The 140507-nt window shown below is 39.3% G+C and overlaps 1 protein-coding gene across 4 annotated transcripts; it reads left to right on the forward strand.

Moving 5' to 3' along the window:
- Nucleotides 1–23911: 23911 nt before the first annotated feature.
- TPPP (tubulin polymerization promoting protein) lies at nucleotides 23912–113284 on the forward strand. Of its 4 annotated transcripts, XM_066190084.1 has the most exons (5): nucleotides 25778–25986; nucleotides 39754–39981; nucleotides 72227–72380; nucleotides 83929–84119; nucleotides 112439–113284. In XM_066190084.1, the coding sequence occupies exons 1-5, from the start codon at nucleotides 25841–25843 to the stop codon at nucleotides 112515–112517; spliced, it is 798 nt and encodes a 265-aa protein (XP_066046181.1). In that variant the 5' UTR covers nucleotides 25778–25840; the 3' UTR covers nucleotides 112518–113284. The 4 variants fall into 4 exon arrangements, with proteins under 4 accessions (XP_066046173.1, XP_066046181.1, XP_066046153.1 ...); XM_066190076.1 differs by lacking the exons at nucleotides 25778–25986; nucleotides 112439–113284 and adding an exon at nucleotides 23912–24222 and having other exon boundaries at nucleotides 83929–92684; XM_066190056.1 differs by lacking the exon at nucleotides 112439–113284 and having other exon boundaries at nucleotides 25782–25986; nucleotides 83929–92684.
- The last annotated feature ends 27223 nt before the right edge of the window (nucleotides 113285–140507 follow it).

Consider the following 140507-nt stretch of genomic DNA (forward strand, 5'->3'; position numbering starts at 1 on the left):
CTTGTCTAGAGGGGAGAGACCAGGTAAGTGTATTCTGGAGGAAAAGTGTCCAGATCTTCCATTGAAACTTCTAATTTTACAACAGATGTAGTGTGCAACTGGTTTTGACATATGTTAAAAAGGCATGAGACAATTACACTCTTTGTGTACCTTTCACACTATCTTCCTGTAATGAACATTACTGACCTTATTTCCATTCCTTCTCTCTTCTGGTCTTTGAGTATATGTCCTTTTGCTTGCTGCTGAGAGAACAGCTGAGGTGAGTGGCACAGGAATACAACGTGGCAAGGAAAGGGTAAGGAAAAAGCAAGTTGTTGCCATCTGTCCTTGTATCCTTGCCCCCCAACAGCAGCCGGAAAACTAAGCCAAGCATTCCAGGTCTTTGCCACATGTTTGCCTCATATTACGCGATCTCCTTTTGCTGTTTGTGGGAGCAATTTAGATCCATTCTTCTCATCCTCAGAACAGCTGCCTTTAATCTCGCCTGGGCCATTGACAAATCTCAAGCCAGTTTGGAGGCAATTTAATGAGGACACAGTAATAGAATTGACATCATGGATAGGCAGTTTATATATTACTGGTTCTCTGGTAAACTGAGAATTACTATATTTTTATGAGAGACATATCTATATTTCAGTGAAAATAACAGGTTTGCTTTTCAAAAGGTTAGGTGTTGTCTGAGAAAAAATTCCTAGAAGTCTATAGCTGCAAAGGAAACCTGCAGACATAATGTCTGCAAGTTTAACATTTTCTGTGTTAAAAAAACAGGTTTGAAACTGTCAAACTATACTCTTATCTTTAATTGAATACCCTCTGTAAAGGGTAAGAGAAACATGAAAAATCACTTGGACATTAACAGAAGTGTCAGAAAGATGTTATATCCATCTTCAGAGAACTTGAAGCTAAACATATCAGTCACAAAACCAAGTGATATAAGTCTGCTGGGGCTTTTATGCTCCTGTACCTACAGTACCAGGATGGTTTAACACAGGCATAAATATTCTTATCTTGATGCCTTAATGCTGAGCACTGGCCTTGTGGGTGTCAATGCTTAGAAAGATGCTTGTCCCAATAACTGGAGTGCAGGGGGAAGAGGGAAAAATGTGAAAGTGTTCTGGCACCCTGGCAAAAGAGAATGGGAACAAAATTTAGAAAGTGTGTTCAAAATTTAGATTGTTTCATGTTATTCTTACTAGAAAAAACAGTAGCAGCACTGCAGGAAAAATAACAGGTGTATTTTGTGGTGTTACAGAAAAGATTTAGACAATCCTTGAGTTCAGTGCAGCCTGGAAACACTTTTTTAGCCTATGCAAGAGATTTCATTGGGCCTCTCAGCCTAAAGAAATCACTTTATACCACAAAAAATGAAAGACATAGATAAGCTCTGGCAAGCAATTTGACTATTGTGGTATTTTCCAAAACGATCTTCTTAGATCTGTTGTGACTGTTCCATGACAAAGGTATTCCAACAAAACAAAATCTTTCTAATCTCAGAAGACCTTTTTTTTTTTTTTGTTAGTTCTTTGCTCCTGGTTATTGGCAAGTGTTTGAAATTTCCTTTGTTAAATTGAAGGAACGTTTCACTATTTTTTTTCAGAAAGAGAAATTGCATGTTTTATATCAATTTTTTCCTACCTTTCCTAGTCCAAGACATACAGAATTGAACAATTGCTTTAAAATGAGAAGTAAACAACCACAAAGAAGGTTTCCATGTAGAGTGACAAAACACTGGCATATGAGTACCTGAGCTCTCTGCTTTCATGTTAGTAATTAAAAACACATTTTAAACATGTGGAGCTACAATATCCAGATCTTTGATTCAAGATTAAAATCTTAATGTGGGGAATAGTCTTCATTCTGGAGATCCCACACATTAAGTTTTGTAAACACCTTTTCAATCTAGATCATGTTATTTTAACTTCAAAGTTGCAGCAAGTGCTTGCATAGGTATTTTTCTGTAGTGCAAACAGAACTCTGAGAGGAAAAGGTTCCTTTTGTAGTCTGTAATGTGGCTCAGTGTTGTTTTGTTCACCTATAAATTCCACGTGGCTTGTGAGGAGTAGGGCATTGTTTCCCCAGGAGATTACAAATGTCTGTGTAAAGAAGTGGCCAAACTTGTTTCTTGTAACCTGGGTTGCTGTAAAAGATAAGAACAGTCTTGGCTGTCTCCAGTTTTGTCTGGAGGGTGTTGAGATACATTGTGGTTGTGTTTGTGCACACTCACCCAAACTGAGTGTATTTTAGCCCACACTGAAATGAAAGTACACTTTGATGATTGGTATTCCGAATAAGTAAGAGTTTTGAGCTGATACAAATGCACATTTAAATTAGTGCACTTCATTAACTAACAACATGAATAGTAGGAAGGCTGGCCAGGGAGCAACTGGTCCACTTCCCTGAGCCCTGATTCTGGCTACTTCAGCCTGTTTTGCTGACGATCAAGAACCACATGCTGTTCTGGTTTTCAGTTCACAATCTTCAGGATAAGTTAAGAGTTAATCAGAGTAAATGTAAACTACTCTAGAAGAGTGTTTGTCAAAGTACTGAAAACTTGCAATTAAAAAATTCATGTGGTGGCATCAGGTACCTTTGAGAGTATAGTGTAGTTTAGTCTGCCTTTTTTCCTGCTACTTTTTATACTCTACATATGCATGGTGATGGAACCAAGGAGAACAATTTTCTATGTTATGAGGATACGTACTGGGTTTCTCTGCTTGACTTTAAGTAGCAGAAGAGCTATTTCAGCCTCTCCTGACTCTCATTAAAACCTCATGTAAAACAGAGAGAGGCAATCATGTAGCCACATAAGCTTTGTTGCCTTAATAAGTGACATTCTTTCCATGATGAAAAATGGGCAGGATCAGAAGTAGACATTTCTGTTTGCTTGTTCTTAACAGGGACCCATGTGGGATTTGTTCCAGTATCTTTAACTTGGGAAGTAACTGCTGTGGGAATGAAGGAATGGATTTGTCTATACATCTCCCACATTTAAGGCTGTTGTATGCAGCCAGACTACCACTAGATGGACAGCAGAGTTTGCTGTGTTAAATATGCCTAAAATATGGGCAGCAGTTAGTGGTCAGTGTGTTGAGGAGTACACTTAGTGGTCATGTATGGAGTACAGCTCTGAGTGCTCTGGGTGTGGGAGCCCAAGCCTCAGAGAAGAGGCCGTGACCTACCCAGGGACCTGTGGCACAGCCAGGTGACTGGACACTAAGAGATACTTCAGGAGCTGATGACTTCAGACTTTCCCATGCTTAGACTGTGAGGGTATAAAAGCCCAGGGGTTCCTGTGTTCAGGGTCCCTTCTTGGAGACACTGAGCTCAAACTGTTATTTTGTTATTGCTCCAAGATTTAATTATTTTAAGGATCTGGACATCAGAGACACAGCTAAGGGAAACCTGGGGCTGAGCCCATAAGGAAACCTGGTCTGACTGGAAGTATGGGGGATGTAGCTGCCAATGGGGACTTGGTCTCAGATTAGGTGATGCCAGAATGAATCCTGGATGATCAGACAGGGAAGCCTCCTTAACAATTGTCCTCCTTTGACTATCCAACTGTTGACTGAAATTATTTGTAGAATTAAAAGTTTTAGTGGGTTCTGCAACACTTTACCTATCATCAGTCACTTTTCCCACATACATGGGCCAGAACAGCTGGCTAAGTGGAATGGGGTCAGGCAAGTGGATATTTCAGTGAGAAAGATCTGGAGGTATCAAACTAAGAATAAGGTAGTAACAGGTTACTTTGTAGTAACCTGGGCCTTTGCTTTAGATTTGATGTTCTACTGCCTTTTCAAAGCTGATAAAATCTGCAAGTCCTGACTGACCCCAGTTAAATGCTATTTTGAGGAACAAACAGTGCAGAAGTCACTTGCACAATTTATGCTGGTGAAGTGCACAGAATGTGTCAGCAGGTTACAGACTGCTTCGAGTATTCTCAGTTCAAGCCACTTTGATTGGATAAGGGTCTGGAGTTTAGTTAATTTTGTCACCATTCTGATGTCTGTTTATATATTTATACCATTACTAATGTCATGTAACAGCCATAACAGTGTAAGCAAAAACTGTACTTCCTGTGTTGCCCTGCTTTTTGTAGCCTTTGTATCTGGTTTGACAGGGCTTTCTGCCAAGCTCAAAGTGGCTGGAATTTTCAGCGAACTGAAAATTGCTGTCAACGTTTGTTTAAATATGCAAGTATTTGTCGTAAACACCTGTGATGATTGGTGAACAGTAACACTTCATGCAGGATCTGCTAAGATTAAAGACATAGTTTACACTGGAAAGAACTTTTTAAAAAAATTAACAACAATAAAAGAACAAATCTGTGTACCTTCATTTTCTAAGATCTTTTCCCTTTAATTACTTTAATAGAAATTACTAATGTCTTTGTTTTAAACATCCAGAATGACTTTTTTTAAAATAATCTTTTTCATGCATTCATTTTTTTTGTTTGTTTTTCTCCCATGTACTGTGTGAGTCAGATATATTAGTGCAAGGTGTGGATTTCTGGCAGTATCTCAAATAAATACATCATGGAATCATCTGTTTGTTGTTCAGCTGAGAGCACTCACGTATTCTACAACCCAAGAAGTAAATGATCACCTTTTAAGAATTTTGGTGAAAAATCCTGAGACAGAGTAGATACTGGTTTTAAAGTCAATTTTTTGGTTTTAGCTGTTTCACAGGATTCTTGTCCTAGTATACTTACTTATGCTTCAAAAACATTGCTTGAAAACTAGATAAAAGCAGGAGGGCTTGTAAAAAGTCATGGAGGCACTGAAGTGTAGATTCTGTCATTCCAAGACGAGTTTAAACCACAGCCACTCAACAAACATCTGAAGTAAGGTGTGTTCATCACTTTGAAGCTATGTATCACGTGGATGGCAAAACATCTTTGTGTGGCAACTGTTAGAAGTTGTTCCTTCTTTATAAGGAAAGGCACCTGGCAAGTGCAATATTGAACATTTTAATTGACAAAGCCCATAAAGAAGACAGAGATAAATCTGAAAATGAAGATGTGTTATTTTCAGTTGTGACATTTATTGATACTTGTTTAAATAGAGACTTGTCAAGTTGTTTGTTATGAATAGTTCTCATAGGCTTCAGATGCAATCTGTAATTGGAGCAGTAATAAGGAGTCTTGACATTTTTCTTAGCATTGTTCTTAAAAGTAGCCTTTGCCCAGTACCCTCTTGGAACATATGTTGTTTCAGTGTGCATAGAAGGAAGAATTACTTATAAAGAGCATGAAGTAAAATTTGCCAGCCAACAAATTTTTTCACAATTTTTTCAAGGGAAACCTGAAAGCAAACAAATAATTGCTTGCAGTTTTGTTGGATTTTTTAATGAACTCTATTTTGGTGCATTGTATTGTGACCTATTTAGCTCGAAGTAACTTTCTACACAGCTGCCCTTTACTGGTTCAGTAGAAATGCTAATTTTCTCTTGTGTATGCACATACTGTCTCTCACAAAATGCTGCTGGGGATATTATTCTTCCAAGAGACCAGTTTGACAGTCTATTAGACTGAATGGTTGGGGTTTTCTACTGAACAGTGTCTGGAACTGAATTGCTGTGAAATGTATGCAAAGATAATGAAAATTTCTCTATAATAATTAATAAAAAGAGTCCATCTAATTGTCTGCCCCTGCTTTGTGTGTTCCTGATACAAATAAACAAGGAATTTTTTTAAAGGCCTTGTAAAAGCACTAGCCTCTCTTCTGCACCAGCCCCTGATGGCTTACCCTTCACTTACTCAATTGTTTGGGTTATGTTTACTAGTCATTATCGACCTCTTTGTTAGCATAGCTACTGTTGACATCACTTGCTATCCAAGAGAGATAAGGCCTTGTGTTCTGTTGCATCATTACAGGGCAGCTGTCCAAGTGCAAATTGTTCATCTATATTCGAAATATTTTTCTTTTGAGCTTTGTAATGAGACTTGTTTACATGGGGGAGGGGAGGGGAGGAGAAAAATCCTTTTAAATGATTGTGGTAGTCTCAGTATAAAACCCCACAATAATTCCATGAAATAGCTAGGAGAATGTGTTTTCCAGCTGCTGTTTGTAGATCCCTGTTGCTAGGATGCTTGATATCATCTGGTCCCATGGTTACAGTCTGCCTATCTTTGCTTTTCTTGACAACAAGGTTAAAGACTATACCCTTATTACTTATCTGAATAGAACCGGTTCAGAAAATTAATGCTAAGAGAAAAAAATCTTATGAAGCTCATGTAATCATCAGGATATTGGATTTCATTAATGAACTCCTAAACCTGTAAATGACTCATTGGAGAGGTGGACGTGAAAACCTGACTTGCTTGCATTCCTTGTATTGACTTTAATTAGGGGAAAATGTTCTTCAGTGTGATAACTTGCTGCTGTAAGAGCAATGTCTTTGTGGAAAAGGGAAGCTTTTGCTCTTTAGAACACGGCTGGCTGTTTGTAGTCTTGCATTAAAAGCATGAGGCATTTAACCATGTCATCACTGGACAACTGGATCATACATCTCATTGCCCTTATCTATGCTAGTAGGTTGTAGAAGACTGTTTCTTCTCAGTTCACTCTAACATCTCCTTGGTACTGATTAATCAGCATCAAAATGTGTCATAGGAACTGCAGAAAGCAAGTAAGCAAGAGTTTTTTCCTGCAAAAATCCCAATTCTTTGTGCTCTAACCAAATAAAACAACAAAAAGGAAGAAGATAACACATTAACACCTGTTAAAAAGAAAGCAGGGGTTTGGAGAAAATATCACAAGTTTATTCACAAGTTGCCAAAATACTCCACTGGGCTTCTCTGCTTGGTAATTATGTCCCATTGCCTTCAATGGTAAACCTTGTTTACTATTTATGAGCTGAATCAATCATCTCTGACCTCATTCGTCCAGCTGTTGGCTGTATTCTAAGCTATGTGGCTGCCTAGTTGCATCTGACCAGTCAGGACCAGAATGGCTCACAGGGCTTTAAACTCCCAAAGAAATCCAACTGCTGTTAGTCTGGGCTGTAAATCCCCTGGTTTGTTATAATCCCTCAATGCAGTGACATGCACAGTACGTGAAACTTTGAAGTGCCAAGACTGGGGCTGTTACAAAGCTGAGAAATACACATACAATCAGCCTTTTTAAGATGGGATATTTTGATAAAAAATGCTTCAGTGAGTTTCTCAAGTTTTCATTGCATCGATCCCTTGTCATAAAGAATTTCCATCAATAAATTAACCTTCTTTGAAAGATACTGTCTTAAAAGGAGATTCTGAACAACACCCGGTTACCTTGCCATGGCTCCTCTGTTCTGGGAGCATACTGGCCCCAAATTCATTGTTTGTGATAAGACAATGTCAGGGTTATTCTTGTGTTTTAACATGAGTAGTAAGTGTTCTAAAAACCACTGTTAAGAATGATTTGTTTCTTATGGCTCTTTGGCTGTGCTTTCTCTTTTTTCTGTTTATGTCCAGGCGTGGGGACAGGAATGAAAAACTAAGAAGCAGCTTGTCATCTGCTGGTCACCTTCCAAGAATTGACTTTCTTCACTTGAGTTAAGGTGGTTTATCGCCTCCATATGATCACTAAAGGACAGATAATATCAGACTGTTATTAAGTTTGTGGTTGTTCATCTGCCATACTGAGCACATTTTGGTTAGAGGGCACCATTTATCCTTTTGACTTTCTATTTGTTTGGGAAACTAAAACCCATTTGAAGGGATGAATAACAGGCTACAGTCATAATGTGACCTTTTCTGGGTTTAGATAGACAGGTATCTGCCAGGGAAGATTGGAGTTTCCCTTGGAATGTAGGGCGCCCCCCCCCCCTCCCCTTTTCCAAATTATAATAAATTTGCAAATAAAGGCTGTCAGGCAAAGATTTTGGGAATAGGTATAGCATTTCTTTGCTACGGATATATTAAAAATACATAAATATTGTAGTACAGAAGAATAAGCAAGTAAGCAAACAAACACGAAATCCTAGAAAACCCTGACAGAGTCAGGAATACAACCTGACACCCTGTTGGTCAGGGTGTTAGAAAGAGTCCAAAAGTAAGCCCTCCTGGAGTGGCAGATGTGTTCCTATTGGAAGCAGAGATGATCCTGTGGAGCCAAGGGTCCAGAGATGGGTCCAGTCTTCCTTTGGGAGTCCCATGGGAACACTGGCTGTCTGGTGACACTTGTGGCTCCTTTTTATCTAGATGAAAATGGTTTGGCTCCTCCTCCCTGGGTAGAGCATCTCACAATAGGATGATGTAATATGTCATGTCATTGGTGAGCTTTAATGGTCCATTAACAAAAGACATCCCCATGGAGGTAGTGGAAGACTGAACAGAGATAAAGAACAATGCCCCACCTGGTTTTAACAGCCGGCTTGTTATCAGAGAAGGCAGTTACCCCCTCCCTCCTGGAGTTACAACAGGTAAAGAAAATCTCCCCAGCCGGGTTTCAACAGATGGAATAGAATAACTTTTTGTTTTTCTGGTTACAAAACCCAAGACAGACCTACATATGGATGACCAAAGAGCATGGTCCCAGTTGCAGTGGGCACTTGAAAGAAAAACCCTTTAATGCATAAGTACAGAGTTCAGCTTCCACCACTATCAGTAACTTATCAATCTCCTGTTTTAGATAAACATAAAACGCCTGTAAAATGAGCTTCACATATTCTCTTAGCTGTATGTGTGCAATATAAAGGTAAATTTAAAATCAAAGTGACCAGTTCTGAGGAGGCAGAATATTAGTCCGGAGGATCATTCTCTGGTTTGACAGGAATTACTTGAAGAGTATCAAGAAATACCAAACTGAGTATTCCACCAGAAGGATGCCCTAACCACTCCTAAAGTTCCAGTATTCATGGGCTTTTTAAAAATAATCCTCTGAAAAAGCAGAGTTGAAAGAAACACATCAAAAACTTCTTCCAGTTCTGCAAGAAGGGTACTGGAGTTTTAAATTCCTATAATTACCTTAAAATCCTTAGCTTTAAAATGGTCCAGTTGCTTACAACCAGTCCTGTGTCAAATCAGATGGTAACAGAGGGGTTAAATTACCAAATTCAATTCCAAAAGAGTTCCTGTCTGTACAGATGTGGCTAAAAATAGCTGGCATTACCAGTTCTTAGTCTAATCAGGAGTTGTTTGTCAAATGAAACCATAGATGTGAGAGAATTTATAGGTGGTCCTGTATGCTCATGGTGCCAACATGACAGTTCTGTGAGATTCCCTGGTTTGTTGGATTTTCTCTTCCCATGCCTGTACCATAATTTTCTTCTTTTTTTACACTGCTGCTTGTACTGTTCTGTTTTCAAAAGGTTATAAATATTCTGGATATCTGAATGATCCAGAATTTTTACCACCTTGGTCAGCTGCAGCTTTGCCTAGGTGAGTCTTGAAAACTTTCAGGGCTGGAGACATCAAGAATCTTTGTTGATCCAGATACACAATCCCTCCCATGGCAAGCTTGTTCTGATATTTTTCCTGACATCCAGCATGAAAATGATAAAGAAGGACCTGGGTCCTTCATCTTGGAACAAGTTCACAGCTCTAAAAAAAGCAAGCCATTTTTCTTCAAATGATGTCTAAAAGTTTAGCTGTCCATATTTTAAAGGGGAAGAAGTGGGTCTTATTTCACACCAACATGTACCATGTTGAAAAGTGAACATATCACATTATTTTTGCTAATTTCTTGTGGTGAAAATCTGGCAATCCTGAAAACAGTAATTTACTTTCACTTCTCCTATCTTCCACACCTGCTGCTTTTTTCCCCCAAGATTTTCCAAACACATTCATCCCTCTAGGACTGGTTGGAAAGATTATGCAGACTTCCGTAAGAAGATTATTTTAATAATGTCCACTGATAAAGGGTTGTTCTATAAAGAATTATATAAATCATGTACAAGAGTCTGAAGCCCTCAAGTGGGTTTAACTGAAGACATACTGTTGTGGTAAAGCACACTCTATTTTTTTTCCTGTGTGAGATACTTCTTCACTTCCCAGCTCCACTTTTTACTTAAAATTTTTGTTCACACTACCTTTGACAAAATTATTATGATTTGTGCCATGCTGCATGTTCTTTGTTCTTAGAAATGACAGAAAAACTTTGTTGAGCTCTGTCAACCCACTTAGCTTGTGAGACAAAAATGTTGCCTTCTCTTTGCAGTCAGTGCGGTCTTTGTGGGTTTAGTGAGTGTTTCTTCATGAGTTCCGTGGGGAAGTAATAAGCATGAGTTCATATGTTCATTTTCTTGCTGAACATTAGTATGCTGAGGGCATGATGAAGCAGATGATATTCTCTGCTTTGTTGCCTTTGGGAAGGACTCAGGTTGTCACACACTGGCAGCCAAACAGTTTGTTGGAACAGCAGCTTTAGAGTATTACATAATGTGCTTTCAAATCACTTCTGAGTTGAGTCAAAGAAAAAAAACCCGAAGGACTGACCACAAAGAGAGGATTTGCCTGCTGTCAGGTTGCTGAGGGGCTCTGACCAAAATGTAAGTGGGACTGTGGCTTTTTCTGTCCAGTAGTACAAAAACATTTAAAGAGGGTATTCCACTTTCAATTTAAAATGAACTTTGGCACTAGTTCTAGAACAGGCTCCATAACCCTGTGTGTTCTCACCTAAAACTTCATTTTACTTTATTTTTAAGCTTAGTCTTGTAAATAATTTTAGTGTGGGAGAGCAACTGAGAAACTCTACTAGAAATTCCATAATTCCTCTGCAAACAATGCAGCAGCTATTAACACGTCTGTAAATTATTTTCTAGTGACTTTTAAAGTGAAAGAGTTGTGGAAATCAAGCTCCTATAAGAAATGCTGAAGTGGTGCTTTGCATTTTGCACATTCTTCTGTAAAACAGCTTTCAACTTTATTGCTAAGTTTGACTGTATATCATAACTTTTTATTAGCATATTAGCATAATTATGCTAAATAAGTTGCATAATTAGCTACATAGCTAAACATACCAGGAGTTGAACTCCATGATCCTTGTGTGTCCCTTTCAAGTCAGCATATTCTCTGATATAGTCTCCTAGGAGAAAGTAGCATAGATTTTTCTAACGGCAGATAATATGGCACTGGGAGGCAGTGTTTTCACAAACAGAGCTTTTAGCCATTCTGTGTTCTCACATGAAGCTAAAAAGCTCTGGTAAAAGTGCTAATTTCTATGCTATTTTTTATTCTATTTTCAGGCCAGGATTTCTGGTACGCTATTTCCTTGGTGTGCTGATTGCAACTTTGCTTTCCCTCCAAAATTCAATTTAGAGCTCTAATACTCCTTTGTACCCTAATGTATTCCCATTTGATCCAAAGGAGGGAACTACTTGGAAGTGACGGGGAAGCTGACCAGCACACTAGGAATGAAATTCAGTACTAAATTAAATGAGAGAATGAATTTGGGAATACTTACCAGGCAGAATCTAGCCTCTTGTAAATGCAGCTTTCCCTTCTTGCTATCAACAAGTTGTTTTTCATGTATTTAAAAGAAGTAAATTTGAAATGGCTTGAGATATTTATATTTCTTGTTCAAGCAGATCTGTGAAGGCATTGTAGCTGGTATCATGCAATAATTGCCCGGAATTTCCAATCTATTCCTGTTCACTAGAATGGCCAGACACACTCCTGGCCATCAAAGAATGGTGTAGTCATTATTGCTGTATTTTGGGCCATGACTTGAAACTGGGTTTTGTTTATTTGTTTGTTTGTTTGTTTGTTTGTTTTCAGTTGTGACACTCCCTCATGTATAGCACAGTTAGATCTGTTCTCCTTTCCTATCTCCATGACTGGAGATAAGGTTTTTATTATACTCTGTTGTGTCTAAGCTGGCAAATTTCAAGGGAGGACCAATTAATGTGGCATACAATGTAAGAAAACTCTGTGTGCAATCATACAGAATGGGATGGTGATTTTTATTTTAAAGCTCATCTCACTTAGCTCACTCACTTGTATTTCACTCATTCTGTCAGAAGAACCAAGGGGTGTATATTCAGATGGTGTGGCCAGGATTACTTCTGGCAACATATCCTGGTTTCCACTGTGATGCAGTTAATTCTTTTCCTAGTTGCTGGTAGAGCATGATGTTTTGAATTCAGTATGAGACTGATGTTGATAACACACCAATGGCTCAGTTGTTGCTCAGCAGTGCTTACCCTGAGCCAGGGGCTTTTCAGGTTCTTGTGCTCTGCCAGTGAGGAGCTGCACAAGAACCTGGGAGGGAGCACGGCCAGGACAGGTGACCTGAACTGGCCAGAGGGATTTTCCAGACCACAGAACATCACGTGCAGTATTTATACTGGGGGAGTTGGCTGAGAGGGGCTGATCACTGCTGGGAGATGGGCTGGGCGTCAGTCAGTGAGTGGAGAGGAATGGTACTGTGCATCACTCGTTTCTATTGGGTTTTGTTCTTTCTCTTTTTGTTATCTCGCTTTTCATTATTATTGCTATTATCAAGTACTATTACACTTACATTTATTTTGATTATTAAACTGTTTTTACTCCATGGGTTTTATCTTCTTTGGATTCTCCTCCCCATTATGGTGTGGGGGTAAGGGGAAGGGGAGTGAGTGATTGGCTGCTTGGGAGTGGTTGCCAGCTGGGGTTAAACCATCACATAGCAGAACAAGGGACACTGTTTACTAAATCCTTGGCACATGTCCTAGATTATTCATTATCAGTAACTATATCCTGGTTCTCCTGAAAATACTTTTTGTACCTTTCTAAGTTCGTAGTGATTGTTATAGTTAGTTTTTTCATGTCCTACCTCTGAGTGTTTTTAGCGTTACTGTTTTATTAATGATCCTTTTACCTAATTTTCTAATAAGAGTCTGGTTTTTGTTTGCCTAATTAGATATCTTGATAAACTGCATGTTTATGTGCTAAGACTGTGAGTACCTGCTGTTCTGCACCAAGGTGTGTAATGCGGGTGAGGTGACAAAGAATGTGCAAGGCACTTTCTGCAGATCAGCATGAAAGACCTGACAACAAATGGCTTAATAAAATAGCTGCTTTAAGAAGACAGAATAAAGAAGACAGAATAAAAACAGGAGTATATATAGGGAGTAAACCTTTTGTCTGTCCCTTCAGATGCTGAGAAGCACACATGCATGCAGCATCAGATGGACTCTGGGTGGACTTTGGCACACTAAGCTAGACAGATTCCATCTGTGGACAGAAGTTCCACCTCTTTGGTCCTTCAAGATATTTAATAATGTTCTTAATGTTCTTCAACTCTATTCCTGAAGATTACTGCGGTGAGAACTTCTGGCTACACTGTTAGACGTGGACAAGGACGTGCAGGTGGAGCAGGAGCTGCCTGCAGAATCCTCCACTGCAGCCAGCTGCTGAGTAGACCCTGCAGACATGGGACACAAAGAGCACAGCACATCCTGAAGGCCACACAGGTGTGCACAGCACAGCAGAGCCTGAAGGCCATGCTGGGTGTGCAGCACAGCACAGTGCAGCTCTGTGCCTGCTCAGGCAAGATGCAATGTGGATCACCAGCTCCTCTATCTAAAACAAGTGGTTTCCCAGGCAGGATAAAGACACCCACTGATCTAGGTGTTACTTGTTGTTTGTTTTTTCCCCTCTGCGTTCACTCATGTATTTGCATTCATACTTGATTCATACTGGTCCTGATATTTCTGTTTCTCTGCAATCCTACTTTTGTATGTTGCTCCTGGAAGTATACTGGAAAATTCTGTCTCTTTCACTCAGTGCTTTTTTTCTCCTTTGACTCAAAAAAGGTAAGAGATCATGAGTTTAGCCTCTGAAGTGTTTTACTTTAAAAAACACCTATTTGTGAAACTAGTTCTACTTTAAATTAAAAATTACAAGAATACAAAATAAGAAGCTGCATCAATCAGAGTACTTACCTTTCCTTCTTGCTATCAGAGGAAGCACAAGGTTGGGTTATCAGACTGGTGGCCATGGAACACAGTGCTCTGATTTATTTTACAAAGTACTGTTCTGGACATGAACTCACAGAGGTGTTCTGAGAGAGTCATTATGTAACCCAAGATTTTTTTTAGTCGCTTCTGAGTGCAGTTCATGGAAGGCTGGGCAAAATTTAGTGGCTTTATTGCAGACTTATTTTGTTGGGAAAAAAGGTAGACCATGTTACATACTGTAAAAATTTGTCAAATAATTTCCACAGAGATTTCTCTCCATCATGCATGATGCTTTTTTTTTTTTTTTTAACCCTTATATTTCATTTTGTTTTTTTGCTTAGCACTTTTCTGTTTTACCCAACTGGTAGACCAACAGTGCTTTGAAAATATATTTTTCCACTTGTACTTAATAAAACTAATCAATATTATTTTAAGCCAATTATCTATGAAACATTGGGTTACAGGGGAATGTAACAATTCACATAACCAGAGCTTTGGAAACTAAGCTATAGAGCTCAGTTGAGATGGTAGCTGCTGAATCACAACTTCGAGTACATTGTAGTCAACTGCCTTAGGGACTTTGATGTCCTTAGAAACCTGAAGAAGTTGCCCCTTTGACTCCAGTTATTTTCACATCTCTTTGCCCCATGAGACAAATTAATTCTTCTGGCTCATGTTAGAAATTCTTCTGCTGTAACAAGAGTGTAGGAGCATATTGAATGAAGTTCAAGTGTTGAAAGGTTTTTTGTTTGATAATTTAGTACTAATGGGTGGGTTTCTGTTGATGTTTGTGGGTTTTTTCCCTTTTGGCACATCAAGTATTTTCTTTCTGCCTCTCTGTGATGCAATCTTCTCCTAAATAGGATATACTTCCAATATGAAAGTACAAAGCTGACAAAATACATCATGTTTGCTCTGAGTAACTCAACTGACATGATTTTAGTGATCATTCAACCATGAGAATTTAAATGTGATCTGAGACTATTCTAGGAGGAGCCTCAACTCCAGTGAAGCTTTGATTTTTGTCTGACATGACTTGTATGGCTGCTCCATGTGCACACATACACAAAATACAAACAAAACCAAAGCAGCCTCCCCAACCCTCCCCACCCCCCAAAAAAACCAAAGACCTCAGCATTTGAGGCTTTGAATGTCCTCTAGCAATGCATGCCTGATTTAACCCCATTTTAATGCCTGAGTTCTTTTCCTCCTTATACTAATTTGCTCTTGTTCATCACAAGAGTTTTACATTCCTAGAGCAGAAGTAGCAGAGTGCATTTTCCTGTCTCAGGTATTCCCATTCACAGCCTTGCACAAAACAATCTGCCAGTAGTAGTACTTTGACACATTAGAGTATAAAATTTGCTGTTTGACATGTGGACAAATACTCTACTCAGGAATCCTGCTACAGTGGTGATAGAATTGGAAGAAGTCTAATCTAAACACCTGAATACAAGGATAACTTGATCAGCTTCAGCAAAATTTGACAGAACATTCACCTGTGTCTTTTAGTGTGGAAAGAACAGTGTCCAATTCCATTGATGAATAGAAAACATTGTATTAATTGTAAATATTGACTAGAAAATACTCTGGTTTTACTCTAGTTGATGGTTTACTTTGTATTTTCTAGTTGCTTGGCTTTTATTTGCAATAGATGAAGACCTAAATTAAGAGTGGGACTCAGCTATTCAAACACTTCTAAGGAATAAGCACCAAGTGGCCATAGATGACATTAGAGCTAAATCAAAAACAGCTCAGAATTTGAGAACCTTTTTTGTGTTTGACCCTTTTCTTCATGTTGAACTGACATCCTAAGCAGTACTGAACAGACTGTTTTGATTTGGTTTGGTTTCATTTATTCAGGCTTTAACCTGAGTTTTCTATTTTTTTAAAGTAACAGTAACTGAGAAAGTAAGGGAATTGCAAATTAAATGCTACCTCCTTTTATGTTAATGATAAAGGTCTTAAATTTAGTGGGGCTAGAACTTCACGTGTTGATTTTAGGTTGAACTTCAATAAATCCATGTCGGGTGCCAGTACATATTCACACTGATCAGATGAGCTCTGACAAAGATCTGTTTGTCTTTACACCAGTAGAAAAAAAAGTATCACAGCTAAATCTGTTGGATAGGCTTATGTTATTTTCTCTAGACAAAAAATAAGATGACATGTGGTAGCTGCTTGGATAAAAATCACTTAGTATTAACACAAATCTACATCTCTTATCAATTCATTTGCTAATCAATGAATACTTGTCAGCAGTTGTCCATTTAAAAATCTCACAGTAAAAGAATTCTTACTTTCACACAAAGAAAACACTACTGGAATCTAGTGCCAGGGACAGTCAGCAACATTTGAGGTGAACAAACAGGTGATTTTGAGCAATGCTGATACAAAGTAATTAAAGCTAAACTGAACAAAAAAATACCCAGCGTCTCAGATTCCAGCAGCTGACTGCTGCAAGTACCTCCTCAGGAAGCTTCTGTTCTGTGGTCAGTCTTGCTGTAGTTTCCTCTTTCATTTTGACCTTCCCAGCTCTCCCTGAAGCATTTGAGAATGTAGGTCACCTAAGGCAAAGAAGTGCTGAAAAAGCCTTGCACTAAGGAAGCATCACGACATGGCCATTTTCATATCAATTCCGTCAAGCTTTTTTACCGTCTTAACTGCAATGCTGAATCTTAGGTATTAGTCTTGACTGAAGCTTACCCTCTTTGCAGTTCTGAGGTCCACCTCCTAGCCATGTCCCCTCCTGTCAAAAAGAGAAATGTGATTTATACCCCCTCCTAAGAGTATTTTAGAGCTCTGAAAAAGTGCTGTGCTAACAAAGAAAGAGTGAAATGGGGACTATACAGGATAAATTGAATAAACCACCAAAAAGGGACAATGAAATGTTTTTCAATTGTTACTGAGGAAGAAAGAAATCAGAGAATTAATAAGGCTTCAGCAAATACTTTAGTCTTTGTCCATTGTATGAAATTATATGGAACATAGATATTTAGAAATGGCTCAGTGGTATGGGCTTTTGAATGTGTTGCCTTTAACTACAAAGTCAGTGGCTTTAACTACAAAGTCACTTCACACAGAGTTAAGACATTCAGTGGAAGAAGGACCTGTCTCATCATAACCTTTACATCCCTGAATGCTTCCCTAATAAGACTTTTTTTTTCCTTTTAAGTAATGACTTTGTGCTACAGTATTCTATGCTGTTCAGATTCCTTACTGCAAAATGGACTAACCCCAGTTTATGTGAGCAAAACAGGTGGAAAGGGAAACTGAGAATGTTGATAGCTTCTCCATGGAAAGCCGTACAAAATACACTACTGGAATCCATGTTTTTTAAATCGTGATACAAAGCATTGGATGTGCTGTGAAGTTTATCCTTTCCTACAGCTGTTCCACATTGTCCTACTTTTTGTTGTTTTCACTTTTTGGAGGGGCATTGGGAAAGAAAATGTAATAGGAATTGGAACAGCATTCCATCTGAGAGAAAGATCATGTGATGAGTTCTCCCAAAAAGGGTTTATGTGCAACAGAGAAGACTGAGTGAGAAAGGGTATTTTAAACTTAACAGTTTCTGAAGCTCTGATTGAAACTTAACTTTTCATTACAATTTTTGATGGAAGGCTTGGCAATGAAAATTTTATCATGATCATTCATTTGCAGGATTATGCTCTGTACTGTTAGAGTGATCAAGCTATTTTATTAATACATGTGCACATCTTTTGCAGTCTAGCTTCCATTTCTGCATGATTTTATCAATGATTTATATTTCAGTAAAAGTGATGAGCTGTCCTGATTCCTTAAATATAATCAGATTAGCTTCTATAGAAAGTTACAGGACTGCATATAGCAAAATACAGAATGTCCTAAGTCAAACTTTCTGTGAATGAGAATGGCTCTTTATGCTTGGCTACCAATTTGAACTTATTGCCACACTGTTCATGCAATTAAATATTCCTTGAAATTTCATATTATTAGAAATACATTTGTACTGCTAGTGGGTACCTGGCAGGCAGCTAGTTCTGCCCTCCTGTAAAGTGACTACAACTATACATGTAGCTGTACATAAATTGACTGTGTGTAAATAGTAGGACATATTGACAATATGTATGTTGCACTTAGATTTACAAATGACAATATTTATGACTATTGGTGTAACTTGGAAAGCTGTACATAATTTTCACAAGATGGAGTAGGCTTGATGGATTTTTTTGTTTCTGAAACTATTCCAAGAAGTGGTTAAAACAAGGAAGAAACTGAACAACCTCTATTTTTCTAAATTAAGTGACTACAGGCATTTAAGAATTATTCCATAATTTTGATGGAAGTTTCAGCCTAATTAATGTTCTTTGTTTCACACAAATTTCTGATTAAACTTACCATATTTGAAATTTACAAGTGAACTAAAGTGACCTTTTATAATAATTATGTGATCTTGGTGATACATTTCCCTACCCAGGCCCTGACAGCTCAAGAAATCCTTTTATTTATTCTTTACTAGTTCTGGCTCAAGACAGGATGTGTCTTCTGATTCACTGAGTAACATAAGATTTATGTAATCTACCATTTTGTCAGCATTACATCTCATGTCTCTCAATCTGAGAACTAATGTTGGCCATAAAGTTTTCCAACTCTGGTGGAACTGGTTTACTATATTAGCGAAGGAGCTGTCTAAGCAGGAAAGAATTCTGTGTCTTGTGGAGAACCAGGAAAGGAAGGAAGATACAGCAAAACAAGAAAATTTAAAATAACAAAACCTTCGAACAGAATTCAAATGAGGATAGACATAGAAATAAAAAGAAATGGGCAGTAAGTATAGAACCTTGAAAATAAGCTGTGTCAAGTGCAGGAAAGAGATCTGCATCCCTCCCAGAAGACTTTGTGTTTAAACAGAAATGGCATATTAGTTGATGAAAAGAATGAAGTAGGGAAATATGTACAGTTTTATTTTAAATAGATTTGTGTTCTTCTTGCAGTGTTAATTAAAATCAGTAATATTCTTGAATTCAACATGAAATCTGGTCGTGCTTTTATTACTCTGTAGCTCTGGAAAGGGAAAATGTAGAGCAAGTTTTCTACTCTCTGTAGAAAGACGCCTGTTGCCACCAGACCAGAGGCAAGGAAGTTAATCCTGAAACTGCAACTTGTAGGAGTTTCGTACCCTGAAAGTCCCAGTGGAACCCAGGTTATAAGCAGTGCCTGCACTCTGTTTCATTCCTGGGTTCTAAGGATATGTACTCCTGCTGCAGCAGCTTGGGAGTATTTAACAGAGTCTGTCAGAGACCATGACATTCAATCAGTCATTTAGTCTGTTTACAAGAGCAAAGGAGAATTTAACATGCTAGGTCACACTGAAAAATCATCAGGTCAGGTCTCATGGGAACCCACACAATTTGCCTGTGCTGAGAATAAAAGATGGTATCCTTCATCCACAGTAACAGCCTACAAACAAAGCTGTACTAATCTCCTGGGGAAACACAGCTAATCTTAGGGCAAGATAGTGAGATCTCCAGGTTGTGGTCAAGGGTCTTTTTTCTTGCGAGAGAATAGACTTCCTGAGGAGACTGAGATAATCAAGCGTTGGACTACTCTCCAGATTTTCTGTGAGGCCCTGTTCTGTGGCAGAGCACTACTGTCTCATCAGTGTACAACTGAATAGATTCTTCTCTGGACTGAGGAAAATCACTCTTTGTGCAAGGATGAGAGAGAGCTTCTGGGAACTCTCAGGAATTATTCATAACAGTGTAATTGTATCATGTAACGTAAGTGTACTGAGTGGTGCGGAAATCCAAATCATACATGTTGGCATTCACATTATTTCATTCTCTGAAAAATGTCCAAGGCACATATGACCCAATGACAGCATTCTTGAGCTAAAATTTCAAATAAATGCAGACAAAGAAGTACTGCCAATTTTGCTTTAAAATATGGAATAAGTTAATTTCTATTCAGGATTATGATGAATCCAAAGTTACATTACTTTATTAAGATAGTGTGATATGTTGGGTTGACCTTGGCTAGCCTGCAAGGCGCCCACCAATCCCACTATCACTTCCCTGCCTCAAGAGGAGATGTGACAGAAGGCTCATGGGTCAAGATAAGGGCAAGGATATGACTCGGTAATAACTGTCATGGGCAAAACAGACTCAGTGTGGGGAAATAAATTCAATTATTTGCAATTCAAAAATAGGATAATATGAAATAAAAACAAACCTTAAAAAGACATTCCTTCCACTGTTCCTTCCTTCCAGGGGTCAACTTCACTCTTGACTTCTTTATTTCCTCCTCCTGAACAGTGCAGGGGGATGGGGAATAGGAATTCGGTCGGTTTATAATGCTTCATCTCTTCCTTCTCACGCTTTTCCCCCAGCATGGGCTGCCTCTCATGGGAGACAGTCTTTCAAAAAATCATACAACAAAGATCCTTCCCAGGACTCCAGTGTGGGTCTTTTCCACATCATGCAGTCCTTCAGGGACAGACTGCTCCAGTGTGGGTTCCCAGATGGGGTCACAGGTCCTGCCAGAAAACCTGCTTCATCATGGACTCCTCTCCATGGAGTCACATGTGCAGTCAGAGGCCAGCTCAAGGATTGGTTTTTTCTTCTTTGGTTCACAGGTTCCTTCAGGGAACGTCCACCTGCTTGGACATCCACAGGCTGCAGGGTGGATGTCTGCTCCATAGGCTGTAGGGCCACAGCTGCCTCACTGTGGGCCGCACCACAGGCTTCAGGGAAATCTCTCCTCCAGCATCTGGAGCACCTCCTCCTGCTCCTTCTTCTCCTGCAGACCTTGGGGTCTGAATAGTTAGCCTCTACCATTCTGTCACCCATTGGCTGTGCAGCATTTTTTCCCCCTTTTTTCCACACTGTCACTGTGTGCTGCCACCAGGCTCAGCTTTGGTCAGCAGTGGGTCTGTCAGAGCCAGCTGGAGCTGACTCTTTCTGACACGGGGGCAGCTTCTGGTATCTTCTCACAGAAGCCACCCCTGTAGCCTGCTTGCTACCAAAACCTTGTCATGTAGCCCAAATACAGATAATCAAAAAATGGATTTTTGTGATTTTATACTGTAATTTTCTAAAAGTTAGTTTGGGAGATGTAAAAGACAAGCATCTTGAACAACAAACACCAGTTAAAATAATGAAATAAAGGGACCAACATTTTGTCTCATTGCTATCCTGGCCACTTGAGAGGGAGGTACCTGATAGACTGTGAATTGAAGGGTGGGAAGGAGGCCGATGCGGATTAGGTTGGGAGCACATATATGCCCTGAGGTAACAGTGATTTATTTTTGTGACTCATTTGTCTTTGCCAAAACTTCATGATGCTACAGTTTCAACAGTATGACTTCAGGACTAGGAACTGAATTACTAAATCCAATTAAATTAAATTGCTAAATTAGATCTCTAAAACCCTCTCCATCTGAGAATATAGGGTCTTCAAAGTGTGACCAGAAAATACGTGTTATTAGGTTCTTTGATAAAAAGCTCATCTCCATGCTCAAAATTTGGCACAGAACAACAACATCAAGCAGGGGAATCTTCATCTTTATGGGGAACTCAGAAAAAATATTCCCTGTCTCAGTCTCAGGAGTGTCACAAAAGAGAACTGATGGTCATCATCCAGGTCTGAAACACACCAGATGAGTCTGGAAAAGCTCTCCAGACAAACTTAGGGGTTGAAGTCAGGGCTACTATTGATGCTGTTTGAGTTTTGCCTCTTTTTCTTTTATATGTTCTCCGTATTCTTCACACATATATTTGTAACTCTGTCACCTATTGGATCAGCAACTAGTTTTCCCAGTAATTTTCCATGACCTAAGCAGAAAGACAACAAAAATTCCAGAGCTCCAAGCCCTGGGGGTACAAGGCTCTGTGCTATCATGGTTCTTCCTGGGAACCAAAGCCGAGAACAAATCTCGAGATATATTTCATGGACAAAGGACAAATAGTGCTGAAGAAAGGGCTCCAGAGAAGGGGCTTGACCTGGGGGTGGAATTGCATCACCACTCGTCTTCCTAGTTGGTGCTCTTTATCAGTTATGCTAATCTCCTAAAACCTATAAAAATGTACTCAGCCCTGTTGGGGGAGGGGGGGAGGAGGGGGCTCTTGTGGACATCTTTCCATAACTGCCTCAGGGGGCCTTCAAATTAAGATCGCCTTTTATACTTCCCCCTGTCTCGGTTTGGGAAGACAGATATCTGCCAGGTAATAAAAAAAAACAACTGCAGTTTCCTTTGGGATGGAGAGTGTAAACACCCCCCCACCCCTTTTTTTTCCTCTTTTTTCAATTATAAATTACAATCAGAGGCTCTTAGGCAAGATTTGGGAAATAGGAATAGCCATTCTTTACTAGTATGTATTACAATGCAAACAAACACACACACAAAAAAAATAAAAAAAAACCCCACCAAACAACTACAGCATTAATAACAAATGAAAACAGTACCAAGAACCTTGAGGGCTTTGTTTCACAAAACCCAGGGCAGTTTGGTTTCGATGTCCCTGCAGGATCCTAAGAGCACCAAGCTGAAACAGTGGAAAAGTCCCGGGCTGGTAGCTGGGATGGCAGAGTGTCCCGGAAGGCAGGGGCAGGATGTCCCGGCAGCGCAGGGGGTGCAGGGTCGCACTGTAGCAAGAGGAGCAGCGCCGAAGAAGCCGAAGGCGAGGCAGAACCGGCCCAGCTCCCACGGGTGGCAGAGAAAGCTCAGGATTCAGGCCGAACCGGTGACAGTAGATTTCCCAGGACTGGATCCCTTTGGCCACAGTGAAAACTCTTCCAGGCAGCAACAGCCGTTCTCCCCTCCCCAAACGCCGGAAAAAGAAGAGCCCGCAGCTGCCTCAAGCTCTGTCTTTTACCTGCATTATCTCCCCCTTCCACCTTTGTCCACCTCTTTGTTTCGGTTAAGTAGTCTCAAGTATTCAACACTTGGTCTCCTTGGTAACTTGTGGGGAAAAAAAATTCTTTAGAGAAAGAAGGAACAACCCTAACCCCCAACACCCCCTTACTAAAATTATCTCAAGTTTCATTTCCAGGTTGGGCAAAAGGCAACACTATCTAGAGGGTATAACACACACTGTGGGATGCAGGGGAGTAGGAGAGGAGAGGAGAGGAGAGGAGAGGAGAGGAGAGGAGAGGAGAGGAGAGGAGAGGAGAGGAGAGGAGAGGAGAGGAGAGGAGAGGAGAGGAGAGGAGAGGAGAGGAGAGGAGAGGAGAGGAGAGGAGAGGAGAGGAGAGGAGAGGAGAGGAGAGGAGAGGAGAGGAGAGGAGAGGAGAGGAGAGGAGAGGAGAGGAGAGGAGAGGAGAGGAGAGGAGAGGAGAGGAGAGGAGAGGAGAGGAGAGGAGAGGAGAGGAGAGGAGAGGAGAGGAGAGGAGAGGAGAGGAGAGGAGAGGAGAGGAGAGGAGAAGAGAGGAGAAGAGAAGAGAGGAGAAGAGAAGAGAGGAGAAGAGAAGAGAGGAGAAGAGAAGAGAAGAGAAGAGAAGAGAAGAGAAGAGAAGAGAAGAGAAGAGAAGAGAAGAGAAGAGAAGAGAAGAGAAGAGAAGAGAAGAGAAGAGAAGAGAAGAGAAATGTTCAAGTCCAACTGCCTGATTGAGACATGGCTGATTCAAAGTTAAAGCTTGTTTCTAAGAACGTTTTCCAAATGCCTCACAGACTGATAGGCATGGGGCACCAGCAACTTCTACAGAAGATCTGTTCCAGGGTATGACCATCCTCTTGGTAAAGAAATGGTTCCATGTAGCAAGTCTGAACCTCCCCTGACATTCAGGGAATCTTAGGATTGTACAAGACATCTTTTGACTGGTGTAGGGGCAAAACTAAAGGCAGAGGAAGGGAGGGCTTATCTTGGCTTGGAGAACATGGGTCATAGAGGGCTAGAAGGACAAAAACAGTCGCCCATGTGTAAACAGGTTGCTGGTCAGTATGCTTGTCTGCCCATGACCCACAACCGATGATCACCTGGTGTCCTGCCTTCTTCCTAAATTCCATTTGTAAATATTTTCCTAAATGAGTGGACTCTGTCCTATGTGGATGTGATTGTGTGGATGCCCAAGAGTCAGCAACTGAAAGCAGACAAGGGATTATAGGGCTTGCAAATCAGCAAAGTCATCAACTGAAGAGACTGGAGTAAGCAAAAGCAATCACCAAAAGCTGCACTGCAGATCAGGGGTTATATGTGTCTGTAGTATATATGTCTGTGGTGCAGGCAACTGAACCAAGTGAGAGTGCAAATATCAAGCCAAACTAGGCGGAGAAGAGATGAAGAGGCTTGGGAAGGAAGTATGTCTAGTAGTAAGACAATTGGAGAACCTGACTTCCAAAGAAGTCTACGCCAACTGATGGAGAAGCTGTAAAATCTGAAGGTCAGCTGAGAGACTGCATGTGTCTGTGTGTGTGTGTGTACCTGTGTGGGAGGAAGCTGGGGACAACAGAGATCCAGGCTGGAAGGAGGGCCTGTCTAAGGTATTGGGTGGTGTTTGCTCGGGACAGATCCATAGTGTGCATGTTTATGTGCTGCTGTGTGCAAGGAAATATGTACCAGCAGCTGGAGTGGGACTGTGGGGTCTGGGGAATAGTGTGTCCAGATGCCAGTAACTAGGTGACCTGGGATCCACGGCCAGTTACTGGACAGACTGTGTGTCTAAGCCCAGCTACTGAGAGAACCCTGGTGCATGTGAGCGAGGAGGTCTGTACCAGCCCTTGCAGAGGGGTTTATTTGTGAGGGTACAGTAGCTGAGAAGATCAGAGATCCAGTTACTGCTGGAGATCCAGCAGATCATGGTGTGTGTCTGTGGGTGACGAGTGAAAAGCAACTACAGTGAGGTTGCAAGAGGAGCTTGTAGGTCCAGGGTACAGCAAGTGGGGCACATTGTGTATCCAGGGTTAGACTGAGTGTCTAAGATCAGCTCCTGGAGGAATACACATTATACACATGCATATATTTCCTAATAATACACTGTCATTCTGATTAGGCAAAAGGCAACAAGATGAGGCCATTGGTGCTGTTTGTGCTTGTGTGAGTGCTGAGTGTTTCTGGCTGTGTTGATCTGTGTAGCTGTCCATGTGCGTATGCACACATGCATTGCACAATTGAGTTTGGATATCTGTGCCTACCAAGAAAACGTTTAGTTTCACTACTGAGTACCAATACAGGCTGGGGGATGAAGGGATTTTGAGAAGCCCTGGGGAGATGGACTTGGAGTGTTTGCAGATGACATTGATTTTGGTCTTATGAGAGAGCACAATTTCATTTGCCATGAAATGAATTTACCACAAAACCTTCACTCATACTACAGCCAAACTCAACCCTAATGTGAAGGGTCATTTAAAGTCCCTTTATGACATTCTGGGTTATTACAATAATTGCCCTAAGTAACTGAAATCAGAGTTTATAAGCTAATTTTATAATAGTTTGTAAACTATTGTGTATCTTGGGCAAGTATAGGTATATAACCAATTAAAAAAGTAGCCATATACATCCCCTACATTTGAAAAAATGAAAATCCTTTGCATATTAGCATTTTGCTCTCCTCCCTCCCAACTGCAGGCAGGTTGTTTTTACATCATTCCAGCACGGCAGCAATGAAGTTACAGTCCACCAAGCTCTGCGGGGTCATTGGACTCTGGTTATAAATTCACAAATGAGGGTGCACAACGCTGACTAGATTCCTACTGACTCCTGGACTGTGTTCTGTGCTCTAGGATTTCGGATGGGATTGCTCTAGAGTAGGTTTGTGACTGCGCCTCTCCACTGCGCCGGCCTCAGGCTGCTCCCGGGCGAGAGCCAAGCTAAGGGAAGGTGAGGCTTTTACTGAATGCCCGCTGCACCACACAGCCCAGTCTTCCACATGCTTTTCATGTACGTCGACGATCCCAGCTTCAACCACAGCCGAGCGGCCACCCAGACCCAAACCTGCTAGACCGCGGCAGGATACAGAGGACATTGGTACCCCTTGGTGCATCGGAAGGGGGAGCCAGAGGATGCGCGAGCAGGGCTCCACCTGCCGCCGCGCACCTGCAGCCGCGCTCCGAGCAGGGGGGCAAACAGGGGAAATGGGAATAACGGAGGAAGCGAGAATAACGGGAGAAACGGGGCCGGTGGGAGCGCGGCCGCACCAGCGGGCCATGTAAGGCAGCGACGGCCGGGCGCCCCCTCAGCCGGCGCGCGGGGGCGGGACGCGGCCCTGACCGGACGGGACGCGCCGCCTATGGGCGCTCGCGGCGGGCGGGCGGTGCCGCGCGCCTGCCAATGGCCACGCGGGGGGGGCGGTGCCGCTGCAACGGCCGTGCTGGCTGCGGAGATTCGCGGCTGCTCCCGAGCGCGCCGGACGGAGCTCGGCCAGCCGCGCCAGACCTGCCGCCCTCCAAAGCCGGCGGTGAGTGTGCGGGCGCCGCTCCCGGGCCGGGCCGAGAGACCACCGCTCCGCCGGGGGTGGGTGGGGTGCGTGTCGCGTGCCGTGCCCGCTCCCTTCTTCCCATCGCGCCGCTAATCGATCGCCGCTCGGTTGCCGGAGGGGCGAGGGGAGGGGGCGCTGGCGGGGGTCTGGCGGCTCCGGTGCCCTCTCCCGGTGCCAGCCCCTACCGGAGGGGAGCCCGAGCCCAGCCCGGCGCGGCCACTGCCATCGTTATGTAACGCCCGCGGGGGTCTGCGGGCGGCGGCCTCGCGTCCCTCCTTGGGGTTCACTCCTTGCTGTCCCCCGATGTTCTGCGCTCCCCTCCGCGAACCGGGGACAAGCGGCCGGCGGGGAACTGGGCTCGGCGCGGAGCTCCGTGCCTTTGCCTGCCATGGGGATGGGCTCCGCAGCCGCATGCCCCGATCGCCATCGAAGAGGGACGCGCGGCTATAGCCAGCGTGGGACCCGGGAGGCTTCCCGGCTCCCGGCGGCAGCAGGTCCGTGGCTGGGCGATGCTGGAGGCTGGCTGCCGGCGGCTGGCGAGACCCAGGCTGCTCCCGCGGGCGGCTCCCGGAGGAGCCGAGAAGGAGCTACCTTGCGCGCACACACCAAATGCTTCGCAGTCAACAACAAAGCCTCCGCCGCCCCAGCTGCTGCCGCTTCATGCGCTTGTGTAGAGGCAGCGGTCCCCTTTTATGGAGACCGATGCAGAGAGGCTATTTGCCGTTCCTTTCTCCCTTCCCTTCCCTTCCCTTCCCTTCCCTTCCATCCCCAAGCAGTAGCTGGAGGAGCTTCGTATTCGGGAGCCGCTGCTGTATAGCGTCCTCCACAAAACCAGCATCAGGTGTGGGAGACCATTTAGCGTCTGCGGGGTAATACCCGTAGGTATATAGCCTTGTACCCCGGGGTGGAAAACAAGGGCAAGACAGAATCCTGCGAATGAATCTGTAACCCCGGCTAGCTCGTTTGAAAATAAATACAACCCGTCCTCCGCCAGATCACCAGCGGTTGCAAATATTTCTCCAGTTGCAAATATTTCTCCAGTCCTGGGTAAAAGCTCTTGTACATTGGTGAAGTTATTCCAAGGAGAAGTTGGGTGTATGCTACAACGTGCTGAAAGCACATGTGAATAGCATCTTAAACGCTGACATCTTCGAATCATGGAGGAGATACTGCTGACAACCAGTTTCCCTCTTCACATTTTGCAGGCTCTACATGGGCAGGTTTGGAAGGGGACAGATTTTTTTCGGATTTTCAGAGGGTTACATAACTCCTCATGTTAATTTGAAAAGAAGAGGAGGAGCAAACCCAAGCCCCAGGCTGAAATGAAACACATGATGTGAGACTGTCTTTCACTGTGCCGTCCCACTGTTTTCTCAGCTAGCATCATTAAATAGCATGCTTTGGGTGGGTTGGAAAGGGTTAGCAGCATCATAATAAAACATTAAGGTTTGGGTTTTTTTTTTTTTCCCTCTTTGGGGAAAACCAAAGAGATACCTATACCCTTTCATAATCTTAGGCTTAAAATAGCATCACTGTTTATCAAACCTATACAACTTATTTTTTAAATTGCAGTGGCCATTATTTTAATCCTTTAGTAATGTGCCACTTCTTTATGTTTTTAGAGACCCTATTCCAGCTCAACCTTTCATCTCCCAAATCCAAAATAAAATGCTGTTTTGAATGCCTTTGTTCATTTCTGGGTCACGGTTATATGCTTTTAAATAGTCCATCATTTGTAACTGTTGAAGTGTATGTCCAGGATTAAATTATAGCACAGTGTAATGGTTAGACAGCATGCCATGCAAGGATCAAATTGCAGATAAAGTTCACATAGGAATCTCCTGCAGTGCTTGCACTTGACCCTTGTAAATCTAAGAAAAGATATTTATAAATGGGAATATACATCCAGAAAGTAGTTGTTTCTGTGTCATATTTAATCTGTGGCTTGACTGTGGTGAAAAATAATGTCTTTTAATTTCATTTTTATAGTAGATATATTCATTCCAGTTACTTTTTGGAGGCAGCTGTGTGATAGAAGCTATTTTTGCTTCTTCTATCTTGAGCTTAATTTGAAAAAAAATAAAGTAAGGCTCATTCAAGGAGTGAGACAGTCAGTTATGTCAATTTATGTTAAGTGTATTCTCATTATAGGTAGAAGCAATTAATTGTACTCAGTATATCTCATAGTGCTTCAGAGAATAAGCTGTACAATGTTTAATCTTGATAACTTGCTCTCTGGTGATAAGCTAAAATACAAGTTAAAATAATATCAGATATTTTTCTTGCTTTACACACTTCAGTTATGTAAGTCTCTGGTATGAGGATGTGACCATACTTGCAAACATCTATCTCTCTATGTTTATATATTATTATATATATTTCATATATTATAACAAGAACAGCCATTCTGTGGCATAGTCTGTCACTCAGTGATGTCATGTCCTTTTTATTTGTACATGCGTACTGCTCGTAGGCTTGCATAAATAGAGTCGATTCTCTTCAGCAAGCAACAAAGTTTGGTTTTGTCTCCCCTGAAACCCATTTTTTATGCTGTGCCTAACTGAAATTAAATGCAGGTGTATAATTTCCACACCTACTGTTTCTCTGCTATACTGGCATGACTGCTGTGGGCATCCGTGCTTCTAAAAGTCTCTGCTGGTTAGTTGAAAGGAAATATTTTGCTTACTGTTTGCATTGATGTAGCTATGGTCGGGGGCCTTTACTAATGTGTTACATCCAGTATAATGGAAAAAAAACTTCGGTATGGTCCCCTGAATATTATGATCCAAAATAAAGAGCAAGGAGCTGTGAGTGGTGCAAAAGAGAAATCAAACTGATGTTAAGAAGAATACACTGGTATGTGTGTGCATTATCCAGCTGTGTACTTTCTCATTCTAGTGTAAGAGCAAAGGGAATTGTAGAACTTAATGTAAGACTCCCACTGTTCTCTGAGGGTTATCACTGGGACATGTGAATGGCTTGCGTTTGGGGCATTTTGAAATGTATCTAACTTGACTAAATGCTGAAAATTAAGGTTAAAAAATCTGCATCAACCGGGTATGAAAAAATTTCTCTTCAGACTGCCTGATTGATTTTTACAGTGTTCTTTATTTAAGGTAATATTTTAAAATTTTGAAATGGAGTTTTCATTTCAAATTTCAGTTGTACAGGAAAAAAATTGTTTTTCCTGTATTTCATGTTATTTTTCCTTTTACTCAGTGTTTTCTATAAGCTGTTGTAGTTCTTTCTTCATCTCATCCCCCTCATATGCCTAACCCCCCCCCCCCCCGAAATACATAATAACAACTACACCTTCAGCTAAAATACATTTCTGAGTGAATGTATCACTCTGCCCATCCCAAATTGCCCATACATAGAAGTACTGCAAGAATTTCCCATTTCATTGTAGAGTGGTTATTGGGATACTTTGGAATAGTGATGAAAAGAACTGTTCATTGAAAGGATGTTACTGGTAAAATACCCCTATATAAATACGATCTTTAAGTACCTAGGGGCTGTACATGTGTTACAGGACAAGTATGCATATCCTGGTCAGGTTTCAGGACACTCTTCCTGAGTGGGTGTTTATCTCAAGTGCTGACAGAGCAGAACTGACTGATTCTGTGCTACTCAGTTTTCTTGGCTCACAGTGCTATGTCCATTAAAACAGATGGGAAGCTTTTCTTTACTGTTGGTTGTTACATGTGGTGGGTGGGCAATTCACTTTGCTGCTGCTAAGAGGGATTCTTAACTCTGTCAGGACTCTGAGGCAGCTGTGGAGAAGCTTAGGCTCTTCTTACTCTTGCTACTTGTCTTACGGTTCCCTCTTTTTTTTCCTCCTCACCCTTCTCCTGCCTCATAGTGTCCTGAGTTTGTGGTACGAGTTTACCTTGTCCTGGATAGAAACCCAAGAGGTGGCAACCAAGAGTTTGCAGATCAAAGGTTCAGTGCATTATGTGGCCGATGAAAAGATAAAATAAATCTGCAGTGTTACTGTTTTAAATAATGATATGAAGTTAATTTTTGCTCAGTTTGGCTAATCTCAGGAATATACTTCTGTGTCAGTGTTCATATATTGGGAGCATTTGACAAAATCAGCACAGAGAAACTTGAAATAAAAAAAAAATCAATGAGATAACAGTTTTTGCTTGAATCTCTGAGGTTGCAGTCCTTGTTCAAGTTCTTAAATGGTGTTTTATTGGATCAATGGTAAGAAAATTCTTGCAGCAGTAATGAAAATGCTAAGAGGTCTTGCTCACAAAATTCTTTTTTCATTGTTGATGACACTTTATTTTTAATTTAAAAAAATTTAAATTCCAATTTTAGTTGGAAGGAGTAGTACCCAAATATTTTGTCTTAGAAGCGCTTATAGATGTGAAAGAACTTACTGATTTAGCAAAGGAAATCTTTCCCTTCTTATTTTGGACCAGGCTGTGAGTGGTTGCCAAAAATCTGTACTTAAAGGTTAGTTTATTTTCATGAATTCACACAAAAGTGAAGTAGCAGATTTTAAGAACATAAAGGGATCTTTGGACAGTCTAACCTGATTCATGTATTAGTTATATTGATTTAGTTATCTGAGGGCAATAACCTACATTTGGTAAAAGTCTGTCTTTCAGAGATACTTGACTAAATATATCTTCTGTATTAAAGGCAGTCTAATGTGCAGACATGAGGATGTGAAGTATGTGCAGCTTTTGGAAGTCACCTTTCGTACCTGGTGTGGTTGGTTGTCTCTTCATAAGGAAGTCATATTTCTAATTTGCAGTGGCGTAGCCTGAATTTTCAACTGTTGAGTTTTTTGATATCTTTGGCAGTAAAGAGCCACTTAGTAGGTGATGCAGTTTCTCTACAGAGGTATTTGGATCTCTCAAGAATTCCACCAGTGTAATTTGTAAAGCATCTTATGGTAAAACGTCTTGTCTCATGGTTTTGCATCTCTTATATAATCTTCCTTTCTTTGATCAGACTTTGTAATTGCTAAATCTTACAGTGCTTTCAAGTCTCTGTTAGCGCAGTTTTTCTTAGATCTCATTTTGTCTCTGTCAATAGTTGGTTCTCTAGATAATTTTACTGATGGGTGGTACTCCAAGTCCCCCATCTTACTGGAGTTTGAAGTGATCTTTCTATACAATCTTTGATCTGCTTTCATAGAGTGTATCGTCACTAGTCATGGCTTTTCCAGAAATATTTTGAAAGGGATCTGTGGAAGTTCCAGGTGGAGTCTGCCCTGTGTGGGGCGGGTAGGGGAATACAATGTACAGTGTATGAAGAAATGAGGCTAAGCAAGCTCTACAATTGTAGTAGAACCTGTACTTAACTAATTCTAAACTGATGACAGGCCCAGCATGTTATTTGGAGCTGTAAATTAATTGTGTGACTAACTACTGTGGAGAGCAGCTGTTAGCTTCCCCTCTTTTCGGATCTGGGATTCCAAGTCTTTTTTTGATACACGATGAAAAAATGCCTCTAAATCTAAACAATTGAGTCTCCTCTTTTGTTGTGCTTTAGTTGGTGTCACATTCACTTTCTCCTGTGGAGATGGTTCTGGACACTGGCTTGTATCCTTGCCTATGCATGAAATTGCAGAATGTTTGTGTTGGGATCATTCATCTACCAATGACAGCAGCCCGGCAGAACTTAGGATGAGTACTTAGAAAGTGAAACTCTCAAATGTAGTAGTGGCATAATGAAAAAAAAGCATAATAAGGGTTCACCAGTACATGTATATGTTGTAGATGACTTATTTATGCTTTTACCTTCATAGTTAAAACCTTGTGTAAGTGACACAGTGGTATTACAGAATATTGTGGAGCTAGTTAAGAGTTAGCTAGATAGAGAATTTTTGTGTACTTTTAAGTGTTGTCAGGTGAACATATTTTTTAAAATAAATAAGTTTCACTAGATCTATTACTGGTTTGTGTGTCTGTGTACTAGTGCTGTGTTTACATAAAGAGGTGATATTTATGAAGTGGTTCTTTGAAATGGAGGAGTGTAATTTACTAAGAACTAAACTTAGTTTTGTATCTCAAGTGACATTGTAGAAGTAGCTAGCTGAATAGCAATAGTTTTTAGAAATACAGCAATAATAATAATTTGTCAGCAGTCAAAGTAATCTCTGATCTGGATAATGTGTTTTCTAAGTTAGATCCTTTAATGGCATATGTGATGGCATATCCTCACAGTCTGAAATCCTGTTTTGCTGTGGAGAACCACTGGACAGGTTAAGTAGGTACCTTTTCTGTTACTCTGTGTGCGTCCTGCTGAAGGTCTAAATGTGTCTGCATGATCTGGCCAGCCTTGCCCTTGTCCGTAGTGCTAAATTCACATATATTGTTAAGAGGACTCGAGGTTCAGCCATGCAGTTCCTTATAAAGCCTGCAAAAGGATTTCACTTTCTTTAGGTACAGATGGGTTTAACTGTAGATAGAGTTGTTAGCTGAGCTTGTTTTGCAGTGGTCTCTGCTCATTTGCCTTCTGTGTTGTATGCTAGGGAAAATGGATGGCTGTCATTCACTTCAGCATCACATGTGGAGAAATATAACCAGAGCAGATCTCTGAAGAGAAATGCCTTAATTCTGGTTCCTACGGGTAGCTGTGAAGGAAGCTTAAGGGAAGCTTTAAGAGCAGTCTAAAGCATTGGTTTTTATTAGGAGGATGTTGCATTTCTCCATCTATTTATCCTTCCTTAAGCTTGAATGTTTATGCAAAAATATGGGGGAAAGATTCCATCTGCTGTACTTTGTCTCTGCTGGTTTTATTTGGCATAAATAATTACAGAGAGAAAATAAATGAGAGTTCCCTTTCATTGCAATTTTGTAAAGTTTTTATAACAAGGGGAAGATGGATCAAGTACTAAAAGAAACCAGACACAGTCATACAAATTCAAATGCCTTGCACAGTTCTGTAATTCATTACGAATTCAATTAACTCAAAAAAATAACACCTTCTGTGCTCATTGAAAAGTTGCTTTCTTTTTTATTTGAATTGGCTAGAAGGTCTTAAGAAATTTTGGATGGCAACTATTTGTGGTGCATTGGATAAGTTTTACCAACAGTGCAGTAACAAATTCTGATAAAAATTGTGTCCTAAGCACCTGCATCCTTACCAACACTTGGTGGGTAGGAAAAATGAGCAGGAGAATGGAAGGTATAAAAAACAGGTAACACTGAACATAGACAACATAAACTGGTTGTCTGGGGCGTATGGTAGAAAGGGTTAAGAAATTAGGGAGGTATCAGGGCTAAGACTGAGACCCTGAACAGGTAGTGCATTTTAGGTTGTGGGAGCCTGAGGAATTTACACTGCAGACTTTGGTTGTTAGCTAAATGACGGCCTTGATGCTCAGTGTAAACAGAACTTCGAGGGGTCTTGTACTGTCATGTTGTGGGTTGCACTTTAGGTGAGTATTACATCTGAGAAATAAGGCTGGCCTGTGCAAAGGTGAGTGTTACAGGAAAGAGGAAACACTAGTAGCACCATTATTGCATTGCAGCTGTGCTGTTGTGCTGTTGAATTCTGCAAATTCATCAGTCTTAGCAGTCACAGGTCTGCTTGGTTCTTCAATGATTCTGCTGTTAAAAAGTGTGAATTGGAAGTTTCCCTTAGTTCACACTAGACATTTGCCCTCATTTTAGCAAACCCTTGATTGATAAGTATTCTAAAGAATGAACAATTTTAAAACACACTGCCTTTCCATTAGCATAAATGTATCTGAGGCTGTAATAATGCTGTAGTGTTCTAGTCTGTTCTGTCTTAGACAGTTACTTTTATATTCGTTTCCATGGCACTTGATGTTGTGAGAGGACTTCCATTGAAACTGTTTTTTAACAGTGTTTAAAACTTGCTGCAAGTGAAAGCTCTTAGAGGTGAGCTGGACAAAACAGATGAAACAGTCCATGGTATAGCCCAAAAAAATAGGCATTCAGATTTCTGTATCCTGCTACTATGTGTATATATGTATATATATGTTTGGGTTTGGTTTTTTGGGGGTTTTTTTGGGGTTTGTTTGTTTGTTTGTTTGTTTGTTTTGTTGGTTTTTTTTAGAAAACAGTTTTTTGATGTTGAGATCCTAAAGGGGTTTAATCATGTATCTGCTTTATGTGACCTTAATAATTAGTGTAGAATATGGGTCCCAGGGTCCTCGTGGTGATCTGAATACTGGCAGCAGAAAAGACATGTTTCTTCATCCATCTCCTTTGGTTTCCCTATCTGTGGCATGGCAGTGATGATAACTTGTGTTACAAATACTAAAGCTTTAGTACAAATACTAAGCTTTCTGCTGAGCAAATAAGCCATGAATTAGTTGTCAGGGACAGGGCAGGGAAGGTGCTGTGGTGAATTCTGACCTGGTAGGATATATGGATATTGAAAGAGTTGCATGAGCTTCTGAAATTGTTGGAAAAAATACTCTGGGATTTAGTGTCTTCCTTGCTGCTGAGAGATGGATTACTTCTAAGAGCAATTCCCACAAATCTGAATCAATGCTATACCAGAATTCCTGCAACTTTTTGGCACTGAAAAGGCTGTGGATAAGTGAAGGAGTGTAAATCAATATAAATCCTTCAGTAGAGATCTTTTATGGAAGAGTCCAGGGTAATAAGTGACTTTATCTAGTGGAGGTCTCCCAGCTGTCTGTCTGCGGATGAGTATATATTCTAGTCTCTGGCTAAAAGGAAGTTTGATGATGTTAGAAAACATTTTCTAATGGGTTAGGCATGTGCTGAGAACACAGATCTGCACTTTCAGTCTATTTTGCATAGGATAGTCATGAAGATAGTGGCTGACATCAGTAATCATGAGTTAGTTTGATACCTGGCCTAATCTCTGTATAACGTACTGTATTATTTACCTGTTGCAAAGTGAGGGAAGGGACAGGAACTGGTTTTTTTGTGTTACTAAAGGACACAGACCATAGCAGTTTTTAACACAACACCGAACTGTCTAAGTATTCTGTGGGTTTCTGAAACTCTGGTTTTTTGGAGGATTTTTTCACAAACCTCCTAAACTCTAGTATCTGCTTGTACTTCTTTCTTATGTGGCTGCTTTTGGTGATGTGGACCTGCTTGGTCGGAACATGCGGTGTTGGAGAGGCTTGTATAGGTGGCTAGTCCCACCTTCCTTTTTTCTGCTGGCTCTTGAAATTGGTATAGTGTAACTGTGTACACATTAGACTTTTTGGATGCTGATGAAAGGCATTTCTTTGGTTAGTTGTAGTTGTTGTAGTCGGCATCTACACAGCTCATGCTTTTTGAACAGTGGCTTAATTTTGTTTTACTGAATTTTAGATTTGGTGTTCTAGTGTAATCACTTTCTTTTGTCTTTCACCTATCATCTTGCTATGGCCCTGCTCCAAATTACTCCTAATCTTTAATTCTAGCAGAATCTACCTTTTGATTCCTTTGCCTAAAAGGAAGAAGGGTAAGGAAGACTCAAAACAGCATTAGATCTTGATTTTTTGTCAAATAGGTTATTCTTTATTTCTGTTTGAGAGATCATTTCTTCAACATGACATGATCTCCTTCCTTATCTGTAATCACTAAAAAAAGTTAGAGGAGCTGGTCCCGTTCAAAGTCTAATTTCATATCCTGTGTTTTGTACTTCTTTACCTTCTAATTATAGTGTGTTAATAAATACGGTTCTCTTCACACTGTGTTGTTTGTAGTGTTAAGAAAGAAAAGTTTAAATTGAGACTAAATATTTCTTTCATAAATCCAGGTAGCTTCTTTTTAATATATTTCATGCTATTACATAGGATTTTAACAAATAAACTGTAATTATGATTCAGGGAGTGTCCATTATAATATTTGGCAACCACCACAGAGTCCTGTTTTTAATCTCTCCTTGACTTTCCACTTTAGATGGCGAGGATTTATTTGAAATGAGTCTGTTCTGCATACCAGGTTTCACCACTCAAAACTAAAGCCCTTTCTGTAGTGTGTCTGCTCTGCCTGTTTAAGAACTACTCAAACCACCCCAATACAAAGTTCATTTATTAATGAGTCAGAGAAATAAGTCTGGAACTATCTTTCTGAAGGCCAGATATGTTCCTTTGAGTGTTTTTCCTGTAACAAGTTCATAAAGTTTAGATTTATTAGCTACTGAAACTAAGTAAAAAATCCTTTCAGTCAATACAGCTATCATATTAAAGACTGTATAAAATAGTAAAACACAATTCTGCTGTGCTGTGCAAAATTGAGTTATGGTTATAGGCAACAAAGCATTAAGCAAAATTGGCCAGCAAGGCACTGACCCTGGCTAAGGAAAGATTTTGTTCAGCACATACTTAAAAACATCAGTGTTGGGGAAAATGAATCAGGGAGACCTTATAAATGTGATTGTTTAGCAAAAGATTCTGAAAATATGAAACCTATAATCAAAATAGAAATGGAAGCTTACTTTGACTTGTAGGATACCGAGTCTTGGTTACTATATAACCTGAAAACAATAGCCTAGCTAGCTGAAGGAGAATCCCTTTAGATTGAACAATACCTTTCTGCTGGCTAAGGGATCCAAAGGTCAATGTAGCAAAACAAAAGTCTAAAGAGTAGTTTTTCGAGTTTAAAATATAACATAGTATGGTAATGTAGTAGTTCTTATAGGCTATATGTAGATTCTATAGGATTTTGTGTCTTGTATTGGTTGGTTACTGTAAATTAGAATATTCATCACTAAAAGAGATATAATGCATTGTAACAAAGACCTCACTCTCTTACTTCTACCTCTCTTAGCTCTTACTTCTTCCTCTCTTCTACCTCTCTTGGGTCTTACTTCTTCCTCTCAATTCCTTGCTCTTCGCTCTGCTCTTACCTCTTCCCCCTGCTCTTTGACCCCTGCCACCTGGCTCTCTCACTTTTTTCTCTCTTAACTCGTACCCCCTTGTTCTTCCTCTCACTCTCTCTGGGACTTCCCTTCAGCCGAGGCTAGTGGCTGAAGGCAAGGCCCTTTTTACCCACGACCCTTGCAATAAAACCACATATTCTGGAATATCTCAGGTCAGCAGAATTCCTTCTCCCTGCTGTCAGCAGTTGTTCCTACACATCGGCACATATATTTTCCAATTTCAGATGAGACAGAGTGGCGCAGATGTTTCCTTGTTTACAGCTTGTAAACTGTAAGATACAACATTAGCACTAATGTTGTATCTTTTAAAGATACTCACTCTGAGTATAGCTTCTAAGGAGAATTGCTAAGAGCAAGGAGCTATCCCTGAAAATTTCTTGGAAAGTTTATTTGCCACAAGATGAAATTGCAAATTGATACAAACGGTACATACCTTACCATGGCAAATTTCCACCTTCTCCTGTTCTATTTCTTGCATATGAAGGTGACTTTGATTTTTAATATCCTACACAGACTTTGTGTTTTGCTGATCTGTACTCTCTTTCTCTAGCCAGTTAGTATTAGCTTGAAAAATTTCTGGTTCTGTATTCCAGCTCTGGTTGATTTGAAATGGTACGAGCTTTGAAGAGACTTCTGCTTTTGGAAGTCAAATCTATATTCCTTGAATATAGAGGTACATCATGGATCTTCATGGTCTGATTTTTAAAGAAATACTCTTTTGTATTTTTTTGTTTTTTTCTAATGTTATTTCACTACTGTCTTGGTAGCAAAAGAATGTAGCCTGATGAAACAGAGGATTTGATCTAGACACATTTTGGTAAAAATGTATGCCTCTGTAATGTTTATAGTAGCTTGCAATTTACTGTGCATGCTTTTGTTTTGGAGTTTCAGTGTTGGGATGTTCTCAGATAAGTTTTTTTAGGCAAAATTCCTCTTTGGACAGTAGACAGAATGCAAAGAAAATAGAAATGGGAATTGGTTACTTTTTAAACTTTTAAATTACATTTTCAAACTCTTTTTTCCCCTCTGTGCTTCTCTTTTTATGTCATAGATGCACATACAATTATCAGGCTACAGTTAGTAAATTTCTGTCATATTAATTTTAATTTAGTATTTTGGTTTGTTGGCCAGAACTTGTGCTGACTGTGTAAACAAAACAGAGGGATCCCCAGGCTTAAAATATGACAAGGGATTTAAGCATTTACATGAGTGTTTTCAAAAGAGGCAGTAGTGCTTTTGCCATGCTATGTTTGCTCAAGTATGAAGGACAAAGGTCCTTTTAGTATGTTTTTAATTAAAAGTTTCTACTCAAAAAGCTTAACAATAACTGCTGCATAACAATAGCTATGGTTAGTTCTGTTACATTATACAGGAAAGGGTATGTCTTGGTTGTTTGAGTGACAGAGTTTAAACGATGTAGGAGGAGGTAGAATTTGAGAGCCCTTTTCCTTGCTGAGGCATTTGTACTGATGTACAGTATATAAACCAAAAGAACTTCCTATCTGATGAGGAAATAAAACTTAAACTAGAAATACCTACCAATCTCTGGATATGTTAATCACATCCCACATACAGCTGGGACTTTAAAAGAAAGACCAGGTAAGTATGATGGGCTTTCCAGCCCTTATCTAGTGTTTGCCGGCTTTCGATACTTGAACCATCTCTTTATGGGTTAAAACTTTGTAGCAGCACCACCACTGTGGGACCAGTCGGTGTGCAGCTATTGGGGCAGGCGGGCAGTGTACCCTGTGCCTAGGCTTTTTAGTGCCTTGTACTTCTGCCACGCCAAAAGTGCATGAGCAGAAGACAAAGGTTTCTGTGACTCGCTTCTGGCACTCCAGGGTTTGGTTTTGTGGGTTTTTTTATGAAGGCACCTGAAAATAGTATTCTATTGCTCAGTTTAAGGTTTCATTTAAAAGTCAAACCTATAGGGTATGGACTTAGAGTAGTCTGAAAGTTCTTGTCTGCAGTAATGACATCCCTTCTCAGTATGCCTCCATCATGGTTGTGTTCATTCCAAATGAATTCCACAGCTACAGTTCGTTGAGTATAAACTTGAGAAATAAATGGTCTCGGTAACAAGAGAGACTTGTCTTTTACTTGTTAGCCCTTACATAATGTAACATAAGGGTTCTAGCATTAATATTTTTGCTGCATTTCAAAAATACTTAATTTTTCAGTAAAAGAATAATTTAAAAGCTAAAGTCCAGAAAATAAAGGGCTGTTTATTTTTCCTTCAGAAATACAGGTACGTAGTAATGCCTACAGTGTAACAGGCATACTTTTATTCAGATCAATAGAGTGACTGTGATGATTGCCATTTAAGAAAAAAACCGGAGCAAATATTAAGTGTTCTTTTGATGACTGATGTAATGATGTTATAACTAGTTTTGCATCCCTGTTTTTTTGCCCTGCCTTTTTTTTTTTTTCCTTAATGTGCTAGAATTTTTTTTCCCAGATGGGCAGGGAGTAACATAGTTCTCTGTTTTTAGACTGATGTTTGATGGTGGAGGGTAGTGAGTTCTTGCTAACTTCATGGACCATTTATTCTTCATATGGACTTCATATGTTGTGACATGGGCTCTAGCTTGTTGATTGACTGAAAGTAATCTAGTACAAATTAATGTAGTAAGTTTACCCTCCTTTTCTTTGTAGCAAAATGGCGGACAAATCGGCGAAATCAAATTCCCATGAGGGAGCTACAGCAGGAGAAATAAGTGCTCTGGAAGAGGCCTTTAGAAAATTTGCCGTCCATGGTGATACGAGAGCCACAGGAAAAGAAATGCATGGGAAGAACTGGTCAAAACTATGTAAGGACTGCCATATCATAGATGGGAAGAATGTGACAACCACAGATGTTGACATTGTTTTCAGTAAAATCAAGTAAGTTCATTTCGGCCATAGTTTTGTTGTCTCCGACCCCCCCAACCTGCCCCCATGTTTTGTAGATACCACGTAACTTTATCTTCTGTTGCTTCTGATGTTGTGAGAAGCTGTTTGACAAAATCTCTTTCTTGTTCCCTTACAAAATTTTCTTGCTTGGTCTGAAGATACAGCTTTCAGCTTCCAACCTGCTATCTTAAATTGACTTCAGTTTCACAGGTGTTATACTATGCAAAGAGAATGATGTGATCTGGATAAATGCAGGTTATTCCAATAAACTGGTCTGCAGTAAGTGCTATCAGTGTTTCCTGAAAGATATCTGTATGAAGTCAGGATGTCAGGATGATCTTGCCAAAGCTTCGCCTCAGAGGACTGAGGCTAAGGTGGGATATGTACTAGAAGTCAATATTCTAACAACAGTCATGATGTCCAGCACAACACCAGCTCAGGTTTGAAGTGTAGGGCCATACCAGACTGATGGTGTATATGGGATGGTGACTCTTGGCTGTGATGAATTAGGATTGTCTTGGTCGTCTGATCTTATTTCTGTGACTGGAGCTTTAGGGAAACTTTCTCCCCAGCTGAAAACCAGGCTTAGCCAGAAACTTGTCAAATATGAGAGAAGATATTAAAGGAAATATTTTAACTAGGAATTAATCTGTTATGGCATATTCTTTATGAAGTTCCAAAAAATTTTTTTGGTTTTTCTTTATGTGCAGGATTGGATTACTTTCACCTTTTGTATTCCCCTGACATCTTAAATGACAATCTTAACCTTTTCTGCTTTTTATTATCACAGTAATTGTTTAAATTGTTTCACACATCATTGTGTTGAGGGACATGCTTTTAAAAGGGGTCCCTTAATTGTACCTGTAGCTTGTAGGAACACTTATTTGGCTTGTGCACTCAACTGCTGTGGTGTAATGCTGGGAGAACTTGCAAACTGCATTGTTTACAAGGTAGTTGGAAAATCTTGCTACAAGCACTGACCTTTTAGACTGCATCAAAGTGGAGAAAGGCAGAGAAGAAAAGACCTTTAATCTTGGAGAGTTGTCCAGTGTAGCATATATAGAATGATACTAGAATGACCTTACTTATTTGATTGATTTCTTTCGTTGTTTCTTTTCTCCTTGGGGATCTTATCTAGATAACTGAAAACATAACATATGCACACTCCCACCTTCTTGTCCTTGCATCAGTCTCTGCCTGTATTTTCTTGAAAGGTGTATTAAAGGAGTTAGATGTACCGTCAGAGAACTGGCTTATTTGAAATGGATGTTTAGGCTGTAGGGTTTTGTTTCTTTCTTGATCTATGGTATTTCCAAATTTTCTTTGACTTTCATCAGCCTAAAAAATTGTTTTATTATTTCCTGTAGATAAATAAAACCTTAGTGCTGTTTTCTCATATCAGTTTCTGGGCTCTTTAGTGGCAGAATGACCCAATGATATGGCATAAACAGATGCACAGCATTGGCAGGTATAAAGAAGTATCAGGTTTACTGATGACTGGGGCAGAAGGAATCCAGTCCTGTTGAGCAGAGTGAATTGTAAAATGGCAGGTACCTGAGGCTCCTGGGGCATGTCAGCAAGTCCCTTTGCTGCTGTTGAATGCTCCCAGCTCAGCTTGGGGGTTCTTGTCTCTGTCTCTTGAGAGGGAGGGCTAGCTCAGCAGTTTCTCAGACCTCACTCCTGTGACTGCTGTTAAGTGTTGTCTTTTCTCTTGGAAGAGGCATGTCATCTTTTCCTCTATCCAGTTGTCCTGGTTTAACCCCATCCAGCAGCCAAACCCCATGCAGCCACTTGTTCACTCTCCCACCAGCAGCACTGGGGAGAGAATTTAGAATAAAAGCTGGAAAACTCATGGGTTGAGATAAAGACAGTTCAATAGGAAAAGCAAAAGCTATGCACAAAAGCAAAGCAAAACAAGAAATTAATTCACAGCTTCCCATGGCCAGGTAGGTGTTCAGCCATCCCTGGGACAGCAAGGCCCCATCACATGTAAAGTGACTTGAGAAGACAAACACCATCACTCCAAATGTCCCCCTCTTCCTCCTTCCTCCCTACATTTTATTTACTGACTGTGATGTCGTGTGGTCTGGAATATGCCTCTGGTCAGCTGGGGTCACCTGTCCTGACTGCGTCTCCTCCCAACCTCATATTCCTTGCCAGTGTGGCAGTATAGAAAGCAGAAAAGGCCTTGGCTCTGTCTAAGCCCTGCTCAGCAATAACGAAAATATTGCTAAATTGTCAACCCTGTGCTCAGCACAAATCCAAAACACAGCCCCATACCAGCCACTGTGAATGAAGTTAACTCTACCCTAGCAAAAACTAGCACTCTAGTATTTAATAGCATAGTAGATAACTGCATCAAATGCAAAAGTATCTTAGTTTTAATTGTTTAATTTTTTGTTCATTCTTCAACCCATACGTGTACATATAACATATATTTTATATATTCTTCTCTTTTAAAATGATTTTATTTTAAAATTATATTGCTTAAGTGGCATATGGGAGCTGAGATTTGCCATCTTTATTAGGAAGATCTGTTTTTCAAATGTATGCTTTCAGTCACATTTTCTTAACTGTTGAGGTTTTGTGGGTTTTTTACATTTTTATTCTTGAGTGCATGTGTCAGCAATTCTTTTTAGTCTAGATCACATTTATTTCACATATGATATTTTAGGTTTTAGGTTTAAAAAGGGAAGATCTAATGGCTGTAGGAACTCAAATGTTAGTAATATGCTTTAACTTAGGAGGGTTAAGCATAAGCTGGGTATACAGAATTTTTTGAGCATGTTCAGACAGCAGTTTTTTCTTGCTTTCTCTTTTACTTCACATTAACCCTAAGCTCAAGGATAAATAGATTTGGTAATGCATCAAAGCAGGCATACTCAGATAATATATATAATATATAATATACTCATACTCGTTTTTATTTTACAAGCAGCTTTTTCACAGCAGAGCTCTATGGTTTTTTGACAAATCAAGTTTTTCCCCATCTATGTTAAATGTAAAACCTGAAACACTATAGAAGGATCTCCAACTCCTTCCAAAAGTGAAAAGTGCAGCTTCCATGCCTCAGTAAGAATTCTGCTTATGGTTACCAGAAGGCTTTGTGCTTCACCCTTGGTTTTGGGCTCTTCAACTAAAATGTCTCACAAGATCAGCCTCAGCCTGGGATTCTTATAATCAGCCAAAGTGGTGGTTCAGTGGGATGGTGCTGGTGGATTTTAGCAGTTGTAGGCTAGCCAGGAAACACAACAAAGACATAAAAAAACAGTGTTTCCCATACTGAACTACAATTGCGATCTAGCATTTCTGTTGGTTGCATTACTGGGAAGCCACTGTACATAGCAGGGCTGTTTTCTGGCAAGCTATGCTTAGATTTTAAGACAATGGCACATGTTGTTCGGACACTAGAAAATAATTAATCTAGTAGAAAAGTTCTTTGGATTTATGAGTTACTTTGTATAAAGCCCACATTTGTTGTCTTGCTGACTTTCCCAGGCTTCATTTATTATTCTAGTAGATACTGGCAAAATAGGTAGGACCTAAATGTTGCTGATAGGGTAAAGTAACAAGGAAAATTAATCAGAGATACAGTTACCTAAGAGCTACTGAAAGATAATGTTTTATTCACTGATTGGCAACTTGCTCTGCTCCAGGAGAGATTTTACCTCTGAAGTAATGAACATTTTTGTAGACTTAACACCCACTCTCCACCTCTGCCAAACCAAGTGAACAAACTTCAGGAAGTTTAAATAGTCTGTGATACTTCTTGAAAGCTGGGATCTATGTCTGTCTCTGTCTTTCAGAGATCAGTTCATTTAAAGTTAAGTTTAATGTTGTTATGAAAGTTGAAGAAATTCCATTGAGCCTTTGTTACAAATAAGAAAATTAGTGTAGAATGCATGAGGATGTCAGGTCAGACTGAAATGCAGTTTGTCTGTTTATCTTGCATAAAAGGTCTACTGAAGGCCTTCATGTGAGCACATTTATATGTACTTATATGAGGGTAAGAAGGCATAGTCTAACACGAAGAATGCACAGTAGTAGACATGAAAGAATTATTGACAGAATTACATTTGTTGGTAAGAAAATATGTAAATTGTGTGATCTCTCCCCTTCCCTCCACTAAATATTTCTGTTTAACAGTAATTTGTAGGGTCCCACAAGTCCTTCCATTTTGGTGGACTGTAGTATAAGTTTATGTTTGTTAAAATTGTCAGCTCAGAAAATACAAGAAATGAAGCAGCAAAGAATTTTGCATTGGAATTACTTGAAATGAAAAGCTAAAGCCCTCTTATGAGAGTAGCCACATGTATGAATATTTATGATTTGCATCCCTAGGGAGGAGAGTTAAAATACCTACATTTATACCAAATATTTGGATTGCATTAATGCAGTTGGAATAGACTACAGTTTCTGTAATGAGTAGAAGAACAAACTTTTTTTATTTTTTAGGTTATAAAGCATACAATAAAACTATCTCTTACCATGTCACTAACTTTCCATGCATCCTGTACCTGGAAGAGCTAAAGAAATTGTGAAGAGTGAATGACAAAAGTTCCATGATATCTTATGGGAGGAAATTTTTAAAAAATTTTAAAAATGCAGCAAAGCCAGCAGAAGAGTACATAACTGTAAATGTAATTATGCAGTGAGCTTACTTTTTGGAAGTTTCATGGTCATCACTTGAGATGTTGTACTCCTTTCTTCGTATGTTCCTTGGACTACATAAAATAGTAACAGCAGTTGCAGGGTAAATTCTAATTTCAAAGCTAGCTTAAAGTAACTTGCTTAAAGTCATGTAAAAATCCCTTCTGCTAATTGTTACCAGGAAAACCTATTCTCTGTAAATGGCAAAAATGAGGCAACCTTTTCTCAGAAAAAAAAACAGCTTATGTGATTGTTTAAAAAAAAAAAAAAAGCCTGAAAATACTTCAGAAGAAGTGGTTTTTCTAACTGGTCCATAAATTCACTGCCATACTTGAAGACAAAGAATAAGTCACAGTAATATTCTGTGAGAAATGAAGTTTTCATACATTACTGTATCTGAAGTATTTGTGACAGGACTAAAACTAGTATTCCAACTTTTTTTGTTACAATGTCTTCAATTTCCCTGTAGCTCAGGTTTCTGCTAAAATGTAGGAGTTTAGTATAAATATCTTAGTAATATTAGATCATTTGAAGCATTAATTTTTCACATACTATCTGAACTTCTATATAGACGTCATTCTTTTGTATTTTTTAATGGAAAGTGATAATGCAATCTGGGCCTACTGAATTTAGAGACATACAATATGCAGGCATTCAACAGCATTTGAAGGTGGATGTTTTTCACGACAGTGCGAATTCCATGGGCATTTTTTCTGTAGCTTGTCTGCTTTCTTGGAAAATTTCATCATTAACTGTTTCTTTTCTGGTACTCTTCTGGAGTTCCAAAAGTTCGTAGGCAGTGTATTTTGCTTGCAGAGTGCAAGTATGGATTTAGCCAGTCGTGTTGCCCTAGAGAAAGCAAGGTCATTGGTGACAGAGGAGAAGGGCTCTGAAGAGTTCTGCATTTGGTATGAAAAGCAACATGTGGCTGCATTCTTCTTATTCTAGCAAGACAGTGAGACACAACAGTCTAAGAACTTCAGGATTTTTGTATTAAGGAAAGCAAAACACCCAAGAATAACGTGCTACTGAGCTCTGATCAGCATTCTGGTATGTTGCCTTAGGAACTTAAATTTCTTTGTTTATTGAGGGACAACAACTGCTGTGGGAAATTTGATATGTTAGCTATGCCATACACATACTCCACTTGTTGTATGTAGTTAACATGGTAATAGTAATAGCCTCGATATAAATACCTCTGCTCTTATTTTAGAAGTGTTACCACTCAGCACGGCAAGAATATGTTTTAAGCACTGCCATAAAACTGCTAATTCTATGACATTATTAGATAGAAAAATAAAAATATTTCTGTTTACACTGGCATGTTACTGTGGTTGCAGGCAGGCCTGGGTGACGTCAGCCCTTGGATCCATTGTGAGCACTTATTTAGGTAGTCATCTCCATGGAAACATTTGTTTGTTTTGATGTTACTATGTGTTAAATTTTGAAAAAAAAATACAGTTCTATATCGGATTGTTATTGAAGATTAGTTAAGCTACAGAAGCTTTGTAAATATACCTTACTCCCTGCCCTCTAAAATATTTTTGGTAAAAGATCAAGTGGAAACATAATTGTCTTCTGAAGTTCCATTAGTAGTTCCTGATGTTGTTTGACATGTTTTCTTGTTGCTGAGGAAGCCGTGTATTCTAAAGGCCAGAAAACTCTCCTCCCATCTCTTTGAGAAAGGAAGGTTTTGTTCCCATGGAGAATCTTCACAACACGCTTTATTGTGCCCTGACTTTTGAGCAGACCCACCCGTACGCTGTCCTCACTGTCTTGCACACTTAGCTGTTTCGCCTAGTTCCCACAGCCTGGTTCAGTCAGGTCTCTGCAGGAGTGCTTCCACCTGAGAAGAGCTGGGCCTTAATGCACCAATAGTTCACCATGGCTGCAAGACCTGAAATGGGTAATGTTTGCTCTGAGAAGCTGGCAAGAATGCTTTCCCCATTTGTCAATCAACTATAATTGTTGTCTTTTCTTAGTACTGGACAAGTATGATGCTTCTTGCTTTCTTATTGTGTTTGAAAGGACTAGTACTTTGACACCTGAGCTTATTCAAAACTAATATCTATTCATGAGGTTTCTCTGAAGTAAATAGTCTTTAATGAAGATTTTTACTAAAGCTTCTCTTAAATTTTTGAAGTATTTAAATAGGTATGAAGTGGTCTTTATATATAAATGAAGCACCTAGTAGCTGCAAGCTGTATTTTACATCTGTACTGGAGACATTCTTTTGATAGTGACATAGAAAAGGATTATTGTAATCCTACTTTATGCATGCAGTAGGCATAACAGTTAATGTTTGTACTTTACTATGTCTGCATCAGGAAATAAGTTTTGAGTGGATATAGAACAATATTCAGAGCAAAATCTTTTCTGGTAAGTCTCTCAGGCAAATTGTGAAGTTTTGCATTTTTAGGTAGAAATGTAGGTAAGTTTCAACAGAAAGTGTTCTTTTTTGCCACATCTATATTTTAATTGGAATTAAGATCCAATTGCCTTTCTTGCCTAAAGAGCTAAATGTAATGTTGCCATTTGCACTTGATCCTTCAAAAGCTTTTTATTTAAAAAAACAAAGCGGCGCTTCTCCCTCTTCTGCCAAAAGGCATAAATTCTAAAAGTAAAGTAGTGATTGCATATGAGAAGGAAGATGATTTTAAATTCACTTGCTGTAACATAGGCTTGTTTTATGCATGTATAATGGATAGATTTTATACCTGTTTGCTGATTAGGATTTTAAAAATACCATTTTGCAGGAGCAGACATCACTTGAAAACAGAGTGGTGAGTGATTAATTTCCCAGCTGTTATGGGATGCTGCATGATGTCATACACAGTACTATATGTAGCAGCTTGCTTGGTATCTGCCACACTTTGTGGCCTATTCCACTTATGTGCTACAAGAATTTCTACTGGCTTAGAGTAGAAGTTGGTTGTTATTTTGGGGTTTTGGGGGGGTTTTTTTTTGGTGTTTTTGTTTTTTTGGTTTTTTGGTTTTTAGGTTAGCCTATTGCACCATAATTTAAAACTACCTGCTTTTCATTTATAAAAGCAGCTATGTGAAATCTGCCTTAGTTTTACCGACTAAATAAACTAAGTAACAAGCAAGTATTTTCCAGATTGTTAAATATTAATTTTGATTTCATGGATTGAAATAGAAGATGATTAAGGCAGCCTTGTCTGCAGCAACCAGGTGATTGTAAAGCTGAGGATCCTGAGAGGAATGATCAAGATTAGCAACAGAATTACAAACCTGGACTTCAGAAGGGTAGATCTGGGCCTCTTCATTTGCTCTCTGGAAACTGCCCTGGAGAGTAGAGGTGTCCAGGGGAGCTGGTTGATCTTCAAGTCAGCTTCGTCAGTGCAGGAGAATGTTTCATTCCCATGTGCAGGAAGTCAGGCAAACATGGCAACAGGCTAGCAAGAGTAAACATAAGCTTCTGACTGGGCTGGACCACGAGACGGAGGTACACAAGAGACAGAAGCAGGGAAGGAAGGACTTTGTGGGAGGAATACAGCCGATGCAGGAAGAAACAGAGTGAGGGAAGTTAGAGTTCAGGCCAATCAGCATAACCTCAGTCCCTGGGGAGGTTATGAAGTAAATCCTTTGGGAAGTCCTTTCTCAACACACAAAGGACAAGAGGGTGATTCGGAGAAAATAGCATGGATTTACCAGAGATGAGTTATGCCTGGTTGACCTCACTGCTTTCTTTGATGAAATGACTGACGCTGTAGGTGAAGGGGTGTAGTTAGTATACATTGATTATGGCAAGGACTTGACCCCAGTCACATCATGACCAAATTGATGAGGCATGGGCTGGAGAGTGGGCCAGCAGTCTAGGAGGCAGCCCTGGAGGTGGTGATGGTGTCAGTGTCATAGTTTAAGCCCAGATGGAAAATAAGCCCCATGTAGCCACTCTCTGTTTCCACCACCAGTGCAGTGGGGAAGAGAATCAGAAGGATAAGAGGGAGAAAACTCATGGGTTGAGTAAAAACAGTTCAAGAGGAAAAGCAAAAACCACTCACACAAGAAAAGCAAACCAAGGAAGTAATTTACCCCTTCCCATGGGCAGGCAGGTGTTAAGCCATCCCCAAAAAAGCAGGGCTCCATCATGCAGAATAGTGACTTTAAAGACCATCACTCTGAATATCCCCCACTTCCTCCTTTCCAGTGCTTGTATGCTGAGCATGATGTTATATGATATGGAATATACCATGGTCAGTTGGGGTCAGCTGTCCTGACTGTGTCCCTTCCCAGCTCCTTGCATACCCCCAGACTCCTCGCTGGAGGAGCAGTAGGAGAAGCAGAAAAGGCCTTGACGCTGTGTAAGTGCTGCTCAACAATAACAAAAACATCTCTGTATTATCAACACTGTTTCCAGCACAAATCAAAAATACCACTTCATACTAGTCATTGTGAAGAAAATTAACTACTCCAGCCAAAACCAGCACAGATGGGAAACTTCTGAAGGTGAGCTGACAGCAGTCATTGCAGTGAGCGTGACTTGCGGCAGCAAGGAAGGGTAGCTACATCCTGGCCTGCATGAGTCAGTGTGTGGTCAGCAGGTCTGGGGAAGTGATCCTTCCTTTCAGCTTGGACTTGTAAGACTGTACTGGGAGTGCTGTGCCCCAGTCTGGGGGCTCCCCTGTGCAGGAAAAAAATTGATACACTGGAACAGACCTGGCGCAGGGGCACCAAGATGGTCAGGGGGCTGGTTGTGGTACATGGTGACCTGTGGAATAAATATTAGGTTTTTTTATGGTTATAAATATTATTAATTTAAAATAATAAATATTAAATTTTTTTTTATTAGTTTATTAATTTCTACTGTATAGGCAGTAGAAATTACCTTCTTGTTCTGAAGTTAGAGTGGAAATTTTATAGGGAAAAAAGTGTGTGTGTGTGTGTGTGTAGATGTTATTTGCTTCTACAAGTAGACGTGAGCTAGAAATCCTTCATCTCAGACAGAGGATTATTATACTATATATGTTGTAATTAGATATATTTAATCTGCCTATGGGTGTAAAACTACTAAAAGAATTTAGATGTAGTCTGCTTAGGATGTGATGTTTATGAATGGAAGTGTACTCCATCTGACATGGTGTTTATTGTTCTTCGACCTTTTTGTTTGTGTTTCCTAAAAAAAACAGTGGCTTGACTTAGAAGAGCCTGATTAATGTATTCTTTGCATTGTTGAGATGATGAATTTGGACATTAAATCATCACCAGGATTAGTTTAAATGGTGTTACTTTCTGGTATTATTGAAATATGGAGTTGCTTATCATTTTCCTATGTGTGAGTGTGTCTGTGCACATGCTAAACTGAAGGAACATGAATGATATCCAAGGTTTTTTTGAAACTTGATGTCTTGGTTTAGATAGATTGGTATCTGCCAGAGAAGATTGGAGTCTCCCTTGGAATGTAAACCTCTCCCCCCCTTTCCAAATTATTATAAATTTGCAATTAAAAGGCTGTCAGACAAAGATTTTGGGAATAGGTATAGCAGTTCTTTACTGGGGAAATAAAAATACAAGTGTTGTAGTACAGAAGAATAAGCAAGCAAACAAACAAGAAATCCTAAAAAACCCTGACAGAGTCAGAAATACAGCCTGACGCCCTGTTGGTCAGGGTGTTGGAAGCTATGTCCAAAGTAAGCCCTCCTGGAGTGGCAGATGTGGTTTTGTTGGAGTAGAGATTGTCCTGTCGAAAAAGGGTCTAGTAATGGTGAGATGGGTCCGGTCTTCCTCCAGGAATCCGGTGGAAAACTAGATGACTGGTGACACTTGTGGCTCTTTTTATCTAGGTGAAGATGGTTTGGTTCCATTTCCTTGCGCAGAGCATCTTACAATGGTATGATGTAATAGGTCATGTCATTGGTGATCTTTAATGGTCCATTAACAGAAGATATCCCCATGGGGGTAGTGGAGCAGTGAATAGAGATAAGCAACATTGCTCCGTCTGATAGCAACACTGCTCCATCTGATAAGCAACACTGATCCATCTGGGCAAAGATAAGCAACACTGCTCTGCCCATTTTCAGTAGATTGAATACAATAAACTTTTTTTTTTTTGGTTGCAAAACCCAAGACACTTGATCTCTGTTTCTGACTTTCTGCAGACTTCTAATGCACGTGCATGTATTCCCATGAATGTATAAACAAAGTAAATACAGTTTTGGTAGAGAGTTCTGGTACAATCCTCTTCCCCCCTCCCCCCCCCCCCCCCCCAAAAAAAAAAAACCAAAAACCCAAGGGCAGACTTTCCCTTTGAATTTTTTTTCCGTATTACAGTCATTTTTTGTTTCTCATTTTACAAAGGTTGTGGATATTGCCCGCAGATCAATGATTTTCAAAACCTTGCTGAGACTCTGAATGTCAGTGCTGATTCTGCAGGCTCCCAGAACATTTTAATTGGATAAAGACATCTCCATGGCAACTTTTTTTCTAGGAAGATGTGCTGTTAGATAGTGAAGTTCTGTGGTTGAAGGAGCAAATGTAGGAAAGCATTCAGTTTCAGCAAGGAAAGCTGACTGCAGCTGGCAGTGTAGCCAGGAGTACTGTGGTTAAGGTGTTGTATCCTTCTGGTGAGGAGTAACAAGAGCAGCTCACTACTGCCTGTCACCATTGTTTTTGGCAGTGCAGGCACTTCCAGCACTGATTGCTGAAAAGACACAGTCAGTCCCTCAGGCAGGCAGGGACTGTTTCTTTGCTATGTGGACATTTGTAATTCAGGAAAGAAAATCTACCAGAAAACCCTACTGCAGGGTTTTGCATCATTAAGTTTCTGCCTAAGTTGTGGGGCAGCTTTAAATCAAACCGGAATCTTTGTCAGTGATGGCGAGCAGTGGAAAATAACTTGAGGCAAAGTTGTTTCAGTTGGAGCCAAGAGTTCATTGTGAAAGCAAGGGCACCCGGTGTCTGTTTTGAACGTGTGATATTCCTGAAGTCCCGCAGGTTTTCCCAGTGCTTTTCCTTCCCAGGAATTGGTTCTGGAGAGCTTTTGGGAATGGTGCCATGCTGCGTGCCGAGCCGCCCAGCCCAGAGCTCCCTCAAGCTTGCCAGGGGCTGTGGTGCTGAAGAAGTGAGCCCTGTGCAGCTGCAGGAGTGTGGTGTTGCAGTGCCCTGCTCGTGGAGCCCTTTGCACTGTGCCGGCTGCAAAGCTTTTGTGGCATTTGCTTGGGTTTTGAAGTGTGAGCTTTGTAGAAAGGATGGTAACGTGTGCTGACAGCAAATGAGGGATGCTCCCTTGGAAGCACGGAATTGTCTTTCCTCTTCTTTGCCTCAACTTTGTTCTGGAGGGAAAAGACCTGGAAGTGTGGGAAATCTTCCGGTCTCACACTGTTACCTTATTTTCATGACTGTGGCACTAGCTTCATATGATGCTTCTAGCTTTTTGACACAAAAGTTGATTTTATGGGGTCTTTTGAGTCCATAAAATCCATGCAGTTTTCCTGCTGGAAACAAGCCAGGCCAATGCAGCTGCAGAGCTTTCAGTGGATATATTTTTCCTCAGCAAACTACTAGATACTTCTGTTACCTTGTTTTTATGATTGTGGCAGTAGGATGCTCAGAACAGCAAAAAGTTTTCTAGAGTGTTCTTTTTCTAGGCAGAAACATAGAAGACCTTAAAGAAAAGGATATGCCACCACCATCATCTGGGGAGCAGGAGCTAGTACATCTGTTTGTCTCTGCTGATACAGGAGTGCATTGTACCACTTGGTGCCATTTGTGTTCATGGGCATAGCAGCTGCAGAACACTGGTGATCTTTGGCACCAGGCTGTGACTCTCATGACACATGACAGCACTTGCTTCATTGCCCAGATGTCTTGGATCTTTATTATATGCCCTTTAGTTGCAAATATTGTTTAAAATTAAAATAAGCTAACAAGTAGTTATTGTACTGTCAGTATGATATTTTAATGGTATGTAAAAGGTGCAACTGATAGCTTTTATTATATCTTTATACTTGTATACAAGAGAAGTTGTTTTCCTTGTGGTTAACAACAGATAATACAGTGATACTGTAACACAGTAATAGTTCATTACAGCACAACTGAAAAATTTGTGTAAGAAAACAAAATGGGTCTGGAATCTATCTGTTATATAGGCTCTCCAGATATACTCATTACAATTCCCAGTGGAGTACCAATTAACCCTGGATTTAGCAGCTTTGTGCTATTTGAGGTGTTAGTTACTCTTTGTGGGGTGATGATGTTTGTTAAACTTTTGAATGGAACTGATGGTACTAAAAGTGGAGGATTTATCTGACCCAGACCAATGTAAGAGTAGTAAGAGCTGCTACTGACAAGAGGATCATAAGAGTAGGGGGTGTGCAGTTCTTATCATCATATGCAATCTGTATTTCACAAAAAGGTGTTATGTGTTTGCTTCTGCTAGAACAAGTCTCTGTGGTATGGGCTGCCTAGTGATGACTGCAGTATTTGCCATCAGCTCTCCCATCACTTTGTGTGCACAGCAGTTGCTGTTACACTAAGGTAGTTTGTGCCACTAGGGGAATACAAGGAGCTCCATTTTGATACTCCTTTGTGGGCTGTCCTCCTGTGTTGCAATCTGAAACAGGTAGTAAATAACCTTTCTTCCTAATGTTGGCTGTTTACATTTTCTTCCTGTCATGGATGCTGTATGGAAATAGATGTCTGGGGCATTTATAATCCAAATAGAGATCCGCATTGCCATCAAACTGTTTGCATTTGGCATGGTGCCAGCATAAGATTTTGTAAGTTTCTAAGCAGTATGCATTGATTAGTATTTTCAGCTCTACAAAAAGTTTCTAGGGAGGATGTTTTATTTGATTTTTTGGGCACCTTTTTAATTTTCAGCAAAAAAAATAACAGGTGAGCTGGTATTCTTAGAAGAGCCTACAAATAGGAAAAATAAGAAAAAGGGAGTAATTTGGCATTTATAGGTTTGTCTTTTTTTAGTCTAAAGAGCTTTGTAGGTTGAGAGATAGGTTTCAAGTCTAACAGAACAATATGAGAAGGTACAGAAAGGTAGTTATAGTAAAAGAAAATATGTACCTATATGGTAGCTGATAGCCACTCTGTTAGGTGATTGTCCTGGGTATATCCAGAAATAAAGAATTTTAATTCTAGATGTCAGATGAGAATTGTGGTGAACTGTCTGAGATTTGAGTACAGGACATTTTTAATGCTAATTATTAGAGATAATGAGTGGTGTGGATGAAAATCTAAAATTAATGACTATTATCTGAATAAATATTTTTTGTTCCCAGTAAGTCCTGGTACTAGTTTAAAAAGAACAATGAAGAATATTGAATTTAGTAGATGCTTTAGAGGGCTAGTACATTTGCCATGTGTTTCAGCAGTTCATCCTTTATTAAAAAAACATAAATAGTATAATTTTTCCCCCAGTCTTCATAGTAAAATCAAATAGAAATTATTTCCTTACCTTTACAGAAAAGCTGGAGCTGTGCTGTCCTCTTCCAGACAGATTGCTTTTCTTTCATCAATTTACCTCAGCTGAGAGTAATGGGAGAGCTTTGCATTATGCTGAAGTGGATGTCATAGCAGGGAAATCTACTGAATTAAAGTGCACAGAACTAGCTTGATCCTTTTTTTTTTTTTCAAGACAACAGACTGTGGCCTGTTGGGACTCCTCTAACCAGATGGAGAAAGCTCTAGAGAGGATACTAGGCAGTTAAATAAGCTGCTGTTTTTCCTGCTTCTGTACTGAATAGGATGAACTCCGTGTGCTGATTTACGATTCTGGTTTTGAGTCTGACTTGCAAATCCAGCTGAATGCAGCTTCAGTCAACATTGGCCATTTTGAACAATTTCGAAAACTCCTTTCCTGATGTAATTTTGTGTTCTTAGCCCAACAATACAGTATCTCATGCATGCTTGGAAGACTCTTCCTTTTATTCCCCATTTAGATGCTACACTGTGTCAACCAGTCACTGGCTTCCTTGTCTTTGAGTACTAATCTGTGAAAGCCATAGTCCAGGTGGACAGCGAAGTGATGGTAACCTGAGGTAAACAGCAGAGGTATATAAGAGGAGTCAGACTTTAGAACTACCCATGGAGAGCTGGACTTCTTTAGTGTTAGGGGCATTGACTTGATCTTATCTAACATGACATCTGCTTTTTTTGGAAGTTTTTCAACTCCATTTGTCAAAGCTTTGAGATAAAGAAGATGACATGATGTACTTTCAGGAGACAGTTACCCAAATAACTTAGGCCAAGTGTGGATTAGATTTCTGTATGTGCTTGCCCCAGGTGTGATCTCTTAATCTTGGAAGAAGTCATTTGCTGAAGAGCACAGCTTCTGCAACATACATAGTGATTTTTAAAGGAGTTACAGTACTGACTAACCTCTCAGTAGCATTGTTAATTGTAATATGCTGTTGCTTTAAGAAAATGAAGCATGTAGAATGTACCTGATTTGCATGTACTCAGAAGATTTGTGGCCAGAATTTCTGCTTGTCATGTTTGTTGAGCTCCATTTGAGAGTCTACAGGTTTTTTTGAGCTTTGAAACTTTGAAGGGTTGGACACCTTATAAGTGCTCCAGGTTAGAAAGACATAAAGACTTAGTAGTTTTTGTAGCTGTGATCTCAGAGCTTTGTTGACGTGTAGGTATAGATCACTCTGTAGGTGTAGGATAAGATGTTCAGGAGTGCATAAAACTTGGTTTGATTGTGTTCTACCCTGTTAAACTTTGTTAAGTAATTGAAGAAGAGCATTAGCCTGAAACATTTGCTGTTGAATTCCTACTGGTTTTGCTGTCCTTACTATGAGACATTAAATGACCATAATAATATCATCAAGAACTTAAGTTAGTTTAAATTGACTACTTGTGTAAACATTCCTAACGTAAAGGTTCTGTAATAAAAAAGACCAACATGTAAACCTGCAAAGATGTTTGTCAGTTGTATGTTTTGGGAGGTTTCAGAGTAGACCTGCACAGGCTCTGGTACATGCAACACAATATATAGAGCCGAATTGTGTATATATACATGGCATTGTGTTTATCTATTGGTTTTATACCATCCTATTTTCTGGCAAGAGCCAACTTGCTTTGTGCTTTATAGGTTGTAGGATATACTTGACTTGCTTATGAATGGATCCAGCCTGTTGGCAGTGCTGATGGAGGGTGAGGCACTATATGGTGACTTAGATCCCATTGAAATTCATCAGTGGTCCTCATTCAGAAGATTTTGTACCACAAATAGTTAGTATATACCTGGAAAGTAAGACAGTTTTCTGACATGCATTGGAATAAGAGCACGGGAGTCTAATACTGACTGCACCATTAACTGTCCATTACTTAGAAAACTTGCCCTTCTATAAAAAACAATGTGGGAGTAGATACACTGAATATTCTTGCACCAGCATGTCAGTGGATGACAGTTTGGAGCAATACTTTGCTGCTTCTGCTGGTGAAATCAGAGGCTTTGAAGAAAATAGTTTCAGAATTGAGATAGTAATCCAAGAAAAATGGATGTGAAGCTTCATTTTCTGCATGTAAGTAACTTGGAGCTACTGGAGATTGTTAGTATGAGAATATACTAATTTGTGTTTGTAAATGATAGCACCTTTTTATGCAAAGCAAAAATCAAGAGGGCAGCAAATCTTACCTAGCATTGGCTCAGTACCTTCCTTCAGTAGGTGTTGGTCTAAATAAGTCACAGATTTCCAAAAATGTATATGCTTGCTCTTTTACAGTCTCCTCTCTGCTTTCACAATTCATTCCAGTGTCTTGGAGTCTTCCCAATTGTTCCTTATCATTTTGGTTTGTGATGATGTCTGCAACTGTGTGGGTAAAGCTCTGTCCTGGGTTGAAGTATATTCTATCACCATCTTCATGAACTGTTGAAACCAGGTGAGGCAGTGCTTCTTGCCTCCTCCACTCTGGATTATCTTCTGTTAATGGGCCCGTCAGCACCTTTGCCACACAAGTCACAGATAACCCCCTCCTGGACTATCTCCTGTTAATGGGCCCATCAGGCCTTATCATATGACTCACCATCCCATTGTGAGATGCTCCACCCAGAGGGAGGAACCAAGCATTCCAGCCTGGATGTAAGGTGAGACTCTGAACACCAGAGCGGGCCTTACCCACTGGATTCACAGAGGACCCGAGCTACCAGACCTTTCTACGGGATCACTGCTTCAGGAAGACCACCTCATCTGGACTGCTTCCATCACTCCGCTCAGGTTGTATTCTGACCCTGTCAGTGGTCTTTTGTATTATTGCATCTATTCTAGTTTACTTTCTTTCCTTTCTTCCTATTAAATTATATCTCTGACTTGGAGGCTCTCATTTGTTTTGCTTTCAAACCACTACAACCTCCATTTATTGTAAACTGCATGTTTTGTGCAATGTAAGGGAAAAAATATCTGAATTGATGTCAGCTATCATAATCTTCTGCCTTTCTTTTTGGGTTGGTTTCAGATGCACATGAGTCAGCACTGTAAAGATCTTATATACAGATCTTTAATCCAAGGGAGGTGATAGATCCCTGTAGAGAATTTGGTCACTCTCTGTTTATAGCTTTCACAAAGTGCCAAGACATTATTGGCATGGACTGTTCTGCAGATTCTGTGGCACAACTGAGAGTTCCATTTGGGAAATGTGTTCCCCACTCAGGACACAGAGAGAGGATCAGTCTCTCTCACCCACGGAGTCAAAATGGCTTCTTTCTGAAGCTGGATGTAGCTTTATTGTAACTCCTTGTTTGGCAGACTTCCTCTTTCTATAGAGTTGGGGTTTTTTTGTCGTGAGATGGATATTCTGTACTTTGCCTATTTTGAATTATTTTGATCTCTGAGCTCACAGGCATGCCCTAATTACTTGTGAGGTATACTGGGGCTTCCTACAGTTGTTCTTGGTTATGATTAGTAGGGGAATCTTCATTCAGATTGAACATTGCATTATCAATTGCAGCAACCTTGTGCTGAGATGGAAAGTGCCTGGAGATTGCTCTTGAGGTATACAAAGTAAGTGGTCAGATGCATTAACTACTTGTTCCCTAAACTGTGCAAAAGTAGTTATCTATTTCCACAAGGTATGATAAGGAGAAATGATAAAGGCATAGCAGAATAATTTACTAGAGAATATTCTCTGCACTAGCAATAGCAGACATATGGAATTGGCTTGTAGATCTGTAGTGGAAACAAGGCACTCTCATGTGTAAATGTTACAGGGGTTTTGCTGCTCTATAATTTAGCCTTAACATTTCCCATCTGCATTTTTTAAAAATAATACTGTTCTTTTCAAGTGGATACCTCTTCAAATACTCTCCTACTCTCATTTGTAAACTGTTTGACAGACTGCTTTCGCCACAGTCTGCCTATTCTTCTGTCTTGCTTTATGTTGTGCAAAATGAGAATGCTGCCAATACAGGCAATTGCATCTCTAATTGCTCTTTCAGAAGACATGAAGATAAGAAGGACATGGGGAGCAGGACATCATTGTGAATGTTGTTGCTTTAACACAGAGTGAAATCTCCTTTGCAAGAAACAGACACAGAATGGGAAATTCTCCAAGACTGTGAACTATATATTTAGAGCTTTGCTGTGACCATTCAATTTTCCCTTTCATATGGGAAGGCAATCTTGCAGTAGGGGAGAAATAGGCAGTTCCTTCCTTATTTCTATTATTTTTCTTCTTTTCTTTGAAACAGAAAATGTCTGGTTTCTGCTCTGTGCATAACTGCAGTGTGGATTCTCCTTTCCTGAAGGTCGTGATTTGGTCCTTGGCTGTTGGTTATGGCAAACAGTTTTGTGGCTTTCTCTGCATTTGAGCTATGGATATGGACTAACGCTGTAGTTAGCTTCTCTTTTTTCGCTTGGTGTGTCATTCTTGATTTCACACCTTTCTATCTCCAGCAATGGTCAATGGCTCTTACACGCTGAGATTGTGCTGGCATCAGTTAGTGCCAGCTGTCTATTTTTAATGCTGCCACCTTCTCATATTGCCAACAAAATCATTAGCAGATATACGTACATCTGTGTTTTCTCTCTGTCATCAGGATCACTGATACAACCCCTTCCCCAAACACATACTTTCTTACTTAGAGAGTTCACTATCATTGAGCTGTCACTGGGTTCAGAAATTGCTTTCGTGGTTAGATGTGATTTGACATGGAAAACAACCCAACTCTGTGAAATCCTTTGAAAAACTGGAATGGTGCTGTTGTAAAACCATCTGACAATGCTATTTTCTTATTGAGACAATCTGACAAAACTCTTGGTTTTAAATTCTGTGTAATTAAACTCTAAAGGAAAATTCCACCTTGGATTAGAGTACTGCTGCTCTGGCTTCTGTGGTTGCATTTTAGTAAGCAATGAGTTGCTTACTGCTGAGCTTGTCTGCTGATCTGGCTGGAGTTCTCAAATATATGAGGCTGTGTTGCTTTGTTTGAATTATGTTTCAGAAATAACTATGCAAAACTATTTTGAAAAATATGTATAATATTTCTTATGTATAGTATTAAATGGTATTGTACCTTTCTCACAAAAAAAACCCTCACTGAAAACCAGTCTGCAACTGGAAATATTTACTTGGAGGGTAGGGAGGAATGTCCTGGAGCTGGAATGTCCTCTGTTACCTCAGCTATCAGACAGCGTTTTCTGAATTTCTTGGCCAAGAAATACAAGTAAACTTGCCCTATCCTGGTGCAATATGGTGATTAACAAACAGCTGCCATGCCTGAACAGTAAGTGAATGTGCTCTAATATTCAAGGTTGTGTTATTCATCTGTTTTCCTTCATTTTTCTTGTCATCAGCCAGGGACTTCTTTTCTGTATATTGACCAGTGTAATTTCTGAATTAGGATGGAAGTTTTGTCAGAGTTCTCAAGGAAACTAACCCAAACATCTTTCTCCTTAGGAACAAGCAATAAAATGTTCAAGTTGTACTTGTAGTTTTACTTGATCTTCATAGTGATTTAAAAAATGGGTCCCCATAGTACTCACCCTTTGCTTTGCCACCATTTTGCATTGTACTTTGCATGCTGCTCTGATCTGGATTGGCTCAGTGTAGGAAAAATGGCTAAAAAATTTGGTAGTCATTAAATTCCTGTCTGGCAATTAAAAATCCCTCATAATATTAGACATTGTAAGGATACACAGCTAGAGTTTTTGCTGAAGCATCACAGTATCTGAGGAGGAAAACAAGAAATTCCAGGAAAGTCAGTAGCACATAAAAGTAGAGTTTTTGATTTAATGTAATTTTAAGGAAAAGCTGAGAAGAAAAACAATTTTGAGTAATATGTTGCTAGACAGAAGCTTGGACGCTCACTGTTGTTCCATAATAGTTAGATTCAGTTATTATTCTGTCCTTTGTGCAATGGTTTACTTTCAAAGTCCAATTCAGTTCTTAATGAAGGCATAGTTTAAGCTCTAATATCTTCAGACTTAAGATCTTACTATGTCCTGTCCTATTTAATAATGCCTTTGTTCTTTGTCCCCCTGAGTTTGAATTTTCTGTAAATCTAGTAAGATGTCATACCATATAACCATTTGTAGTGGTTTGAAAGCAAAACAAATGAGACGCTCCAAGCCAGAAATACAATTTAATAGGAAGAAAGGAAAAAAAAGTAAAAGAAAATAGATGCAATAATACAAAAGACCACTAACAGAGTCAGAATACAACCTGAACAGAGTGATGGAAGCAGTCCAGATGAGGTGGTCTTCCTGAAGCAGTGATCCCGTAGAGAGGTCTGGTAGCTCGGGTCCTCTGGGAATCCACTGGGTAAGGGCTGCCTCTACTGTCCCAAACCCCACATTATATCCAGGTGAGAATGCTTGGTTCCTCCCCCTGGGCAGAGCATCTCACAGTGGGATGATGAGTCATGCAGGGGGTCCTTGATGGCCCATTAAAGACAGATAGCTCCTGGAGGGGGTTATCTATGAGTCATGGGCAAGGCATTTGATGGGCCATTAACAGAAGATAGCCCTGAGGGAGGGGGCCTGGGAAGAGCACTGCCCCCACCTGGATTCAACAGTTCATGAAGGTGGTGATAGAATGCTTTGTGCACATCCTGTAGTACAACCCAGGACACCATTTAATATCTAGTTCTTAGATAAGAAGCTTTTCTGTTCTGCGTCTCATTAATAATAACAGCACTGTCTTATGTAACTCTATTTTCTATTGTAAAAATTCCACTTTCTATTCTCCTGTCAAATGTCATGTCTTGTTTTTGGTTAATTGGTCTCATCAAAAATGATAATGTCCTCCCTCAATGTCGACTCAGTCAAAACCTTGATACAGTACGTAGAGAGAAGGCAGTAAGGAAGGCTACTGGTTACCAAAAACCTGAGGGTGCTAACGTACAAGTTCATGAGGTTGTGTCTCTTTTCCTATCTCTGAGTGCCATGTATTTATATAAATTCGGGTTAGTAATGTAAATGAAGTCCTGAAAAATAGCCAGTAATCTGAAAGCTGTCCTTGAAAATATTTTTCTTGTCATACTTATGAACAATTTTATATGGTTTCTGTGGATTAACTGCTTGGAATCAAATCCATTCACTCCTGCTTAGAGGATGTTTCGCCATGCAGTGTTGACATTACTCATGGTCATGGCTTGTCACAGTGTTTTAGAACAGTGTTTGTGTTGGGTGTTGTTTCATTGTACTTTGATTGGCCTCATTTTTAATCAAATATTTTCACACTAGGTGTGAAATCAAACAAGAGAATCAAAATAAACCCAAATGCTGGTGTCCTGGTTTAGGGCAAATGTGGGAGGAAACCTCCAAATGGGGGTCCCTCTAGAAAGCAAAATTCAAGCAGCCCCTCCCACAACTGGTTTGGGAAAAGATTTCCTTGGAGAAAAGTGGAAAAAACTGTTTATTTAGCAAGCAAAGTATTCACAAGCATTAAAAAAAAAAAAAAGAAGAAAAAAAAGAATATTATCAAACAATAAAACCTCTCAGTACTCTGAAGAGATGGCAAATTCAGAAAGTCCTTGTCATGAGGCTCTGGTGCTGGAATACAGCATCCCAGTCCCAGTGGGCCACAGGTGTGAGCTCCCAGTGTTTTTCTGGGTTTTCAGTCCAGAGCAAGGCCGATCAGTTCCAAGAGAAAGAAAAGCCGCAGTCCAGGGAATTTCTCTGCCTCAGCTAGCTAAAAAAAAGCTGTCCAAAAACAAAGGAGAGCTCTCTCTCCCACTGTCTGTCCCTGCTGCAGACAAACACAGTCCGTGCGAAGGACATGAGGGAGCAAGTGCAGTTTCTGATAACAAACTCCACGCTTCTTTCTCCCTCCCTTCGTTCTCGGAACCAGTCTTAAAGGTGCAGAACTTAATATCCAACATAAACACAACAGATGACTGGGGATAAAAGCATCATAAAGTCACCCCAGGGCTGGTTTGGGGTTTTTTTTTGTTCTGGGACATGAATGAGACATGTCAGCTCACATGGGATTGCTGGTGATCTGTAGAAGGATGCCTTATCTTTATATCCTACTTTTCTTTCCCTGGGTTATCAGGCAGTGTGTTCATGTGCACTGCTTTAACTGGTGGAGAAAGTATGGGTGATGTTGGTTCTTTGCTCTGTCCTCTCAACTGTAAAGCATTTGCCCTAAGCCGCTGCACTTCAACAGCAGAAAGAACTTTTGAAATTGCAGTGATTGTATCAGCTTTTTCAGCTCTCTGAAGATAAAATAGTAAGTATTATTATATGAGAATAGCTTCTTGCCACTAGCTTGTGTGGTAAGCTCAGCCTGTGGAAGAATGACAATGAAGTGATTAGCTATTAAGAATGCATAGTAAATCTTCAATTATTCTTAACTGCTTTAATTTATTTATTTGAGGCTGACTTCATGAACACTATGGCATCATCCTCTTGGATTTTTGTATTTTGGATGTGCTCAGCAGCGTCTCTGGCAGCTGTGCACTGTGTTGGGTTATTACACTGTGGTTAGTTTCTGCTCCCTTCCCCTATGGCCTGTGTGTATGTCTAGCCTAGTCCATAACTTTAAGATGACAAGAACCAAAAAGAACAGCATATAAATTGAGCCTTCTAGAGAAGAAACCACCATATATGCCAGAAGCCTGATTTTGAAGGCATTGTCTTTCTCTTTCAGCACTAGTTTGTCCCCTATCATATGTGTCTAAGACCTCTCTGCAGCCTCTTTTTTGAATTGCTCCTAATTTCCTTCATCTTTCTGTACTTTGGCTAATATTCCTGCTAGTTTCACTCACCCATGCCATGTCCTTTAATGTCTTAACTTCCACCCAAATTGAGCTGTCAACTGGTATGAATCCTTCATCCTCCCAAGGGGTGGATTTCTATGTTACTGAACAATGTTATCTGCAAGTTGTATGTCATTTATTGGATTCTTTCACAGGAGTATCCAGCATTCTAAGGAGTGATAAAATTATTGTCTTCTCTCTGTTGTGTGTGTAGTTTTTACGTTCTTTGGGTAGAGTCCACAGGATTGACAACTAGAAGATGGATATCTCTCTTCTATTACAAGGGAAAGCTGGAGTACTCCCAGACTACTTGGTAGCATGTTTCTTTTTCCAAAGTCTGGTCCATGCCTGTCATGCCAAATACACTTGCAAACGCCTTTAATATAAGTTGGGGCATATGCTTTCTTCAGGCTTCACAGAGTTTTCCTTGTACTTCTTATCAGTAGCTAACCATTACATGAATCTTCATGATTAAGTATTCAAATGTAAATTATTTTTGTTCTCTTAAACTTAAGAAAACTCCAAACAAAAGTGAAATAATTGGATTCTGCTACTCTGTTTAGCTAATTTAGTCTTTTCCTCTAAGCTGTATATAGCTATCAGACCTACTGGCTGCTTGGACTTTCTCTTTTCCTCATCCTCTGTAAATTCCATTAAATCTCTTTAACCCCTTTAACTCATTCTGGGATTTGCTTTCTTTTGGAAGCTTTCACTCAGTAATGTTTTTGCCAAGTCGTATTCTTTCTCCAGTCCCTCTTTGTTTCCTTCCCAATACTATTTTATCTAATAGGCTCATAGCCTATACTTGGGTTTGTCTTCTTTTGAATTTTGGATTTTATTTTAAAGGAAATGAATTTTCACCATGAGTGAAGCACATAGGATAGGAAAAAAAGTCAAGAGGAGAGACTTGTAAGTCTTTCAAGTATCATAAATAGAGTTTTCATAAGAGAAGCCTAAAATATTTAAGTTGCAGTGAAGTCTAATCCACTGCTAGTTTAGTGAGCTGTTGATGTCCTCTTGCTTCAGGTTTTCACAGCTCAGCAGCTATCCCAGTTTCAGATACTTAGTATAAACTAGGCATACTCTGCTTTACCTTTGCTCATTAATGAGACAAAAAGCACCAGGAAGGAAAAACTGTCCATTCCAGGTTCAGTTCCTGAGTGAATGATCTGAGGTGTTCTGCCCTTGAGGCCTACTCCCAGGGAGGTTTCTGTAAGTCATGACTATTTGCAGTGATATCGTGAGAGAATTTTGTACTGCACTTTGCAGTGGCTTGTCTTGTTTTTCTTTCTTAGAAAAACTGATAATGGTGTTCCCTTGTGGTCATGGGGTATATGAAGCCATCTAGTCCAACTGCTATACTCTGACTTGGCCAAGATGCTATCTATTTTAGAGAGATTAATTGTGAAGGTCATCTGGATGTCCTTGTTGTCAGTCGTACTCTTCCCCTCGAAAGAATTCACTTGGAAATAGGCGTGCATTCAAAGGTGCTTGTGTCCCAGAAGTGATCGCTGCTTTAGCTGAAGATCTCTGTTGTAGCTTCTTCCTAGGATCATGTTTTTGAAAATATCTTCCATGCCTTTTTCCTCACAAGTTGCCAAATTATACCTGCTTGCATTAACATACAGATGTCTAATTTCAGTATCCCAGTTTTACCCATTAATTGGGCAGAAATCTGTTGCAAAGTGATATCTGAAGTATTGTTACCTTAATTTTTTTTTTACCATGTCTCTTTAGAGCTGTTAATTAGTGCAGTGCAAATACCCTGATAGTATTAAAGTAGTTTTCTTGGCTTGCTCATCTGTCTTCAGCTGAATTTTTAAAATTCATACACAAGCCTTTGCTTTGGGTTAATCATACATTCGTCCATTTTATCCAAGAAAATGTTCCCTTTTTCATTTTTAAGGGGTTTTTTGCACTATATATCTAAGGGGGGTTTTATTCTGTTCTTGACTGATAGATAGCAAAAACCAGACCTTCACAGGATGTCTTCAATACTCCATTAGATTGCAAGGTTCTACTAGCCTGGTTAGCTACCTAGGGAGTATTACTAGTACCTAGCTATTTCTTGGCTATAAATTGTCATGCTGATAGTCCACAGAAATTCTGAGCTGTGTAAAGAGAGGAGAAAGTGAAAATTGTAAACTACAAAAAGAAAAAGGTAAACCACCAGCCCTGCAGCATAATCTGCTTCTTGGTTAAACAGCCTTGGACTTTGTGGTGATAATGTTACAGCAGACATTCTTAGAAAAAATTACATCTGTTAGATGAGTGTTGTGTTTTGCAGAGACTGGTACAAACCTATTTTGCTTCAAGGAATTTGAATTTGTCTGTGGTACCTTATGATTGATTGTCAAGGTGTGCAGTACACCTACCACGAGCAGTTGTTACCGACATACATTAGGTTTATAGACCACATCATGAATGTAACAGTGTCTTTTTCAGTGTGCAGCTACAGCCTAATAGATCCCAGTCAGCCTCTCCAGTGGAGAAACTGCTTGAGAAGAATTCAGGCAGCAATCAGGCTCACTCATCCACACACATTACAGGCTAACTCAGCAGAGAAGCAGAAGGCTCCCAGCCCCAGATTAATTCCAGCAGGCCTTTATTCCATGTGCTGAAGGTGAAAGCAAGAGCCAAAGGGAGTGATCATGTGCATTTTGTCAGTTGTATAGTGTCTCAGGTTCGCGGGTGGTACAAGGGGGGCAGGGCAGGGGGCAAGTGACACTAGGGAAGACAGGAGTTAGACACCAGGCCCCATAGCCAATGGGGAAACAGGGAAAGGGGATACCGTGGAGGGGGTGATGGACTTGTGAAACCCAGGGAAGAGATTGCGCAGTGTTTGTGAGGAACCATGGGGGAAAAGCCTATTATTACACCTGGGAAGGGTATCTTTAATCTTCGATTTTCCCAGAGAAAGGCAGTTGGAAATTCCTTTAAGGACACAAGGGACTCCATGCATGAAGACTTGGTGTTTTTACAAGTAGCAAGGAAGAGAAAGTGTCTGTTCTACTAAACAAAGAAGGGTGAATGCCCTGGGCCATAAGAGTAATAATAATAATAATAATGAAGTTGCTGCTGTAAAGTGGTAAATAAGGAAAATCTTTGAATGAAAATCGGTAAGTTTCAGCTGTAGTGACTTTTTTTAGTATGGCTTGTTAAGATAAAAGAGAAGCAGCTAAAGTTTGAAGTCAGGGCTGAATGTCATTAGGGAATACGCCTTTGGTTAGCCCTTAGGATAAAGCACCTGACTTATGGTCTTGTTCTCAGTGATGATGCCTTTATATGATTAATTTGAGTAATTTTTAATGTTGGCTTCTGATAAGTTAGAAATATTTCTTAGTATTAGTTAGAAGTTGCCTACGTAGATGTGGGAGCAATAGTGGTAAATCAGAAATAGCCTGATCAGGCTTATTGTGCCACTAAGTCAGAAACTGTGACAAATAAGCTGCTCACGTGTTCTCTTACCAGCGTGGTCCCTCATTCTGTTTCCTGAATGAATGAGACTGCCTTGGAAAGGGAATAAATATAGGAAGTACCCAAAGTCCTGTTCTAATTTACAAGAAAAGATGCTGTTGAGTTTTACTTGACTGCTCAGTTGATCAGACTCCCAAGTCTCTGGTGAATTTAGAATTGCAAACAAAACCCCTCCTGTTGGAATTTATGCAAAAACATTTGTTAGGGTCCCACTTCTAGGTGTGGTGTTTTTAGACCCTTGTCCAGCCTGCTATACTCCTTAGACCTTTGTGAGTAGAGGACAGTTTCCACAGTAGAACAGTCCTGGTTATTGTATCCTGCTGTAATCCTCTGACATGCTAAAAAAATAGAAGCTTTTCTCAGTAATTCTACATCTTCTTTCCTATCTTCAATGTAAGAAAATAGAAAAGTGTCCTTTTGTGATTGGAATTGGGGGTGACTTTTGGTAGCTTGGAGATTACAGCAGGACCTATTAAGTTGTAAACTTTGTTGTATTAATACTGAACTGTTTTAGTGTTGTGGAGATAAAGATCTCTAATAACCAGCCAAGGATTTTGTGTATTGGGTATATGGAGTGTAATTGTGTAGCTTTTCAGTTGAAATTGTGGACAACTTTTAATCCAAATAGTATTCAAGTCCATAGTATGCATTTGCAGCAGTGCACTTTCACATTTAAGAACTTGGGGCACTGTTATTAGTAATATTTGCAAATGAAAAATGCATCACTTGCTGTTCCAATCTGCTTTGGGCCAGTGTTTGAAACTTTGCACTTTTTTTACTGTGCTACTGTCCAGACACAGAACCGACGCTTTTATGTAGGTGAACTTGGGCTCCCAAGAGCAAACTGAGGATTTCAAACTTCAGTTCAGAGTCTTCCAATATGTAGTGGCCACATGTGGAGAGACTTATCGAGGAAGGGGAAGTGATGGGAAGCTTCCTAAAATTCTTCAGAGTATATTCATTCTGTTCCCAAATGTAAGCATAGACACAGGAGGCTGTCATTATTGTACCGTGAACATGGTTCCTGCCACTGAAGGATGATGCATTAGAGTAATTCTGTTTGTTGTAAGAAGCAGAGCTTAAAATAGAATGGTATGTAAGAATGTATCCTTTCTAAACATAAAGGTTTCTTTTTGTCATAATGAAGTATAGGGCTTTAAAAAAAATTTATTATTAATGTCCCTCATATATTTCATTCTTTTCATTGAATTGGCCAAGCTTATGACACCTACTTATGTAAAAGCCTTTTTTCCCTCCTACCTTCCCTTCTTTGTTGCTGTTTTCCATTTTGTCTTATTTTTTGATCAGTTTTAATTTTCATTCTGATGCCTTGATTTTTTTTTTTAACATACAGTTTTTTATCTTCTTTCTATACTAACTCTCTGGAATGCTAAACCTAAGAGATGAGTGTTAAGAGCTGAGTGATCACCCTTGGCATACTTAATTGTAGACAAATTTGAACTTGTAACACTTGGAAAATGGAAGTGAATATATTTGTTTTGTTATTCCCATGGAAACAAGATATTTATAATGAGCTTCTAAAAACAAGTTAGAAATATACACAAAGAAGCTGGTTCTTTGTAGCAGTTGCTTAATAGAATGGAAGTAGTTTATCTGGGGGCTCATGGGTTGGGGTTTTTTTCTTAAGTTCGTGAGTTCTGAAATGCTTGTACAAGGAAGGGATTTCCTGAATGTGAACCGGGCATTAAAAATGGTGAAAATAAACTGGGGTATGACAACCTTGTGTGTTATGCTGTGTTAATAGTATTAGAGTTTTTCATACAGTTTGTGTTGGAGAGAGCCTTTTACATGTCATCCAGGTAAAACACCACCACCTCGCCCTCGCCCAATGAGCAGGGACATATTGCATGAGATCAGCTTGCTCATAGCCCCATCTGACCAGGGATGGGCCATCTACTGTTTCTCTGGACAACCTCTTGCAGTGTTTCACCATCCTCCCAAAAATGTCTTCCTTAGATCTAGTCTGAATCTACCCTGTTTTAGTTCACAGCCATTACCTTGTCCTATCACAACAGCTCTGCGAAAAAGCCTGCTCCCATCCTTCCTTGTGAGGCCCCCTAAAAGCTGCAGTAAGGTCTTCTGGAGCCATATCTCCATCAGATTGAACAATCCCAACTCTCCCAACTTTTCTTCATAGCAGAGGTGTTCCTTCTCTCTGATCAACTCTGTGGCTCTCCTCTGGACTTGCTCCAACAGGTCAATGTCTTTCCTGTGCTGGATTCCCGAGAGCTAGATGCAGTGTTCCAAGTGGGCTCTTACCAGAGCAGAGTAGAGGGGCAGAATCCCCTCCCTCACCCTGGTCCCATGCTGCTTTTGGTGCAGCGCAGGATACAGTTGTTGGCTTTCTGCGCTGGGAGTGCATGTTGCTGGCTCATGTCCAATTTTCCATCCAATAATACTCACAAGTCATTCTCCCTAGGGTGTTTTTGTGGACCTGGATTGGAGAGAGTGTAAATCAAGGTTTGTTGAAAGACTTTTCCTCTGTCATTTCTACCTACTCAGTCAGTGGTCTCCTATACATTAAACCCATGGCTGTATAGACAGAGGAGAGGGGAGCATGATGTTCTGGTTAGTAATCATGGTGACAGCAACTGCTCAGAGCTCTTTGAGACCTCTCTCTAGAGACAGGAGGGGGTGTAGGATTGCTGCTTGGTAATTTAGATGCTGGTACATGGCATACATGTACCATACCTCACATACCAAAAGTGCAAGAACATGTTGTATTCCTATGGTTTTCCACAAGACTTAAGTTGCAGCTTAAGAATTTTGGAGTTAAATATGATGCTTTACAAGTGGATATGATAATATTGTAATAGATGAGGGATCGAGAGGGGATATTTTTGGAGTGTAGAAAAAGATAACAAATTTCAAAATTAAAGCTGTTTTATCTAGGAAACTTGGGACATAGTTGCAAAAATTCTTTCACTTCCAATCCTATTTTTAACATCCAATTAATGTTGTTTGCTGATAAAGAATATCAGCTACGATGCACATTTGCTTCTCTTTTGGAGTCCAGCTGCAATACTACGTTCTACTACACATCATATATGTGCCCAATTTGTGGTTATACCTTAAGCTGAAGGGGGAAAATCCACTAATTTCCTTGCCCCATGTAAGTAAAAGGGAAAAGACCAAATGTGAGAGGTAGGTATACCTGTGTCTTAGACCAAATGTTCTTTGTTCCTCTTGGAAGCCATATTTATGTATTTTTTCCTTTTAATTCACACAAAAAAAGTTATGCTCTTCTATTGAATAAGTGTGCAACCAAAAATTCTTCCTGTGTTACTTAAACCCTGAGATCAGTTCATTTGTTTAGAGTGTGGTGCTAATAGTTACAAGGTCATGGGTTTGGTCACTTCAGAGTTGAACTCAGTGATCCTTGTGGGTCCCTTCAGGCTCAGAATATTCGGGGAAACACAGATAAATCAACATGAATTTCTGCTGGTTTTGCTGAAAGTGATCATTCTCTTTTCCATTGCGATGATCCTGACTAGTGATCCAAGCTAAGCCTATGTGCTACAGAATGGCCTGTATGCTGGACTTGGCTCTGAGTCTGTAGAGAATTTAGGGCCTTAGAGTGTTGTTATGCTGAAACCTTGCATTGATGGCCAGTGCTTTCTTTTTTTAAATGAGAGGCAAAACAAAATGAAGTCTTGACCTCTTGCGCTGCTTAAAAGTTCTTGGACATGTTTCATCAGAAGAGGGATGTTCATCCTATTAATGAGAATCCTGGAGAAATTCCAGGTGGTTAATTGCAGTTTATTCCACCTGTCTTTCTGATTAATGAAATGCTGGATTATATTCTTTATTTCTACTGTCATGATGTTCTTTTACCAGCTAATTCTATGAGATACTCCAGCACATGCTTTACCAAAAGCAGACAAGTAGTTGCAAACAGCAATGTTTGGTCAAAAGACACATCAGTTTTATTTTGTGGAGGTTGCTGATGTTTGCTACATATTGAAAATAAAGAATTGAAAGGCTGCATTGAAAATAAAGAATGCCAGTAATGAAGAATTATGTCAAGAGTTCCCTTAGTACTGAATTTTGTTGTGAATAACCAATTTCTCTTTGTTTTAAAGCCTGGGATAAAATTTCATTTTTGTTTAGTTAATTGAAGTAGAGTCACTTTCTAACTGTTGGTTGCTAAACCAGAAATCTCACTTCCCCTTTTCATTAGTGGAGGCATTCCCCAGCTAAGAGGGATTTGACCACTGAAGGTGTCTAAGAGAAGGTCAAAGATAAATCCATGACATATAGCTGAATTGCTCTTCACAATGGTCTTTTTGACACTTTAATTAAAATTAGATTTCTATATACTGCTTTTCTAGCCCAAGATTTCTGTTGCTGGTGCACACTTTGTCTATCCTAGCATCTGTTGTTTATTCCTATATAAACAGCTGTCCCTGTTGAAAAGACTGGTCTGGGTTGTGTGGTGGTGCTTGGTTATTTTTTCCCCTGATTTGCTTGAAATGTTCTCTAAATTGGCATAAAAAGAAATGCTCAAGTAGCAAACAAAACTTGTGTAGTAGCACGTTTCCCAGCAACATGTACTCTCAAATATTGCTTTAACTTTGAGAGTTTTGTAATGTTGTGAACATTTTCTGCTTCTGAAGATGATACTATTTAAGATTATATCAGCATAAGTGTCAATGCATCTTTCTGGAAATGGATCTATTTGATCTGCTGAATTTTAGTTCAAAGTATATGGCTAAATTTTGCGGTGTAAATTCTTATTCAAAAGATTAGAGTGTCTGTAATTTACTAATACAGGAAAAGATGTGGTTTGTGTCTGCTGTAATTCATAACAACTAAAAATAGTTGTTTTTTGTTTAATGGTGAGTAAACTCACTTATGCTGTTGCTTCATACATGAATTTTAAAATGAGGAACACTAAAACTAGGTTAATATTAGGGAATTGAGTGGAACAGTGCATGCTCCACAATGTTATCTCCTGCCTAAATGGAATATTTTAAAATACTAGAAAACAGACATGTATTAACTTCCTTTTGGTTAAACGCATCACTGTAGTGAAAGCTTTGTAACAGTTCTATCAACTGAAACCTTTGGTGTGATGGACCAAAAAAGATCTGCAGGAATGACAGTGTAAACTGGTGTTTGTAAAGTGTGAATTTCCTATTCATCAGAATTTGCACCACACACCTGTACAGCAACATCTTCTCCATTAAAAGTAAAAATAAGTAAGTAATTTACTAATATGAAAATACGATCTTCCTATTAGTGAAGAAAGCAAGTAAAATTACAGCAAGTATTCAGCTCCAAATTTCTGGCAGGTTTATAAGTTTACCAGACTGTCATATTGTGTTTTGTGTGTACCTTTAAATGTTTTTTGAAGATGATGGTCTATGAAGGAAAAACAGGTATTGAATTTAAATTTGTAATTTAAAAACTTGTCAGTCTTCAACTGAGGAGGAATTTCAAGTTTTTAAATGCTTTTCAATAGTTGCTTTACGCAGTAGCAGAATAATTCTTTTTTTGTGAATACATGAATAGTGACTTATAAATAATATGATAACCAGTTATTCAAAGAGGAATAAAAAATAGTAAATAAAAAGACTTACCTAAGATCCTTCAGTTCTTGTCTTGCACATGCAGGCTTTATAAGTGATCAACCAAATGAGACTGTATTTAATTTTATGAGCTGCAGCCATTCCCAACAGTAGACCCAGTCGGGAAGTCTATGAAATGCCATCCTACTGGTGTACATATAAAAATAAAGTGGTGTTCCTGGGATATGTTTTATTTGACACCATAAATGGGCTGCATGGGTCTTCCTGTTCTGTTGCTGTGTTCTGTTGTTCACTGTGGTATATTGAAACCACTCTGCTATCCTTGAAATGCTTTTTGTGCTCTCTTGTAATTTCTTTCAATTGCTGTGTGTTTCAACAGGGGAAAGTCTGTAAGAACTATTACTTTTGAGCAGTTTAAGGAAGCTCTTCAAGAACTCTCCAAGAAGCGATTTAAAGGCAAAAGTGATGAGGAAGCACTTCAGGAAATGTATAAACTAATTGAAGGAAAAGGCCCAGGTTTAACTGGAGTAACGGTATGTTACTGATCTAATGGACAGATTGTTTCTACCTGTCCTTTGTTCTACTGCAGTGTTGTTATGTTCACTATTTCCCTCTACAATGCACAAGTCCAATTTCTTTGTGAGCCTGAAGGCAGCATTTGCTAACAGAATGGGAGCAAAGACTGCAACAACTGAGTATTGCACTGCTGTGTGTTGTTGTGTGGCACTGTCATTGCTCCTTCTAGGAGTTGTACTACCACCTAGTAGCACCTCAGGAGTATCCAGAGGTCTTATGTATGCTTAGAACAATCAAAAGTTCACGAAGAGTGGTGTATCCAAATCAAAAAGAGTGGAATGACATTAGAGCCTCAATGAAAAGTTGTAAGATGTTCTGTGAAATACCAAAAAGCAATGGTATCTTAAAATACGTTTAATTACACCATGTGAATCCCAAAACACTGGAAATCTGGGAATAATTATCATGTGCTCTGGTCTTTGTTTCTTGTTTGTTATGAGAGTTATGGTGTTCTTTATTTTTAATTTTAAAATATTTGTATTAAGCTTTGTATGTGAAAAAGAAGCTATAAAGTGTACTGTACATAAGCTTGGTTGTCCTTTTAGATGCCCAGGCTAGGCAAGCTTTTATCCAGTGTTTTAGGAGATACCAGAGTGTTTACCATCAGTTTGAATAGTTCTGTCGGTTTAGTTTATCTCCTTAAAATTTACGATCCTCCTGAATTTTGCCTGTGAAGCTGTGAATGAAAATACAATCTTTTCAGAAACTGGTTCTCTACAAATGATCAGTGTAAATATCAAGTCGAAAGATCTCTTTTGAGTTGTAAAGTAAGTCAGCTTTTTACAAGGTTTTATTTTATTACTCTTCTACCCCTATTTAAAGGAAGTGGTAATTTTGATACAGACTTAAAATATTGAACCTTCCTTTTTGTTCTTCACTTACCTTAATAAATTTGAATAACTTCTTTATCTGTTTAGGGATTCTTTGAATTGTGTACATTTTTCTAGGCCTCACTCCTTATTCCATTTTTGATATTTCAGCAGGCAGACATTGAAATGATCAGTGTCTGCTACTAATGGAACCGTCTCTTTCTGTGTGGGGGACATGGATGAGATGCAAAGTAGTGTCATACAGGTTCTGCAGAAGTATATGAGTGTGCCAGCAACAACAGGAGAAGTGTGGAGAGGGAATATAAGCCAGTGATATGAGCCTTGGCTTTTCAATATGTGCTGTTCTGGGAGAGTTGAAGAAACGAAGAAAGGAGGATCAGAATATCTTCTTCTGCTACCTGGAAAAGTAAGGTGCAGGAGGCAGAGCTTTAAAAAGAGGGAGATTGCAGGCTGGGAGTGTGTGTATGTAAACCAAAGCATACGTAAAACCAAGTTTCATGTTTGTTTTCTCATGCTGATTTAGTTCCTGGATGCTAAAAAAGACTTGCAAACTTGGCAGTTAAAGATGTTAAAATAAATAAATTAATACATGGTCACTCTCCTCCTGCAGCCCAGGAGTGCAGATACGAAATCTCTGTACAAGCTTTTAATGCTTTATTTACTTTGGGAAGTTAATATTGTGGAAATTTTATGTTGTGCTGCTTTCTGTGTGGTTAGATAAAGTTACATTAAGCTTTTCTTAAAAGGTTTAGGCTAAGTTAGTCATGCCATGTAGTGTGTGCTCTGCTCTGTAAAACTCTACTGTAGGTCGTGTAGATTTAGTTCAGGTTTCAGACAGAAAACTTTATGTGACTACTGACACATGAAACATATTAGGGAAGGAGTTGAAAGCATGGTTAAGTGAAGCTTGTGGATAAGAATGCTTCAGCAGCACATGGGGAATTTTGTGTGTTAGCTTCTTATGTTCTGTTCTAGGTATTTTGGGGAGGTAGGTGGCAGGGGCAGTAGGTCTGGACTAAATGGCAGCCTGGGGAAAGCACTCCTTCAGCAGGACAGTTGGAAAGTTTGCCTTCACATGTGACAATGAGGCGCTTAGTGGATGTTGTGATAGAAGCGATAGAAGATTTTTTTATCTTTTTCTGTTTATTTTGTCTTCTGCAGAATGTTGTAGAATTACAAAAATCCCTGCTTGTGGTTGATGTGGTTGGGAAGGCTCAGCAGCCAGACATTGAAACCAAGTGAATTTTAGGCTGCTTTCTAATCTTGGAACAGAACACGTATGATTTACTTTGTCACACAGGAAGAAAAACACAGGGAAGTGATAAAGGTTAATGAAGCCAGTGGCTTTATTAGCTCACTTGGTAGTGATCTATCAATAGAATATACAGTGCAGGTCTGTGACTTAGACGGCTTGTAAATAGACATGTAAATGAAGTCTAGGCCCTCTTAATTGTCCTCATTCCTACACAAAGGTTACAAAGAACAAAACTGAGGTTCTTTCTTTTCTTGTACCAAGAGCTGGGTGCCATAACAATGTTGAATGCATTTCTGTGCCTCCTGGGGAACAGATCCATGCTTTGCTCATTGTTTGCTGTTAAAATAAAATCATTTGAACTTCAGTATATATTCATTAGGGTCCTTGACATAGAAATGCAGAACAATTTCAAGGGCAAGGAATCTAGGAATGATCTCATTGAAACATTCTACTTACAAGAGCGCTAACTTAAAGCCAGATCAGGTTTTTCAGGACTCAGTCCAGTCAGATTCATGATGAGAGGAGTGTGGGTGGCAGGGCAGTACAGCAGCAACAGCACTTTAAAAGCTGGATGATGGATGCTCAGGAAGATGCTGATGTGGACAAGATCATATTTTCATCAAAATGTATCTGTTAGTGCAAGAGCAAGGCAGCCCACAGAGTGTGGTAAATGAGACCAAAGAGTTGTTGCAGCAGAAATGCAAAGAGGCCTAATAATTCCACTTAAGGCTGTGTAGCTCTGCTTGAAGATTATACAGAGGTAGTCTGAAAAAGCTGCAGAGCATGGTCTGGACATGCATCTGCTGCTGCTGTCCAGCACATAGACATCCATTAAGATGTAGAAGAAGTCTGCAGAACTGCCATTAGCACATCAGAGTCCTTGTCTCTATTAGGAAGAAGTCCTAATAGAGCATCCACATTGCATGGTTCAGAGAGCTCCTGTGTCTTCCCGGAGGTCAGGGCGATGGTAGCCACTCTTGTGGAAGATATGCTGTGGTCAAGGTCTTGAGATTCCAGATGGCGGGAGAAGATGAAGACTGATGTGGTATTTGTGGAAAGCCCCAGCTACACAAGGTGAGGAAGGAGTGACAGCTGGAGACCAATTAGACAGAGACTATTGAGATAGATAAGGCTGAAGCCACAAGCTTCTGGCAACAAAGTTACAGATCTGTTCCACCTGCAGTTCTTCAATTTCAGAATACCTATAGTATCTTGAGCACTGGTGAGGATCAACAAGACCTATCAGAGTCAGCTGAGCCGGAATTTAGTGTTCACACAAAAGGGGAAAATGAGTCGCAGTGTTGACCAGCACTATCTTGCACTGTGGGAACAGGCAGGTTCTTTTAAGGATCCTTGGTTGAATGAGAGCTGGCCACAGATTTGTAGTTTTATCAGGCCTTAGCATGCGCTGTGTTAGTGAAAATCTGGAAAGGAGTTTAATAGTCACAGAAGATTTTGCCATCATGAATATCTCATGTGCTATTTATTACACTTCCCTGTTCCATAATGGGTGACACTGTATTCTGGCAACAGTGCTGTACCATGAGTGAAGAGTAATGGGTACCGGTCACAGAAAATTACTGAAGATTCTTCTTATGGATGATCAAGGCATGTATTTTCTGATCTCACCTGATGTCTCAGCAGTTTTATTGCTTGGTAGGTGCCAGGATCTGGGATTGTTGTAGATATATGGCCAAGATTTGTCCAGCCTCCTAACATGGACCTCTTCTTCCTCTTCCTTGTTGGTACCCAGAGTTCAGCTCTGGAAGTTACCTGGAGCATATAATGAGGAACTGCAGAGCTCTAGGGGTGAGGTTGATGGGTATGGAGCTCAGATCTTGTTTTGCCAATCCCAGAAAAAAAAAAGCATATAGTATGGGGAAAGCAGGGCAAATTAGTTCCAGAGATGTGGTTCACTGGGATTGTGCAGGTTTGTTAACACAGCTCTTCTGACTGGAGTGCTGCACTGGATGCATAGAGGCTCTTCAGGATATACATGGAAAGAATGAGGAAGAGGGATTGTAGCATCTATGTAAAGGCTTATGTTGACGGCATCTAGCTTTGGAACGAGTCTCATTAAAGACTGGTTGTAATATTAAATTGAAGGAGGATTCAGCAAAACCCTCACTTAAAAAAACAAACAAACAAACTATTCCAATATGTTTCCCTTTCTGCTTTGTCTTCACCACCAAGAATGAAAAACACCTCCTCAGAGGACTGTTGACACACTGTTTTTGTGGAAGATCGTATTAATCAGGCTGCTAGATCCAGTGAATTGGGACCATGTAGTGACTTGGACTGTTGAAATGCTGGAGAACTGGAGTTAAGGGGCTAGTCTTAGGAGGAAAGGAAGGAGTCTCTTGTAGGTGCCAAATGGGCAACACCTGATCTGCCCTTAAGGCTGGATTGTTACATGGTCTTCTCTTGATGGATCTAGACCTGGATCAGGCAGATTTGACAGATTATGTGAATTTGTTGCTGGAAGTGATGTCACATATAAGGCACCTTTTTGATGTCTTTTGCTCTAGCTCTGGCTAGACTCCTAGTTAGTGAGAAGGTTTAGGTACTGTATGTAGAATTAGGACTTGCAGTGCTGTATCACCTGAGTGGTGTTAGTGGGAACCACTCCATTGAAAGTCCTCACCAGGATTAATTAAGATGGTGTTACTTTCTGGCATTATTGAAATGGAGTTGCTTATTGTTTTCTTTTGTGTGGGTGTATCTGTGCACACGCTAAACTGAAGGAACATGAATGATATCGAGGTTTTTTTTGTAACTTGATCTCTGTTTCTGACTTTCTGCAGACTTCTAATGCACGTGCATGTATTCCCATGAATGTATAAACAAAGTAAATACAGTTTTGGTAGAGAGTTCTGGTACAATCCTCTTCCCCCCTCCCCCCCCCCAAAAAAAAAACCAAAAACCCAAGGGCAGACTTTCCCTTTGAATTTTTTTTCCGTATTACAGTCATTTTTTGTTTCTCATTTTACAAAGGTTGTGGATATTGCCAGCAGATCAATGATTTTCAAAACCTTGCTGAGACTCTGAATGTCAGTGCTGATTCTGCAGGCTCCCAGAACATTTTAATTGGATAAAGACATCTCCATGGCAACTTTTTTTCTAGGAAGATGTGCTGTTAGATAGTGAAGTTCTGTGGTTGAAGGAGCAAATGTAGGAAAGCATTCAGTTTCAGCAAGGAAAGCTGACTGCAGCTGGCAGTGTAGCCAGGAGTACCGTGGTTAAGGTGTTGTATCCTTCTGGTGAGGAGTAACAAGAGCAGCTCACTACTGCCTGTCACCATTGTTTTTGGCAGTGCAGGCACTTCCAGCACTGATTGCTGAAAAGACACAGTCAGTCCCTCAGGCAGGCAGGGACTGTTTCTTTGCTATGTGGACATTTGTAATTCAGGAAAGAAAATCTACCAGAAAACCCTACTGCAGGGTTTTGCATCATTAAGTTTCTACCTAAGTTGTGGGGCAGCTTTAAATCAAACCGGAATCTTTGTCAGTGATGGTGAGCAGTGGAAAATAACTTGAGGCAAAGTTGTTTCAGTTGGAGCCAAGAGTTCATTGTGAAAGCAAGGGCACCCGGTGTCTGTTTTGAACGTGTGATATTCCTGAAGTCCCACAGGTTTTCCCGGTGCTTTTCCTTCCCAGGAATTGGTTCTGGAGAGCTTTTGGGAATGGTGCCATGCTGCGTGCCGAGCCGCCCAGCCCAGAGCTCCCTCAAGCTTGCCAGGGGCTGTGGTGCTGAAGAAGTGAGCCCTGTGCAGCTGCAGGAGTGTGGTGTTGCAGTGCCCTGCTCGTGGAGCCCTTTGCACTGTGCCGGCTGCAAAGCTTTTGTGGCATTTGCTTGGGTTTTGAAGTGTGAGCTTTATAGAAAGGATGGTAACGTGTGCTGACAGCAAATGAGGGATGCTCCCTTGGAAGCATGGAATTGTCTTTCCTCTTCTTTGCCTCAACTTTGTTCTGGAGGGAAAAGACCTGGAAGTGTGGGAAATCTTCCGGTCTCACACTGTTACCTTATTTTCATGACTGTGGCACTAGCTTCATATGATGCTTCTAGCTTTTTGACACAAAAGTTGATTTTATGGGGTCTTTTGAGTCCATAAAATCCATGCAGTTTTCCTGCTGGAAACAAGCCAGGCCAATGCAGCTGCAGAGCTTTCAGTGGATATATTTTTCCTCAGCAAACTACTAGATACTTCTGTACTATGGTAGACAAAATACATGTTCTTGACTTCTTAATTTCCTTTTTACTGTAATTAATTTCATTTTCCTAAGGGCTGATAATACATTTCTGTAACTAATTGACATTCTCAAAAATAATGAAATGGATTGTGTTGCTTGCTCTGTAAACTGCTCCTTGGTTATCTTGGGGTAGCAGGCAAAATCTGGTACATTTGCAGTGTTGTCTTTCTTGAAAAAGGTCAAGGCAGGAATATGGCATTTGTTAAGGTTTCCAGAGTTCAAGGACTACAGCTTTCACTTCCTGTCTTTGGTTTGACGGCTGTTTCAGACAGATAGAAGTTGGACTATTGGCAATATAGAGTTTGGATGAGTTGTTGGATTCTTTTGTTTTGTTTACTTACCTGTAATGTGGTCAGACACTGGAATAAGTTGCCCATGGAGGCTATGGAACTTTGGAGGTATTCAGGACTTGACTGGAGAAGTTTCTGTGTAAGCCTATTTAAGTATTGGTGTGAGCAGGGCTTTATGCTAGATAAAGACTCATATTCAAAGGTTCTTTCCAACCTACATTGTTCGGTGACTTAGTAATTTTAAGTTTTGATAATCCTCCGGGACGGAGAATCCCCCACTCTTTCCAGGTTTGACTAACCACAGTGGTGAAAAATTCTCATGTGTCTAGTTGGAATTTCATATGTTCCAAATCATGCCCATTATTGTTTACTTCTGAACTATCTCTGTTTCTGATATAACCAGTCTGTTGAGGATAGGAGTAAGATTTGTCTCTCCCTTTTTTATTCTGAGTCTTGATAAACACATTCCCATCATCTTTTCCATGTATGTCACATGCTCCAAGCCCCTTGCTGTCTTAGCAGCACTTCTTTGTAGACACTTACACAGAGCTAGGAAAAGTACTGAATTGCTAAGAAAAAATGCACATAAGAAATTAATAAACTCAATTTGGAACACTAAATGACTATATTTGATTCTGTTGTGCTAAGTAAAACTTTCTTCCTAAAAGAAAGTTTTTTTTAAATAAAAAATAAAAAATTGAAGTTCATGGGCACCTTCTGTGATATGCAAACTTTGTGGTTAACTGTATGTGCAAATAAGAGATGGAAAATGAAGTCTTCTGTGGTCTCACAGAAAAAAAAAAGGGAGGAGGTTGGCCCCAAGGAATTTATTGCCTTTAGAATAATGTAACTGAAGAAATTATATAACTTACTCTAGATAGCAGAATTCAATTCAAGCAGAATTGCTATATGACAAGGCAGAAACATTTGTATGTGATTCATTGTGAAAAAGAAGGGAGAGTAGTAATTTGCTAATGTGGAAACTCTCATCCAGCCCTTTGTGCTCTTCACTATATTTCTTCCTACATTTTTCTTCACTTAAGAAGGATGATCAGCTTTCTCCCCACCCACCCCCCACTTTTTTTTATTTGCCTCCCAATACCCTTGTGCAATTTATAATGAGAAGATGGATTATAGAGAAGAATGAGCTCACTGCCACCCTTTCAGTTGGTTTTGTCTTTTGCTCAATATCCAGTTTAATCTGCCTGGTTGGTTTTGTTGTTTAGAAACAGAAAAAAACATTTTGATAAAAACAGTTGGTTGCACAGTCAGTTCATAAGGGCTGTTCACTAAAAGTAAGTTATTGGCTCATAGAGGAATCTTTATGGATAAACTTTTCATATTAAGACACTGAAATGTAATTGTGCAGCTAATCCTAGCAATCATATCCAGGCACGTGAAGGGCAAGGTCATCAGGAGTAATCAGCATGGCTAATCACCAAGAGAGAGTTGTACTTGACTAACTTGTAAACTTCTACAATTAAATAACTGCCTGAGTAGATAGGGGAAGAAGAGAGTAGTAGTACAGTGTCTGCCTGGGCTTCGGTGAGGCCCTTGATGTGGTCTCTTATAAGAGTCTCACAACCCCTCAAACTGTTGCTGTAGTGGCTGGATGGGCAGACACTGAAGTGGATTGAAAACAGGCTGGATGGTTGGGCCCTGAGGGTGGTGATGAACAGTCCAAAGTCTAGTTGGAAAAGCTGGAAAAGAGTGGTGTACCCCTGGGGTCCATACTGAGTCAAGTCCTGTTTAACGCCTTCATTTATCATCTTCATGATAGGGTGTGTTATACTCTCAGTGAGTTGGCTGATGACACAGCGCTGGGAGGAGTGGCTGATAGAGTATCCAGATGGGATGGTTGCCATCCAGAGGGACCTGATAGGCTGGAGATCTGGGCTGACAGGAACTTCAGCAAGCTCAGCAAGCAGTGCAGTCCTGCAATTGGTGAGGAAGAGCCACACACACCAGTATGTGCAGGGGGCCATGCAGATGGAAAGGAGATTGGTTGAAATGGACCTGGGAGTGCTCATGGACACCAAGCTGAACATGAACCAGAGAGGTGTTCTTGTTGTATGGAATGCTACTGATATCTCAACTGCATTAGAGGTATTGCCAGGCAAACAGGTTGTTCCTTCTCCTCTGCTCAGCACTGGTGAAGTCTCATCTGAAGTCCTGCCTTCAGCTCTAGGCTCCCCAGGAGAAGACTGATAAGCTACTGGAGAAAATCCAGAAAAGGACCATAAAGAGGATGGAGGGACTGGAGCATCTCTCCTGCAAGGAAAGGCTGAGGGATCTGGGTCTGTGTAACCTGAAGAAGAGAGGGCTCAAGGGTGAATCCCATCCATGTATATAAATACCTGAAGGGAGGGTGCAAAGATGATGGAGCAAGCTTTTTTCAGTAGTGCTGAGTCACAGGATTTCTCTATGATTCTGTGATAGATAGTCTCACTAGCTCCTTCTGGTTGAGTCGTCCAGGGTGGATATGAAGTTGTTGTATATTCTACTCTGTATTTACAAAGACTTTTTTGAAAGAAAACATCTTAGCACAACCTTAAAAATGTTCACACAGCTTAAAAAGAATAGCGTGTTTTCTTTTTAATATATACACATTCATCATAAGAATGATGGAAAAGAAAAAGGAGAAATGTGGTGTTCTTCATAACCTTGTAGTGGCATCTTATCTCTGATCTGTTATATAGATATATCAGTTCAGGGTGTGAGAGCGTTATGTACAAGTAATTAACAATGCTTGGATTTTGTATTGTTGGAAACAAGGCGAGCCTCCCAGTTCATAGAAATTTTGCCAACAGCAAATCAACAGAATTTATATTGTAATAGTCTGTCACATGTGGGAAGGGCCACATCAGTGACTTGACATGCAACTTAGGAAAAGGCTGTGGTTCTTACTCAGTAAAAAACAATTTGAGAAAAAATGTTTGCCTTGGAGCTACTGCCTTTAATGTTCATTTTACATATTATGGCTCCTGTGATGCAGGAAGCCTACTGATCCATCTTGGGCTGAAAGACCACCAGATGTGGTATCACTGTTGTTCTTGCTCTGGATTTGTGCTATTCCTTGTACTGGGGTTTTAGGTTTTGCTTAATTTTTTTTTTTTGGGGGGGGGGACAAAAAGATCATATTTTTTAACCTGCCAAGCTGTTGCCCATCCTCAGTTATCTTTGTGGGTTTGAAACGTTGCTGTTTTCCCTACAGATTAATAGGGAAAGGAAGGGCTTGTGCAGCACACTGCTGTCATCTTGTTGTAAAGATGCATCTTATAAGTCGTGTGTGTTACGGTCTTATCAGAATGCAGGTGTCTTGATATAAACACCACATTTCTCAAGTTTACCACTGGGAATAGTTTTCTGGAAACATCCTTCATTATTGACATGAGCCATTCTATAAATCCTTGTTTTACTGTTTCTTCTTGCATGTTAATAATATATGTGCATTTTCATCCACTCACACAAGTTTTACTATGTATGTTACTAAATATGTTACAGTACAAAAATTCTTATATGTTTTTATTGTAGTCTGTGTATTGAGGAAAATTTTATGCCACACCTTTGAAACAGGAGAGTAGAAGCTGTAGTCTTTCTTTTTCAAATAGTGATTAAGTTTACCATTGCAAATTCTCAGAATTGCAGTCTGTCCTGAGAATGAATTTGGTAAAGGAAAAGGCAATCAACTAGAGTTTCTGAGACTTCTCTGTGGATGTGATGGTAGAGAGTGTAGGCACATGTAGATAAAACTGTAGATTTTCTGTAAAGTAGTGGTTTTTAAATACAAGGAGAGCAAGTATGTTTTAAGTTTAATTAAACTCCATATTGAATATATTGCCCTTGTCTTGCATTTGGAGTTTTCCTGGTTATAAGGTGCTACCAGGTCAATGTGAACAAGTATACTGTATACATTAGACCAATACTTCTTCCTAAGCATTGTCTTGATACCTGTTTCTTCAGTATATTTTTCTGCAAATAGTACTCTTTAGACTGCAAGACAGAAGTCCCGAAAGGTCATTTAGCAATGCTGTTTTGAGCAAAGAATGCTCCAGTGTTCGTTTTCTTTCAGATAGTCTCAGGTGGTGCTCATAAAAAAGATGCCCAGATTTTAGCACTCTGTTCTTTTTTGTTCAAAAGTCTTGTGTGTTTTTTCTTCCCCTGATTTTAAAATACAAATTTAAGGATCAAAGAAACTGCTCCTAGTCTCAGCATACAGATTATCATACTTCTGTGTTGTTATGTGAAATATTTTTTGTTTGTTTGTTTCTATCGTCAAAATTTTTATCTCAATGACAACAAAACTGATTTTTTGAGGAGCCTGATATGACTCAGTGGAAGGAGTCTTTGCTCAGTGCCATTTCATAGACTGCTAATTTGCTAACATTAGAACTAACTTTCAGTCCTTCCAGTTTGTTACTTCTCTCATGAGTCCTAGAGTTAAGAATGAAATTGTCTTTTGATGCTATGAATTCTAGTTGTAGTGGGATACTTTTTCTATATTGATGGAGCCAAGCTTTTATGCTTTCATGCTGACATAATGGATTGTGAACATAGTTCAAAATATGAAATCCAGATGCAACTTCTTCGTATCTTTGGTGCTTAGAACTTGATTATTAATCAAAAGTATCTCATACTGTGAAAGTCTCTTCTGAAAAGTTTTGACATAATTCGTGCTGTTTCCTTTTCTGCTATATTAATTTGTCATTGTATGTAATGGCAAGAAACAAACGTCTTTTGTATCCTATTGCTGGGAATGGGTAGGTATTTGCAGTCTTTGTCATTAGCAAAGATTTAAATCTTGGTAGCATGTAAAAGTATCTGTATTAAGAATAGCTGATTTCTGATATGTTGTTTTGTTTCTTTTTTTCTTCCAATAGAAAACCGTTGCATCTCCAACTGTTTCACGCCTTACAGATACTTCAAAATTCACAGGTTCTCACAAAGAGAGGTTTGATGCCAGTGGGAAAGGAAAAGGCAGAGCTGGCCGAGAAGATCTGGTGGATAACTCAGGATATGTATCTGGTTATAAGCATGCAGGCACATATGATCATAAAGTACAAGGAAACAAGTAAGGCTGAGGGTTTACAACACAGAGGGGGATAGAGTATATATTTGTAAGGATGATGTTATGAATCCCACGTGTTTTGGTTATTGTGAATGTTGAGACTATGTTGTCAAGAAGTTGTCTTCAGGAACTGGAACTGATTTCAACATCTGAGCTACTTGCAGCACAATGCCACTTCATTACATTCCTCATGCATATATTGGCAAAAATAACTAAATATGTAGGTATAAAACATACATCGTTTTGTTGAGCTTTAGGAAAAAACAACCCAAACCAACAAACAACAAAACCAAAGTCAAGAGCAGTTATACCACACTTTGTCAGTTCAAGCAAAGTATCTCAAACATTCCTAGATGTTCAGTTGCCCTGATGATGTCAAAGGGAACTTCTTGAAAAGAGGATCTTCTGTAGCAGTCCTTCTAAAGAATATCCCATTACTTACACAGTTTCATTTGACTACTGTTTTTTTTTATGGGGTTTTTTTAATGTCTTACATAGGATCTATCACTTCTCTTAAAACATTCAAGAATATACTATTGGGAAGTAAGTGGTAGTGATATACTAGGTTCTAGCCTTTGATTGTCATATATGACTCATGGAAAAACTGAAAAAAAAGCTATTTCTAGGACAATGTGGGCTCTAAAGTATTTTATGTCAACAGAAAGAGTTGAAAAATACCAGCCCTTACTTTCCTCCTGTCTATACTTTGTGCTTGTTCTTGTGTGTACTGTAGCATGGTTCTGACTGGCTGGATTTGGATGGAGCTATTGTACTAACCTGAGAGGTGAGGAGCAAGACATTACTAAGAAAGTCGAGTTAAGGATTTTCGCAGTGTGTTTTCAAGTTTGCACTGCCTCACATTGGTAGTGAAGGGGGCATTAAGCTAATAATGCTTTAAAATATTGTTTATGACTGAACACTGCTGATCAGATTGCTATTAAATGAACATTATTTTGCCCATATGTTGGCACATAGTCCCTTTAAGCTCTAGCATATGTAAGGAAAGCTTACGGCGCCTCTGAGTAAGGACATTTACAATTAATATCTATGTAATTAGATGCAATTTACCCACAAAAAAAAAAACCCAAACTATTACAACTGAGCTACATTTTATGATAGATTCACTGAAGCCAAGGGATTTGATTCTCTGTTCACTGTTGCAGCCAAACTTGGGAGTAATAGTATTGCTGGGAATGGCTTTCCAATGTTACCAGGAGAACCAGTCCCAAAGGTTTCAGGTACAGGCAGCTGAATGTGACCTAGCTGGAGTCCAGAATGCCAAAAGAAATTAGTTGGAGTAAAAATAACTTTTTTTTTAAATACTGGTTGAAAAGGAGAGAAAAGGCTGTTCCAATTTTCTGCAGGAGCTGAACAAGTATCTTGATGTATTACTCTGATTCTCTAAAGTTACGAAAGATAGGATGTTCAGTACTCAAAACCAGCTTTTTGCAGTTCTGCCTTGCTTTCTTTCAAAAAGGGCTTGTGCACTGATTTTCATGTTCAACTCTGAATAAAGGTTAATATCTGTATTGCTCTCCCCCCACCCATATAAGCATCCCACTCAGAGTACATAAACGTAGGTGAGCAGTGTGTGCTGTCATGTGCCATGTAGGTGAACAGTCTGTATTTGTCCAATGAATAGAAAGGGAGCACTGTTTTTCAGCCCTTAAACTGTTTTTATTCTGCTGATGTTGTGTGATAGCCTACAATTTTGCCCTCAGTGATCCTTTGAGCCCATACATCAGCCTAAAATGAAAACAATAGCAAACAAAAGGCAAGGGCCTCCTTGTGAACTTGGACATCCTTTTGTGTGTTTATAATTTATTTTGATGTTTGTTTTTAAGCAGGAAGGAAGTTTGCCAAAACACAGCACACGCTTTCGTAAAGATTTGAATGTCTTTTCCCACATATGGCTTTGGTTACCTGGGAAGATTTTAGATGTATGTAAAGATGTACGTAAAGATGCAAAGTGTTCAGCTTTGTGAGCTCTTTTCAAGAGTTACCCAGTTTTCTTGAAGAGTGAAATGTTATCCACTCCTGTGTTGCACTGGGGACCTGTCACACTCCAAAGCAGAAAATAAGATACTTGATACCAACAGTGGCTAAATTATTCTGGCATGGTAGTAAACTGGCATGGTAGTAAACTGGCATGGTAGTAAACTGTCTAAATGTAAAGATCTTCTTCATCACTGGTGCCTGTGCACCTTAAGGGTAGTCATGTTCTTTTAATGAATACAAAGGCTGAGCCCACAACCCTTGATGTATCCTTCAGCTGAGTTACAGGCAACATCAGTGTCCCTGTTTTTCCTTTTGACTTCAAGACTTGACTAATAACTCATTGATGACTGAAAAGTTCTGGACCCAGCCTCACGAAAGGGTGAAGTGCAGCCTACCACAGAGTCCAAGAACACACTGTTGACCTGGGTGTTTGTTGCTAGCTATCCACCTTCTCTGGCACATGGGGTGACAGTTTGCTTTTAGGTACACAAAGGACAGGCTTTCTCAGGTACCCAGATGCAGAGTGTCTGTAATGTCAGAATGTTTCCATACAGGAGGAGTGATTGGTTAGAAAGATTACAAGATTAATTAGGTTTTAAGTTGTTACTTCAAACTGAGAGAGATCAGCACACTCATAAGATAAAAGGCATGCAAGGGAGTTGAGAGTGCAGACAGGTCCAAGCTGACGCTGTCTAGAAATTGAGTTATAAAAGGCTAATGTAGCGAGCTGAGCTTTTGCCAGAGTTTACTTTGCATGCTTGTGCATGCTTGTGCAGTATAAAATCCCTGCCATGAACCAAAGCACTTTATTTGGACCTGATGCAAACTTTGAAATTCTTTCAATGTCATAGTAAGCTTGGGATCAGAACCTGAGAAGATGGTTCAGATTTTTTTTTCAGCAGTATTTTATTTTGAGGGACACACTTCTTTTTTCTTCTTTGTTTCTGCAGTCTGATAGTTGTAAACCTCAAAATGGTACATGGAAAGAAGTCCTTATAATGTGACAGTTACAAAGGAAAGTTTTTGCTGCAAAGATAGTACTTTGTAAAGGTTTTTCTCTTTTTTTCTATGCTTGGTGTGAAATATTATGGCTATGAATAAAAGCATCTTATGCAGCTGTGTATTAGGGGTTCACTACCTACTTGAGTTCTTACTATTCCACTAATATTGGTAGGAAATTAAAAGCCTAAATACTTGGTTGATTATTAGCTGATAAGTTCCAGGCCTGCTCGGGAATGAGGCAAAGTACATTATCTTACTCATCTGCTATTCCCTCAACTCTCAGGACAGTAAGTACAGCTTTTACCTCAAAGATGACAGGAAGGGATAGCTGAGGAGGTGCCCCATTTTGAGCTCTTAAGAGTGTTGTAGAGTATATTCTCTTCCAATGCACCATGCTGCAGACTGTAACTAAATGTCATGTCTGAAGTAAGGACATGGGAGCCTAATAAGGTTTACTGTCCTCTCGTTTGTGGGGGCATCTCAATTCATTCCATCTAAATTTCCAGCCTGATTTTCAGCATCTTCCACTACATAGCACTGTCTTACGTGACACCTTCTATAAAACCCTCTTGTTCCTAGTTATCTTTACTTTCATTACTACAGTAGATGCTACCAAAAGAAATGGGATCAGAAAGTTCAGATAGCTTTTAGAAATAACTGCCTTAAAGGGCAAACTCAAATTGTATTTAGATCCTGTGGCAGTACACAATCCTTATACACAATATCTATTGAAGCTTAATCTGACCATCAAAACCTTTACAAGACTGAGGACAAGAAATGAAAATCCTTACTGAGGCAAATGAATAGTCATTACAAATAATTTTCTGAAAACAACATAGTTTTTAAGTAAAATATGCAACAGTCAAAACGGATTTTCTCATTAGTGCTTGCTTACTAATTCCGTTTAGTCACTCCATGAGTTTTAGTTTAGAGTTCCATTGGGAGTTTTGCCACCATTAGTACAGAAATATCAAAACCAAAAATGATAGTCCTGTTCTTTGTGGTTATCAAAGCTATCACAATGGCATTACTGAGAAGCAGACATTAAAAAACACACATAGTTTCATGAGTCCTATATGAACAGTTGTAATTAATTGTAATCAAATATTTGGAATCCCAAGGGAAATGTTGAATATTAGACTATAGCCAAAATTTAGCTCCTGTTTTTTTAAACCTATAATACTTCTTACCTCCTTTTCATTTAGGGAAGTGAAAGGTATTTTGAATTGAAGTATGTATTTTACTGGCCTTACCTAAATTAAAAATTCTGACAATTAAAATAAAAAGTCTGACAAATTTTAGCATTATACAAATGTATAATGTTCACAAATTACCATTTCAGTCATCCCTATTTTCCCTCTATTGCCTCATTTAATATTTTTTATGGTAGCTGGAATTAGGCAGAACAAAAAGGCAAATGACTACTATGGGTTTGGCGTGGAAGTGATAGGTATCCCAGCCATCTGTAACCATCTGTAGAGAAAATCCTCATGTATATTCCCCCAAAACCAAAACTTGAAAGTTGTAATTGATGGTTTTTTTCCTTAAGGCTTTTCATAGTTATGAAATTAATTTAATTATTTGTGCCTGCATGTATGATAGTCAAAACATAACCCTGCCTTCAGGGATGCATGTATTCTGGGGGCACATGGCTGTCATCCGTGAATAAGAATTCTCTGTTTGCACTGGCCAAGAGCAAACCTTTTACCTTCACGATAGAGAAAATGTAACATTGCACTGGTATGTGTTCTCTTAACTGACTGTCAGCCTTGCGTGTGTGCCAAAATAACTACACCTTTGTGTATGTTGTTTGTAGTGCGAATATTATGTTCGTGGCTTGTCACTTAGTTGGTATTAAGTAATGTAATGCACAAGACTTGTGTGGGTTTGTGTATGTGTACACATGCTCTTTGGATCCAGCTTAAAAACTGTGTAAATGTTGATGAAAAACTTAAATCTTATTAGGGCCAAGCTCTAGTCCTGCAGCCAATACTGTTCAGCTTGGCTGCTTGGGGACATTGTCATTCTCCCTTCATAGTGTGAAGGTAGTGATCTAAGGAGGCTTTTATGGTTTTACCTATCTACCCTGTTCTGAGAGAAATCACTCTTCAGCAATTCTAACATAAATTTAGTGTGACAAGAGGAATTTCTCCATGGCAAGGAAGTAGGAGAGAGAGAGTTAGGGTGAAAGCAAGCTTTCCTCTGAGTGCTCTTAAGAAACCATTTAAAACTATGCTCTGCATGGGCCCTATATTTTCCTTTGCCCCAACTTTGTGAAGCAAGTTGACACTTACTGTATAAACACACAGTTGTTCATCATCCATTAGTAAGTATAAAGCTGTAGTATAATGAGATGGAAACAGGAATCAGGAGTGTCATACATTGCCTATGGACTCAAGTCTTATTTGGGCCTTTATTACAGTTAAATACCGGAAGCATATTGACAGTACTTAAACTTGTGTGAAATTCTTAAAGTCTGGAGTGCCTCAAATTAATGCATGTGTATCTCCTGTATTTGGAGTGTTTGCCCATAAAATGTCATTTAACATTCAGTTACTCATTTTGTGCAACCCCAGAGTGCTCATTTGGCTTACTTAATATAAGCTGGAAATGATGGTCAGGGTTGTTCTTTTTAAATCTTCAGAATCCTAGAACTACTAAGAAGCTTGTAGTTGCATTCATGCTTCCTCATTAAACTCAAAATCAATACTTTGAATGATGTCCCAGCTAAGAATAGTGCTTCTGGAAGTAAAAGAATATTGCAGATAGAACCTCCACATATTAATTGTCTGGGTAATTTATTTTTGCAGGGAGAAATATCTGTTAATATATTTGGGGGTTTTTTTACATTTTTCTGTGTATTAGCTTTGCTATATTGCTTCAAAAACCCTATGGAGAAGGTGGATTTCAAAACAAGTTTAAGATACAACTCTTGACTTTGTTGTCAGAAAACATTTGAATTGGCGTGTTTCATTCAAGTTAATTGATCATCCACTTAAGGTAGACTTTGGCAAGAGTAGGCCTGATCATAAATAAAAGGGGGAAGAATCCAGCCTCTAGGCTGAGCATTCTTGACAGACATTTGCAGTTCCAGTAGTCTGAAACAATTTTTTAAAAAAGATGTTATCTTTTGTATTCATGTGAATGCACACAGACACTACTTGGGGGCATGGATATACATGAGGGCAAAACTACAGAAGAGACTTCTTTTTTCCTTTTTAAACCTTGCATTTAGAAATTGACATTGAAATACCCAACTGACTAACCTTGGAAAAATGATAAGCTACTATCATATTCCATTGCAGCTAAATAGCCAGTGAGTTAATTTTCAAATACAGTTACACAGCGTCTCTTTTTTGTGAGTTACTGTAAAGCTTATGGCACTGTACAAAGTGTGTTTTGATAAAAGGTTTCAAAGAGAATGCTCATGATAATTTGCCCTTACCTCCAGTTATCTTTATGCAAGATTTTTCTACTACTTTGCACTTTTTTCGGAAAACATCAGAAACATGAATAAAGTTACACTCAACTAAATTAAAAATGTGGCCCTAAAAAGTACACTCGGTTCATCCATCCTTGCATTTTGATCATGAGCTACATTATAGGTGAACAACAAAATAAGGAAAAAAGATTGGAGTCTGAATCCCCACAGCGGTGAATTATTTCAAGTTCCAGTTTACATCAGATGAGTTTCTGTATGCTTGCATTTGCTCAAATGGTATTTTTTAACAAAGTAATAATGTGAAATAATGCAGCCTGGGCTCTGTTAAATAGGGTTATATTAATGCAACTGAAATGCTGTGTATGTCTGTAGTAGTCAAGCTAAATATGTTCTAGATCTTTACAAAGGCTTTGTGTAAAATCAGTTAACCTACAAACTGACGTCCTATATAAAACTGTGTTGGCAAACTACTTTTGTTAGCACTGTAGTGTATGAAAAGGTAAGATCATAGGCAAAAACAAGTTATAGGGTGCAAAAAAGTGTATTTGTTTTTAATCTTTGTGCTGGGTTCAGAATATATCAGCGTTGGCAAATTCTTGCAGCAGGGAAATTTTTTTTGGACAATGCTTATAATACAAAGTAATTTGTCTTTACATTCTGTAAAGCAGAGAAATGGTCAACATTGGATAAATATATTGAAGTTTGTTCTTAGCGAGGTGTTAATGTTTCACAGATTTAAATATTAGAGGAGAAATATATATTTATACAGAAGTATAATTTTTGAATGAGATTGATTTTATTCAGTCGTGAATCATTTATTTATCCACATTATGCTTTATTCCTTTGCTAGCTTATCAGTCCATGCTGTTCCAACATCCATTTCTGATTTGATTTAGATGTTTTGATTCTTCATTTGCACAAATCTGGATGTGCATACTGTCAGGACCTGATGATAAAGAGTGAAGGCAAAACTGTTTTGTCTTTGATTACCTAGGGCACTAATTAAAATTTAATCGTTCAGCAGTTGGGATATGTAGATAGGTCTTGACATAGTCTTCCTTGGAGCACTGTACACTATGATGAAAACCTTCAGTGAAGCTTACTAGTTTTTGTTCTTATTTTCATTTGTCTTTCATCAACCAGGAAGCTGCTGTGTGCTAATAATTACCTGCAATATTTCTAATTGCAGGCATTGCAAACATTAACATGCAGCTGTACTAGGCTACTGTGTTCACTGTGAAATTTTCAACACGGTAAAAAACTTTACATGATCATTTAACCTTACAAGTTTACTTTTTCTCAGTAATTTAACACTGAATCTTCTTTTCATTATTGCAAATTAACAACTTGAGCATAGCATTTCTAAATCTGAATTGTAGTAGATAAACATGTCCTAAGCAAAGATTTTTAACCACTTGATGAAGGGGTCCAGGCACCATCCAGTGCAAAGCACACTGGGCAAAATCTTATCCCCACTGCAGCCAGTTCCAAAATTCTAGCTGGTGTTAGCAAAAATAGAATCACTATTACCAAGTGGTTAATACGCTTAGTAACCATGACAAGAGGTTATGGAGGAGCACAACAGTGATTCTCTATTTCTATGTCTTTATTTCTGTTAATTTGAAACTACTACTCTTCAATCTTTAAAATAAGTAAAAGAAACTTGAAGGGGGGATCATATACTACTAGTTTGTACTAGGTTTTTTCAGGAAAAGGAAACAAATTTATATATATATATATATATGCAATATATTTTTACACTGTTTATTAATGCTAGAAAGTATTAAATGTATCACTTTATCTGTGTGAATGTTAGAGTAATGACAATGTTATGGATGTTTTAAACCTTTTGAAGTTGTCTTGTTAAATTCTAAATCCACATTAACAATGGAAAAGCTACTTTGTCTGCAACATTATTGTTGATGTTCTAGGGGAAAAGTTCAAGTGCAGCAGTTGTTTCGATTAGCACTGTAAAAGCTTGGCTTGACAAGTTATAGTGAAATCCATATTTTAAACACCATTTTGTTAAAGCATAGCTTCTCATAAAGTACGTTACTGCTGTTGACTGACTGTATAAAATTGTATTTTTATTTGGTAAAGTGATCAATAAATGTGTTACTACATCAGTTCTGGGATTTATTGAAGTAAATGGTATTTGCTGATAAACTTTGTAAGCAACAGTTATTTTACAGTTTAGATATTAATTTAGTTGCTGATGAATTTATAAATTACATCAAAATACTCTCTGAACATGCTGCTGTCTGGTTCTGAGCAGAATCTATTTCTTCTTTACCATTTATTTTCCTAGTTTGAATAATGACTAAAGCTGGCCATTAATATTTTGAGGATTCTTGTATGATGCTTAACCATGATAATGGTGATCCACCAAATGAGATCTGTCAGGAATGAAGCCATTTGTTCTTAACTAGCTACCTAAGATAGATTGATCCTCAGTGCAAAAGCCCGAATTACTTCTCTCCGCTTCTTTAAGTGGTGTTGAAAGTACTGTACTTGTAAGGAAAGAAAGTCTTTTGCCACATAGAACATTGTTTTGATGATGTAACATCCAAAAGCAAATATGGACCTTTTGTTTATAAATAACAACATCAGTCAACTTTCCAGTAGCAAAAATACCATGATTTTATTCAAGAAGCAGATGACTGAAGTATTTACCTGACGACACTATAATACCATAATTAATAATGTGACAAAAAAAATGTCAGAGTGCTGTTCTAGAAATGTAGCAGTGTCACTTGACACTTTGTCAATTGTTAATTGACAAAATGAGCAGTGAATTGCTAATCCAGTGATTAGCAACTGCAAGGAAACATAACTAAACACCTTACAGCTACCTGTGTTTTCTCCAGTTCTCAAACTGGAAATGACGTTCCTTGTTCTCACACACTAGACAACCTTCTTTAAGACTGCCTTTTAAATGAAATGTAATATAGCTGTGTCCTGAGATAGCTTTTCTTCCTTCATAGAGGCCATGGGCTGTCCCCTCCTGCACTCCTTTTAATTCTTAGCATGTATGGTTGCTGAAACTGTAAAAAAGTTAGTGAAGCAGAACCTATAGGAAAAATCAAATTCTTTACCATTAAAAAAGCCTTTAAGATAGAGGAAGGTAGTACTTTTCTAGCCTATGAGAATATAAGACACTAAGATCTGTATTTTCAAAAGAGTTAAGGATTTTTTATTATTGTCCTGTAGGGCCTCTAGAAATGCCCACTCACCCCTACACACCACTTACACATCATAACTTTAAAATGAAAATAACCTTCCTCTGGTAGGATTTGTTCTCTTCACTCCAGGAATACAATTATTTGGGCTAGTTTTCAGTCTGTGTAGCTACGTAGCAATAACTACGCACTCTTGCTCTGGTGTCTGTACATCAAGTGCAGGCTGATCTTTTCCTGGATCTGTCAAGCTGTTCTATGACAGCCAGGACTGCCTGGACAAAGGTGTGAGGGCAAAGGCTTCCTCTGCCAGATCTGAGTCTTCAGGGGACTTAACCTGGTCTTCTAGTTAGCCTTTTTTTTTTTTCATTTCCTCAGCTTTCTATTTAACTCACTGCACTGATTTATTAATAATGTCAACTAACCCAAGCACATTGAAAGTTCACATACTAATTGATAAGTACTCACTAAATCCCTTCTCAGTCATCTCTTCTCCACAACAATCGTGAATATATGTGGAAGGAAGCAAAGGCAGGGATGTAGGTGGTCTGGGCAGGAACAAGCACAGAAAAATGAAGGTGTAAGGGACTAGTTCATGCAGTCCATTTGATGATGCCCTGGACTAAGTGCCAGCTGCCCTGTCTTACTAAATTTAATTTCTAACTATTTTCTTGGGAGAGAGGATTCTCTGTTCTGTGTACATATGTGCTTATGGAGGTCTAATTGCTACCAGCTGGCATCATACCATGGGTCACAACAGTCAGTGTTATGTGGGGTGCCAGCAACTAGAGTGGAGGCTGTGGGTGTCAGGAACCTGTATGCCTGTGGTGCCACCAGCTGGGCCAAGTGAGGGCATGTATAGCATCATTTGGCTGCCAGCAGATACTGAGCTGAACCTAGACAGCATGCAGGGGGTTTAACATCAGTTACCAAAGCATTCATAAGATTGGGCCAGGTCCATGTATGTCTCTGAGACAGCTGGAAGCACATAACGGAGGGACCAGGCAGTCCATAATAACTGCTGGGGAGGCTACAAGGTCTGATGGTGTGTGTCTCTACCCAAGAGATGATAGAATTTGTGGAATAGTTACTCAGCTGGCTGCACATCTAATCCTGGTTACTCAAGGGATCCAGTGTATGCTGGTCTGCGTTAGGTGGGAAGGGAATGATGATATGGGACTGTACCAGCAGATGAAGTGTAACTGTGATCTTCATAGACTTGCATGTCCACATTCCAGCAGTAGGGGAAAATAGGGGTCTAGGCACTAGCCTTTGGATAAGCTGGCTGGAGGCAATCTCATTAAATATGTGCATGTTTCCTACTAGCAGCCCTTCATCCTCGTCAGCCATAGACAGGTTGTTGGAACTGATTTTGGTTTTGTTGGTAGTGCTGGCTTTGGTTTTTTTAAAGGGTGGAGGATTTCTGGCTGCGTCCATAAACACTACTTTCTTTGCAATGGTACTGACATCTGTTGTTGCCTGTACTGTTACAAAAATGTTGATTTGTTGTGTTTCTTAACAGATAATAGCTCCCATTAAATTGCTTAAATTGAGTCTCAAGGTATGTGCATGTCTGCTAATTCTTGATAGAAATTGAAGTTCTTTACATTAAAACAATCCAGGCAACCAATTTTGTTCATGACCCCAGCTAAATTAAATTATTTTTTTTATTATTTCCTTTCAGTAGTATTTTGGTGGATTTATTCTATTTTAGTACTACTAATTTGAATTTTTACTACAAAGGAAACTCTTTAAAGGAACATTTTTTATAAGTTTCTTAGTGGAAAAATTCTTGTAGTCATACACTGACATTCAGTGAGAATAGGTTTCATATGTTGATGTCACTAGACCAGATGGAGTATAAAATATGAAAAGTATAAATACAAGGTTTTTAATATAAGATTAAAATTTCTTATATCTTTATATTTAAAACATATCAACAGATACATATATATATACATATTAAAATTGGTATAAAATGTTCCCATTATCTGAAATTCCATCTCTGTTCTTAGGTACTGTCAGCAGTATGAAGTGATGTTGTATATTAATTTTGGGATCCTGCTTTAGCTAACTGCCATGACACAGACATCCTGAAGGATGTAATCTTAAGTAAATCCTGTCTTCCTTTAAGTGGCATCAGAGCATTTTGTCCTATGTGCAGTCTTTGCTTGTTATTGCCTTCTCATTCTCATCATCCTCATAAACAGCTCTCAAGAGTGGCTTTCATCTTGAGCTGTGTCTCATTCTGCTCTTCTCATCTTGTCTGTCCTATGATGTCCCACCCTATGGGGAAGGAAGCATGCAAGATTGGTAGGTGCCTGTGGTCAAAAGGAATGACAAAAGTCAGAGGACCCACAAAGTTTTATTAGTAAATTACACACTTAGCATGGAAATTGGTATGTTAGTCCCTGACCTATTCTGTAAGCCAGCAGTGGGTTTTGGGCAAAGGGGTAGGGTCAGAGGGAAGAGAGAAAGGAAGAGGTGAATTAAAGAAGGGAAGAGAAAGAGAGGGATCATCTGTTTGACCAAAGGGATGTGCAGTCCTGGGGCTGTATGCCTGGGCTTGGTGGGAGTACTTTTTACCTCCCAATTTTTTTACCTCCCAGATCAATTTTGCCTGTCTTGAGGACAGGTTTCTTGCTTTCTATGCAAATGAGTTATCATTTGCAGCCTGTTCTTTCAGATCCATCTGGACATGGTGTGGAGAGTCACAGGAGTCTTGGGTGGTCTCATATCCTCCTGCTGGATTAGCCCTTGGTTGACAGTTCATGCTTGTTTCTTCATTGATGCTGTCTTTTGTTTGTTGTGCCTCCAGGGACTAGAACAAGGACGTTTGTCCCTGCTCTACCTCCACGTGGTCCTCATCTCCCATCAAATCTTATTCTTGGAACAGACCCCCATGGCTGTCGGTTATTGGTGTTTGAGACATACACATTAGCCCCTCATCGTCTGGGCTTCTACATCGTCCTGGGCTATAGCTTGATCTCATTTTACCTGAGATCGTTTTGGACCAATTGGTGTTTCTAATTCTTTCTAGAAGTACTATGAGATTGTCTTAAAATTTTCATTTTAACCAAAAATTTTAGCTGTCTGCAGAAGGCAGACCATATAACAACCCCTGTTTTAATTTCTGAAAAAGTAGCTGTTTTCCTCAGATATTTTACCCAGCCAGAATGCTATTAATTATGATTATTGATGCCATGTGTTAAAGTAAGAACACTTTATGATGTTGCTAAATACAACTGGATGCTGAAAGAAGACGTGAATTAAGCCTTTTTTGTTATAAATTAAGACATAGATTTTCAACAAAGTAATGGGGTTGTGAGTTTTCTTTTTGGAAACAAGTAAATCCTGTATTTCATGGACCTGTGAAAACATAAATCTTTGGCAGGATATTAAAAAGAATCCAGTAGGTGGTGCACAAGGCATAGGAAAGGCAATGCTCTAGAGACCTACTGCCACCTAGAAACTGTTTTCAATTAAAAAAGAAGTCATCACAAAGAATCAAAAGTAACCCCAAAATCAAACTTTAAAATCATTGATAAATAACCTCAATGAGAAGGCCAGGGTTCAAGCAAATTTAACTTTGCCAGTGAAAGTCTTCTTGCATTTCTATGCAGATTCAGTGACTACATCTGGAGGAACACCAAATCTTACTGCTAAAAAGACAAAACCTTTTATCCCAAAACCTGCACAATATGATATTAGTAGAGTAGGGAAGGGTGAGGTGAATTACCAAATACCTAATGCATGACACTGAGCTGAAACCCAAAGGTCACATCCATTAGTCCTATCACAAAGGAGGAAGAAAGCAAAAAGGCTTGTGCATCAGTTCCCTGTCATTGCCACTGCAGGATATGTGTCCATTATGTCCAGTATTAGCACGAGATACTCTTCTGTACAGCTCATGTGCATGTCTTTCTCCACAACACTACCTCCAGTCATTAGCCAGATTCCCTTATGTTTAGCTAAGCCGTTAGCTCCCTGTGCCCCAGAAGCACTCTCACACACACTGCCTGCTAATCAAGAGGCAGTTTTTTGGCCAGCGTGCACAAAACTCAGCCAGCCACCCACCACAGGTATACACAAATGACTAAATGACTAAAGACTGCAGCATTTTTTTTTTAAAGTAAAGACACTATCAGAAATTTCTATGACTGTTCTTGTGTTGATCATCTCCTCTGTGTTCCAACTTCCATTGTATAAATTGGAGACATCAAGAATAATTTTTTCTGACTTATAGTCAGTGTCATTTTTCACCACAGTACTGCATGTGACTCCACTAACCCACATTACAACTTCAGAATAGGATTTAAATGAAAGACAGTTATGTATTTGATGATTTTCCAACACCATCTTCAGAGAAGAATTCAAATTTAAAATACTACACTGTATGTAACTTGCTTGTATCTTAGAACCATAAAATAACTCAGGCTGTAATGGACCTTTGCACATCCTCAATTGTCCAACTTATGCTTCAGTGAGCTCTCTAAGTGAGCAGCTTTCATTGTCAACAAAGCTGCTGCTCAGTGTTCTGTTGAGTCATATTTCAAAGGTCATCTCTAGGTGCTTGACCAGTGGAAAAAAATCCTTCTTTTATGTCCAGCTGGAATTGTCGTTGCTGCCATGGAAATGTTAGCTGCCTCTTACCATTTTACTCTGTGTGTTGGTGAAAATCTGGTTTCATCTTCTCCATATGCCCCCATCTAGAAGACAGTAATCAGATTCTCCCCCTGCTCACTTTCCCCAGTTCTTCTCCAGAGTAAGCAAAACCATATCTCTCACCCTATTCCTAGTATATGCCCTTGCCTATACCGTCTTCCCTGGGCTCTTATTTTTAATGACCTCTCTTTTGTGTGGGGAACCCCAAAGTGAAATACAGTACTGCCTCCTAAGTGTTAGAGGGAAATAATTTCTTCTCTCAGTCTGCTCTCATTAATAAAGCCCCAACTTGCACTGCAGTCATGTTCAGCTCATTACCCAGGAAAAGCCCAAATTTTGTGCCCAGCTGGTACATAACCTGTCAGATCCTGCATCTGCTGCAGGGGTTTATTCGACCCAAGGTACCACTTTGCATTTGTCTTTGCTGAACTCAATTATGTCTGCCAACTTCTCAAGTTTCTTAAGTTCCTTCCTAACAGTAAGCCATGTTCAGTTTGTTCTTTGCTATACATTCATAAACACAAAACTCCTTGTAATTTAGAAATTATCTTGTTGCTTTGGGATTGAAGTAGGAAAAGTAATGTAAGTTTACCCAGAAAACATTTATTCAGAATAACTTGCTCCATTGACTCACCTTTTTAAAGATATCTGTAGAATCATATGATCATATAAAAAAAGAGTTATAACTGAAGGTGATGGCCCTGAATATTGATGGGTCCACTTTAGACACCTAATTTTGAGTATGCTGAGGAAGTTACGTAATTTTAGCAAATGGCAGTGTTTTGTTCTTGTTCCACAATTTTCTGGCTGCATGTCCAGAAAAACAAGTTCTTAAGATGAGCAAGAATAAAGATACTAGAGTCTATGGATTCTCCATGTGAGCAGGTTCTACATACAGCATGTGCTAGAGAATCATTTCAGCTGTATAGAAACTAGACAACACAAGTTCTTGTTAGATGGTCTCTATTGCTTAACTTTCTATATGCTACCCATAGCTTTACAGAAAGGAGGCTGATAAAAGTATTTCAGACAGTGGCAGGTCTGGTAAAAATAATGTAAAGCCTTTATCTACATGTAAATCATTGTGAGAGCTTTAAAAATGTAAGACTAAAAGCCTGATGAGTAACCATCTCCACAATTAAAATCAGAGGGCTAAAAAAAGTCTGCTAATTTAGACCAGTTAATGGCAGCATGGTTTGCCCAAGAACAGCTCAGAAAGCTGCAATCTGCTAGGTAAGAAGGAGACAGCGGAGCACTGCTGAACTGGAAAACACTGGGCAAGCTAAAAATTACATTGTGCCTGTATTTATGTGAGCATACATATAAAAAAAAGATAAAGTTATTTTAAAAAATTCAGAGAAATTCATTTAAAACAAAATACTAAAATTACTCTAATTGTGATTTCTCTATTCTAATACTGTATCTTGGCATAACAAAATGGTAGTACCAAAGCTAACATTCAAAACATAAATTTGTTTTTTACTGCCAAAGGGGTGCTTAAAGGCACAATATGCAGTTACGTAAACACAAAGAACCAAGAGAATGGAAATCTAAATGCAACCAAAGAACACTCAAACCAGGTATTTCAAAATAGCAGATCCATTATAAATACACCAGAAATCCTTTCTTCCCTGTGCTAACTAGTGATAGTCAGTTCCCAAAATGCTTACAAACCCATTCCAGGTTTTGAAACAAGCTAACAGGAACATAGGATGCTAGTATTTAAAGTTAATGAGTCCACCAAAGATGTATGAATGTCAAGAGACTAATTGATGACATGGGATGCCAACTGAAAAGGTGCCTCCAAAAGTGAATTAATGCACAAGAAACTGACGAGACTTGTTAAATGTCCCTGCTATATCTGTGCTGCTGAGCATGCTGCAAGACAGCTATTTTTAAATGAGACATGTGATGTACCAGAAACATTCCAACCGCTGAAGCATGAAGCTGTACTTAACCAGTTCACCACACTGCAAGGCTGCAGTACTATATGTGTAATTCTCTTTCCAAAATATTTAGGCAAAATTCAAATGGTGAGTGGTGGTGTAGGTTTTTTAAGTGTTTCACTACAGGTTTTTCCTGAACTCACCTCATTGTACTATTCACTTTTGAATGAAGCTCAAACTTCTGTGACAATATTGCAATATCACTGTCTCAAATTAATGCATTTGTAACTTTGTTTGATTCTATTGCTCAGGAAGACCTAATTTTAATGCATTGTCTGTACTAAATTGCACCAAAGATGCATTTCACTTACTTATCACTCACTGAACAATCATCTACAAGAGGAATTGATTAAATTAGGACTTCTACAAGTATTTAAGTCAGGAAGTTTGGGCAATGCTACAAAATCTTTCAGATTTTATTATCTTTTAATTCAATAATGTCATGAATCAATACTGAGGTGGGTAATGAATGTTAATGAAAAAAGTAAGTGCACTCAAGATAGCATTGTAGGACATGAAATCTGTCTGATGCTGACATAGCAAGTGTACACAAAACCTTGACAAATCATGTAAATTAGCCATTTTTCAGAGGAAAGAAGATTTTAATTTTTTTAAACTCATATGTCAGGAAAAGGTTGTTTTGTGATGGCCATTTTAAAAAAATTATTATGTTACATAAGTTGGTGAAATTCATCTCGCATTGGCAGCATATGTTAGAGCTATAAAGCAAGCATTAGGAACAAACTTGCTTACCTTATGTTAATGATACTTTTAGAATATCTAGGAATATAAAGAAAGCATGACTAATTTAGAACAACAACATGCAACAGCAAGGCATGTAGAAAATTTAGGTTGAAATTGAACAATAAGAATTTTTGGCAATAGGCTCCGTGGCCAAAATTGATGACTAATGTCAGTAGCATTGGGACTTAATGTACAACTAGGAAAGCTTCTGAATACTGTTTGAATATGATGGCTATTCTTCAACTTAGTCTTACACATAAAATGATGTGATTTTATTCCTGCAAAGGTAAGCATGCAAACTATCTGCTTAGAAATTTGGTAGCAGGGAAAATTGAACAAATAGGTTTACTTGCAAAAAATAGTGCAGAGATAGTACAGACCTCTACAAAAGTCACAGAAAACATAGGAAGGTCTCACAGTTGACTTCCACTCCAAATATACGTCTTGCTATACCGTTTAGTCAGTTAATAGCGTTAGTTATACTAGTAACTATGAATAGACGTAGCTATCTTCACTGTGGCCTTCAATATCAGTAATAAAGCAATATGGACTACATAAACACAGTTTATACAGTAATAAACTACAATATGGATGGCAGATGGAAGTTTACAAAGCAATAATATGGCAATTTGTTTTGCCGCTCCAAAGATAATTAAAAACAGCACAGCTTCCCAGGGGAAACAGAATCTAGTTTTCTTCCCTGATGCTACTGTGAGCACAAGACAACATTTCCAATGAGAAGGAAATAAAGCTATCTTCTCCAAAATGTTTGCATATTATGTCAATTTGTAAGTGGAATATGTGTATACCTGTGAATACCTGTGAATTAATCAAGTCTTATTCTCACAGGACAATAATATAAAAGCTTAAGTCCAAAATATAGCACTGTTTTGTACTTCCTGAGTTTTACTTTGATCCCTGCTTCAAAAAACTTTAGTCTGAACTAATTTTGTATTTCCAAAATAGTCCAGACTGTTAGAAATTTGGCATTTTACAGAAGCCAGAGTAGCCCAAAACAGGAGCCTTTTAATTTAGATGAGCATAAAGTTAGAAGAGAAACAAGACTGAATTACAAATTCTGGTCTCCTTTAATATTGGCATTCATCAGCCTGAGACTGTGATGTGTCAAGATGACCTGATCTAAAAGCTCACATACCCTGAAAGCGATGACAGTCCTTTTCTCTTGTTTTTTCATTCTCTTTTTCATTCTTCTTCCAATCAGAAGTTGCCAATGTGCGTATTTTTTACTTTGCACAAGCTCCTGTGTTATGTGGATTCCTCTGTGAGCTCATGTCAACTTGCCAGAAAACAAGTTGATCAGGAAAGAAAAGGCTCTCTGCTAGATTAATGAACTGAACTGACTTGAAGAGTTGTTTGATGAGTGCCAGAGGGAAAGCAAAGGAATGTGCAGGACTATGTGGCCAGGAACCATGTATTAGGAGTGAGGTACGATCCTATGCCATGACAAGGAGGATACAGGAATAAAAGCTATCCTTTGCTGCATCAGCAAGGCGTTCATTCAACTCCATTTTTTTCATGAAAATATTCTCATTGTTACAGGCCTGGAAAAAATAGTGATTTTATTTTTGTATTACCATTGCAAAAAGCTATAAAAAGTAGAAGTAACAAGTTTCACTTTAATTACAAAAAAAAAAAAAAATCTTAGTGTAATGCATGGCAATCAGCTTTTAAAGCAGCATGTGAAACATAAGTGCTAGTTCTCCTTTGCCACTTCAAGTCACTTGTTCAAGTTCTCACACCATTTTCTACATTATATCATTTGAATATGTCAAGTTTTACATCACTACAGTTAACCAAACTGGAAAGCTGATCCGGTTGACAGATAACCAACTGAGGTATTTTTTAATGTTCAAATATATATATAAATTATTTTAGATTTATTTCAGCTTTCAGCCATACAAATGTCTTAGTGTTTGTGATAGGGAAGCAGCAGATACATTTATTTTGGCAGCACTACTGCTCAGCTTCAGTTCACATATAGACTTTCTTGCTATCCCACCTGAGTCAGAAGAACTTCAAAAGTAGTGAGATACTGATGCCATTTTTTCAATAAAAATACTTAAGATAGCTAAAATAACTAGAACAGAAACTGATGCCTTTTCCTTGGTCCTAAAAATTAAGAGCCAGACACGGTTAAGGAATAAAGGGTTTTTACCTTGGTATTTTATAAGGATCTTTATGGTGCACCACTCTGCTGAGGTGAAATGTGCCAAAATGCACACAGCTGATAGATCATGTATACAATTTTATACACCTTGAAAATTAGCATATCTCATAAAGATGCCTCAATGAGAGGCTTAAATGAATAGTGTGATATCTCCCTATCCTGAAGAATTCCCCCCTGGAGGGGTCTAATCTTAATTTACAGAACGTATTCTAAAGAGGACGTTGGTTTCTCAAGATAGTGTAGGGCTTTCTGGCCTCCAGCTGCAAGGCCTCTGGGATGTTTGGTCTTCTGGCCTAACAGAATACCAGGGCTGTATTAAGTTATCAGACTTAAGGAATTACAAGTATGCGTGCTAAGAGCACTGAGGATACATTTAAAAGTATATGGAAGGTAAATAAAAGGCAAAAAATCATCATGGTGTGAAAACAACTATTCAGGATCCCCATGTGAAGCACCTGGGATTCCCATGAGGCTGCCAAGAATTCTGTGATTTGATGTTTTTGAGTTCCTGTGAAATCACAGTTACTATTAAAGAGAAGTTCCTTCAAGTGTTGTCAGTTCAACATGCAGAGGCAGTATGTTCTGCATACTCACCCACTGCTGCAATATAATCTTTGTGAAAGAAAAGTTTGAAATACTTCTCCAAGCTCTAAGTCTACTTCACTCAGACTACTGCCAAAGGTTGGTTTCTGCTGGGTGCTCATTTTGAGATAGACTAAATCCATGCATGCATTCTGAAGTGCCTTCCGAATAGCTACAGGAAAATATGTTTTAGATGCTGATGATAAAGTGCAGAAGTACAGTTACCACCTCTGCATGAAACCTACCCACTTCTTAGGATACATGTCTCAAGAATCACCACCTTATTTACAGTTATATGTTTTAACTGGAATTAGGCACTGAAAGTCTCTCATTTTAAAAATGTAACTATTGCAATGTTGCTCTGCATAGCTGACACTGTCCTAACCTTATCTTCCATAGGCTTTCAAGACTTGGTATGTATTGGTTACATCTTTCTTAACCCTAGTTGTTAAGAAAACTCCAACCAACCAGCCAACCAACCAACCAGTGTCCTTGCCTCCAAACTATCCAATGCATTGAGAGAGATCTAGGGATTTCAGGTGTCTTTTTTTCAAAGAATTTCAAAAATGAGTAATTTTCTCTTGTCAAAAAGAAGGAAGGATGGCACATCACCTACTTCAGAGCAAAGGGTCAAGGTGGGGTGGGGGCATGACTGGGAACATCCATAACCACGGCATATTTATAAGAAAGGCAGATAATATCTTCTACACATTTTAATACTTGATTGGGTTAATACAAAATGCATGATGAAGCTATTCTGCAGTATATCAAGGATTTGGTATTAAACAAAAAATAGGAAATTTGAATTTCTTGTTGCTGCTTGAGGGGCTTTTTTGGTCTTTTTTTTTTTAATGGTAGAACTAGTAATATTGATTATATGATAAACATTGCAAAAGGATGCTAGAAAGAACTATTACGTCTTTCAAATGCCACTTAATATAAAGCCAACCCTTGCTCAATACCCTGCATATCCACTCTCCAGGATAAAATAACCTCTATGCTTCCAACTTTTCCTTGAAAACAAGTATTTATAGCAGGTGCATATTATGCAAATTAAATCACTGTCACAGAAGGAGAACACACATCAGGTGCACAGATCTGTGTTTGATCTTCCTTAGGAAAGAAGCTACAGATTGTGCATTCCCTGGGTTTTGTGGTACTCTTGGGCCTATCTCTGCTGAACTCTATGACAGTATTTCTGTAGGAACAACTGTGAAGAAAAGGTATTAATACAGTACAGGAGGCATCCAGAGTAAAATCTAGCCGGGATACAAGAAGTAAGGTATGTATTTCTAAACTGGGAACTCCTACTCTCTCTCTGTGTACCAGACATTACCTTTATCCCTCCCCTGATTTAACTGCACATGTAACATTTTCTTTTGTGAAGAATTTATAAGCCTTAATGAACTTAGTCTCCATATCTGAGAATGCTGTTTCCAAGTACCCTGGGATGTTAAAATATTACATAATTTTTGAAAACTTTCCATTTTCAAGCCTTGAATTATGGAAAACACTTTGTATTTCACATTACTCCAAGTTCAAGAAGCAATTCAGAATTTACTGAAGTATGTCAATGTCACATCTAAATTTAGCTCTTAAATGTGGCTGCATCCTGGGCTGCATTAAAAGTGTTGTCGCCAACAGGTAAAGGGAGGTGATTCACATGCTTTGCTCTGGCAAGATCCCACCTGTAGTGCTGCATCCAGCGCTGGGGTCCCCAGCACTGAAAAGACATGGATCTGTTGGAGTGATTCCAGAGAAAGGCCGCAAAAATTATTAGAGAGGTGGAACATCTCTCCTCGGAAGAAGGACTGAGAGAGTTGGGGTTGTTCAGCTAGAGAATGGAAGGCTCCAGGGAGTTTTTGTGGTTTTTCTGTACTTAAAGGGGACTTATAAGAAAAATGGGGACAGGCTTTTTAACAGGGCCCTCTGTGACAGGAAAAGGGGTACAGTTTTAAACTAAAAGAGTGTAGATTCAGACTACATATAAGCAAGACATTTTTTATGATGAGGGTGATGAAACACTGGAATAAGTTGACCAGAAAGGTGGTAGATGTCCCATCCTTGGGAACATTCAAAGACAGGTTTGGGCGGGGTTCTGAGCAACCTGGTCAAGTTGAAGATATCCCTGTTCATTGCAGGGAATTGAACTAGAAGAGATTTAAAGGTCATCCTTTAAAGGCCCAACCATAACCATTCTGTGATTCTATGATCCATAATCTACTAAGAGAGGTAAAAGGTTACTAATATCAGTTCAGCTGAAACAAATAACAGCTGCTGCCACTACCTGCAAACAGATGAAGAATGGCGACCAATGGAAATTCATATGCAGGAATTCCAAGCCTTCTGACATATTTAAAGGAGAAAGATAAGGCAACCTGAGGTATTTTTTACCCACAGCATACAGTTGGCAATTTTTAAATCCTTCTCCTCCTATATCAACCTTCCTTCCAGGTATGTTCTCCTGTTGCTTCATTCTGCATTGACTCTGGTAGTAATTTAATCAACTTTCATGGAATAACAGACAATGAAATCAGAATTATGCAAGAACTTTTTGCTGGATTGCCAAATTGAATTGTAATACAATTGCACAAGATAATAAGCACCAGAGATGGTGCAAAGTAGAAAGATACAGCACTAGAAATGAGGAAAAGAGAAGAGCAGTGAGGAAGGACAACAAAAACAAAACACCCCCATATATCAACTACCTTTTAATTAACCATATTAAGAAATCAAATTTAAGAGCATGTTTCTCTCTTCCAGTACTTTTATGTGATATACGTACATCTGAATAAGAAGTTATACATTCTGATTTTGTAGACATTTATATCCCTTGAGCAAACAAAACATACTACCACCTAAAATGCAAGATGACAAGGGACTTATTTAATCAGAAAGCTATTGCTGTTCTGGTGTATTGTGTACACCGCAGCTAGAAATCAATGTGTTCTTGTGGTGTGGTTGGGTTTTTTCCCTGGTGACTCTTGACCAACAAAACACTCTCTGCATTTTCTTCTGCTTGGGAGCAAGTTTTACTAGCTGCATTTGTACGGAAAACACAGAACAGTGCTTAGGATTAACTATCCAGAGATGACAGTTATCTGTGGTGCCAAAACCCCAAACCTGGGTTAAATGGTCTGCTGACATGAACCACTGTGGTGTCATTTTATCAGTGCATGAATCGCTGGTCAGGGGAAAGCGACACGAGTTAAATTTTCCCGTATTTCAGTAACTGCGGTCGCTCAGGTTTGTAGCGAGCGAGAGCCGAGGGAGCACGGAGCTAGCACATACCCTGACTCGGCCCGCTGCCAGGGGCTGTGAGCGGGGCACGGCGCAGCAGCTACGGTCAGTCCCTCCGTCCCTGCTTTCCCTCCCGCCCCCTCCCCGGACACTCCCGGCCGAAGCCGCCGGCGGCCCTGCGCGCACCCGGCTCTCCGCGGGCAGCGGCACGGCGGGGCTGGCTCCCTTCCTGTCGCTGCTGCCTCGGTGGGGGGCGGGGGAACCGTGTGGGCTCGGGAGGAGTGCGGAGCCGGGGCCGGATGGGCGGGAGAGCGGGCGGGAACGGGCCGGGAGCGCGGCTCTGGTTCCGGGAGGGAAACGTGACCGGCCCGGTCTTCGCCTTTGGAGAGTGCCGGGCCTGGGACGGCGCTTCCAGCCCCACCAGCAAACTGCGGCCGGCTGTCAGCCAGTGCAGAATCTCTGCATTTGTCCTCCCTTCGGGACACCTGGGTGCCGCGCTGCTACCCCTTGTAAGCCGTTCGCTTGAGATGTTTAATTTATTGATGATGAGAAATAATTGCATTCTGGTGTAAAATTGCATTATGACAGAAAATAAAATATGTTTTTACTTGATGGCTGTTATAAATACTTATGATAAAGTTGGCTTTTCGCAAATACTAAGATGAATGCTATATGCATAAAGTTAAAATAACTCTGCTGTAAGGATTTCGTTTCTAGTTTTTTGCTTAGACATGATAGTGGGATAGCTGATATATAGTTATGCTTGTAATTGAACTGTCTGTTTATTTGGGATAACATCCAATGAACATATGATGAGGACCCTGCTACTGACATGCCAGTTATCAGCACCTGCCGTCTGAAGAAAGTATAGACCAAGGCCCAAACTGGAAGTGATAAAAAGAACGGACTGAAACCACAGCCAAGAAACACGCATGCTCTAAAAAGACGGACCCAAGGAGTGGCCATACTAAACAGTTCCTGGAATATGGAAAATAGTTTGTGGGAAAATATGAATATCCATATGGTCTATGAATATGCAACAGGCTGATGTAATAGAGAAGATTTTTAAGGCGTGTGTCCGAAGATAGTAGGTGTGCTCTTGGCTGAATGCCAAGCACCCGGCTCTTTAACCCTTTGCTTTATCTCTATCTCCTATTGTCTTTTTATTAAACTGTTTAAATTTTACCAGGAAAGTGAACCTCGTTTTTCACAATGGCTTTCCTGAATTTTTTAAACTGCTGTGGGGACATTTTGAGCTGGGACATTCTGAGCTGTAATACATATATGCTCTGTGAATGCAGCTGATCAGTTTTTACAAAGTTTCAGTTTAAAAGTGCAACCTTACACCCAGGGCTTGTGAACAAGTCCTTGAGGTCCTCTAAACTGTAACGATGTTGCATTACTATTTTCAGCCTTGAAAGTGTCTTGTCTTTTTACCTGCCTGTTCTGCCAGCCTGTAAAAAAATTATATAAGCTCTCTTGAGCACTGATTGTCTAACTGGTTTTATTGCTGTTGATATTCCCAAAATATTTACATCATGTTGACTATGAATCCAATGTATTTCCTCTCTGTGTAAATAGGGAGTCTTTCTGTTGGTTTAAAGGGTACTGGATTAATTGTGAAGAACAGATAAAAAGCCTGATGCTAAGCAATGGTGAATTTTTTAAAGAGAGAAGAAAACAAATCTCCTCACAAGATCTGATCTTCTTTCATTATCTTCTGTCTTAAGAGCTGATAAGTGTAAAATCTGTACAGGTACTGTGAATTGGGACAGAGGGCCAGGATGTATGGAGTTTCGTTAATGTGCAGATGGGTTATTACTATATTCCTCTATAACTTGAAGTGCAGGTTAAATAGTGTATCTTTGGCTGATAAAGGTTTTTAAGGGATGTTAGGAAGAAGGAAGAAAAGAAACTCAAAGAGCAAAGTAGTTGCAACATTAATATTCATCATTGTGTTAAACATCTGACTTGTGTGCTTTTTTTCTCTTAATCCCTATACATTAAATAGCAGCTTTATTTGGATTATACTCATGTCACTTGAAATACCTGTCTAGTGAATCCAAACCCACAGAATCATTCTATATCTTGATTTGGAAGGAACCCACAACAATCATCAAGTCCAGCTCCCCACTCCACACAAAGCAACCTAAAAGCTGAACAGCATGTCAGAATGCTGTCCAAACCCTTGTTGAGCAGTGACAGCTTGGGGCCATGGCCACCTACCTCCCTGGGGAGCCTGTGCCAGTGCTTGGCCACTCTCTAAGTGACAATCTTTTTTCCAATACCCAAGCTGAACTTCCCCTGACAGAGCTTTATGTCTCCTAGTATTCTTTCTGCTTAATAGGAGATTTTTTTTAAGATTTTTTTTCCTTAATTTCGTTTTTCATAGTAAACATAATTGTTCCCTTTAATATAAAACTTCTTGTAGCTCATACACCATACCTTTTTTATTTGATCTACTTTAGGCTACCTGCCATTTATTATGTTAGCTGTTTAGGGCCTAATTTTATCACCATTATAATATATGGCTGACTGTCCATGTAGGTGTTTATCAAATCTTGTTCAGTTTTTGGAAATTGGATAGTATTTTATTGCTAACAGAATACACTCATCAATCTATTAAAGCTGTTACCAGTTACTTTGAGATTAGGGTGCAAGACAAAAGCTCAAAGGTGAAACTTGAAAAGCAGCAGGGTCAAATAAATGTCATTGCCTTTAAAATAACTTCTAAAAGTAGAGTCAGGTTTGTGTCATGTTATCATCTTCAAAGCAACCAATCTGACATTTTTTTGCTAGTAGGTCTGGGAAGGATTTCTTCTCTTTTGTTGTGGTCAAGGAAAACTTTCAGAGATTGGATGACAGTTTTAGACAGTTTAGACTCTGTTCTAAGTCAGATGGGAGGCTTTTGGCATAGATCTGTCCAAGTTTTGTCCAGATTTTACTCTAATGCTGTTCTTAATTCAAGTTCTGTAAGTATTAAAGTGGATGAAAAAGAGAGTGTATTTACTATGTACATTTCCCGTTCACCCTAAATGTAGGTGGGTTTTTTTTCCCCCACTTTATTCTAACCATACAAATTTTGCCAAGAATGAGAGGAGAAGGTTCTATAAAGTAATGACTGTAACTGAATATACCATGTTGTTGGGGGTTAGGGTTGTTCCTTCTTTCTCTAAAGAATTTTTTCCCCATAAGTTACCAAGGAGACCAAGTGTTGGATACTTGAGAGTACTTAACCGAAACAAAGAGGTGGACAAAGGTGGAAGGGGGAGATAATGCAAGTAAAAGACAGCGCTTGAGGCAGCTGCAGGCTCTTTTTTTTTTTTCTGGCATTGGGGAGGGGAGAACGGCTGTTGCTGGCTGGAAAAGTTTCACTGTGGCCAAAGGGATCCAGTCCTGGGAAATCTACTATCACCGGTTCGGCCTGAATCTTGAGTTTTCTCTGCCACCCGTGAGAGCTGGGCCGGCTCTGCCTCGCCTTCGGCTTCTTCGGCGCTGCTCCTCTTGCTACAGCGTGACCCTGCACCCCCTGCACTGCCGGGACATCCTGCCCCTGCCTTCCGAGATACCCTGCCATCCCAGCTACCAGCCCGGGACTTTTCCACTGTTTCAACTTGGTGCTCTGAGGATCCTGCAGGGACACCGAAACCAAACTGCCCTGGGTTTTGTGAAACAAAGCCCTCAAGGTTCTTGGTACTGTTTTCGTTTGTTATTAATGCTGTAGTTGTTTGGTGGGGGGGGGGGGTTTGTGTTTGTTTGCTTTGTAATACATACCAGTAAAGAACTGCTATTCCTATTTCCCAAATCTTTGCCAAAGAGCCTCTGATTGTAATTTATAATTGAAAAAGAAAAAAAAAAGGGGGGGGGTGGTGGTTTACACTCTCCATCCCAAAGAAAACTGCAGTTGTTTTTTTTTATTACCTGGCAGATACCTGTCTTCCCAAACCAAGACACAAGTATATTTGGGATGGTAGTCAGCACCATTTTCCTCTCCTGATTTTCAGTAATACTTGATCATGTAATGTAGCCCATCTGAACTATTTTTCATCAGTAGAAATGCTAATCCAATAATTTTTTTCTCATGTTTAATGTTTTCATGGTTCATCGTAGTAATGGATATGATGGCTAAGAAATTTACAGATCATTAATATTTTAAAAAATAAAATCTTTAGACATAGAGGAACAGTAACTTATCTCTTCAATTACAGAATTTTGAAATAAAAGTTTTATAAAACAAAAGCTACTCTCACAAGTTTAAAATAGTATAGTTAGTTCCTAGAGTGCCTTCAACTAGACATTAACCAGGGCAAAATGAAATGTTACTTTCCCGAAATCTTTTTGACATCCAAATCCTTTACATTCCCCACTCCATATAAGGTGCTAAGAAGTCCCTGCAATAAAACACTCAAATGAGGATTTTGAGTAGCTGTTGAAAGTTGCTGATAGGAAAAGCAAGATTCAAAAGAAATGAAAGTGGTTTCATGCAGAATTTGTTTGGGTTTGTTTTGTGTTTTTTTTTTATTATTATTATTATTGACTCCAAAAAATAAGTCTCCTGCATTTGTGTAGAAATTGCATTCTGCTCATACACTGAAGGGTTTAAGTGTGTAATCTATGTTCTATTCAATCCATATTCTATTCAGTGGGATTTTTTTCATTATTCATAATTGTAGAAATAATGCAGATTTTAAAAGAAATTAATGCTTGTTATTCTGTGAAGGAAGCAATGGAGAAAGTATTTTGATATTCTACCAGTGTTCAAAAAGTTTCTCTTTAAACATAGTTTTAAGATGATAATGTCTATGACTGTTTATATTATCTTTAGTAGGATTTCTCCAACAAATATGTACCAGCCAAGGAGAACTCATTATGTTAAAACAGGCATTGTAATGTATTTCCATGCACTGAGAAGAATTTTTTTTCATAGTGGAGGTGTGTTTTTGCAAGCATGCACAGTTCTGAACCAGGTGCTAAATGCTAGATTTTTTAGAGCAGCATAAACAGTTTGTGTCAGAAATTTTTATTGCTGTCAACATATTATATACTTTAAATAAATTACAGAAAAAAAAAAGGAACAGATTCATTATATTGCCAGTGAAGAGACTGAAACACAGTACTAAGTACCAGAATTTTCACCATCTGAACATTTCATTCTAATGTCAGTTATCTTAGCCCCAAAACAACTGGCTGTTGGTTGTGCTTATGTTCTCTCTGCTCGGGACAGGTGCTGTTCATGAAGTGCTGATTTCCTATGTGCCTAATTTTTTGTTCAGCCATCAAGAATGATGCATAGCCATTAGAAATTAATCTCTGTCTGTTATTCTAACATTCATTTACAGGTCTCATGCAAGTGTATGTAAGGAAATTTCCAAAGGCATTGCTGGAAAGTGGGACCCGATGGACAATGTAATTTCTTGATGACTGATTTATTGCCTGCTGTTTTTGCCTTTGAAAAATGTGCCCCAAACAAATTCTTCTTGTGGAAGGCCTACAGGAAAACAATTTCTGAATGGAATGATAGTAAAGCTAGAAAATACACTGTATTCAAGATAAAAGACTACATTTTTCTCTTAAGAGTCTAATTTAGGGGAAAAAATTAAGAAGATCCTATCCCCAGATTTATTGACCAGATGAAAAAGAGAGAATTGGAAGATACCTGGTAAGGTTAAAAAAGTCTACAAAATGTTTTTGAAATCTGTGGATTGAACATACTGGCATTAAAACACCTACAAATGTGTTACCTCAGTTTCAAACTCATTAAAATATTTTTGATCAGACATCTCATACTCCAGGAAGCAATAACCAGTATGAGTTGGGAAAAGACAGGAAGACAAGGACACCTAAAAATATCTGACACAACATAATCATAAAATCATGCTACAAAGTGTAGCAACTTGGAGGATTGTGTAAGTGAATGGAATTCACTCTTGTCTGTTTCTGAGGTTTGCTGCACTAGGACCCAGTTCTTGTTTTGTGTGAGGCTGTTTCTTGTATGTCATGGAAGGGATCTCTTGAGGCCATGTGCCCAGTCCCCATCCCCCTGGTTCAAGGCGTGGCTGGCTAAAGCAAGTTCCTTAATACCTTGTCTGGTCATTTCTGAACATCTCCAAGGATGGAGACTCTGTCGCCTCTCTGTGCAACCTTTTCCAGTGTTTGACCTCACCATAACACAATGGGGTTTTTTTTCTTACATTTAAATGGTGTTTCCTGACTTAGTTTATGCCCATTGCCTGTTGTCCTTCCACTGGATACTACCACTGAGAAGAGTCTGGCTGCATCTTTATATGCAGTGGGATTCTAACTCACCACGTTTGCAGATGACACCAAGCTGAGTGGTGCAGTTGACGCAGGAGGGAAGGGATGCCATCCAGAGGGACCCTGACAGGCTTGAGCAGTGGGCCTCTGTGAACTTCATGAAGTTCAACAAGGTGAAGTCCTGCAACTTGGTGTGGGCATTCCCCAATACCAACACAGACTGGAGAATGAAGGTATTGAGAGCAGGCCTGTGAAGAAGGATTTGAGTATAGATACTGGTAGATGAAAAACTGGATGTGACCCAGCAATGTGCACTTGCAGGCCAGAAAGCCAACCGTATCTTTGCCTGCATCAAAAGCAGCATGGCTAGCAGGTTAAGGGATGGTTGTCTTGGTTTGAAAGACAGGTGTCTGCTAAGGAAGACAGGAGCCTCCCTTGGAACGGAGAATGTAAACCCCCTCCCTCCAAATTATTATAATTTTGCAATTAAGAGGCTCTCAGGCAAAAAGATATAAGAATAGGAAAAGCAGTTCTTTACTAGTATGTGTAACAAAGCAAATAAACAACAATAACTATGGCATTAACAACAAACAGAATCAGGAACCTCATGACAGCCTTCTTGGCTGCGGGCACTTTCCCCTTTGGTGCAGTTCTGGTCACAGCCGGCAGGGGCGCTTGTGGCTCCCTCCCAGCAGGGCAGGTGCGATGATCCCCATGCAGCTGCAGGGGGCGCTGTGGGGGGGGGGGCTCGGGGAGCACATGGTAACGGCAGCTTTGTACGAGATGGCGAGGGATAGAAGAGAGGCTTCGCTATACAAACCCCTAGGGCTGTTGATGCTGGTGCCCTAGCAGGACTCTCGGAAGCAGCAGGCTGGAACGGCAGGGATGAGCAGAAACCGCTGGGCCGGTAGATGAGATGTCCCAGAAACTCCGTGGTGACAGCTGGAACTACAGGACGTCCCAGCAGGGCAGGGGGGTGTGGTGCATGCCCCAGCAGCAGAAGAAAGGCAGCTCCCAGCTGGGTTATAGAAGTGGTAGAGAAATTCCTTTCCCCAAACAGCAGCTCCACCGTGCTCCTCCGAAAGCCGAAAGCAAGTGAGAGCCCCCATCTGCCCCAGGCCCCATCCTTGCCTGCCTGTATTCTCCTGGTTGCCCTCCCAGAGAAACTCCCAGAAACCAGAGGAGTGCCACAAGACATCCTGCTTCCCTGATGCCTTGCCATCTCTCCCAATCTCAAACACCCATCAGTGCGTCTCAGCAACTCAATGGGAGAAAATTCCACAAGTAAAAAGGAAAGAAAAGGAAAGAAAACCCAACCCCCAACAAGTGGTTCTGCACCTCTGCTCTGGTCTCATAAGACCCCATTTCTGAGGAGTCCTCAGTACAAGTGTGAAAAACGAGTTCAACTCTCTTTTAAAAATTTATAAGTTTACTAAAAATTAAAAATAGACAATTAGGAGGCATAAGAGCAAACGTTCCAGCTGGGGTGCCTCACCTTTCAATTACTGTGTTTTTAAGGATTGCTGTTTTACATATTCAATAGATATTAAAACATTCTTTTCAGTTTCAAGTATCCCCAGTCATCTTATTTGATAGATTTATTTTTGAGTGGCTCCACTCTGTCTTGGTAACATGTGTCTTGGCTGTTTTTATTTTGATAAAAAAACCTGAAATCTAGCAGCCTTCCTGCTGGGCTATAAGGTGATGACCTCTCCCCCATAATTTTTGGCTTTCGTCAGTCCAGACATCACAAAGGAAAAACCCAGTCTTTCCACTATTCACACTATGTCACAATCAGAAAATACATTCATCACCTTTCTAAACTCTATTAACAAAACACAATACAGTACAATTACATATAGTATTCATTCCAATATTTGCAAAAAGCCAACTTTATAATATGTATTTATAATACAAGAAAGACATGGATCCCTTGGAGGAAGTCCGGAAGAGGGCATGAAAATTATTAGAGGGTGGATGGAATACCTCTCTTGTGGAGAAAAGAAAGGAGCTGAAAAAGTTGTTCAGCCTGGAGAAGAAAAAGTTCCGGGGAAACCTTACTGTAGCCTTTCAATATATAAAGGCTACAATATATATAAAAGGGGGTAATAGGAATGATAAAGACAAGACTTTGAGCAACCCGATCTGGTAAAAGAGACCCTTCCATTGGCAGAGTGGTATTGGATCTCTGAAGATTTCATTCAACCCAAATCATTCTATGGTTCTATGATTCTGTGATTCTATACTGGCAATGGCTTTAGACTTTGAAAGAAGGCAGGTTTAGACTAGATGTTAGGAAGAAATTCTTTACTCAGTGGGGGTAAAGCACTAGAGTATGTTGCTTACAGAAGTTGTGAATGCCCCATTGCTGTAAGTGTTACTTCCAGCAATGGGGCATTCACAACTTCTGTAAGCCAGGCCACATTGGGTGGGACCCTGTGAAACCTGATCTTGTGGGTAGCATACCTCCCCAAGGCAGAGGGATTGGAACCAGGTGATCTTGAAGATCCCAGTCAATCTAAACTACTCTGTGATTCTGTTATTGTGCACACCATTCAGGTATACATAAACACTTGACAAGATCTCCCGTGAGCCTTTTCTACTAAACTAAACCAAACCCTAGCTCTCTTGGTCTTTCCTCATTTAAGTATCAATGTATTTCCCTGACATAACTGATACAAGCCTTCATTTCAATAAAAAGGGATGTTTTGCAGGTCAATGATGTAATAAATATCCTGGAATTAATTCATGTTTATCATGCTATGCTGTATAAAACCATATTTTTAAGTTTAGGCAATGTTTCATTCCTGGAAGGACTGCCTTTGCCAGGAATCCAGGAATCGCCCACTCTCAAGGGAAAGGAGGGAGACACCCATGGGAGAGGGGTCTAAGCACTGCCATCAGCGATCGTTGGTCTGGTGATCAACACCTGATATCAATCTCATCTACCTTGTCAAGGATGTACATCTGAATACCAGATTCCCGTAAGCCCAGACAAAAGCCTATTCCTCCCCAGAAAAAACTATTCACCAGACCAGCGACCAGAAAAGGAACCAAATGAATATGCATCAAGAACCAGTGGAACAAAGACGGAGGAAGTAATTGATTGTGCAAACCAGAAAAACTGTATAAAAGTAGACACTGCACAGACCAAAATTGTGAACCGGGGGGGGGGGGATTCGCTGCCATAGGTGCTGGATCTGTGGTTCACCCAGTGCCGATTCCTGGGATCGGAACTGTATTTTGCTTGTGGCTTTATCGGGGTTTTTTTTATTATTAATTTTTAATAAATTCTTCTATTTTATGAAATTGGCTCATCATTTATAACAAGGATTACAGTGCCAAAAATAATTTAGAAACTTGGGAAGACTTGGAGGTTTCAGAATTCTAAAATCTTCTTCCAGTTGCAAAGCCAAGTGTATAGCTTACTGTGTTTGGTGTCTTTGGTGTCTAGAGAGAAAATAAATCTGGAGTTTCTTTGAACTGAATTCTCAGTTCAGATCTGTATTCTCCACTGTGGTGAAGAATTAGTCAAAAATCAAAGTCAGGTGGGTTTTTTCCTTTTCTTCCTTTCTTTTTCTTTTTATATATTTTTGTAAGTTTTATGTGCCTAATTCCTCTAAAAATCTATTAAAAATCTGAATTTCATAACTGGAATCATACAGGAAATTAGAATTCACCAATTTCCAATTAATTTTGACTTCAGTTCTAATATGTATGTATGTATTTTACATGTATATGTATGTGTAGATGTATGTAAATATAAATCTATGAAATCCTTATGTTATAAATTATTAATAGCCAATCAAATATCAAAGAATTTATTTAGCAATTTCCAAAATCAATCTGAGACAGCCACAACAAAATTGGACAACATTGATCGAATGCTGGGTGGACAGAGGAGCAGCATTAACGGTGCTGGCCAACCTTGTCCAGGAATGTTGGGTTTTGGCACACAGATTTTATATGGTTTTTCTGCCCGGTGGCAAAGTCTATTGAGAGTCCGCATATTCATGTATTTCTTTATTTCAGTGTTGGGTTCTGAAAGAATTTCCTGGCAGTATGAAAGGCGTTCTGAGAACCTTGCATTGGGATGCTGATCTGTTCAATCTTGGGACGCCCTTCACCTTGATTGATATCAGATGTTGATCAGCCGTGAAGTGGAGGTCGACCCTTGATGAATGGGCCATCTTCCGTTCAGCCTTGCCATTTCTGTTGCAAATTCTGCCATTTCACAGTTGCACAATGGGCCTTGGAATCTCTGAGATGCCTTGTGCAGCTTTTGGAATCCAAACTTACAGTGACAATTTTCAGATTTATGACATACAATATTTTATATGTGAATTTATTCACTACATTTACTACACTTACTATTTTTTTTTCATTGTTATTTTCTCTCTTGATTTCTTTGGCAATTTCAGTTGCCTACCAGAGATAATACTTTACTTTGATAACTGCTAATGAAATTCTATATACTTTGGTGAATATGAAGTCAGGAGTGATTAAATTGCTTGAAGGACTGAATAAATTTTGAAGAGTGAAGTGTAAATAAACAGAAAGCAGTGGTATAACTGAAGTATTTTAGCATATTTTTTTCTAAATATTTCTACTAGATAAAATCCAAAGCAGCTGGTTATCCAAATCAGCAGCACACCACAGTTTTTCCTCCCTTTTTGAACTGACAAAAGCTGCAGGCTAATAAAGGCTATTTATAAGAAACTAAAGCAAGTCATAAGACATTTTATGCCATATCACTTCAAGATAGGATGGGGAGGGAAAATATTTCTTACTGAAATTGTGAAATAGGTGGTTACAAACAAGTGTCACCCTAGAATCGTTTGCCCTAAAACTGCTTGGATCATGGGGTCCTTGTGGCAAGGATTTTCTGTTGCAAACCTAGGAATCTGGACTTGATGACTACTATTCTTCTCTTGAAAAATTTTGACATTTGAAAAGTAAAGTCACATCTATTCGTTTCTTAAATCTCAGTAATAAGGTTTTACAGGTATCCTGTGTTGTGTAGCAATCAAGAAATCCAAAGTAGTTTCAAATAAATGTTTTTCATTTCTGTTTCTTAGGCAAGTTTCACCATTCCACTCTGCAGAACTACTGCACCTACCATCTAGAAAACACAGATACAGTGTTTTGTGAGTAGTGACAGTCTCATCTTCCATGTGAGAGAGGTGTTTTTGTGATGTCTGCTCAAGTTGTATGCTCACATCCAATCCAACAGGACACCGTGTTTAGCTCAGTGTTGACATCATTACCAGGAGTGTTAACACACTTTGCCTGTCAGCACTGCCTTAACTGAAGCTGTGCACCACTAAATCTGTAATCTGAATTCTGGATGGCATGCTGAGTTCAGTGTCTTTTGTTTTGCAAATGAAATATTTCATGCTGCTGTATTTAACCTTACTGTGTTTACTGGGATAATGAATAAAGATCAGGCAGGATTGGACCCTTGTGAGGAAATCTCTAAATACCCTTAAATGCTGTAGTGGTTACTCAGCAGATGCTGCTCTTTTGTTCCAGTTAGTTAGCAGACAGTGCCATGCCAGGACACTTGGATTTTGTGGCAGTTTTTTTTGGTGGTTTGGTTGGGTTTTTTTGGTTTGGTTTCTTTTGTTGTTGTTGTTGTTTTTTCCTCTTGCAAAACCAAAGTCCTGGTTAAAAACCTGATCAGAGCATGGAATTGTGTCTTGAAAAATAATTTTTTAAAAATATAAAAATCAGATCCTTGTGTGTGAGACTGACAACTAGAAAATTTCCACTTAAAGACAGAAAGAAATCAATTCATGAGTGTCATGCAACTTGTAAATTAAGAACTTGATTTCCTTGGGAATACTGTAACATGAGATACTTGAAATCCTGCAGCATTTCAGTGTATAAATTTAGATTCTGAGTGTCACAAGTCAAGTGGAAACGCAGGGATGATAGGCAACAGAGTAGCAGTCAGCACAGCTGCATGGTGCAGACTATGGGCATGAAAGCAGTTACAATCACTTGGTATTTTAAAAGCAAACTTTAACAACAGTTCTGAAACTGAAGCTAAATTTCTTTCATTTATACTTTTTTATCTGTAATGTGTCTGGATTTAAGCTAACAGCCCCTGATAATATTCTTGTCACAGTTTTTATATGCAATTACATGTTGAGAATTTATTTCCAGTAAGGATATTGTACTTCAGATCCTTTGCTGGCAGTATGATGTAATTTCTGTATTTTAATAATTTTTCCAGTAGTCGGCAGTAGTCGCTTATTGGCCGATAAATGAACACAATCATAGTACACTGTATGAACATACAGCAGTAAAACCCATATATGTTCCTATGCAGGTACTTAACACACAACTCATTTGTCATTGTCTCTGTTACAAGTGTGTCACCTCTTTGCTGTATCTGTGCATGAAATCTTTTTGGAATAGTTTCCTTTTTGAGTCTGTTGATTTGCTTAGAAATATGTGATAGTATAAAACTAATAAAGCTGTTACAGGGCTACTAAGGGTTAGGGACAAATATATCTCAAAGTCTGCTTGGTTCTGAGGTCATTATGAGGGTTATGCCTACATTTGAAAACTGTTGTGGATTACTCTCAGTTGATTAATTTTACGTCTTACATTCAGATTAAAATGCTTTATTGTAAATTATCTGACATTAAATTGTGCTTTTATGATTAGAATTTTACTCAAATAGTATTACAAGTTTTCTTGTGCCAAAATCAGTATGGATGATTCTGCATTGTGAAAAATTGTCATGTTGCAAGACTGTCAAAAACCTACCTTTGTTTTTCTATTTTGTTTTCCTGCTTCTAGGCTTTCTGTCCATCCTTATTGACTTTTCTGTCCTGAAGGCATGTTACAGAGATTGTTTTTGTGCTGTTTAAACACTGACCTGAAGAATTTTATGTGGTCATGCCGAACTTATAAGGAGTTCACAAACCAAAGCTCTTGGTGCTTCATCTGCCATATATGATGTTGGCTGGAGTCACATTCTGAGAATCTTGGAGAGAAGACGTTTTTTCAACAGAATGACCTGAATTATTTTAACTGATCTGCAATTGTATAAACAGTCACCATTATGCAGATGAAGGAATACATGGGATTCAATCTGGTTTTGCCAAATATCTCATAAGTAGATTTTGGATAAGAATTAGAGTGATCTGGTGTTTTTATGAAAAATTTGATAATATCTTGATAACTGGGCATTAGCAGTCTCAGTTACACAAACACGAGAATGTCAAACACACTGGATCTCAAAATCCTCTAAAGACATGGGGAACTGGAAGACCCTGGAAAACACTGAAGAATTGACCTGAAGAATAGGGTCAAATCCAACAAACAGAAATTGATACAGTGTTATTCAACTTCAGTGTAGGAGGGTAGGGAGGTTTAAATAAGTTAATGGCACAAACACATTTTTCCAGCCTTTTTTTTCATGGATTAAGTGTCTTGTCTACTACCTTGCCTGCATCCTGACTTCTGTTCAGCTGTCCTGCACATGATCTGTTATCACTTCTCCATTTCTGTAAATACACACTAGCAGAAACAGTGTCCCACTCTGTCCCAGATCATGGTGCTTCATCTCTTCCTTTCTGCCGAGTTCACTCTGATTCTCTGAGAATGGTGTTGTTCAGGTGACAGTTTAAAAGACAGACATACAGAGAAGGGTGAGTGATATCTTTGAGAGGATCAAAGAGCACATGTAACTCTCAGCTTTTCATTAATACACTGTCAATAGGCATCATTACAATATTTACAGGAGCACCCAGCTTATCAGTGGTCATTCATTTCTCTGGCTTAGCAGGGCTACCAGTTTTTACTGTGAAGCTTCATATCATACCTGGGGAGTAGCTATACATGTGAGGAAGGTAACTTTTTCTCCTCTTTTGCCTTATAGCTCTAATGCCATGGAAAAGAAAGGGTGGGGAGAAGGTAGGGGTAATGAATGATGATGCAAAGGCCTACAACTTCTTGGCATATATACCAAAGTAGTCACTTGAATCTATATAGTGCTATGAAAGCCTACAACAAGATTTTTATAAGTTAATTTTTTGGTATTGATATCTTATTGTAATAGATGTACTGTATTAAATTTGTGTATCAAAAATTGTGTGTATTAAACTTTGCAGTGGGATGTAAAAACCCTGGATTCCTGGAAACAATTCCAGGGCGTCTCTTTACATTCTACAGTCTTTTCTTAGTCCAAAGGTGTTACCTCGACATCTGCCAGTGAGATAACCGGGAAACAGCCCATTAATCATGGGGTGACCACATCTTCACAGTTAATCAGGAGATCCAATATCAATCTGGGCGGAGGGTGGCAGGAACCTTTCAACAGAAGATTCGGAGACTTTTCATTCAGATGTCCTTTCAATTTCTCAGGAAACTCTTTCAGATATCCCTTGCAGGATACCAGACATTTCAATGATTATGTTATGTACATGACGTCATGTTCTTCGGGTTCTTTGTTACTGTCTTGTTTATGCCTCAGGGTAGAAAAGTGGTATAAAATACCTACCCTGAGACCCCGCATTTGTGGGCAGTACTCCAGAGAAGCACCCTTTGCTGCTCCAGGATTGTCCACCCAACATTTGATCGATGTTGTCTGAGTTTATTGTGGCGTTTCCCGAAATTGATTTTCAAATTTGTTAAATAAATCTTTGATTTTTGGAATTGGCTCTGATCACTTATAACATTATGAATAAAAGACATTTCTTTTCTTACTGTTTTGGATCATTGATCCTCCTTTTATTTCATCATCATAGCATATTCAAAGACTCTGAAATGACATGGAAACATCAATCTTGTTACAAGATCTGTTTCATAAACTATGCATGAATGTGCAGAAAAATAACATTAAATGTGATAACACTTATCTGATTAAACTGTGACAAACAGTACACTGGGCCAAAAAAGACGTAGCATTCCTAAAATATGTCTTCTATGAAAAAAATGTATACTGATGGAAAGCTGAAATTAATACCAGTATGTGAGTACAATGCATTCCTTATTTTTTAATTTTGTCTCATTTTACTGAGTTCTCCTTTCTGATTTACAAGGTTTGCTTTTCTCCCACTCCCTTTGCAGGGTTCTTTCTTACTTGCTCTCCTGAGCTTCTGCAAAACACATCCATCAGCAATCAATGGGGACATGTTTTGTTGGGTTTTTTTCGCTTCTGGAAATCTCAGTCTTTCAGGCTTGTAGATGTGGCACTGTATTATGTCTTGGTATTTCCTATAAATCTCATTACTGTAGGCAAATTTTCCACATGCAGACCAAACTGGTATACCACAGAAGATTTTTCTCTCTTTATGAACCTTGGGGTACAGAGTTAAAGAATAAAGCCTCAAAACATTTTGACAATCAATAGACTTCTTTGATTTAGAGAATGTCAGTTCTGTAAAATGATTTGGTTTTGACTGACCCTGAAGCCACTGGCTTCCTTTGCAGGTCATCCTGATTCACAAGTTACTCTCCACTTCATATATGTTGGCAACAACTATCTGTATTTATCATGATTGCCTCCTGACTTCCTGACTTCACTATGAAAAAGAAATAGGATAATACAACCAAGAGGGCAATAAGACCAATAGAAGGGAAATTTTGCTAATGACAGAGGAGGTTGAATGAATTAGTCTCACTGGGCAGTGCCAGTGTGCACAACAAGCTTTGTACAAACCAAGTTAGACAACAAAAAATGAGTAAAATCCAGCACAACGGTCACAGACATTTCACACAGAGTCCTGCTCCATCTGCTGTGACAAGCATGACAGAGACAAGGTGGGTCACTGGTGAGCAGCATCCTGTAATAGGTTATGTACATGTAGACACTTCGATTGTAAAAGCAAAGTCTGGCTTTGGACCAGTTGACTCCTGAACAGTGACCAGCTGTCCCACTCATAGGTATCTTCCACATCCCCAGCAAACATGGATTTGTTTGCTCCTACTATTTCAGACACAGTTCTGAAGATCTGCTTCTCTGAGTGGAAGATAGAGAGAAGGTAGAAAAATTGTGCTGGAATTGCCTTGAATTCTCCTTGTACCTGCTCAAAACAGGCCTGTAGAAAGCAAAAGTTCTCTGAGACAAGACCTGGCAAGCTGCCCAAGATGTCAAAATGATTTGCAGTGACCCTGCTCCACAACAACTCAGTCAGTTCAAGATCCTGTCCAACTTGCCAGTCTGGATGAATATTTCTGCATCAATGACATATTTCTACTGAACACTGTATCTTTGAAGTTGTTGTTGGACTAAAAATATGACAGGTCATTGGCTTTTAGACTAGTCCTTTCACACACTTTCTACACAGTTGGCTGTCTGACCTTCCTGACACTGGTAATGTCAAGTTTCTAAAACACAAAGAGAACTTAAGCTTTGGCAGACACCAAGAAGTCATCCACTGGCACAACAGACTGACCTTTCCCACTCTAGGTAAGTGTTTATCTCATGTGCACACACGTCTTGATTTCCTGGAAGGAATATTTAGAATACATGTAAACTTTGTTGGAATGCACTGTTGTTCTGTTTCTCCAGGTGTATAAATCCATGCTTTATGTGTAAATCACTTAGCTGTTGAGATAAGGAAGTTGGTTGCTACTCCCGAGCAGGAGTGGTTGGCTCCTAGTGGTCAGCTAGCTCTTGTTGGTATTTAAAGTCTCTAAAATCTGTTTACAGAGCTGTTTGTATAAACGCTCCCTATCCTTTTCATTCATACTTTTTATCCTGATCCCATCTGAGCTTGTTTTACTGCAAGATTTACACTCACTGTGGAGTATGTGAGCAAGCATACTGTTCCAGGGAAGACAATTTCTTGTTTTCAGAAAAATTGGCTGTGTGATAAATATTGCTTAGTTTGAATCATAACTAAAATTTCTGCTTTAGTGGAGGAATGGTATAAGTGCAAAAATGCCAAAGGGTTTCATTATAGTAATTTGAGAAATTTATTCTGATTCTTTTTCTTTGCCCTCAAAAAAAAAATCATTTTATGGCAGCTCTGAGTAGTTTTATCCTATAAAGAGATGGTTTATTCCTAAATGTCACAAGTCAAGCAGACAAGGCAGAAGGACGGCTTGGCTGAACAGGGATCTATTCTTGGAAATAAGATAGAAAAGGAAGGTTACGTCCAGTGGAAGCAAGGTCAGGTGACCTGGGAAGAATGCAGGGATGTTACTTGCCAGTGTAGGGAGAAAATTTGTGTGGCCAAGGCTCAGTTACAGATGAAGCTGATGAGAACTGTGAAGGGGCAAAAAAAAAAAAAAGAGGTTTTTCCAAATATGTTATTGGCAAAAGACAATTACAGCCCATTGCAGGCTAAGGATGGCCATCTCACAAACAGGGACAAACAGAAGTGGTTAATGCATTCTTTGCATCTGTCTTCAACACAGGCCAGAAGCTGATCTCGATGACCCTGTTGGTTCCTTTGCAACTCAGCATATTTTATGATCCTGTGATTCTAAGTTATTTCTGTCATTCTGTGTATCCACCTAGCCCCAAGGTGTGGAAACATAATGAACAGCTCTAGCAGCAAGAAACACTTTTCAGTCTATTTCACTTTTTCTCTAATATATTTTAAGATGAGGAAAGGGTGTGAACATACCAGATGCCATGGGGTATAACTAGAAAATAATTGTCATCTGTGAGTAATTGTGAAGCAGACAAGGGTCCTGTGTTGAATCTAGATCCTCAGTGTGGTCTGCTGCTCCCTGCTATAGCAGGTCTCAGTACCTGGAGGCACTCAGTATTGAAGACTATATATGTGTTAATTGTGCTATTTGCTGTAACATAGTTCTTTAAAAACCCAATCAGACACACTGGGACCGGGGTTAAGAGTAATTAAGATGGTATTGTTCCTCCTTCATTGTCATGAACTCTGGAGGTGCTTGAGGTTGGGCCAGGAAACTGGTAATTCCTAAGGCAGAGCAGCTGTTTTGTTCCTACAGGCCTTGCAAATAGACCTGGAGCCTCATCTACTCCCATTCTTTTCTTGACCACAGAGAATTCACTTGAGATAGTTCAGAGATGAACATTGTCTCTCAGGACTGTGCCATTCAGTTTAAATGCAGATTCAGCAGGTGTTAAGGAGGTGAAATCAGCTCAGCTGACAGCAGTTGCAGACCTAATGAAACAACAGGTAGGAAAAAGGAGTATTTACCTCAAAAAATATATTTCACTAGTCAGCTAACATGAAGGCATGGTATTTTGTCAGTAGCAAAGCTACTGAGAGAAGTTTCAGGCAAATGCTGACTCCTGAAAAAATAGATTTGTCTGGGATGTAGACGTGTCACTAACTCGTATTCCTTCAAGAGCTGAAGAAAATTCCTGCTTTTGTTTTTTCACCAGTAGAGCAAAAGGTTATTTTATTTAAAAGGAAAAAAAAGAGGTTGAACTAGTGTTCAACTCAACTAGTTGAGTAATTCACTTAGTTTGTGAAATCAAAAAGCAGCCAAGGACTTCTGCTTGAGCAATAAATTAGGGCTTTTCTTTGATTATAAGACTTTCATGTTCACAATGCTGCAACACTGGAACTCCATTAGGGTTTAAAGACAATCTCTCTCCATCTCTATGTGGATGTGAAATGTATGATTTTTAGTTTTGTTTAACAAAAGATCTTTGTTTAGCAAATTTTTTTTTTTTTTAGCAAGATCATAATTACAGAAATGCTGATATTGGAGTTTTTCATGAGAACTTGAGATTTTGACCTTTTTTTTTTCATCCTTCAACAAGAGGCAAAGGCTTATGAACATTTCTCTGTGTCAAATGTCTGGTTTTGAATGAAAACTTCTTGATTTGGCAGAAGAGATCCAGTGGTCCAGACATCTCTCCTAGTAGAAACTTGGGATCCTAATGGAAACATTTGACCCACAATGGGATTTGATAAATCATGGTGCTGGAAATTTGTTGGTCATCTGCAGCCAAAAAGCATGAGCTTTGGGAAAGGGGGAACTGGTAAGCCATCTTTGAATCATGTATTTGAGGAAGTTCTTGTACCCATTTACTAAAAGACCTCCTAAAGTATACATTTCAGTTCCATTTAATATGTGTTTAGCTAGCTTGAAAAATAATGCATTTTTAAACTTCCACATGAACTGCATTTAATCATTGCCAAATCTGCACAGAGCAGCTCCTTCTGATCTGAGGGTTTAATTGCAAGCTGTACGAATTGTTACTGGGTACTCTCTTGAGACCATGGTGTATGTTGATTAAAATATCAACATGAATATGTTCTTACATTCTAGTATCATAATTATAATTTACTGATGTCTAGTAAGGCAATTGACAGCACATTCAGTGATTCAGACAGTAAAACCAAGATTGTCCCCTGCTCCACAGTTTAATACTTCTAAAAAGAAAATACACAATTATTAGTAACAGGAAACTGCTGTTGGGCAAACACTGTTATAACCTCTGCAACAATTAAGAGGTAGGAAGCACTTAGGATTTTACTTACATGTGCACATACAGACACAGGCACATCCCCTTGAGTCTAAACGTCCTAAGAATTCTGTCATTTTTGGCTCAGTTTGTTTCAGATGTAAGCTTTGAATACCCCACCTAACTTGCGGGAAATCCTTTCTCTGTGTTTACAGATGGGGTTTTTTGTGTTTACATCATGCTAACTGAGAACAATAGTGGCTTTTTTAAAATTCTTTTTATCTCTTGGAATTGTTAGAGGTCCCCCAGCTCTGTTGTCACTAGGTCACTTAGATAGTTTAGCTTTTCCCTGTTGTGTGTACTGTGACAGAGCACCTCTGCTTCCATATTTAAGGTCAGACTTCAAAGGATTCATCCAGTTCTGAAGCTAGCTGAAACATTGCATTTTAATAGAAAAAGTAAAAAACAATTTCCTGTTCTTGACACAGTTTTTCAGCTGATATAACTTTACCAAAATACCTTGACTTGCTCTCCTAAGGTGCATAGTAATGCCAGAGGGATGCTGTTTAACTAGCATTTGGTGACAGGGTTTCCTGTCACATGTCCTGCATTAAGTTAAATGATAGAGACATGCTTCTGCATTGCTTAAGACCACAGACACATCCTGATTCCAGCCATCTCTCCTTAGGACCTGTAGTTTCATAAGAAATAACTGGGCCAGGGAGCAGGGCTGGTGTGTTCTCAGCTCCATTTTAGAGGTTGCAAGTGAATTTAGGCAATCTTCTTTATGTCAATGTATCTTGGTTTGCAAGTGATAATGATTTGGACCTCTTTCCACAGCGTATTAACAAATTCTATATACAATCTAAGGAAGAGTATTGCTCTGTTTCTCTTTTTGTAAAAACCCAGGGTCTTAGTATCCTCATCATGGCAATCACAGACATTTTTTTATCCCAGGGATTTATGTTAAATGAAATATAGCCAGAGACAGAAACATATCACTCAGATTCTTTATTCTTCATTATTATTAAAGATCAGTTTTTAAAACTCTGATTTTTACTTGGATTGTAACGTGAATTTGGCTAAAAGGTGATGTGATGTGTACAGATGATGAATGGGAAAATGCTTCTATTCAGAAGAGCTTATCATTTAGACAAGAACATTTACAAGCATACATATAACTTTACAGGAAATAATTTGTTCAAGTTTAAAAAATAATTTATTGCTCAAGCTTAAAAAAAGAAATTATTGCTAGTAATTGTATGTATAGTGCTACAACCTAGATCATGAAACAGAACTTCAAATTCTTGTTCATTAATGTGTTGTGAGCACTATTGTGCAATTCATGTAGGAAAATGGAAAGTGATCTTAAAACTTTCTAGACTATTAGTAACTCATGTATTTCCTAGATAAGTAAAAATAAAATAGCTGGCCAGAAAATATGTAAAGATGACCCATATCTTTTACTTGTACTTCAATTTAGTTATGAGAGAAAAGTATCGTTCTGAGAGATAGTATTTAAAATATATTGAACATATTATACATTATTTCTCCTGCATAAAACAATAACTTAGTCAATGCTGCTGCTGAGTTTTTTAAACCTGATGTGCCACTTGAGTTATGTCTTTGCTTGTGTGTTGGTGCCTGGCTAGCACTTTTTCTTTTGTTGATGCATTTCCTTTTAGACATGATATTATGGGGGTTTGACTATGTCTTAACTTGTTTTGAATCTGGTCTGTTGTTTCTGACACATTATTTTTCCTTTTGTGTAACATCTCCTAAGTGTGCTTGACAGACCCAAAATCTGGGTCTGGTATGATTTTCCTGGTGTTTCTGTTGTCTTTAATTCTTCATCATAAAGTTTGCAACAATGCTAAACAGTAGTGAAGAGATGTAAACCTGTATTATTAACTTGGTGATTTCCCATGGAAATATTCTGTTATCAGGTAGTGAAAACCCTACAAATCACTTTACACATCTGAATATGATGATATTGATGGACTGGAATGCCATAGACCTGAAAGTCCATGCTGTAGTACTTCACAGGATAATGCCTTCTGAAAAGAAACAGAATAGGTGTTGGGGTTAGCTGCCTGTTCTGTGCATACATCTTTGAATGTTCTTAGTGTGAATTCCTGCTAATACACGGCGTGTTTAATATGCAGTAAAAACAATAACAGTGTCTCTGTTTTCAGCTTGCTGTGAGTTTTGTATCCTGTACATTATGCTTTTGGTAACAGAGATTATCAAGATTTTTCTTCAGTTGGACACAGTGAAATATCCTTTGCTAGATATTATATCAAATCTTCCAAGTTTCTTTTTTTTCAATGAGCAGTGGGCCCCTTTTTTCAGATTTTACTCAACAGTTCTGTCAGCTTTAATGGTAGGGTGGATGCTTTAAAATCACCTTTCTCCTTTTGCTTCTCTGTTTATCAGTTTCTTGGTTATAGTCTATGTCTCTCATATTTCCACTGGACTGGTGATCCAAGTGATGTGCCGAGCTAGTGGACTATTAGAACTCCTTTGAAATGCTGTGCCCATCGACTTATCTGCTTTATCTCAATTATGAGTAAGTTAATGCTGACTGAATAATTGATTATTACCAGTAAATACGTGCAACATGACTTCTCTCACATCTAGCGAGTTCCTGACACTTTTAGGACTCTTTCAAGTGCTTGGATTATACTGCTTCAAACAGCAAGCAGAGATGAACTTGCAACATGGTGGTTTCCATGGTGTGCTTAATAAATGGCTTATTATGTGGACAACAGACTCCCCTGGATAATGGTGCAGTACAGTGCAACCTTACTTGGATGGTAAAACAGACCCTTCTATCCAAAGCCTGAAACTCTGCATATGTCTCCATCACAGAGGGCAGCTTTACACATAAACCTGGAGCTAGTTCTGAGTAAGCTGGTGTGTCTACAGAGGGCAGCTCAGTGCCATACAGAAATACGAGCCTTGACTGACATCAGCTCAGACACCACTCTCAGTAACATACCCTGCTTCACAGTTAGAATTGCACAGCAACGGAGCTTTACACTGAGATAGCCACAATGCTGACCCCTTTGGCTAACTAGTTCTCAGTTAGAATAAATATCTCGGGAAGTCTGTTCCCTGTGCTGCAGAGAGGTATTCTATATTGCAATGCTTACATTTTGTATCATCTTGGTTTTTTGAGCATATGTATCAGAAGGATATGGGATAAAAATGTAAAACTTCCCCTAACTAATCCGAATCTGCTTGTAATTTCAGACTTCAAATATTTTCTGGAATGCATCTCTTAAGAAACATGCTTCTTCATGTCAGTATGGGTAAACAAGCAGTTGTTCTTTCCCAGAAATAGCATGGAGTCAGCTATCACGATCCTGGAAGGGCAGAGCCTACCTTAATTTTATTAAAGTTGCAACCTGCTATCTCCTCAGTGCTCAGCACAGGTCTGTTCTCTGCTCTTTGCCCTGAAAATAGTACTGTAGTTGTGCTATACTCTGACATATATAGCACTTAAAAGATATAAAGGATTGACCTTGACCCTTAGAGAGGATTGAGTTTTAAGGAGTCACCTACAGGAAGGTAGAAGAAGAGTTTTAGCCCATTATCTTCTTTTTCAAAATTTTGTTATCAATATTTCAGGAGACACACTTATTGAGTATCTTATTAACTGTTGCATTTTATGTGCATTTATTTAATAAGCCAAGGGAGCTAATGCATGCTTTGGTGGTTTTGTGTAACTCTCCTTCTCTATGTTGAATATTTATTTTGACAGTGTCTCCCATTAACAATAAAAGCTCTTTCCCTCTGCTTTTCCCCACCTAAGCTCTTTATAATCAGCACAAATGACTGCAAGTTTTTTCCCATTTTTTAGGAAAAAATTACCACTACCATACTGGATTACATGAAGTATATCACAAAATAAACTGACAAGGATCAGCTTGCATGCTGTTGGCACTTGTTGAAAAGAAAACAAAATAAATTCCATCCAAATCTAGACAAGACTTTTTAATGCAAAAACTATGTGGCCATGATGTGCGATAGTAAAATCAACAGCAACACAGTGCCTTGCTCCAACAATAACTTTGCCTACAATAAGTTCAGTAATAGTAAGTTTTCATGGATATTGTGTGTTTATGTGTGTGTCCAAATTGGTGTCAACTTGCAGCTGAGATCTCTGTCTCTGTGCTCTCAGTTGTATAGTTACCTCTTCCTAGCTTTTGGCACTACTTCTTTGATCACATGCTAAGATGACTCAATTCACTAACCGAGCAAAAACATGTGTGTGTTTAGCTTGAATAAGTTCACAATGTAAGCAGACAAGTGCCAGCATTAACAGAAGGTGAAAACAGTGTTTGATTAGACAAGGAAAATGGAGGAAAGGGGAAGGGGGATCTCTCCTTTGGAGTGCTGAAAAAATATTAATTTGGTTCCCTGAAATAAAACCCCATATTTAGATATAGGAGACTGCAAGTACAGTGATTATTCTGCAGAGACAAGAGAGAGCATGCTCTAATGCACATTTCTCATTTCTTGCATGCTTGAGAATTTATAAAACAAATTTGCAAAATGGCACAATCATTATTAAGAAAAGGCAAGTTTGAACACAGTTCTTCTGGAGGAAAGGTGCACATAACTGTTCAGTTATTATGGTTAAAATTTTGTATTTTCATCTACATCTACTATATTTAGCATTGCAAGCATTGCACTCACCAACACCAATTGGTAATGAAAATAGGCATGAATTAAATGCCATTAGGCTGCATATTGCTAGACTCTGTTTCTAAAGAGTAAATACAGTTTGCCAGAAAAATGGAAGAGTGTCTGCTGGAGTTCCATTTTTAAAAATGATCTCCAGAACCTTTAAATTTTTTTTCACAAATCATTTTCATGTCTGAGTAGACAAATACGTAGACCTTTCTTTAAGTAGCCCTACCACTGACAGCAGAATAATGATCAGAACATTCTGTCTGAATAGAGTGTGATTGTTCACTCAAATCTTGCTCAAATTTTTGCTGTCCCATAGCTCATGCTAGGGCCATGCTGGGAGCAGTGCCATTAGCTCAAATTTAGGGCAACACATAGGCAGGATATGATTGGGAAGAAATGGTTAAAGGTCATTGTGCAGCCCACAGCTTATGATCTCCTGCTGAATCTTTGCTTTAGCAGTTTTCTGAAAGTTTCCTCAGAATCCAATAAAAATGGATGGAAATAGACCAGACTTCCAAACTGAAAGGTATAAATACATCAGCTTACCCCTCAAAAATTTGAGGTGGATCCAGCAGCGAATGGGCTCCCAAAGTTTTCGTGCTTTTGGGTGGAATATAAGGCATGCCTGCATCATGGGGAAGGAGGAAGGATGAGCATTCTCACCATCAGCTAGGTAACTACTTTGTTCAGAGGTGCATGAGTTATAATTTATGATTGTAACTCTAACTCAGAAAAACATCTGAGTTAGGAACTTCATTAATTAAGTAAGGAGTTAGTGGGTTCAAGTGTTGGACTAGTCTATACAAATGGGTTTGAGCCCTTGTTGGTCATGTTTATTAGTTTTCTTTCATGATGAGCTTATAAGATTTGTTTTACAGAGTACATTTCCCCCTTACATGCGAGAGATCTGGGCAGACAGTGACAGATGAGCTAAGTAGAATTCTGGGACATTTGGCCTTACTTTAGAAAAATCGCTAGCAGGTGAGGAAGAGCAGGCAGATGTTACAGAGGGATGTAAATTTATGTTGAAATATGCTGGACAGATCTGTTTTAGCCTAAGTCCAACTGTGTACTGGTGTGGTCTTCTACCCTGTAGGGCAGATAGCCAGGCAAGACTATATGGAACACTGCTGTTTCCATTGGTGGAATTACAGGTCACATTCCAATACTACTAAGTAAATCCCTTTATGGATGGCATGTCTGGAAATTCAGAAATAAAAGTTTACCAAAGAATTTTTTTTAGTCATCTTATCTTTAAAACACTAAGATGTACCTCATCCTAGTCTGATTTCACTTTCTCTGTGAGCCCAGATTCTCAGTGTCTTAAATCAGAAAAAGATTTCTTGCCAGAAAGACTTTGTTTATCACCACTTTAATTTGCCGTCCCACTGCTTCTCAAGCATAGTCCTTCATGGCGACATCAAGCTTCCCTGCAGTGTGACAATTGTCAGCAATACAGCATGTTAATTGTTGTGGGCAACCTCAAACATACATTCAGCATAAAATACAAACTGGTATTTATAATTTTATCCAGTCTTTTTCTCCCTCTGGCCTAACCTCTTCTACTCCGAGCCATTTTCATAGTGTAAGTGTAGCTCTATGTGCTTCCCCAAAGTTCTACATTCTGTCAATTCAGAGCACTCAGTGTTGAATTTTACTTCTTCTTCTTCTCCAAACTTACATACTTCAGGTATTTAAACTTAAGCTGCCACCCAAAAAAACCCAAACTGCCAAATAGTATAGTGATTATAGCCTGACCATATATTTTCCCTTATACACCTCTATAAGAGAGAAGCTTTAAAGCAGAACAATAATGGTTGGATTTTGACATCTGCTCATCTCAAGATGGCAAATGAATAAAGAAAATTTTGTCTTACTGGAATTTGAACAAGGTTATGATGATTTAATCATATAATATATGATTTAATTAATGAACAAGTATATCATGGAATTATCTTGGTTCCAAGGTTACTAGTCCATTGTGTACTATCAGATCAGGCAGAGTTTAATATACTAGTTCCTGTCATGCACCAAGTCTGGTACGGGGAAAGATTTTAGGTGCTTGTAGAAAGACAAATAAATAGAAGAACATTCCATTCATCCAATTGTACTTCCGGTATCCAGATTTATGCCTAGAGTGAATTAGACATCGTAATAAAGACTATTTTGTACTTTTTTCTGGACACTGGTATGAGCATAATAAAAGTAGAGCTAGTGAGTCCAATGAGGGCCATGAAGATGATCAGAGGGCTGAAGCTGCTCTCCTAAAAAGACACACTGAGAGAAATGGGGGTGTTCAGCCCTGAGAAGAGAAATCTCTGGAGAGAGCTTCAATCAGCCTTTCATTATGTGGAGGGGGCTACAGGAAAGCTGGAGAGGGACTTTCCCCCATTTTAGAAAGAAGTTATTTCCTGTCAGGATGGTGAGGAACTGGAATATGTTGCCCAGAGAAGCTGTGGTTGCCTCATCTCTGGAAGTGTTCAAGGTCAGGTTGGATGGGGCTCTGAGCAATCTAGTCTAGTGCAAGGTGCCTCTGCCCTTGGCAGGGGGGCTGGAATGAGGTGATCTTTAAGGTCCCTTCCAACCAAAACGGTTCTATGATTCTATATTGCACGTGAATTATAATAGTAATGTATTGTATACATTTTGCTTTCAGAAAGAGGTCATATTCCCATGTTTTACCTGAGAAATTAAAAAGTTTCAGAACTGGAGCAGTTAAAGCTGCATTTCTTAAGAATGGTCCTACTCCAGCAATGTCTAGGCTTGTAAGTTCTCCTACTTCAGCTAAGTTGGTAGGCTCTTGAAAATCAGTAACAAAAGGTGTCCTTTCTCAATTGTTGTTACTGGAGGTCAGCAATCTACAGAAAAATTTAAAAATAAAATCAGGATTTTAAATTACCTAGTTATAAAGCCTGTCCTCATCTATTAGTAACAAATCTCTTTCATCACTGTTATACATATATATAACTTCCCATAACTACTGCAGTGCCATAATTGTTCTGGTTATAGACTTAGTCTATATAGGTCTATATGACAGGTAGACAGCAGTTTCAATCAGTCTAAAGTATATTTTTTTTTGTGGTACAAATATGAACATATATATGACTGAACAAAGACAGATTTATTCATACCAGTTAATTATATTCCTTTTACAGATTTAGAAGGAAATTAAATTATAATATCAGACCATTTATTTTTCCATGTGTTGTTAGGTTAAAACTTTAACACATCCTACCATCTCATACTTGAGATTTCATGCCCTCTCTGCATTATTTAGCTCATCAGCTCTTTTCAAGTTTCAAAGGATAAGAGCAAGATAAGGAAGAGAATGAAAAGGATCAATAGAAAGAACAAGGAAGGCCTAAATCCTTCTGTATAATTGTAAGAGCGAGTGAACATAATGCCTCTTGAAGGGAGCCACACCTAGATGAGACAAGAACAGTATTCCAAAATCTCAGAAACTACTTGGGTTTTAAAAAGAATCATAGAATAATTTGGGTTGGAAGTGACCTTGAGAATCATCTAGTTCCGAACTCCTTGCTATGAACAGGGACACCTTCCACTAACCAGGTGCCTTCCAGGCACAAGGTATTTGAAATTTCTCTGGACAACCTGTTCTAGTGCTTTACTACCTCCCACAGCAAAGAATTTTTTCCTAATATCCAATCCAAATCCATCAAAGCCATCATCCTGTGTCCTATCATTATCCCCTTGTAAAAAAGCCCCTTTACAGGTTTCTTGTAGGCCCCAATTAGGCACTGGAAGGCTGCCACAAGCTCTCCCTGAAGCCTTCTCTTCTACAGGCTGAATAGCTCAAATACTCTCATTATGGAGAGGTGATCTGTCCCTGTGATCATCTTCGTGACCCTCCTCTGGACCCACTCCAATATATTCATGATGTCTTTTCTCTTCTGAGAGCCCCAGTGCTGAAGGCAGTACTCCAAGTGGGCTATCACAAGAGACTAGAAGCAATGATAGTTTTGAATCCCATTGTATTTGAGCCAAATTTTGCCCAGGAAAACATTCTGCAAGTCTGTAAAAGAATTGCAGTTCAGGAGAATGAGAAACTCTAAAACTAGTAGGTGTTTAGTTCTATCAAAACTTACTGTAGTAGGGAAAAGTCTGAGGCCAGTTCTTTAGCTCAGTTTGACCCTGTCAATCAGTAAAACATGATAGAAAAGGAGTCTAAATTCAGCTTTTCCTTAAAGGAAAAGGGAAATTGGTGTATATCTGTAAGACATTTTTCTGCTAAAACTTTATTGAATATTTTTGCTTTCCCTTCTTCAAATTAGTTTAATCCTTTACCTTAAAGATGATAATGCAACTAGACTACTTCAAATCAAACAAACAAAAAAAAAAAGAGGTTTTTTTCAGATTTAATAGAAATAATTGAAATACATACACTGTCTTTTTGGTAAAATAGAAGCATGTTTTTCTTCATGGGAGGAAAATTTTTATGGGTTGATGAGTTTCAAAGTGAAAACCAGGCAAGGAATCAACAAAACAAAAACTAAGATAAGTTTCTAGATGCTAAGGTATCTGGCTAAGTTTGGAAAAAACATTAGTCAAATCAATAGTTTAGGATTCCAACCATTTAACTATTTCATCAGCCCTAGTGGAGTATGCAACCTTCTATAAGCATTCTCTTTTATTTTTCAATATTTATTTCTTCCTATTATATTGCAAACTATTTTTGACTATTTTTACATACAATAAAATAAAGTCCAGCATATAAATTTTTTGAGGTTATTTATATGAAATAGATACAAGGAGCAGAACAAGTATGCTTTTCTTCCCTTCAAATCTTATTTGATCACCCTTTTCCAGGGCGTAAATACTGCCTTCTATTAGTTTGCCTACAGCTAGGTAAAATAAGGAATTACAAAGAAACAGTAAATCTAAATTATATAGAAAAGATTAATAAGTACCATGAGGAGATACCAGGTCTTATGGAGAATGTCTGTATTAAGTCAGTTGGAGATTCAGTTCTCTGGTGACTTATCTGGACTAAGCACTTAGAAAAGTAATTGTGGAAGAAAGACTGTCTCTTCCACACTTCCGTTCCTTTCTGTGTGCAGGTAACCTTCCATGGCAACATTCGCAACCTTTTCAGAGCGTGGGGACAGACAAAAAACATGGAAGAGAAGCAGTCTAAGCCTTACATCATACATGCTGCAAGATGATGGGCAATGCTGCTGAATGAGTAGTAAATTATTACCCCCCTGAAGCAATGAGGAAACAATGTATTTAAGTTTGGCCCCTGAGGTGTGGCTCTGGGACACATTACCTCCTGTGACTCCCACTGGAAGGTTAACCACCAACCTTTGCTTAGGGCTGTGCCCAAAGGTATCTTTTGGAATTTCTGCACTTAGCTGTATGCAGTCAGACAAGAAATGGAATGGTGGCCCTTTCTCCCGCGGTAAGGGTGCAAAGCCAAGCCTGACCGGTGTTCAGATATTCCTGAACCAGTTTTGCATCACTGTACTTGGTTGTAGGTGAAATGCTGTGGCTTCTGGAGCTCTAGTTTCAAAAATATGCAGATGACGTTTGTTTTCACTGCATGTTTTTTTGGCTTTCCCAGAGGTGGGCTGAGCTTTGAATATCAGAGGCAGATAACCAATGCAAAATAATGGTGGTAACCTGGGCTGCAGAAAACTTTCCCTTTATAAGACATATTCTGTATATGATTGCATATTCATTAAAGGATTCATTATTTGGGTGATGGGCTTTTGATTCTTCTCTGCTTCCCTTATGTATGTGGTTGTGGAGGCCAAATGTAATTTAGTATCTTGGCTCTTCCAATATTTTCTCAGATTTTAATTTGGCTGCTAATGTGGATGTTGTAGTTTGTCTTAGTGCCATTATATAGTGTCTTTAATTCAAATATGACATATGAGGGAAATCCTTCTTGGAATTTTTTATTGACACTATATGTGGCCAAATAAAACTCAAAAATAATGTCAATGCATTCTTCCCATGTGTTTTGGTTTGGGAAGACAGGTATCTGCCAGGTAAAATTACAATCAAAGGCTTTTTGGCAAAGATTTGGGAAATAGGAATAGCAGTTCTTTACTAGTATGTAATACAAAGCAAACAATACACAAAAAAGAACCAACTCCCCCCCCCCCCCCCCCCCCCACCAAACAACTACAGCATTAATGACAAACGACAACAGTACCAAGAACCTTGAGGGCTTTGTTTCACAAAACCCAGGGCAGTTTGGTTTCGGTGTCCCTGCAGGATCCTCAGAGCACCAAGCTGAAACAGTGGAAAAGTTCCGGGCTGGTAGCTGGGATGGCAGGGTATCTCGGAAGGCAGGGGCAGGATGTCCCGGCAGTGCAGGGGGTGCAGGGTCACGCTGTAGCAAGAGGAGCAGCGCCGAAGAAGCCAAAGGCGAGGCATGGCTTGGACCAGCTCCCCGCGGGTGGCCGGGAAAACTCCGGATTCAGGCCGAACCGGTGATAGTAGATTTCTCAGGACTGGATCCCTTTGGCCACAGTGAAACTCCTCCAGCCAGCAACAGCCGTTCTCCGCTCGGAGTGCTTTGCGGCGGCTGAGATCCTCGAGGAGCGGCAGACACGCGTCTCTCCGAACGCCGGAAAAAGAAAAGCCCGCAGCTGCCTCAAGCTTTGCTTTTTACTTGCGTTATCTCCTTCTTCTACCTTTGTCCACCTTTTTGTTTCGGTTAAGTACTCTTAAGTATCTAACACTTGGTCTCCTTGGTAACTTGTGGGGAAAAAATTCCTTAGAGAAAGAAGGAACAAACCTAACCTCCAACACCATGCTATTTGTTATTTAAAATATTCAGTAATAATTACTTCTTTGCCATAATTTTCTTCAAGGTTTCTGTGGGGCATTTCTACCTTATAGGAATTTTACTCTGTAAAAGATGTCTGCCTGAAATTAGGAAGCATGTATAGGCTTCTGGCTTGCTTCAGCAATCATTTTGTCCTGTTTATTCTGTGCTTCAAAGCTACCATATGGCTTGCAGCAGGCATTAGGAAGTCCTACGTCTTAATATCTGCAGTACACTGGCAATTTGCTGGATGTCCTAAACTGATGGTCACCGAAAGCAGTGGAGTGAATACCCTGTATTTTTCAGTTTGCAGATCTCTGCCAGGTGTAGCTGTTAAGCTTTGGGGCACATAATAAATGTCTTTCTTGAGAAGTAGGCTGGAGAGGACTTCACATAATGTCATGTCTTCTGATACTAACGACTAAGTAAATTACAGGGTACAAATAGGTATAATCAATATGAAAATTAGCATCCCAGAACTTCCGGGAAGTCATTATTAAGCCTCCACATGTATTACTTCATTGAGGTTATTCAGAGGGAGATTCCCAGGTAGGACCCAAAGGTCATAAAATGGCCCTTTGCTCTCCCTGGTTAATGATAGGCTACGGCCAATACAGCTCCCTGATTCATTGACATTAATATTCCAATGTCCTGAAATACAGAAGATAACAAAGTGGTAAACAACTCTGCACAGGGGTAGGTGATAATACACAGAGATATGTTCCTAATGGGAATATCCACGCACTGGTCTTTTACAGCAGCTGGAGAGCAATTTCTTTTCTTTATTCTTCAGAATAATTATTAAACAACTAAACACCCCCAATTAGCAAATGGTCTTTATAGGAAGTCTGCCCACAAATATAAAAGGGTAAGAGTGAATGACAAATATGTGTATCTTGTACCAGTTTGAGCAGATTTGCTAAAATACCGGCAGAAGCCCACACGAAAAGAAACTGTAAATTGTCTGTTAACAATCCTGTCACAAGGAACAATGCGACTACAAAATGGGAGTAACTTTTAGAAGTGACTCACTCCACAACAGCCTTCACAACAGATAAATGTTGTTTAACTACAAAGACACAATAGTTTAATGTCCTCCTTTCATAGGTTACGGACCAGTTACTAATGGGTACTGAAAGAACACATTGCATCTGCCAATCTTTATTCAAGGGTCTGGGTACTAACTTTAAGAAATGCAGGAATGTGTTTCGTCTGATTTATGTGCACTTCTGTTCCTGTAGAAATAATGCACTGAAGCGTTTTCTTCCTGGGCACAGTATAAAGACAACCATAGATGTTCACAAGTAATTCCCACTTGTTTGTTAATGAGTGGTTCACAGGAGTAGATACACGGGCACTAGAGATGAAATATAGCACAGGATCCAAATAAATAGACTCTGATACCACAGTACAGTTGTGCTGTCTGCACCCAACATTGCTGGAAACAGATGTGTTGAGCAGCACAGTGCAGGGATGCAGCGAGAGTTCTGAACTAGTTAGCTCATCCAGTTTATTTGGCCTTGGAAGCCAGCCAGTGTCAGCAGTAGCCGTGGAGCAGTGCAAGGTGAAGGCTTACTTTAGGAAGCTGATCCCAGTGAGATGCAGAACTATGGCAGTTGCTTTCATGTGCAGATTTAGAAACCACAGCCTGAAACTGTGCTGTTGTTACATGGTGTTCAAAAGCAATCAACTGTGTGGCTTGTCTCTCTGACAGTAACCATTTTTTTCCTTTTTCTTCTCACAAATGTTAAAGCACTCGTCACTATTTCTCTATTCTGCAGTTTGAGAAAAAGTTTCTCCTTCCCAGCCGCTGATTCTCCCAGCACACCTACATAAGTCAAGACAGTTTTACACATTATTTTTAAGTAAAGGTTTGAGTACCTGAATACCAACATCAATGTACTTTAATTTGCCTAGGCGTATTGGAGCCAAAAGACTTGAAGTAATTCACTCAAAATCTCAGTTCAGTTAGAATATTTCCATAATTCCAACTAAAGTTGTTTTAAAAGATAGATTGACTTAGATTGTGATTGTGATAAATATTGTAGGATTAATTCATGTTTTCTCTCTTATAACATTTTATAAAACCTATATAACTGTAGTCTGAGAGTTAGTTTGTAGGTTACTGTATAATGTTCTTAGGCCTAAGGAGTGCAGGGTTCCGGGAAGACCTTCCTCTGCCGAAACAGAGAATCACCCATCACCGAAAGAAAAGAGGGTGCCACCCATGGGAGATGGGGCTGAGCACCGCCATCACCGGCCATCAGCCCAGCGCTCAGCACCCCAAACC

This window comes from Chamaea fasciata, unplaced genomic scaffold (assembly GCF_029207755.1).
Source record: "Chamaea fasciata isolate MVZ Bird 193981 ecotype frontalis unplaced genomic scaffold, bChaFas1.0.hap1 SCAF_1, whole genome shotgun sequence".
Lineage (NCBI taxonomy): Eukaryota > Metazoa > Chordata > Aves > Passeriformes > Sylviidae > Chamaea > Chamaea fasciata.

Bases quoted from the DNA above. Each gene is read 5' to 3' on its own strand.
- TPPP (XM_066190084.1), top strand. From the start codon at position 25,841: ATGCGCGAGCAGGGCTCCACCTGCCGCCGCGCACCTGCAGCCGCGCTC. The intron at 25,987-39,753 runs GTAAGGCAGCGA...TTTTCTTTGTAG, and splicing joins CGGCCGCACCAGCGGGCCAT to CAAAATGGCGGACAAATCGG. The intron at 72,381-83,928 runs GTATGTTACTGA...TTCTTCCAATAG, and splicing joins CAGGTTTAACTGGAGTAACG to AAAACCGTTGCATCTCCAAC.